At 39.4% G+C, this 144,179-nt stretch overlaps 5 protein-coding genes and 1 pseudogene across 8 annotated transcripts; 4 read left to right on the top strand and 2 right to left on the bottom strand.

The window, feature by feature from the left end:
- Positions 1-8,249: 8,249 nt before the first annotated feature.
- Positions 8,250-59,233, bottom strand: LOC121296929 (rasGAP-activating-like protein 1). 2 transcript variants are annotated; one of them, XM_041222864.1, is made up of 21 exons: positions 58,677-59,233; positions 57,265-57,321; positions 51,563-51,676; positions 49,123-49,184; positions 45,265-45,394; positions 42,278-42,359; positions 39,220-39,366; positions 38,462-38,553; positions 37,785-37,902; positions 36,755-36,908; positions 32,343-32,407; positions 31,930-32,042; positions 29,334-29,526; positions 27,835-27,972; positions 25,595-25,739; positions 16,908-17,080; positions 15,731-15,868; positions 14,274-14,409; positions 13,035-13,155; positions 12,471-12,550; positions 8,250-11,199 (listed from the first exon to the last, which is right to left on the bottom strand). In XM_041222864.1, exons 1-21 carry the CDS (start codon positions 58,739-58,741, stop codon positions 11,051-11,053), a joined length of 2,472 nt encoding a protein of 823 aa, XP_041078798.1. In that variant the 5' UTR covers positions 58,742-59,233; the 3' UTR covers positions 8,250-11,050. The 2 variants fall into 2 exon arrangements, with proteins under 2 accessions (XP_041078798.1, XP_041078797.1); XM_041222863.1 differs by having other exon boundaries at positions 14,274-14,412.
- A 2,168-nt stretch (positions 59,234-61,401) lies between these two features.
- LOC121297035 lies at positions 61,402-64,189 on the top strand (annotated as a pseudogene).
- A 6,622-nt stretch (positions 64,190-70,811) lies between these two features.
- Positions 70,812-77,706, top strand: LOC121297409 (cationic amino acid transporter 4-like). Its single transcript, XM_041223727.1, has 4 exons — positions 70,812-71,867; positions 72,899-73,572; positions 75,638-75,746; positions 76,942-77,706. The coding sequence occupies exons 1-4, from the start codon at positions 70,895-70,897 to the stop codon at positions 77,124-77,126; spliced, it is 1,941 nt and encodes a 646-aa protein (XP_041079661.1). The 5' UTR covers positions 70,812-70,894; the 3' UTR covers positions 77,127-77,706.
- An 8,659-nt stretch (positions 77,707-86,365) lies between these two features.
- ccdc157 (coiled-coil domain containing 157) lies at positions 86,366-95,590 on the bottom strand. Of its 3 annotated transcripts, none has more exons than XM_041222941.1 (11): positions 95,506-95,590; positions 94,234-94,523; positions 93,728-93,869; positions 92,724-93,351; positions 92,453-92,530; positions 92,092-92,282; positions 91,012-91,167; positions 90,425-90,593; positions 89,787-89,926; positions 87,244-87,326; positions 86,366-86,755 (listed from the first exon to the last, which is right to left on the bottom strand). In XM_041222941.1, the coding sequence occupies exons 2-11, from the start codon at positions 94,479-94,481 to the stop codon at positions 86,563-86,565; spliced, it is 2,028 nt and encodes a 675-aa protein (XP_041078875.1). In that variant the 5' UTR covers positions 94,482-94,523; positions 95,506-95,590; the 3' UTR covers positions 86,366-86,562. The 3 variants fall into 3 exon arrangements, with proteins under 3 accessions (XP_041078875.1, XP_041078874.1, XP_041078876.1); XM_041222940.1 differs by having other exon boundaries at positions 93,695-93,869; XM_041222942.1 differs by lacking the exons at positions 86,366-86,755; positions 87,244-87,326; positions 89,787-89,926; ... (4 more) ...; positions 92,724-93,351; positions 93,728-93,869 and having other exon boundaries at positions 94,230-94,523.
- Positions 95,591-95,651: 61 nt separating this feature from the next.
- Positions 95,652-107,381, top strand: sf3a1 (splicing factor 3a, subunit 1). Its single transcript, XM_041223414.1, has 15 exons — positions 95,652-96,132; positions 97,002-97,111; positions 97,334-97,547; positions 98,210-98,467; positions 101,066-101,140; positions 101,448-101,598; positions 101,760-101,956; positions 102,324-102,441; positions 102,907-103,214; positions 103,701-103,940; positions 104,499-104,694; positions 105,125-105,288; positions 105,545-105,646; positions 105,905-105,976; positions 106,602-107,381. Exons 1-15 carry the CDS (start codon positions 96,085-96,087, stop codon positions 106,701-106,703), a joined length of 2,355 nt encoding a protein of 784 aa, XP_041079348.1. The 5' UTR covers positions 95,652-96,084; the 3' UTR covers positions 106,704-107,381.
- Positions 107,382-109,447: 2,066 nt separating this feature from the next.
- LOC121297139 (TBC1 domain family member 10A-like) lies at positions 109,448-141,794 on the top strand. The gene is made up of 9 exons (XM_041223215.1): positions 109,448-110,760; positions 124,995-125,094; positions 131,199-131,306; positions 133,053-133,159; positions 133,600-133,714; positions 134,018-134,083; positions 135,461-135,650; positions 136,113-136,267; positions 138,213-141,794. The coding sequence occupies exons 1-9, from the start codon at positions 110,576-110,578 to the stop codon at positions 138,591-138,593; spliced, it is 1,407 nt and encodes a 468-aa protein (XP_041079149.1). The 5' UTR covers positions 109,448-110,575; the 3' UTR covers positions 138,594-141,794.
- The last annotated feature ends 2,385 nt before the right edge of the window (positions 141,795-144,179 follow it).

A 144,179-nucleotide genomic window follows, 5' to 3' on the forward strand; every position in this document is an offset into this window, starting at 1 on the left:
TACAATAAATTGTCACAAGATTCTTCATCGGTACAAGGTAACAGTAATTATTAATACTATACAAGCCATAGCAAACATTTAAACATTTAATACAAAACGAATTCAAATGCAATACAGGGTAAAAACATTACTTAATATTAAGATGTGAACGACAGATTATAAAAGTGTGTCTTCACTCGTGTTTTAGGCAGGGGGCCTAAAGACAAATGCTGTACCACCTGTGTACTTTCTTGAAATTTTAGGAACAGCAAGCAATCCTGTGTCCTGGGATCGCAGTGGTCATCTAGGTATATATGGGATTGAAATAACATTTAAATATGAAATATTTGTAAGTAGTAAACATGACCTTAGAATCAACCCTAAACCTTCCAGGAAGCAAGTGCAGGGCTGACAATACCGGCGTAATGTGATCATGTCTTCTACTTTTTGTTAAAACCCTGGCAGCAGAGTTTTGCACAAGCTGCAGATGGGATAATACAGATCTGGGAATACCAGATAACAGAGCATTGCAATAATCCAGTCTGGATGTTATGAAAGCATGCATCAGTCTCTCTGCATGGAAAGAAAAGGTCTTAGTTTAGTGATATTTCTAAAATGAAAAAAAGACACCAGTTATTTTTCTAATATGAGGTTTGAATGAGAGATCTGGGTCAAAAATGACACCCAGATTTCTCATTTCAGACCTCAACTTAAATGAGAAGTTGTCAACTTCAAGAACATCTGAATTTGTGTTGTTTAATTGATTTTTTGATCCCAATAGAATTACCTCTATTTTATCAGAGTTTAACAATAAATAATCTTTTGACATCCATTGCTTGATGTCAGCCAGACAGAATGCAAGGATATTTGCGATTGAGGTGTCACCTGGTTTAAGGGATAAATATAAATGGGTATCATCTGCTTAGCAATGTAGAGGGACAACTCTAAAAGACATGAGGTTCAAACACTGCACGTTTTACTAGATAAACATTCCTTTGGCTTTTGCATTGTTGTTTTTTTTTTGTTCCTTTTGTTCGGGTGGAAGATGTAGACCCTTTATTAGCACAGCATGCATTAAATCAATAAGAACAGACATTTGCAAACATTTCCTACTTCACAAGTTTGTTAAGGAGGGACTAGTGTGCCTGTAACTTGCCCATACTGAAAAGTACAGACCATTGTGTTATTTAACATAGGTATACCTATACGTAATTGGGAAGCAGTTACTTGAATTTACTATGGTATACCCTGGTGAACTATTATAAGGTAAGTTTGCTTTCTGGTCAACGTAAAAGCATCAATTTGAAGTCAGTGAGGGAGTACGGAAAAGTTATTTGAGCCATCAGCATGCCTCAGTCTTACAGTCATTTTCAGCCAGGTTTTATTCATGCTTAACTTGCTGCACTCTGAAAAATTGATTTGTGGTGTCATCATTGTACGGTATACCCATTCTTAAATATCCAATGCTTTCCCGCAATGAGCTGTTTACGTCAGTAGAAGGTTGAGCAACACTGTGCATACTTCTTTTGGCTGTCTTTCTTTCTCCTTGTTCTGCAAATGCTCTCTGCCCGCCTCTCTCCCAGCGACTGGTAATTAGTTTGTTAATTAGGGAGTCTCATCTGCTCTTAGGCAGGTGGTTCTCATTAATAATTTAATTCGTTCTCACTGTGATCCAGCTGAGCCAGCTTTATTTACTTGTTTGCTTACACTTGAGTCTCTGGTTTTTTATATATGTATATCATATGCCATTTAAATACTATGCATTACTGCAAAGAAAACCAGGCAGGACCACAATACTGCACAGAAACAGTGTTCGTGATATAGTAACTACTGGTATGGAACTGCAATGGATTAGTTTGTTTTTTATTGCAATATAGGAGTTAACATGTCTGTCCTGTGACTTTACACCATAAATACCGCTCGGGGGGGAGTTAATTCTTTGACAGTGAAACTTCAGTTCTACGAGGCACTGCACCTTTCATTTGAATCCAAAAGCATTAGCACTCAAAATGAGCTCTAAATCTTTGCTGTGTTTGAACGGTTATGTCTTCTGAAATATTTAGAATATCTTTGTATATCTTTGAATGGTTTTGCATACATTAAAATGTTCTAAGAATACCAGAGCAAGGGACAATTAAACTATCAAAACATAGTGGCGCATGTATGATTTGTTTTACGTTTTGAGTTTTAAGTCATTTCATCTCAGCCGTGTCTTCAGGGTGAAAGCTTGTTACTGGCTGAAAGCATGTCAGTCAATAGGGGAAGCAGCTGATTGTTAAATGACAGTAAACAAGGCATAGGAGGGGTGGGGACAATGTCACTGTCCATTTGAAATGACCTAGGAAGTGCAAAACCTTCTGAAAGCATGCCTTGCAGACAGAGAGAACTTGAGCAAGTATTGTAACACATCTTTTTTTTTTTATGAAAATACATGTTTCTATTATGTGTTTCTTTCAAAGCTGCATATTTGAGACCAATATAATAAATGGAAATGAATTTGTTTGCTACAAACATTATAACATTGAGGTTTCACAGAAAAAAAGGGCTGGTATACATATTCTGAATTATAGTTTTGGGGAATACTAAAGTATTTTGAATGCAGTGGATGGTAATACAAGTTTTTTTCAGTTTTTTTATTTTTTTTATTTTTTTGGGCTTCCCAAAATCTGAAGTCTAAGATTGCTCTGCAACAGGGTTAGGGTAAATTCCTGTATTTCAATTCCAGTTCGTTTTTAAAATCAATACCTAATTCCCATTCCCTTTTAATCAATTTCAACACTTCATTGATCTAAATTGCAATTAGCAGTATTCTGATAAAAAGAGCTGCTCACAGTGGCAACATATTGCTTAAATTGAAGTCACTAAAAGCAATTTGAAACGGAATTAGGATTGATTTTAAAAAGGAATTTAAAATGGAATTGGAACTGATTTTAACAAGGAATTTGAAATGGAATTGGGATTGATTTTTAAAAGGAATTTGAAATGGAATTGGGATTGATTTTAAAAAGGACTTTAAAATGGAATTGGAATTGATTTTAAAAAGGAATTTGAAATGGAATTGGGATTGATTTTTAAAAGGAATTTGAAACGGAATTGGAATTGGAATTGACCCCAGCCCTGCTCTGCAGTACTTTCTAGGACTTTCAGCAGTGTCGGAATGCAGCTATTAACAGGACGGACATCTTTTTAAACTCTCTGGATCCATGAATCAAGACTGCTGTAAGCAAAACTGCTGAGCCAGGTCCTTTCAAAAGAAAATAGCACTTGCAGATGGATTCCCTATTCTCTCAGCTTTCAGTACAGCTGGAGACATTCTGTTTGATAAACATAAAATCCTCAGTAATGTAATTAAAAATGAACCTTCACCCCCAGGCCCGATGACAAAACCCATACTGTGAAACTCTTGCAGGAATATTAACTCCTTCACCATGTCGACTGTGCAACACTCACAGTGCTGTTTAAAAAACAGCATGGTATGCAAAGTTATCATAAAACACAAGCAGCTTTAAATGAGATTTTTAGAGTTGTTCTGATTGTGCCCTTCCCTGCAATCATTCAGCGTGGTTCTTAGTGCAATTATTCAAATACTGTGTTCAGTGTTTAAGTCCATGCTTTCACTTGAGTCCAGGAGCTGCTCCAAGATACCAGAAAAAAAGAACATTCAGCTCAGCAAAGCAACCAGTTCCTAGTAGCTGATTGATCTCAAAACTGTCACCCTGACAACTTTCTGTGCGAAGAAGTGTCTCAATCTTTGTTCTAAGTAATATCTCTGTAATATATTTATTAAAACATGTACCATAGTTCACTGTATAGTTCCTAAACTTTACAGGCACTGTTCATAAAATGGCAACCTTGACATTTGTAAGCTTAGTGATTACAAGCTCCTGAACTTTCACTGATTGAATCATACACTGGAGGCTCATTGGGTTAGGGATGGCAGTTCTGTTGGTGTGTTTTTCCTGGTGAAAGTGCACAGGTTTATTGATTCCTGTATCTCAGTCATCCCAGGATCCATCTGGACTCAGGAAGGATGCAACAGCCTTTGGCTTACAGGAATAGTGAGCTGAGTTCATCCGGAACTGTTTCCTTGTACTTGCATGCAACAGGAACCAGGAGAGAGACAGGAACTAACTTCAGGTGGTCTGGCCACCTAGGGGGCACAATATTAGTGCCAGATGGATATGTATGTCATTGAAAAGTGAACAGCAGTTTTGAGCTGGTTAAAGAAGTGCAAGGTTTTATTCCATTTTCTGAGCTCTTGTTAGCATTAGCAACATTTTCACTGCTGTTGCTTTCATTGTGTTGAATGTCTTTTTTTTTTCAAATGCTGTAGATTAAAAGTTGAACTTCCTGCTTACTATTTCCTAGTGACCATTTGAGTAGATTGACCCACAGCAGAGGAAGTGATACGTAACCAGGGCGCCACGGTCATTTTTAAGGTCTTATTCAAAGAACCAAACAATGTTGCTAATAAGAGGTGGATTTGAGCTGGTATGGGTCTCAAATGCCAGTTATCTTATCTAATGTATTGCTGTTGTTGTTTAGTTTCACTATTTGCGTATCATTTTGTGTTTTAGTCATCACACCCTGGTGACTTTTCATGAAAGTGTAAAGAACCCCTGTGGTCCTTGTAGATCTCTCAATGTCTTTTCTCTGTGTAAAGCTAGTACACCAGAGTGTTACCATGCTGTCGCCCTGCAACACTTTGGCCCCATAGATGTTAGAAATACCATGTTGTTAACGGTTACACTCTACCAGTTGTAGATGGTGAAGATGTCTTTGGGAGCTATAATGAGGCCACAAGGCTGCTTTAAACTTTTTAAAACGCCACCAGGATGTGATGACTGGAACAGAAAATGATATACAAAGTGAATCTAAACAAGTAGAAGAATACCACATTGAGTTGCTCCTTAAAGCTGGTGCAAGTCGTTGAAGAATGACAAGAAAGTAGGAAGAGGGACGTGGGAGAGTAATGGTGGGAGAGGCAGCTGTTGGCTCCGAGATGAGAGGGTGTGTGTGCTGGTGTGTTTAATGTCTTCCTGTAGAACGTTTGTTTTCTTGAGCCAAGATCTGGAGGCCTCAGATCCACTGACCTCCACTGCAGGCGGAAGAGTTATTACTGTTAATTTGTCCCAGTAGAGATCATAACAAGAGATAAACACAGGGCCAGTGTAGGGTTCGATCTTTCTCTTAAAGAAGTAATAACCACTCAGTGGTATTACAATTATTCTTAGTACTTTGTTAAAGCTTCCATGACTTTCTCTTCAATTCAGGTGAAGGCAACCACAACAATGGTTTCCTCTCCCCAGTCATTTCCTTTGGACCCCGTCTGACCACATTTTTGGGGGGTTATCATTACCCCCTTTGTGAAGAGGATATAGTGTAGGCGGTCGTGTGTACTTCCTTATGTCACACTTCTCAAATTTATCCATATATCTGGAGAACCATGTATCCAATTCTCATGAAATTTGGAATCAACATTAATTAGCATACATTATTGAAACTCTGATTCTGTAAATTTAAAACTGTTTTTACCTGTAGAATTGTAACATCACTTACACATGATTACATGAAGCAAGGGATGCAGAACTTCATTCTTCCCTATGGTGCAGGTGACATCTGACAGAATACAGCTGAAAGAAAGGTGCAGAGACCTGGGGGAACGATAACATGAGATAGAGGGTGCAGAAAGTACTGCCGCTCTTTTTAAAAAACATGTCCAAATCGTAAGCCAATTTACCTCAGTTCGAGACCTCGGGGAAAGTCAATCAAATTTCTGCAACATGACAAAGTGATGTGTGCTGCCAATAGTGATGTGAACAAATGAAATGGATTCTGCAGCTCAATATATTTTAAAAGACCGCAAGAGCAGTGAAAGGGTAATCAGCCTGGCTCCTTCGGGAATAGGGGTGGGGCTTGGGGGTAGTGTCTTGACAGAGGTAATAGTTTGATAGCTCGTGGATAAAATCACCAGATGTATGACTGAGCCTTGTGTAGTTACCTTTACACTCTCAGCAATGACAAACTAAGGAGATTGATTGTGGGTACGAATACTGGATTCATTTTATTTGTGACTTACAACAAAATAAATAGTATGTCAATATGTGTTGCGCCCTTACTGTATCAATGCACATCTATGCAGAGGTTTCTCATATATACTGGCAGGCTTATGTTATAGAGGGCAGGGTACTGGTGGGGTATTCCTCTGTATATCAACATCAGGAAGTTCTATCTACTTAATAGGGGGTGTAACAATATAGTAACGTCACAATATGATATGTATCGTGATACAATATGTATCACGATGCAGGTGTTGGCCCTGACTTGTATGCTGCCTAATAAGCGCAAATGGTCATTTGACAATGGACTATTGTTAAATAACAAAAATGCAATGAGATAGGGAGAGTATGTATTCATACCAACGATGAAACACACTTATTCTTCATTCAAGAACCACTTAGTGATTTATAGTGAGCTCTGTGATGAATCATTGCACCCCTACTACTAAACTACATTTTCAAATAATTAATACAAACTGTATGGCCTCTGGTTTTCAGTTATTTATTTACTTTATTTGATTTATTTATTACATTTAGTGTGTCCAATTACTGGTATTATTTTCTCCCAATTTGAAATGCCCAATCTCTTTTTCCCCTCACCGCATCAATTTCCCACCTGGCTCAGGAGACTCAAAGGGTCAGTGGGCATTCTCATATCCCACGACCAACCCTGCTTCCTTTTACACCCAGGTACTTGAGAGCGGATGTCAGCAAGCTACCGGTCTCTGGAGGACAAAGGCTAGCCCTGCAGGTGTCCGCTCTGAGCTCACTGGGCCAGGAAGCAGGGTTCGCTGTAGCGCGATGAGAAACAGTCCCTGACAGTTTTGCCACCTAAACCCACAGAAGTGCCAGAGTCAATGCAACACTCCTTTCAGAATCCCCAGCGAAGATCGGCAACTCCACACAGACAGGACGTGAATCTGTGTTGTACATCTCACCTTGCAAACAACGCAGCTGTGCTTTTATCAGAGGAGCCACTTGGGACCCCTAAAACTCAAAGTTTAATGCACCCCTGTGACCTCAATATAGGTTCTTCTTTTTAAACAGAAAATGATACACAAAGTGATTCTAAATAACGATAATGGATTGGTTAAGCTAAGTGTGCTATTTCAGAACTGTTGCTTGATTAAAATAACGTTAACATCCTTGACAGATGTCGTTATCATTAGATAATTGAGCTTGTCATTTGTTACGTGTACCTCCCTTGACTTGGGACACCTGACTGTAGTCAATTATCTAATAGGTAATGACTGCTGGGTCAGAATGCTTTAATAAATGAATAAATAATTAATTAAATCTTGTAATACTTGGAGGACATTTTTGTACTGACTGAAGTATTGCAGTGTAATACTACAATCTGTGTGCCTATGTCATTGCCACCCATTCTGCTCACGTAGACGATGCAGTCTGTCTCTGCTCAGTGAGATGAAGAAGGACACTGCGGCTGGACCCAAAATGTCTCTTTTTCTTTAAAATCCCCCCCGAGGCTGACCCTTTTGTCCACCAATCAATCAGATAGTGGTGGGACTCTGTAAGAAAATCAGGTGTAGAAAATCCCATCAAACAACCTCTTAAAAGATTAGGAACCCATGAACTTTTAACCATTTAGTAGCATAAGGGAGTAAATTATTTTTCTATTATTCATCCAGGTTGGGATCAAACAGCCTTCCTCATTCAGTTACAATCATCTGACCTCTCAACTGTATCAGCCCCGCCTACTCTCTGTCTGTAAATATGTAGAGTAGGTGGGGCTTGAAGAGGAAAGATCACATTGCCACATGACTTGAATGGAATGAGGAAGGCTGTACTGTCTGGCACTTGGGATTCTCCACACAAGCTGAAAGAAGAATACTAATCCAACCATCTGACAACGTAACCTTTGAACCCTACCAGATCCGCTTATTCTCTGTGTATACATGCATGTATAATAGGTAGGGTTTGCAGTTGAGTGCTCTCAATTCCACATGCTTTCAATGGAATGTGCAGGGCTGCTTAGGGTTGGCACATAAGCGTCTCAATGCAAGCTCAAAGCCTTGGTAAGGTAGAGTATGATGATGATAACTTAATATTGAAGCAACAGAAACCAAAAAGAACCGAGAACCACTGAGAATGACTTGTAAACGTCATCAAACTGAAATTGTAAAACAAAGCATTCAAAACTAATAAAAAATAAGAATGGTTAACTTGGTTGTGAGGGGCAGGTATGTGGCTACAACGCCACCGGCATTGTTTCAGTCCACCAAAGCCATACATTTAATTACATCAAGGCGTATGCAAATCTTTGTGTTAGAAATATATTTTGGCAGTTATAATTTGGCCATCAATAATGTTTCAGAAATACATATTGGCACATACGGCAACAACTATAAAACATTGGTATCTTCCAATATTTATATATACAGTGTGTGTGTGTGTGTGTATATATATATATTTACAAATGGCTGCCAGTAACATACAGTAGTTTAGCATAATGAAATATATAATCCCACATGAAAGCACAAGACAAACGAGCGAGAGGAGGCTATTTGGCCCATCAATGCTTGTCCGGCTCCTAGTGCCTGATCCCAGTCATTTCAGCATCAACAACATGACTAAGTAACTTATTTCTTACCCTTCCTAGTAGCATAATTGTGACTGACTTGCATGTACAATGTGATATGCGGCTACCAGATATTGGTTTAATGTAAGTCTCTTTATATCATCTGTTTTCAACTTAAAGCTAGACACCTTAATGAAGGATGAAGGAGAAACAGCACAGGGCACTGCACTGTTTAAATTGCCAGTGAAATGAGATGAAATTGAATGGCACTGGGATAACAGCATCTGTGTATTCAGCTTACAGCAAAGTTGAGTGTTGTAATTTGTTTCTCAACAACAAAATGTGGGAAAAAATGAATGAATATGAATATATACTGTATATTTAACTAAATTTACTGGCCACTGACTTAAAATACCATTCTAATTTTACTTTGAACCATTTCTAAACAATGTTCTGAACTCAATCCATTGCTGGTAATGGTCATTTCCTCTTTTGATCTTTTAAGATGCTTGATCTATCAGGTTTGTTGGCTCCCCATGTTCCATACTAAACAGTATGTTAGAAATAAATATTGCAGCAACATTCATAAAAAAATATCATAAAATGATGAGTAACAACCCATTGACAGGCAAAGCTATTGTAAATACGATACTTTTCTGGGCAACCATTAATTGTCTGTATACAAACACGACTGAATGCAATGAGCAATCACCATGCATAGAAACCAGCACAAACTTTCCTTTCACATGCTGTATGGGTGTACTTACACACTGCCAGTATTGATGGGTGAAAACTACATTGCCCAGTTGGCAGTGCATTGTGGGTGTGTAATATTAGTTATCTTGACTAATGTCCTTTTCTTGTTTGGATTTACTTTGTATAATTTTCTGTTTCCGTCATAACACCCTGGTGACCAGTAGAGCTCTTATACTGTACATCTGGTAGACCACAATCAATAGTGCTCTCAGTAGAGCTCTTAGACTCTACATCTGGTAGACCACAACTGAACCATTAACCTCTGCAACACTAGTGGATGTAAGAAATGCATCCGTAAAAAATATTGGCAAGAAAGAAAACAAGCAGAAGACATGAGTTAATATAACTTTAGGGGCGCATTGGTCATTTCACTGACAGTTACTGTACAAACAATACTGTACATTGTGGACTCAGTAACATACAATAAATATGATCAAGCACAGGCAACTATTGAGCAAAGACAAACTGGGGCTCATGCTTTCAACTACAGCAGCAGCAGCAAAAATTATTCAATATCCAAATGTTCATGTATTAAAACAAGCAAAGACCCCTCTCAAGCGTTTCCTTCTGCATTGTTGCTAAAGGACCTCTTACTGCAGTATACTTCTTCTTGGCCATTGCTAATACTGACACATCTGAAACGTACAAATATCTAGATTGATTGATTCAAACTGACACAGCACTTGGGATGAAATATTGTACTGAGAAACGCCTTGGTATAAAACCCTTTCCTCTGCTCGTGAGCCTGGGCCCATAAGAAGAGGAGCACTGATATATCATTATAATCTCAGTGTATTATCCAGGAGAAACCCAGACTAAACCATTAGCAGAACACTGCATTAGACACAATGCCAACAGGTTTGGAACAGTGGTACTGATATGGCACTGCAATGGATTACCAGTGTGTATTAATTCATACCATTGCGAAATCATTATAAAAATGTGAACACGGTGGTACTATTCCACCAATAGCTGCAATGTGCTACCAGCAACTTTTTAGTACAGAACCACTGAAGTTGATGTGGCTCCAGCTGGATAATGAAGTTTGTTTTTTCCAATCTAAAACTGGTCTTCCATAGCATTGAACTTTTGTTCTTGTTGCATCATCCAGTGGCTATTGCAGATCTCAGTATGCCCAGATAAGTATCTAAGTATCTACTGTCTATATCTGGGCCAACACTCACTGAATGAGGAATACCTACTTTTTAGTATTTACAGTAAAAAAGCTTATACATGCAAAGTGTGGAAAACCTGCTTGTAACAAACGTCCACGTGAATTCAGTGCAACGGATCCAAAGATATGGTCTTCAATAGCTCAAACAATCAAGCATGGGTATTGTAAGAAAACAGGTTATAGATTATTTAAGAAGGACATAAGGAATGTCCATAGTTTGCTCCTAGCTGAAATTGTGACAAGCTCTATTATTGTAAATGTCTGAATACCTTAGATATTTTATGTTACTGAGTCCATAGCTGACAGGCCTTTTTATCTGATGCTTGTAGAAATACATTTATTTAAAAGCTTTCTTCCTTGTAACTTCCTGCAAAGTAACGTATGAACCTGTATGGCTTTCTGACCAATCCCCCTTACCCATCCAATAAAACACAAACAGCGTTAGCGACAAGTTTGACAGACATCCACCAAAACAAAATACAATGGGAATGGGAGCTGTTAATTTGCATTCTATCTCTTGCCCCACCCCCTGAGGGGCAAGGCTTAAGGAGGCAGGATCTCATTGGCCGTCTCCTCTTTCTCCCGTCGTTCGAAGGCCTGGTGAGCACGCTCCAGATCCTGAACCACGTCGAGAAGATGCGCTGCTGCTGCCATCCTGTGCTCGTGGAAGTTTCTGCTCCGCTCCACCCTGCCTGCCATAGAGAAAAGGAAGAGACATTGTCATGGTTTTGTATTTATTTATTTTCTGCAAAATTATTGTATCCCTGATTTTCTCCTCAACTTAGAATGTCCAATTACACTCCCTCACCGCTGAAATTCCCCACAACAGCTCAGAAGCACTGAAGGTCTGGTCCCACGCCCAAGCCAACTGCCTCTTTACACCCAGGAACTCGAGAGTGGATGCCGGAGAACTACTGACCTCTGGAGGACAAGGACCAGCCCTGCAGGTGCCCGCTTCAGCAACCAGGCACCTGGCCAGTAGAGTCGACTGAACAACATTTTTTGCCTCCCTAACCTGCAGAAGCACCAGAGCCAATGTGATGCTCCCTCTGGAATCCTTAGCAAAGACTTTACACAGCCAGGATGCAAACCTACGATCCCCTGACTGTGACACACCCTACATGCCATGCGACCCACTTTTACTTGGGGACCAGGCTGATCTCAAATTTAGGATGGTTGCTGTTGATTGAATGACTCAAGCTTTGGTCTCATCCCTCAGTCAACCAGCCTCAATATGCTGACACATGCCTGCATACATTATTACTTAAAAGGTTACACTTGCCTCTCTGTCTCTAGAGCAGGATCAATGTGTACCTGCAGGTAATCCCTCCCCTTGGATTGTTAATGGCTGTCCTCATTACGTTAGAGATCAGAGCCAAGGCTGGGAATCAAAGAGGCAGGGGGTTGGGAGTTGAGAGTAACATGCGGTAATGACGATAGCAACTTTTCACCTCTGGCATTCTTAAAGCTGCAATCCTGTTCTGTTTTATACTTAACAGCTTTACAAGCACCTTCCATAACACAGTCAACAGGGTGTGGGGTATTGAGGGCAGCACTGTTTAGACCACTGGTTCTCAAACGTTCACTGGTGTCGGGCCCGACGTCTGGTTGGGTTCTTTCACTGGTGAGATCCAGGCCTTTTTTCTTTCACTTTATTGTATTGTCTTTGACAGTTGTGATGAGAGAAATGTCTAAATAGTGCCAGTAAAACTTTTAATCTAAAGGTTTTTTTTTTTTGTTTTTTTTTTCTGCAGTGTCCCTGAAAACTAACCTTAAATAAAGTGTTAATGCAACTTTTGCAAAGGTGTTCATTTTGTGACCAGCCCCCTATTATGATAATTCTATTGCAGTGTAATTTGGGGACAAACCTGCTGATGTCTTTCTATTGAGAACTTTGACCATCTCAGAGGGACCAAGCTGGGCTGCAGGCAGGCTGTTAGGGCCTGTTTATTAACCCTCTTACCTGGTCGAATTCTGGGGCTGTGTTTCCTCTCCTCCTGGTCCATGGCAGTTTCTGCATCAGCAGACTCCAGGTACTTCTTCCTACAGACACAATATCCACAAATACAAAACATGGGTCATATTCTTTCTAGACCATCAAATTGTGTGCTGGGTGCCACACAGGTTTAAACTGCACAGCAATTCAACTGTTTTAATTAAACGGCAACTTTTATCATATAAATCTGAGACGAATTGAGTTTAAATGAGGGCAGACCCTAGTGACATCATTGGATGAAATGGCAAGATTAATTCCATTGGCGCTTGGGTAGCTTCTCCTTGGTAACATGTCCTGTACGCAGTAATCAAACCAACTGCAGCATTGATAAATTAAACTGTGGTGAGACACCGACCTCTAGTGGTGTCCAGTAGAATTACATCTTCACCAGTTTCTTAGCGTGGATCAACAGATTACATTTAAACTTAGTCTTGCCATGCATTCTCTGTGTAAATTATCAGCAGAATAAACACCAGCCTCATACAAACCAATAAGAGAGAGAGATTTGACAAGATCCTTGCAGACACTGACCTGAGCTTGTCCCGACCCTGCAGCAGCTGTCTGTAGATGGTCTGGATCTCTGCATCAGGGTCTAGCGGGTCACTCCAGTCTCCGAGCGTGACAGCAGAGTGTGTGCGGCTGCAACCATGGACTGTGGGGAGGGGGACAGGAAAGAGAACCATTTACCTGGGTCACTATACATTGTCTACAGCTAAATACAGTATATCATTTGAATATTTTGCATCCTTTTTCAAGTAAGGAAACTCAGTACAGATGGTTTTTATATAGTTTGGATTATGCAGTCACAATATCCAGGTACTTTGCTAACCATCTAATACAGATTCGATGTATAAAATAAACAAAGCAGAGAGCAAACGTTTAACAAACTCTGGAGAATATGCTGGGGAGGGGGGCTTGTTTAGTTGTCTTTATCCCGGTGAATAACTTAATTTTGAAATCAGTTGAGCCCTTAATTTAAAAAAATACATCAGGGTATAATCCCAAAATCAAAGTTAAGGTTGAGAAGTTCTTGCAACAAATTCACAATGTTGATCCGTGAGAAGGCATTAGCTGAAATGTTTATAAACTGTAATGGGTCAGCAAAGATAAGAGTCTTGAAAAATATTCAAAATCTCTATCAAGGTATAAGCATGATTTCTTATAGGTGTTACCTTGTATTGTTGTATTGAGATACCTCCCTGGTAATGTATCAGTGATTCAATGTATACAGTAAAATCGTTACACACCTACAACAAATCTGGCTTCAATCCAGGGCAATTCCCCAGTGCTATTAAATGCTCCAAAGCTATGTTATTGTTTGTGCCAAAAAATGAATTAGCGCACAGTAAATAAAAGACCACAGTCAAATGCAAATGATGTCATGCTTTTGTAGTGCTTAAGGTAAGAAAGTGAATAAGTGCATGTACAGATTTCAACTATTCTAGCTGCAACCAAAATGTCTACATGAGACTAGGAGTGTATGAAGTTTGGTGAAGACAGTGCAAAATCGGTGTTCACCCAGGATAGTGTGACAGACAGACGGACACAATTAGCATAGAAGGGTCCCCATTTTTTGAAAGAGGACCCTAGAAAAAAATAAAATACAAATGAAAAACAAATGAAACATTACAGTCTTGATTTGTTGAGCAAAACAGAATTTACTTAAATAAACGGTTCACACATCAAATGAATACCATTGCATTTAAATCTTTGTTTAAATGTTTAGTTAAAGGTTATGTTTTTGAACTTGACACTCTTAATAAGACTGACCAGTCCTGTCCGACTGCAGACAGCAGCTCCACTTTCCACTCCTGTGAGCCCCTGGGTGGAAGGAGGGCAGCATCCTCTCATTGTAGATACTGGCCTTCCTGATCGAGGACAGCCACTGGTTCAGCTCATTCACATTCTGCTAGGAAACGAACACACTTGTACACAGTGGCAGATTACAGGGTTTCTCTACTGCTGCTCAAATAGTTTGAAACTCAGTCCCCCTTTGCGTTAATTCAGGGTATGCAAATATCTCAGATGCAACATTTTAGATAAACTGCTGCATCCTGTTTGTGCTGTAGTTTGCAGACTTCTGCTTGACTTTGGTTTGAACTACAATACTCTTTTACATTCATAATAAAAAAATTAAAAAAACGTAAGCTACAACATCTAAATAGACACAAGGCACTTGCTAAAACTGTTTAACTGCCTTAAAAGATTTCCCTTCAACTACATATGAAGTGATTAGGTACTAGGAAGCGTGTGTCATATGTCTGCATATTCCATATTGAAATCTAAAATCTAGGCCAATAACTGATAGACTCGCAATAGAAAAAAGGGGCAGGAGTAATAATATTTGCTAGCTCAAACGTTGGTTAGCACTCCTTTAAAATCAATACTTACTACTGTGCAGTCTAGACAATACCAGAAAGAGTAAGTCATTGAATTGTCTTCCTTTTGTTTTACTGTCCTTTCACCTTGCTGTGGTGTTTGCTTATTGCATTTACTCACATACTAGGTGCAGGTGCTTGCACCAGAGTTCAGGAGCCAGTTCTAGCTACCTGTCACAGCTGCATGCTACAAAGGTTTGAGCAGCTAAAGTGTCTATAGAGATATGAGTAATCTATTTGCTTTGCTGGCTATGCACTGCAGCACACTTGGTGGTGAAGGTGCTTGTTAATGTAAAGCCTACATTACAGCACATGTATACTGAGCATCAAAAGAAACTTATCACTTATAAATTTCAGCATCAAAAGAAACGTATCACTTATATATGGATAAAATTCACTAGATGTGAACGAAAAATGACAAACTGTTTTAGAGCAAATGCATTGACTTTTTATTGTGCTGATTAACAATTGACATCATGAAGATGCTGCAAAATGATCTGTCGATCTTGGGCAGGTGGTGTGACTCTTGGTCTCCCAGTTCATGGCCTGTCATTGACAGAGTGTGTCTGGTTATACTGTCCCTCGCCAGGTTTGAAATTTCTGGCTGTGTGTATGAAAATAAATGTGTTCTAATAGTGATAAGTTTATTTTGATGCTCTGTATATAAAAATGATTCTGAGCATTACAATAAGAACCAGTAAGAAAAGCAAACAGTGTAAAATAAAATAATGGAACAGTAAAAAGAAGATTTGAACCTACTTGCTGTACTCTATAACCATTTCTTACTACAGACCATTATTCTTGCAAAGGAATCTGTCAAGAATCAGTGAGGCTTGGCTGGACAGGTACCTTGCACAGGATGTACATGGTGTGAAGCTGCCCGTCATTGTCCTGAGTGACCACCTGCATCATGTTCTGCTGCTGGAAGGCGTTTTCATCCACCCTCTCCACGGCACAGATCCGCTGGACAGGGATCGATGATCGCACCTTGGGCACACAGACACTTACATGTAACACCACCAATGTCGTCTTGGCATTTCATGGGAGGTCACATTTTCTTGGTGATTACTGAACCTGGTCCTTAACAAACAAATGCTACATTGGGAAATAGACACCGGGATTAAAACAGTGCCATATGTATAACATACTTTTGCATATATGGGGGAAACTTTGACAATGCATTCCATCTGATTGATCTGCTGCGTTGGCCATCTGGGCAGCGATGTATTCTGTATTACATAAAAGATGCGTCTCCCTGATTCAAGTCAAATTCAGTTCCAATGGGCAAGACAGCAGACTGGACCATTGGCAAATTGGCAGGTCCATATCATAGACTGCACAAATGTTTTATGAGGAATAGTCACGTATCCCTCAAGCAATTTAAATAGCTGGCAATCCACGCTGTCCTGACTGACAGTTCTGTGGCTGTTGTTTTTTGTTTTGCAATGAAGAAGTCCCTGTAGCAATGTGTATGAAACAGAGCCACTTTCACACAGCACAGTGTGAGAAAAAGGGGGCTTTTAATGTGCAAATAAGCACATCTTATACACACGGAGGATCTTAGCACATAGACTTGTGGTTTTAATTTAAAATTATATTAATATCTTTTGGCTTGTAAAACACATTAATTAATTTCTAATACAGTCTAAAGAACATGCATGCTGAAAGAACTTTCCTTTGTATGGAGTGTCTCTTCCCCAGGACGGGTTCCTTTACAAATGAGGCTTCTTGTTGTTCAAAGGGCTGCCCTTCCTCTAATGAACATCTCATTTAAAATACAAAGAAACCTATTAGTGTAAGGAACCTAGTGTGAAGCCTAAAACGTATTGCCAGAATTGCACTATACAATATTATAGGGCTACAGGACAACGAACACCTGTGTATAAGGGAATATCAGCCTTATTTTCCAAGCTGTGAGTGAGACAGATCTGTAGTTTTCGTGTTTTTTTTTTTTTTTTTTTTCTTTTCAAATAGTTCTTTAAAAACTCAACTGAATTGAACTGGATTCCCTTTGAACGGGACTCACCTGCCAGTCTGGTGACTTGGCGTAGGACAGCGTCTCGCTGCTCAGCCAGAAGTAACGCTTCTTGAAGGCAAAGCGTGTCAGGAGCTGTGGGCTCTCGGCCTTGCGCTTGTGCAGGTAGCCTTCCTTCACCGTGACCGAGGGCAAGAACACAGCACGCTGGTGTACCTCCGACACTGCGGGAGAGAAGAGGGGGTTCAATTCAGAATGCAACTGGGAATACATACTGGTTATTGAATAGATTTCTTTTTTAAAGCCAGTGGGCCTCCTGGCAAACTCATTGAATTATTTATGTTAATTTATCACGCAATTCAGAAACAGTTGTTGAAATGTTTGTCTGCTAGCTTTATGGCTAGTTAATATCACAGTCATCTTAAAAGTGTTTTAGATTCACTTTGTACAAAATTTTCTCTTTCTTTCCTCACACCCTTAATAGAATTCTCAAGCATGTCTTCGCTCCAAGAACATCAACATGTAACCATTAATTTGTCCCCTTTCAACACTGGGCCCCTCACGATGTGACAGCTGAAACACAAAATAATAAACAAAGTGATTCTAAACAAGACGAGAATACACCCTGTCAGATAACTGTGGTATTTTAGACCCACACCAGTCGCTCTGTAAGTTTCTTACATTAAAAAAAGCGAAAGGAGAAACATCCATTTTAATGGTAAAATATTAGCTGGGGTGTACTGTACACAGTGTTGCACTGAACAGAATCCTCCACAAGATAGAGATGTATTGCAATTTAACAACAAGCTGTGTTTCTGTGCTTTTCTCCTCCTAAATCAATATTGATTGTCAATCTGTATGTGTATTTGCATGGTTGGTGTGCATTTGTGGTAGATGGCAGAATTAGGTATGCCACTCCTTAAAGTCTGTACAATATAATATATAAGAATATCATCTTATAAGAAACACCTGTGTATAGTTAAATATCCTAGAGTGTAGATGTAACATTTTTACATTAAGGTGCATTGCAATCTTTGTTTTAATAATACGTAGAGGATACTCCATGAACATTAATAGAGCTTCTTTTAAGATTTGAAAGATTTGAATTTGTGATGAGCAACAGACATGCTACAGTGACCGAAGTCCATTTCAACCCACAGTGCACACGAGCCTACCCAATTTTAAGGCCATTCTATAACACTTTTGCAAGTTAATTGTATCACAGACAGTCACAGATGACCTGTTGCAGAAAGCCAATCAAGCACGTCTTTCTCTGAATGTGTTAACATGCTGTGACAAGTTGTCCTTCTACTTAAACAATATTCAAATGTCACATGTGCGTGCTGCACCAATACAGACTCCCAACGCCCATGCTGTTATGCTACACTGCAATCTTTTAATTTGCTTGCTTTTGTTCCTTTCTTTCTTTCCTGTACTTGTCAGTAAGCACGAGCCTGGAGGTTGTATTTATTTATTGTGTTTAAGAGTCTCCAAATCAACTGTAAATGAGTCTTTTGTGCTACCAAATCAAAGTTCTTCACTATCGAATTTAAGACTAAGTTGCTTCAAATAATTCTCTTGTTTTGTTTTGTGTTTTTGCTCCATTTTACTTTTTTATAATGTTTGCAATCATTTTGAGTGGTTCTTATTACATTTACTCAAATATGTTTGAAGTGCATGAGGGGCAGCCCTTCTGTTCTAGTATGTATGTATGTATGTATGTATATACCAATATATGTATTTGCTCATACAGTCAACATCACAACGTTTCGGTATGTTTCCCTTTGTGAAGGGAAAGTGTGCTTGAAAACAAACATTGGAGGTACAGTGCCTATAGTAAATATTCACCCCCCTTGGACGTTTTCACACTTTATTGTGTTACAACCTGAAATCTTGATGCATTTAAATAGGATTTATTCCCTTTGATTTACACAACCTACTCAACACTTTGAAGAGGCAAGATAATTTTTATTGTGAAACAGTTAATGGAAAAAAAAAAAAAAAACTGAAATATCATGGTTAGATAAGTATCCACCCCACTGAGTCAATACTTGGTAGAACCACCTTTGGAGCAATTACAGCTGTGAGTTGTTTGGGGTAAGTCTCTACCAGGTTTGCACATCCGGATCGTGAAATATTCACCCATTCTTGGCAAAACTGTTCAAGCTGTCAAGCTGGATGGGGATCGTTGGTGGACAGCAATCTTCAAGTCTTGCCACAGATTGTCAATCAGTTTCAAGTCTAGGCTTTGACTGGGCCACTCTAGGACATTCACTTTCTTGTTTTTAAGCCACTCCAGTGTCGCTTTGGCTGTGTGCTTGGGGTCATTGTCCTGCTGAAAGGTGAATCTCCGTACCAGTCTTAGGTCTTTTGCAGACTGAAGCAGGTTTTCCTCAAGGATTTGCCTGTATTTAGCTCCATCCGTTTTGTCCTCTACCCTGACAAGCTTCCCAGTCCATGCCGATGAAAAGCATCTCCATAGCATGATGCTGCCAACACCATGCTTCATAGTAGGAATGGTGTTACCTGGGTGATGTGCTGTGTTGGGTTTGCGCCAGACATAACACTTTGCATTTAAGCCAAATAGTTCAATTTTTGTTTCATTGGACCACATAATCTTTTGCCACATCCTTTCAGAGTCTCCCACATGCCTTTTTGCAAATTCCAAGCGGGATTTTACATGGGATTTTTTCAGAAATGGCTTCTGTTCTTTCCACTCTTCCATACAGGCCAGATTTGTGGAGTACCTCAGCTATTGTTGACACATGGAGAGTTTCTCCAATCTCAGCCATGGAACGCTGTAGGTCTTTTAGAGTTGCCATCGGCCTGTTGGTGGCTTCTCTGACCAATGCCCTTCTTACCCGGCTGCTCAGTTTAGGAGGACGGCCTGCTCTAAGCAGATTCTGGGGCGTATACCTTCCACTTCTTATTGATCAGCTTGACTGTGCTCCAAGAGATATTCAATGCCTTTGAAATCCTTTTATACTGCTCCCCTGATGTGTGCCTTTCCACAACTTTATCCCGGAGTTGTTTTGAAACCTCCTCGGTCTTCATGGTAGTGTCTTTGCTTTGAATGCACTACCCAACTGTGGGACCTTACAGAGAAAAAAAGATTTCAAGTTGTAACACAAACTGAAAACACCTAAGGGGGGGTGAATACTTATTTGTAGGCTTTTGATGCCATGGTAACCACATATTTATTTCTCTTTAAATCTAATGTCTTTGTGATGTCATTCACTATATAGCTAATGATAATAATCTTTATTTTTATATAGCATCTTTCATAGTGGACCACCATCACAAAGCACTTTACAAGATACAAGACTAGGGTGTGTGAACTATGCATCAGCTGCAGAGTCACTTACAACAACATCTCACCCGAAAGACGGAGCACACAGAGGTTAAGTGACTTGCTCAGGATCACACAATGAATCAGTGGCCGTGCTGGGATTTAAACCGGGGACCTCCTGGTTATAAGCCTGTGGTTACAAGTAGTCAGGTGCATCAGTGTATATGTGCAACATTGGGTTGACTGGATGGAAAAATGCAAACTATGATATTTGTGCAGCCTTCCAGAGCAATCAGGAAAACGTGTCCCACACCAGGGTATATCAGGAGAACATTTTCCACACTAGGTAATACCGGAAGAACATTCCCCACACCAGGGTATACCAGGAGAACATGCCCCACGCCAGTGAGATGACAAAGCCAGTCGTATAGAAAAGGTCCTAATAAAATAAAGTCACCAGACAGCGTATACTGAGGCTTCATTTGTGCTTTAAAAAGTCACCAGGATGAGACAATAAACAAGAAATGATACAAAGCGCAAACAGGAAGAGTACATAACTTAAGATATTTTCTGCCCATTTTCTGCATTTCTTTTCAAACTAAAGTTCCCTATAACAACAAGAGCCAATTGTTAAATACATCTATTCCCCTGCTTTATAGTAATAATGAGCTTTACAGATGGCTTAGTATGAAATATTTAATAAAGACTAATTTCAACCTTTTGAACACATTCCTTCTCGAACACCAAGTGGACACTCGATACAAGCCAGGGAAGAATAGACTCTTATCTATGTTGTAAGCCTCCTGTTGAATAGTCCTGTACAACGCAAAAGTTGCAGCAGCTCCCTGAAATAAAGGTAGCAGCTACTTGATTGTCATAAATATTTTACAGGCAGCCTTTGTTGGGCTCTGAATATTAACTTGGCTCTTGTCCCGTCACCAGAGTCCAAAGAAAGTGCTCATGCCAGACAGTCAGTTAACAAGCAATCCGATCCCAGTATCAATATGATTTGAAGATATGCGACTCCAAACAAAATGGTTCAATGATTCTCACCAAACCGTCTCAGATTACTAGGAGTTTTGAAGCTGGAGTAACAGGAGTACAATCCCAAGCAGCAACACTCATGATCAGAAATAAAGAACCTGGAAATGAGTTTCTCTACCTCTATATCAAGACCAGCGAAGTGAACAAAAAAAAGTGTACTTTATAATGCATAGCATTACTGTATCTACTATAATAGCTTATTGTGGCAGGCTGGCGAGTGGATAGAGGCCCAGAGACAGACTGCAGTTCAAAAAAATTACTATTTTATTATAAATAAACACAAAAATGAAAGGGCACAAGGGCCAAAACAAAGCGATTTAAACACAAAAAGAAAGACAGAAAAACAAAACTTACAAAAATAACAATTTCCAGGCTGGGCAATGCCTTCACTGGATTTAGAAAAATTTAGACAAACCAACCCCAACCCCAACCTGCTTCCTCAGCTCCCTCCTCCCAAATGAGAAGCAGAGGCCTCCTTTTATGTCAGATGGCTTGGCGCTGATTGATCATTAATTAACCTAATCAACTGATCAACCCCAGCCACCTGAACATAATAAACCCAGGCAGGTAGGGGAAATTAACCCCATCCTTGCCAATTTAAAAAACACAAGTCTATGTTTGAACAGATGCCCCTTGAGAGTTAAATCTTTACACTTTCTCTTATTACTGATGTGTGAACTGTCTTAATGTACTGTTCGTAAAGCAACTTGTGTCTAAGTCTTACACTGATGTACTGCACCTGCTATTCTGGAACTACAGCAAGAGTGTGCATGCATTTCAAGATCAAGCTTCTGTCTTTTATAGTATGTCTATTGTAAATGTCTACATGTTTGCTGGTCCACTGCAAAAAGCAAATAACTAAAATATTCACAGACCAATAAAAAGGGTCTCAATAATAATGGTTTACAGAACCAAGAGGAAAGAAAAATAATTTGAAAGCATTTTTCTTTCCCAGCATTAGCAGCTTTTAGGATATGCAAATATCGTACAAAGTTACAGCTACTGCAGTTTTCAGGTACCGAGCCATATCCTGTTCTGTAGGTCAATTTCACTCCAATGTTTTCCACGGTATTTTTCAACATTTGATTGGGTGTCGTACTCATCCTGCAAGCATTGTTGGGTTTCAGAACTTCCCTTGTTTTAGTATATTATTGAATGATTGTTTTAGTATATGTAACAGGGCGAGGAGCCCTATACATTTACTTGTTTATTTATTTTTAGGATGGGTCTCCCCCTCCACCCCAGTGCAATTTATTGTTTTGTATTTGTTTGTATTATGATTTATTTTGTCTATTTAGTGTATTTATATATGACGATGAAAGCCCTGGTTATTGTTTTTGTATTGTGATTTCTTGGTTATATTTATGATGGCATAGCCGTGTTTGTTATTGTTTTGCTTTTATTTCAAATGTGTTCTGGTTGGTAGCTCGTCCTCTGCCAGCAGCAATTAATAAAAAAAAACCTGTGCAGAAGGTGGCCATCTCCTGAACTAATTAAGTGATTAATTTGTTGCTAATCTGGAGATGGTCACCTGTATAAAACCCTGCCATTTTCCCTGCTTGAGGTGGGAGTTCGGAGGAGTGAACGAGAGGGAGAGAGGAGAAAAGAAAAGAAAACTAAAAACTTAAAGGATCTGTGAAGGCTACTGCCCAGCCGGACCTTAAGGGTTGTTTTGTGTTCGAGATCTGTTTTATTTAAAACCTTTATTTTCGCTCGTTGAGCAGTGTTTTCTGTTTTGAACTATTTATTTTATTGTTGTATTATTTAAATAAAAGGCGTGGCGTCTTTGGAACTGCAGCACTGTCTCTGTGTGTGTGGTTCCTGCATTCTGGCCTGACGTCACCACATGCCAGCCTGTCACAGCATATTAGCGGAATGATGGTGAGAAGATACATGCAGTCACAAGCAATGTATTTAACACCAAGCTCCTGACCATTTAAATAACATACTTAATTGAGGGTAGATCTGAAACCCTGGGGGTAGAGCTAGTGCCAGTATGAAGCCATGATAATTTAGCCTAATCTCTGTAAAAATAATAAATGCTGCTTTACTTAAACTGCAAAATAAATAAATAATAAATAAATAAACAAGGATGGAACATTAAGTTCAGGTTATTTATTTAAAAAAGAGGTAATGTTCTGCAGCAGTGAGCGCACTCAGCCTTCGTGAAAACGCGCTTACGAAGCATGTGCTCTTTTTTTCTAGTGTTTTATTCTACCCGAGTAGCGTTTGCAGTGCCAGGTGCTTCACTAGAGACTAGCCTGTTTACTTTGTTACTTTTCACCTGGCGGGGGAGGAGCTGTGAAATCACTATTTGTTTAACTCTGGATCTGCAATTTGATAAGCGCCTGGGGTACTGATTGCAACTCTTTATCAATGTCACTTACTGTTATCAGCAGTCAAAGCTGATAACAGTAAGTGACAGGTTATAAAACAAAGAGAGCATGGAAATAAACAGCTGTCCTACGGAAACATGTTAAAAACAGAAAAGAGAGTAACTGAAATTTAAGTGACGAGGCAGGTTAATATACAGCTATGGCCAAAAGTTTAGCATATCTAATAGAATTAACATTAAGTCTATTGAAACCTGTTGAGTAATGTTATGTTAACATACTGAATTACATACCGCTTTGTAGATTTCCATATACTTAACGAAAAACTGACAACAATTAAAAAATGTGACATATCAAAATCTAACATGAATTGCTGTACTACTATTATGGCTTCCGGCAGACTTTTGTGATATCATTTTGTAGTTTTTTTGAATACATGACATTAAACAAAAAGTAAAATTTGGCCAAGTAGATGCAGTAGTTTGGCCTATCGATATGATCAAGGTCAATATGCAGGACTGCTAACATCATTAACGGTTACAATTCACTGAACTGTGATGTAAGGTTTTATTTGGGGTTTCTGATTTAATGTTTTAGTTGATAAATACAGATTTTAAAAGTCTGAGATTACAAAAATGAAACATCAGAACACCTTATTTTGTGTTTATTCTCACAGTATATTGTTTTTGGTGTCAGCTTCCCCCCCGGTTCACGGTGCATGTTACTATATTTTGTTGGTATAGAGGTACAGCATACATGTGATTCCCATCTGTGCTGTTATTTGATTTGAGCTCTTCTGTGTTTCACCAACCTCTAACACTGCCTTTTTATCTGCAGTTGGATATTTAAAACTCATCTCTCACGTCTTTGCAATAGATGCTCATAAGTTAACTTGCACCATCAGTGCGAGTTGAGACAGTTCTGCCAGCCCGCAGTCCTACCTGGGGCTCACTGACAGAGTCCCAATTAAAATGAACCTGAAATCCATTTAAAACCCACCTCCTGTGCCCTTCGCTGGGTCGCTCATTGGGTAACTTCCCATCAGTGTGGGGAGATCAGGTTCTGCCAGCCCACAATCCTAAGTGGGGCAGTATGGGTCCCAAAAAAATCATTTAGAAATTGTTCCGCTGCTGATAGAAATTATTTCAAATCCCTTTCAAGTTGATCCCAGTAGCTACTGCAGTGTGTTTGACTATGATTTGCCCTTCGCTGGGTCGCTCATTGGGTAACTTCCCATCAGTGTGGGGAGATCAGGTTCTGCCAGCCCACAATCCTAAGTGGGGCAGTATGGGTCCCAAAAAAATCATTTAGAAATTGTTCCGCTGCTGATAGAAATTATTTCAAATCCCTTTCAAGTTGATCCCAGTAGCTACTGCAGTGTGTTTGACTATGATTTGGGATGGGTCAGACAGAAGCAGCAGTGTGATGTGAGATGAAGCTGGCTAAGGTGTGTTTGACTATGATTTGGAACGGGTCAGACAGAACCAGCAGTGTGATAGGAGATGAAGCTGGCTGCAGTGTGATAGGAGATGAAGCTGGCTGCAGTGTGTCTGAGATGAAGCTGGCTGCGGTGTGTCTGAGATGAAGCTGGCTGCGGTGTGTCTGAGATGAAGCTGGCTGCGGTGTGTCTGAGATGAAGCTGGCTGCGGTGTGTCTGAGATGAAGCTGGCTGCGGTGTGTCTGAGATGAAGCTGGCTGCGGTGTGTCTGAGATGAAGCTGGCTGCGGTGTGTGTGAGATGAAGCTGGCTGCGGTGTGTGTGAGATGAAGCTGGCTGAGGTGTGTGTGAGATGAAGCTGGCTGCGGTGTGTGTGAGATGAAGCTGGCTGCGGTGTGTGTGAGATGAAGCTGGCTGCGGTGTGTCTGAGATGAAGCTGGCTGCGGTGTGTGTGAGATGAAGCTGGCTGCGGTGTGTGTGAGATGAAGCTGGCTGCGGTGTGTGTGAGATGAAGCTGGCTGCGGTGTGTGTGAGATGAAGCTGGCTGCGGTGTGTGTGAGATGAAGCTGGCTGCGATGTGTGAGATGAAGCTGGCTGCAGTGTGTGTGAGATGAAGCTGGCTGCAGTGTGCTCACCGTTCTCATTGTCGATGTCTATAAGCTTGTCCAGGAAGTCCTTCACACAGCAGACGCTCTGAAGGATGAAGGGGTGCAGGGGAGCCATCCACTGCTCCTTCCCATGGCCCAGCTGCAGGCCCAGGTTCCCAATGCTCTGCACAGCCTGGAGGGAAGGAGACACACACGTATTACTGCAGGCAGAAGTGCCACTTTTTACATATTTAGAGTAATTGTAGTCAATGAATTCTGTGTGCACTTCAGTTACTTAGGTCTCAAATGTGCAGTTTTGAACACCTGTTACAGGAGAAATGTATAAAACAAGATACCTGGCACTACATTAGAGTAAAGAAAGTTCTCAGTTTATAAACCTTGTTCTCAGGATGTCTGTGACACCTGGGTCATTTTACCTCAACAGTGTCTTTTGGGTCAAAGCATTTGATTGGCATGTCAGTCAATAGGGAAAGCAGCTGGTTTGTTAAAGAAGCCATGAAAGAGGTGGGACAACTTCAAAATCCAGGTGGAATGACCAAGCAATTCCAACGTTAACTGAGCATGGCTTGCAAACAGATCTCTACCATAAATCCATACTTTATAACATGTGCTTATTTCACAATTTGGCATATAACAAATGCAGTTATTTTGTTAGCTGCAATCAGTTTGGAAGGTTTTAACCTCACAAGCCCATGCTGAAAATGTACTTTATAGGTGTTTATTTTCATATATATTGTCCCACCAAAACCACGAAAACATAATCCTTTTGTTGTAAGATTTTTGATCCTTGAATTTCAATAGGTATCAAGATAGCTATAAGATTATGGATATTAAAGCTTGGCTCCTATCAACCTGATTCACAGTATGTTGTAAATTAATGCTGTCTATACCGGAGGGTTTGAGGGGACAATGTTTTAAAAATTTTAAAAAATCTATTCTAACCATAAATACCATAGTTATACTTTTAACATGTGCTTATATATTGGCATATATATTCATATAATATAGGGGATATCCTTTATAAATGATATATAGTATTTGATCCTTGAATTTCAATATATATATATATTCACAGTATGTTGATATTAATGCTGTCTATACCGGAGGGTCACGAGGATATTATATAAAAATAAAAATATAAATATATATATATATATATATATATATATATATATATATATATATATATGTGTGTGTGTATGTATTTCTATCTCCCTCCCCTCTCTATCCCTGCTGTATATCAAAGCAGAGCCCTTGATACATGTCATTCTCCAGACCCCTGACAAAGGGACACAAGCCTATTGTCCTCCCCACACCTGGGCAGCCACTGGCAGAGAGCATCAGAGCCCATTTCCATTTTACATTCACCAGCCCTGCTTTGAAATACCAGACTGGGGGAGTGGGGGACGGACAGCAACAGGAAAGCAACACAGTAAAAATGTAACTAGCGTTACATGTAATATTAATTGTTTTTCTTTGTTCTTACTAATTTGTGTTTTAAATCATTTTGGGTTCTATTAACCAAGAGTTACATTTTTTCTCTAAATCTGTCTTTACATGGCTTTTAGCTTGCTGTGCGCTTGCCTGGAGAATCCTACTTGCCGGAACTGAACAGCCTCATTCCGCTCAAATCATGTGACCTTCAACTCTTCTATTTCCCCATCTCTGTCTTTAGATGTCTGTGTCTATATAAGTATAGTAGATGGGGCTAGTAGAATTGAAAGGTCATAGTGTCAAATGAATAGAATGAGGACGTCTGTTCAATCCTTGCACTTGGGATTATTCAGACAAGCTCAGTGACAGGTAAAGGCACTCAGAATTATTGCAAACACCGTCTGAAGCTACTTGCTCATCCACAGTTTCGTTTTTAGGACTGACGAAAATAAACTGATATTTCTAGAGGGGCAAAAACAACAACTGCAATTTAACAGGAAAACCATTAAAAAATAACAGAAAGAAAAAGAAAAGAAAATGCAGGATTCAAACTACAGAGGAGTTGGGGGCTACAGGTCCCTATAAGAAACAAGAGCGCCCTCATTAATGACGAAATATCCTAAAACTATATACAGGCATATTTGTTGCAGCAACTGTGTTTTAAAGCTTTTTCGCCAGATTATTGATGCGCTCCTGATAGTCGACTCTGCTTGATCATTTCCCAGTCCCTTTGAAGTGAAAGGGTGGGGCTGTATAACCAACGCTCGGCTGGTCCCTGCTAAAAGTTTCTGTGACACTGAGAGTAATGGGCTTCCAAGCCCTTGTTCACTCACCTTGGCCAGCAGCAGCAGCGTGCGGCTTGTGCGCGTGTCTGCGTGGTGGTCTCTCAGGTTGAACAGCTTCGGAGTCAGGATCGCAGGGGCAAAGAATCGCAGGAAGAAGAATCCACTGATGGCCAGGTACTTCACATCCTGCGAAGTGGGAGAGGAGGGAAGGCGGGTCAGGGGGTTCCCAATAGAAAACTTCACTGCAACTTTGAAAGTTGACAATCTGGTTCTAGCACTGTAGGAAGTTGATGTCTAATTGAATAGATTTTTTTTTTTTTTTTTTGAAAATCATTTGGAAAACGCATTTGAGGAAACTCCTATCGTCAAAACAGGTAAGGTCCAAAATTATGTTCGAATACAAACTTTGGTTTGAATATGAAATGCAATATAGATATATATATATATATATATATATATATATATATATATATATATATTATATATATATATATATATATATATATATATATATATATATATATTTTTCTTCCTCGAGCACTTTTTTAAAATTCTTAAAAACAATGTGATACTATAATATTATATGATTTATACAATGGTCACACTATGATTGCGATTATGGGAAAAATTAGGTGCTTTATTTTATTATTATTTTACAATAAAAATAATTATTATTTAAACTATTTTAAATTTGATATGACACATATTGCTCTACTGGTCATACGAAAAAAATGAACACGCACGCACAATTATTAACCATTCTTACAACCCCTGAATATTATTTTTGGCCTCTCATTTTCCACCTCTGTCAGATCTGAAACAGGCAGCAAGCTTATCTCAAAACCAACACAGTGTGGAGACCAGTGAAACAACCCCTGTGATCTGGGAGCGTGTGCCTGCAGTGAAATCCATTCACAGGGCTGCTCTGGAGGGCTACAGGGTTAATGGAAACACACCTCATTCCTATTCCTCTGTGAATGAGAATCTATGGTAGAGCGTTGCTTCCTCAAAGGGTCTAAGGAGATAATGGGATCTTTTCATATGCTATTTAGGTGTCCTGGCGGCATTGAGTGCCACTGCCCATTGCCTTCCACGCTGGGTAATGAGCACAATGCCGGGAACTAATTATAGAGGCAGCGTCCCTCTTCACAAAGCAGGCACTATTGCTTTACATGGTGCAGGAGAGAACTGCATAAAAAAATCATACGTAATATTTAACCATTTTCATCATATAAACCTATTTTAGGATTGGGGCTTGACATTTTCTGTGCTTATTTTTGGTTGCAGCTGGTCGGAAATAAGAATACATGGAAAGCTACCACATTAATCAGCAAAGCCTCTGCAACCTGTTGCACAGTTAGCAGGTTGAAAGACACATTACTCTAAAGGTGAGTGACTGATTACAGTATTTCAGGCAGTACACAAAACTAAACACAGAAACGTTCAAGCCTTAATCAACATGACCTATTGCATATGGACATGCGGTACTATGGCATGCCCTGTAAGTTTATATATATCCTGTGTCTGTGTTCACCCCCTTCCCGCACCTCATTTTCTGCCTCAGGGAACTGCTCCTCCACTCTCTTGTGAAGCTGCTTGAAGGCCACTCTCATGACAGGGGGACACCTGGCCACGGAGCCCATGATGGAGTCCATGATGCTGGACAGGTAGGCCCGCAGGAGCTCCAGGCTGCTCTCCCGCACCTCGGCCTCTGACACCGAGCCCTTGAACGGGATGCGCCTGGGGAGGAACACCACCAGGATTAGCACCCTGGTGTATTACCCTTATAGAAACCCAACAGGAACCGTTAGCACACCACAGCCTGCACACAAGTAACTAGCAACTGAACGCACACATGGGCTTCTATTCACAAATCTATTATGTTTTAAATGGATGAATTACGTTTGGTATGCATGTAGCTTTCTTTGTTTTAAAAAAAGCAACTGCATAGAAGATTAAAAAGATCAAAATGTATTTAATGCATCAAACTTTAAAAAAACAGTGGTATTCATTGTAGAGAGCATTCCTGCTTGATAATTCACAACCAAAGGCAAGGACAGCTATTCAGCAGGAATGTGAAGAACCAACAATGTTTTTTTTAAGTGGATCATTATTAGCTGTTTCAATCCAAGCCTAGAGTTAATGTTACATTAATCTTTCCTAATAGCAGCAGTTTAAAAGGTTCCAACAAAACAAACAACAAGTGTGATGACAACAGGTGATATTGTGGGGCATCTTATGCAGTGTTAGCATTACAGAACTGCATAGTTATCAGAGCTGCTGTTGTTTGATCATTTATAGCAGCTCCACAATTCAAATGGAATTGTAGGCTAAGATGCTGTGAGAGTTTCAAGCGCAGGTAGGCATGGATACCCACTTTAAATTTGTTTTAAAATGCTTTCATGATTAAAGCTATGAAAACAGTAGCACTGCTAGACCTACCCTACGAATGTATGTTAATTATGGTAATCCTTATGAACCCCAACAACTCTGATTACAGTGTGAAGTGATTTATTGCTAACACTGCTTGAAACATCAGCACACAATTTCAGAGTTGTTGTTGGTTTTGTATTTGGTACTTTCTAAAAGATGCAAAACAGAAAAGTGGCACCGTAATCAAAATGTATTGTTATTTTTAGTTTCATAATTTTGTAGTTAGTCCAATAAAAGGTATCACCTCTCATTCTCTTTGTCTATTTTTAGGTTGAAACAGCCAAAAGAAATGTAGATATATACCAACTCTTATAAATGTTTACCATAGTAGATGCATATTAAAGTGTCATAGAGCATAGCAATGTGTAATAAAGCACAGTGAATGCATGGTATAGCATAAGATAAGAGGTATAAAACATATTAAAAACATGGCAAATCATGGTAAACTATGGTAAATGCATAGTATAACCATGGGAAAAGCATAGGGGCAGAGCTGCCAAATTATTAACTGGACGAAAGGCAAACAGGTGTGAGCTTAAAAAGTGTCCTGTTTTTTTAAGCTGGGAAACGGTTTTCTACTCTTAGTGTCAAGATTCTAACATTCAGCGACTACTACTACTGTTAATTTAAAACTAAATATAATGGGCCTGGCTAAATATAAATAATGATAGGTCACTGAAGTGATTCGGCATCAAAGCGCTTGAGTACAATTACAGGAGGTGTGGGTGAACCATTGTGTCCAATGGATTCTCACTCTCTCACTGGTGGGAATCTGTTGCCTAGCAACCAGGAAGAGCATTCTCCCTCCGGGGAATACCAGTGTTTGATCCGAGCTATTCATCACTACCCCTATTCTCGGTCCCCTGCCAACCCCTTACCTGCTTTGAATTATGTATTTACATGATAGTGGCATGGACATGTATCATATGTGCATTGTCTGCCATTCAAAAATATTTGTTTCCCTAAAATATCTACATTTTATTATAATATATAGTATAAATTGAACCTAAAATACACAGACATTTTCACCAGTCTGTTCATGCACACTGAAAGGGGTGGGGGTCTTAAATTAAAGTTAATAATTAAAGAGTGGGTTCAAATGTAATGTTCTGTGTTATGATGCTTTGTTTAGGAGTTCAGTAGCTGTTCTTTAGTTCTAATTGCCTGTCATAGGCATGTGTTAGATCAGTGTCTATGTGAAGTGATCAGCAGCCACAACTATTGCAAAGGGGAAAGAATCTTGATCCAAAGCGGAAGATCACAATACTTCTGTAAAGATGTTTGGCTGATCTAGCATGTTGCATACACCTGTGGCAGGCAACCAGAACTACAGAACAGCTCCTGAACTCAAGAGAAATCACCTTCAAGCATAAAAAGGCACAATGTATGAGGAACTGCAATAGGAGGCACTCAGTTTGATTGCAAACACACTGACCTGGGAACAGAAAAAAAACCACCAGAAAAATTCTGTAACGGCATATAAAACTTGATTTTAAGTTGCAAAAACTGTTTTTAATTTACTGGAAAGTTGTTGCTTCATTTCAGACTTACTGCAAATCTTCATAGGCATCTCAAATAATATTAAACTCGCAGTTTTAGCATAGCTTAACATGGTTGCAGCAATCTTTAGCATTGTATTTGTTATTTAGTATTTCTTTATAGAAACTGTAAGGATGATAACATTGACACTAAGGAAAACGCCAGGGTTACCTGCTTCGATTCAGCTCAATCTTACACGGGTCCAGCTCGATGTATTTCTTCTCGTCGAAGATCCTGTTCACAATGGGCTTTAAGACTTCATGGAGGTACAGCATTCCCACGGCCTGCGCCCAAACAGCAAGAGTTCAGAACAGGAGTTCAGAGCTGAGGTTTTATATTTAGTAAGACAGAGGGTGGCAGTGCAGGAGAGCTGAGAATGGAGTGTTTTAATGCCCATTATTCTGGGGGTAAGGTTGGAGTGCTGAGAACGGAGGGTTAAGACTAGTGCAGGGTAATAGTTCTGGTGAAATATGAGTTATCCTAAGTAATGTATTGTTCTTCTTTTTTAGAATACATTTCAGTCACCACATCCTGTTGACAGTGAAGTGTTTTCAGATGTGCCCTGCTTGTAAACATGAACATACCTTCATAAACTGCTCCATGGCCTTTGACGCAAGGGAGTTGGATCTGAACAGAGTGTTGGGATCGGCTGGGAATAAGAGAAAAAATAATCTACACTTCAACAATATTAAACAATATTTATAAATATTGTTTACAATGTATAACAAGCATCCATAATGTTCAACTGAACTTAAATTGAATTTGTTTGAATATCATTTGTGACACATTTTCCTGGACTGATATTTAAAAAAATATTCTAGGGGGAAATAAGTTACAGGTATAAATATTGCTGAAAGACTGGACTCTTTATTTAGTGTACTTTTGTATTAATAAAGAGTCTTGGGCACTCTCAAATGTCCTTGCTGAGTGGAGGTAGGTATTTTGACCTCATCCTAGAAATCAATGTGGTATACAGTGATTGGCTTCTATGTTGCCACGGTAACTCCAGTTGAACCCATCCACACTATGTTTGCCTTCCCTGAGATGCACATACCATCACCTTGGAAACAGAGTATGGGAAGAAAACATTCACACAACCCCCCCCCCCCCCCCAAATTCAGCCACTTATAACAAGGCCTAAAGCCACCATGTCCGCATTTACCTGAAAACTTTTGCCGTCAGACCTTTGTCAGGTTGCTATGGCCACAACTACTTATCCTATTTCCATAGCGACAGTGGCAAACCACTCATAATTAAAGAGAACTCTCAATTAAGGATGATTATATTCCAAGGCAAGGAATATGTATCGTGTTTAGTCTACTGCAAATGTTTGGTTTTGTGCAGCTTATTAAAAAAACTGAGATTGCAGACACTAATGTTTTGGTTTTTTTTGTTCGTGGTGTTTTTTTGTTTTGGTTTTTAAATCAAGTGGTCTTGAAATACATTCCCCCCCCCCCCCCCCCCCACCCAAAGAATATAGTTGCTGTTTTTTCTTTTTTGGTATTTCCCTTCACAGAATGGCAAGCAAACAGCAGGGTGCTTTTAAGGTTCTTTTAAAAATACAACAAGGGAATCTGTAGCCTTTGTAAAAGAAGGACATTCAAAATGCAGCAAAACTGATGTTGTGTTTAAAAATACTGAAGCACAGTCTGGTTAAACCTTATATTATTACTTTTTATTTTTTCATTTTTTTGTTTTCAGTCAGCTATTTAAGCTTATTTTACATTACAGTCTTTTATTTCCGTTGGTAATATATATTTTTAGATGACTCTTTTAACCAAAAAAGGTTGGACTGTCGCGGTGTACTGAAATCATTTTTCTTAGCCCATACTACATGCTAACAGCAGTATGGAGAGGCTTTGGTTATTCTGGAGTTAAATAGCTGACATTTAACAACTTATAACAAGTCTACAGCAACACGCAGGTTTTTTCTCAAGCAGAATGCTATTTAATCAGAGCCCCATAGTGTTGCTATGGAAACAGAAATACTCATTTACGCACTAAATTTTCCATCTGCAAGATAGATGGGAAGAAAATACATATTTAATCTAATTGTGTTTAAATTGTATGAATTCCTGCTTGGGTATTGGTAAATATATTATTAAGAGCAGTACTGTATCCACTTTCAAACCAGACTGTGTTACTGGTAGAGTTGGCAGAATCAAAATGATTCTGAACCAAACCACCAAATACATATTATGCTAGGGGTTAGATGGGAACAGTCAATTTTATAAGTTATAAAAGCTATCCTTAACTAAATTACTGTATCAATAACCAAACCATATATATATAGGTTTTTCTTGACTATATATATAGTCAAGAAACATACAATTATTTTTAATAATTAAAAACAAACAGAAAAACAATTTGCAGCCATTTAAAGTGTAGGTTCCCTTATGCAAGTTTACCATAGTGTAATAAAGCATAGTAACAGTATGGTAAAGCACAGGCAGGCATTGTAAAAAAAATAGTGAGGTATGGGAAAGCCTATCAATAAACATGGCAAACCAGGGTAAACTATGGTAAATGCACAGGATCACCATGGGAAACGCATGGGAAAAAGTCTAGAAGGGTTGGTACAGGTATGAGGTATTACAGTTATCTTAACTAGTGTGTTCTTCTTTCAGAATCACTTTGTATATAATCTCATAGATCTCTTAGAAACATGTCTTATCCTAGTACATCTGGTATAGCTGGAGCTGTATGTTACATGTCAGAAATGCCACACTGGTCGAAGACTGTACTAGTGAGGGAGACAGGCTGCTGAGTTACACACACCCAGCACTAAAGTTACAGCAATTACTAGACAAGTGTTTTAAAAGTACCAGTATCTTTTAAAAAGTCAATTTGTGCCTTGAAATATTTAAAAGAAAGACAATGTTATGTTCGAACAAGTGAAGATGAGTGTCAGATCTAAGTAGCGGTACTTGCATTAGTTTCACTGAAATGATCCTTTGAAAGTACAGGCTGCGACAGTTTCATTGAAATGATAGACAGGTCCTTTGAATGTACGGGCCATGTCAGTTTCATTCAGCGGCTGCAGGCTGAACTGTGCTGATGTGTAAAAAGTAAAGACTTAAAAAAAAACATTTCACATGCACAGGAACAGCCAAATCAGAATAACAGGACCAGCCTTATAAAGATGGGAGATCTACAAAAGGGTCCGCCCTGGAAAGAAGTAATGTAAATGACACAATTTGGGCAAACTTGGACCCCCCCTTTTTAAGTACAAATTAGTAGCTAACAAGTGGCATCCCTGAGTTTTGCCTCTTCAGCAAGGAAAACAGGTAATATGATATTGTTTTGGTTTTGATTTTCCCGTTTTTAGAGCTGTCCAGAAACATCATTTGAATAGCGCTGAAACAACTGAGATAGCTGTGGCAATGCCCTGGATTTCAAGTGTATTCCTGCATAGGTAGTTTTCCTCCATTTTTTATTCTAACTAAGCGTGACAGTCAATTCCACTGTCGTATAACATGCACTTTTGTGAGCCACTTGCACCTCGCTCACTGCAGCCAGAGCTGGTTTTAATGAACAACATCAATCTCTTTTCACCTCTACAAATGTGTGCTGCCAATTCCCCCAGGCTCATTCTCAAGATATGCTAATACAATCAGCTGGACCTCATCTCCTCAATGGTTTGGAAAGAGGGCTCTCAGATTTATGAAAGCTCATTAGCCTTGCTGGAAACTAATCAGGAGATATGGCTTCTTATTATCTTATCCACTTGATGTGAACAGTGGTTGTCACATTTTTTCCCTCTTGGTAACGCACTGAAGAATTGTGTCATTGTATTAAATGTACTGAGTTCTGTATGAATGAATATGTTAGTTCTCACACACTAAGACCTGAATTGACTATAATGCAACAAGCACAGTGTTCTGTGTTAGTATTCTAACATTCCTTCAAGTTTTATAAATAGAGTTAAATGTGGTTGTAGAATAAGTAAATGAAAGAGAAAGGTACAGTAGTTACTGAACATTGAACCAAAAAAGGTCAAAAAAGGCTATAGTACATGAATTAAACAAAATGTTTTGCCAATGGAAAGAGACTCTTTAAAAGTCATTCAAAGGGATTTGCAGTTTAGTACAGCCCTGTCTGCTTCATCATTCAAATTGACTTCAACAGCCTGAGATTTAAGAGGCCATCACCTTCTCCAATGAGAGCCAGAATGTTAATTATAGGAAAAGCTTTTAGTGTGATGCTGCTTCCCAGTCTCAGAGCTCAAACCACTTCCTAGGCTTGATTTACTCTTGCCTGAGGACTTGGCACGGCCCTCAGACTGATATCACTGCTCCTGCGGCAGCCCAGCTCTTCTCCACAGCACCCTGAAATACCCAGGACTGGGATTAGGAAAGTGGGGGCACTGAAGCTAAGGGGATAGTCTGCAGGTTTACCATTGATGACTTGTAGACATTGTTACCATGCACCCTAATATTATCATTATCTGACATACACATAAAAAAAAACAAAAAAAACTTTGAAATACACAAACATCCATGAGGTGACAGTGGCTGTATTGTTGATGGAGTATTCTATTTACATTACAAGTACAATATATGGAAAATAAAGTATATTTAACCCTAAATTAAAACAGCTACATCTGGAGCATTAAGTTTCTTAGATCAAGCTCTACATCTGGTGTAATTTGGAATGAATGCAACACCTTTATACGCTTAAAAGTAAAATGCGTCCAAAATAATGCAGTAGATTAGTTTTTTTAATAGAGTAAACTTGTTTATTTTAGAACATTAGTGGCCTGCAACCCTTTAGCACAAGGAAACAGCAAAAAGGCAACCCTGCAACTATTTAATCACTTTTTTTTGGCTGATATGGAGAATTGCTGTGTTGAGTGGAGTTATTTCTCTTAAATCTCTTTGGAAGCCTGCAGTGTTGAAAGCGTACTTATTAGAATTCACAATATTTAATCAGCCACTTAAAATGAAACACTCCAGACTAACAGCTTTCTTCCTGGCAATCCAATGATGTCACTTACAGGTCTGGTTGACCTCTCTCATGTTGAGGTAGTCCAGGAAGGGCACCACCAGCCCCTGGCCCAAGTAAATCTTGACCAGCGTCATAGCAACATCCTGGCGACTCTCCACTGTTGTCACTTCCTCTAGCATGGTCAGTGGGGTGGTGTCCTCCACCTGGAGGAGAGAGGGATACTGCTGAGTGACACAGAGGACAGATCAGTATCTCCTTTGTTTTCTTTTGGTTTGCAGTTTTGTGTTGCTGCTTTGAATATTACTTGTTACAACTACTTGAATAACTTTCTTCTTCAATACGGAATTCTTAAAAATTACTAATGTATGATGTTTGTAATAATTTAGAGTGGTTCTAGGCTTTGATGCTCCAATACTGAGATTACCATTTTTCTCTAAATTTGCCACATAGTGTAGTGAAAAATTTGTTTTCAAAAATACATTCTGAATCATGTTTTGTCACATGACTGGTAGAATGTTCATTCCAAAAGGTTTCATATAAGTACTGTAATAAGAGTAGGTGGGCACTTGATTTGGATGGAATGAATCTTCAGTCTCAACTGGCTGGAACAGTGAGCCTCTACTGTAGCAGTGTAGGTAAACAGCACAATATTGCCTCTTTTGCAAGCTGTGAAAAAGTGAGTGCTCCAGTTTTCAGTTAACTTATGAAGGTGTTTACATTACCTGAAATACAGTGATGCTCTCTTATCCATAGACATAACAGTGAGTTGCTTACAATACCCAGTGTTTTATAATATTATACCAACAACCACCTGCATTGAGGTGAGCTGCAATCCTCTCTAAGACCTTGCTTTCTTTGCACTGCAATCATGCCGTTTGTTTGTGGAATGCTGGGCAAAAATACACCTTCCGTGCATGGGTGCATTATCATCTTGAAAGTAGCCATCACCATCAGGGAAGCATTGCTGGGTGGACTTGATCTGCAATGATGCTTAAGTAAACTCAGCCACTTGTTAGGCATTCAAGAGTAGTCAAGGGACAAAGACATGAAGATCCTGCTGATGGTCAGAAGGAACTCACCTCAGCAGGACAGATCACAGACTCCACCAGCAGGTCAATCAGGGGCTGATAGTACATTGAAGGCAGGATGCGGTCCTCTGCCAGGCGGATTGTCAATCTCAGGGCTCCCAGCTTACCCCTTGAAGAAAGAGCTTGGCTAACTGCAATATACAGAACTCGGCATCTAAACTGTGTTAAAGAGGGAGTTTTCATAGTCAACGTTTATGAGGTTAACAATTCTTCTCAGTGGTTCTTACTTCAGTTACTCAAATACTGGGTCTGTGTTTGTTTGTGTAAAGTTGCTTTGACCTGAGTTCAGAGGTCGCGCTTTAATTCTAGTGTCCAGACCTTGAGAACCCCTGCTCTGTTTTGCCAGCAATACAAAAGGACACTTGATCCTGAGTTGGTGTTCACAAGATGGTGCTGGAGATTACAGACATAGAGACACTCTGGCTGATCCCGCCTACTTTACTGACTGACAACTAGAACTGAATAACAGCTTCTGAAATGAGGCCAAAGCACCTTAAAACTGTGGAATAAACTACATTTCAAATCCCAGAAATTAGTCTGTAACTATGCTGTTTTCATCTGAATCTACCACCTCATTTTAGGTTTTATACCAAAACCTACAACAGTTTTATTATAAAATAATTTTAAGTTAACAAGTCACGAGCAGTGCAGGCCTGGCAGTTTCTCACCCTGCATCATCCTCCATGTTTCCTAGGGGCAGCAGCCGAAACCAGCCCCGGACCTGGGGGGACCTCTGCAAGCATTCCAGGGGGATCTCCACCTACACACAGGGCCAAAGCACACAGATAGGCTGTCAGCTCCACACACAGGAGATCCGCTGAATTATAAAAGACAGGGTGGCCTTCACTTACCCTTCTTCAATGGCAATGTAATGGTTCAGTACTAAAGGTCCATTGGTAACACTAGAGCAGCTACACTAGTGTGAGTCATTGATAGACTAGTGATAGATAGACTATAGTGGAAATGTTTTTATATTCTGAAATAGCAAAGATGTCTCTAGTACATGGTGGTTTTCAATTGCATTACCGTATTAGTGCCAGTGTCCCTTTATGAGATTTGGCAAAATTCATTCAGCTGTTTTGGAGCAGTATCAAAACCACCATATTGGATAGGCATTCAAAGTCCAGGTGGCTCAACACATTCCCCATTGGTGGTTGTTAAACCATCCAAGTTTCTAGTCAATACATCAACAGTTCCTGATACAGTGATAACGTATACATCAAGCATCAATCAGATTTATCTTTGGACTGCTCCCCTGAAAAGCTCACCTACCGGTACATTGGTTGTCACAGTCCTATGTCTGCCTCTGTGCTCCGCAGAACTGACTACCTGTACTGCTGCAGGAGGGTTCATGATGTTGTACTGCATGTGACCCTCACTGGGGTTCTTGTTACTAGGTTACGCAGAGTATGGTAAGATGGCTCACCTTTCCCAGGAAGTCGTTCTTTCCCACCAAGTCCCAGTCCCACACCTCCAGAGTGAGGCTGCGCCCCTCCGCCCCTTCGGAGCCCTCCAGCTCCAGCTCCAGCTCCAGCACCTCGTCCCAGTGAGGGAAGCGTGTCTTCTTGATGATCTGAGTCACAGACACACAGATTAACCAGATCCATACACTCTAAACGTGTGCAAAACAAAACCAGTTCACATGAGGCATGCTTGCAGATACTGAGATCTACTAGGGAATGCAATTTGGATGCTGTAGTGCCTTTATTGGTGTTATATGAACAAAATATTTAAAATATTTTAGGTGAGAAATTCAATATTAAATATGGCCATCCCCATGAGTGAAATGACCACAGCAATCCATGAACAATCAAGGAGCATTCTGTTTATATAACAGTATACAGGGTATACAATATACATGTATGGAAAAGAAAGTGTGTTTAAAGATTAATTAAGCAAATGTATTACTTTTTTGAGACCAAGCTCTAGAACTTGCTGTATAATAAATTCATTGATATTAACTTATTTAAAAAAGATTGTATCCTTTCAGTTTTCAGTTGTCTCAAACTAATCCCTATAACTACTGAAATGCATTCCTGTCTTGGATAACAGAAGTTCAAATGTTAAAAGTACTATTTAGCCTGGTGGTGTGTGCAGTAGGTTTGTGGCACTTTTCCAAAAGTGTTGAGAGGTCCAACAGAGTCATCTTCATGTTTGTTTTATAAAAAAAAACTAATGAATTGAGGTTAGTTTTTTTTTTCAGTAATCGCCTCTAGTTGTTATCTCTTTGATAACCCAGACATCTTGATTCAATTAATCATCACTGCTAAAATATTTAAAGAACTGGGCTGTGTCTGAGTGTTGAAAGAGTTTATGATTAAAGAGAAAGTAACGAGGTTCCGAAAAGGCACCCATATGTCCCAGAGTGTTCCTACAACTGTTTAAATAACGTGTCATTTTTATTTTCATTGTTAACATCCTGACAACTTTTTACACTTATAACTTTAAAGTCTGTTTCAAAATGGCCGCTCTAGTGCACTGGGGTTTCAGATCTGTCCTCTAAAAAACACTGCAGAAAGACAAAAAACACACACATCATGGATCGTTATTGCTGTGTTACCTGTTTAACAATGCGGACAATAACCCTTACACTAGCAGTGCAGTACAGCGGACATTTTGAAAATAGCTTTAAAACAGACTTGTGTAAAAAGTTGTCAGGAATGAAAACAATAGGTACGTCATTAAACAGTTGTAACAACACACAGGGGAACGTGTCACTATATTTTTCAGAACCCCACTACTTACTCTTTAAGAGTAAAAGGAAAATATGAAACGTGTAAGCACAGAAAGATATGCGAGCACAATCTTCTGCTACAGATGCACAAAGAATGCAAAGCAGTCAACTGCTTTATAAGTGCTTTCTGGAGTGGATGTTTCATTAACTTCATTAATTTGTCATTGTAATGTTTGCTACAAGTTTCCTTCATTTTTATTCAATACCTATGGACTTAAAACATGTTAAAGGGAATAATCTGGATAATCAGAGCATCGGCACCACCCTATTTGATTCAATAACAAGTTCTCTAGAAGCTTTGATAAATCCAAAGATTACAAAATTTCAGACAGCAAATGGGTATCAGTATGAAAATCAATTTTTTTCTTAACCTCTTTCTTAATTTTTATTCAAATTTATTTTGAAGTAATAGTAAAATGACACAGTTGTGTATTTTTATGTCGATCCAAGTCTGTACAGCTATACAATAGAAGCACACTATTTTAATAACAACTAATTCTACATTAAGTGCTGGTAAATGTAGAAATCAACTCTGTAATATCTTTTAAAAAATCTGAATTATCAAGTGGGGGATCAGAAACGTGTGTTTCTGTATGTATATCATCGTACCCATAATTATAAATCACATACTATAAGAAATCACTATTTGCCAATATTTTGGTACATCCTATGTAAATATGTCACCCTTAGCTAGGAAACACTCAATAGTACTGGATTTAGAAATAATAAAAGAAACTAAATTCAATGACAAACGTTTTCACTACAAGACTTCAAATTAACACATTTGAAAAAGACTTCTGTACAAAACATTTGTCCTTCAGTTTTAGTTTCTTTCAGCATTTCTACAGACATCGTTCTGTGCTGCATAGTATTTATTGTGCAATTCAGAAAACAACAATACTTTTACACTGTAGCAGTTTGAGTCAAATCTTATTTCTATGATTTGTAATAAGTGAATATGACCTGTTGCTTGTAGTTGCCTCATCCAAATTGCATGCAATTACATATTTTATACAATAAGAGACACCCTACACACTGCATATTAACTTATAGTACTGACGCTGTGCTTTCATATTAATCAGTCAGTTGTTTATCTGTCTGAATGTACTATTACTAGGTAAATACTTCACTCACTTTCAATCAAATGATATCTTTTTTCTCTCTTAACTGCTTAATACTGTAAGACTTCTTTCCACTAACTCTGTTCAACAGCAACGCTCGATTGGATTCAACCGAAGGCTATGAACCTGAAACCTGAGTGATGAAACATTTCATCTAAATCAGCATGTATTTGCATGCTACTCAGGGGACTAGCATTGCAAAAGTACAAGGTGTCATATACAGCAGTGTGTGTGTGTGTGTGTGTGTGAGATATACTTAAAAAGCTGTTAGCTGGATATCTGTCAAAAGATAATACCAACACTTGTTCACAGTAGAGTGGCTCAGAAGCACTACCTGGGGAACAGGCAGTTTATGTGTTTGTCATCAAGAAAGTGACAGAAAAGCACTGGGCTGCAGTGTGGAAGGTACACTAGTGGGTTTGAGTACCTCAGTGGTTAGAGAAAGAAATAAAGTACCGGGCTGCAGTGTGGAAGGCAATGGGTTTGAATAGCTCAGTGGTTTGAGAAAGTGCTGGGCTGCAGAGTATAATGTTGTGGGTTTGCCCAGCTCAGTGCTTATAATAAGCTCTGGGCTGCAGTGTGGGAGGCAGGGCGGGTCTGTCTGTCTGTCAGTTTGTCTGTGCACTCACAGAGGTCTCGGCCGTCCTGTTGTTCAACAGTATCCTGGCGAAGGGGTCGGAGGTCCCAGAGATGTCTCGAGGGGCCAGGTCTCTATGGAGACAATCACAATGGCACAGTCAGGGTGAATGAAGGAACATCAATAGCATATTGTAATAGGGTTTAACTGCATTAAAGTACGTGACGTGTGCATAGGGAAATGTAAAGTTTAAATACTATATCAAATATTTATAATAAACAATTTTTTTAATTTGTAAACTTTCATCCATCAATCAGGACACTGTTAAAACATTTACATTTAAAATGTTTTTTTTTTTTTAAAGGGGTAAAATTCAGCCTACATAGTAAATAAAATGCCTAAATAAGAACCCCTATTCAAAAATCCTTTTCTTACCTCCTACCGCAGTTCCCTGTGCTTAATATATTCAAGTGGTTATGAGTAAGCCATTACTTGAAGCCTTGCCAGCTTGACTTGAATTTGTACTGTAACTTCAGACTCTTTGATTATATTTAGTTAGCAAATACTTTAATGGTTATCCAATATATAAAAAACAAAAACACAATATCTTTCCTGGCCTTTTGAATTGACCCATCCCACAGAGATCTTTAGTCTCCATGGTTACAGAGAAGTAATAACCTCACCACCAGATACAACATCAGGGTGTTTAATCTTAATGTAGATATCAAAAGGAGAGGACTTCTGCTTGGTATGAATACGGAACAGATTCCTTAAAGAAAACAAATACAAATACTGTTCGAGCATTATTTTTACATTTTACAAAATTGATTTTATTTTGTATTAATTTAGTAGATAGTTTTTTCCAACAGCATAATAATCTTTGTATAGAGCACCACTATCACAAAGCACTTTACGAGATACAAGACTAGGGAGGGTGAACTATGCAACAGTTCACTCACAGCAACGTTAGACAGAGCATGAGGAAGTTAAGTAACTTGCTCAGGGTCACACAATGCATCAGAGGCTGAGCTGGGATTTGAACTTGGGACCTTCTCATTATAACCCTTTTTCTTTAACCACTGGACAACACAGCCAACTTGTTAATGTTAACCACTGAAACACTAGCTAAATTACAAAATAATAATGATCACAACCTATTTTACTTGAAAATCACATTCAAACAGCAAATTTTAAATCCTTTTTCTTAACATTGTAAACCCAGGACACACACACAACCACCAGGCACATAGCCACTCTCACATTAACAGCTGACACAGAAAACTGACTTAAAATTGTCGTGTCAACTTTAGCTTTACCTCCATATTTTGGCATTCTGTACAGACATTATTTAAAGTCAGAGTTAGAAACTCGCACTAGTCCTGAACCCAGAATTGCATTTCATAACCCCCCCCCTGTTTAGGTATTTAGGTATTTAATTACCAGGACCGTGCTGTGCTCTGAACTGATCACACTGATACTGTGAGCCTCACCTAAGTTTGTAGGTTTGCTTTTAGATGTTGTTCATGCAGCTATAGGTGAAGTTTTTTAAACAGTGGCCTGATTTCAGTTAGAAAACAGCTGCTGCTGTTAGTTTAATGCAGTCCTATCAGAACCTTACAAGAAGTAAAAATACAAATTGAAACATTTCAGAGCGAGCACCAGAAACTCTGAACTAAACAGGCTGCTGTGCCTGACTATCTGTGGCTTGCAACTAAATGTGAGGACCAGGTAACAGAATCTGTGACATAAATTAACAGAGGCCTCTTACTCAGTGAAATGTTACTCTACTCCGTGTTAATCTGGCAATGAACCGCACAGTGCTTTGAGAGCTCAAAAGTGGCTCTTCAGTTCTAGGTTACAGCTACAGACATATGTACCACATGCTAGGTCAGCCAAAGTGTCTTTACATTTATATGCACCAGTGCACCACCTAGTGTACAGCTACTGTGCACTGCCAGCAATGCTAAAGTACATTTGATCCACAGTAGTTGTTCACTAAATGGTGCTCTAATTAATATAAAGGCATTTTGGCCAGTTCGTGTTAAATATCTCTGTGGTTGGCAACTAGAATAGAATAGCAGTTTTTGAACTCAGCTTCTTAAAGGGGAAGTTACATTTGGGGATGTGTAATATTAATTATAAATATGTGACATGCTTGCTTGCCTTTGCTCGGTATGGCTAATGCACATGCTGTTACTGCTGTGCTGCAGGTACCCGGCATGTTCTTCATTGAGCTCTTACATTGCAATGCAGTGCTATAGAAACACACAAGGCTCCATGGAAAAGTCACAAACAAGACTGTTCATTCCTAAAACCTGTGTGGACACTTAAACTGTGACCAAACCAACCCTTTCATATAATTTAGTTTGCTTCATGAATTCGGTCAGGGTCAAGCCAGTGGGGATCTAAAGGTGTCTCAATGGACCATTGTACTTTATGGGGTGAGCAGCATTTTTCACAGTCAGACCGACTGTTTTGACTAGTTTAATACTCCTCTCTCGAAGTCGGTGGTTGACTGCCGTTGTATTGTGGACATATTTAAAGGTGGAACTCTATCTAGGCCACGTTGCAATGTATCAGGATAGAAAAAGGTGCACAGTTATTCAGGGTGTTCAATTCAGGCAAGATAAATAGCATTAGATTTTTTTAAAAAGGTCTGCACTATATGATTTGAAGGGTCTGTTGACTGTAAAGGGACAAAAACAGGATACAGATACACCTGTTTCTTAAAACACAACAATACCATTTGACCATAAGCCTACATCTCTTCTTTTAAAAACCACATGATATTGAACTACTGTAGCAAATATCCACACACAAAAAAAAAAAAAAAAAACATTTGCTAAACAAACATAGCCTCCCTTCTCTGTGGGACTTTACATACAACAAAGCCAGGCCTGTATCTATTTACATCCTGGGCTTTACTTTGCCAATTTCCAATCAAGAAACCAGGGCACACTACTTTGTTGCATCGGGAAATAAGACTTTTATTATTTGTCACCTCCCACCCCTGCCCCGGCCCAGCCTCTGCCCCTCTACCTGGCCTCGATGACGTGGCAGCGCAGTCCTGTCCAGAGTGGGTCTCTGAGCAGCTCCAGCCCCAAGTGAATCTCACCCTGGACCTCCTCGTCTGGGTCCACTCTCGTCAGGTTCATCCAATTATCCAGCCCTGTCAAGAAGCACGGCTCTTATTTACCCCTGAACACTTCTACCGCAGACAGACTTTAAACCAAGCGTTTTTACACCTGTCGTTTATTTATTGTTTTTATTTTTTATTTAGGACCACGACTTAAATTCAAAATTAGTGCTAGTAGTATGACAACCATAATGTCAAATAAGCTTCCCATAGTAAAAGCATAGCAAAGTGTAATAAAGCATATTAAAAAGCACGGCAAACTATGGTAAATGCACAGTATAACAATGGGAAATGCATGCTAAAACTGCAAGAATACAGTACAGTGCAAAAATACTATGGTAAACTTTTATAGGGGTATATCAACAGTATGTACAGAATAGTACAGATAAGACATGTGAATGAATACAAAATGAAACGAAACATCGATTTGGGTTTGGTAGCTTTATTGGGCGTTTTCTTCCCTTCTAAAAAAAAAAAAAAAAAGTGCTAATGACTACTTTCTCTTTCATAAAATATAGATGATATAAAGTATCCCTGTAATATATAATATTACACCTTTAAAAGTACTGTTTACCAGAAACCAGACATTGTTGGCTTACCACTTTCTAAGCACAGTTATGCAAAGCAGTTTTACTACCATGAATTTAAATCTGGAAGGCAAGGTTGGTTCTGTCTTTATATAAAAAATACCATTGGGTATTCCTACAAGAACATCAAGGGCAGTAGAATGCATTGGGAAGAACAGTGCATATGGCCCTGATATGGTAGCACTATGTTACTGAAATAGATTCCTAACAAGGGTGTTCTGTTTCAGAGCTGTGCTCCTGTCCCTCACCTGTATGTGAGCATAAATTCACAAGCACCAAACACAACATGTGTACAGTATGTATCTAATATATAATCCCTAACCTCAGAACCTGCTGTCCTCACTGGCTCCTCATGAAGAGCTTCTCTCAAGAGCCTTTTCCTGCTTAAATAATATGAAATAAATTACCCTACCAAACACCACAACCAACTGCCTGACAGTCTGAAGAGCTCTCGCTCAACGATTTCAGATACAGAAATGTTTTTGAAGGAGGCTGCAAATGCATCCTTTTTATTTCTCATGCAGTTTCCTGATTTGCCTGTTGGCTTTTTTTTTTTTTTTTATCAGTACGTGTTGATCACTTTACACTTTATTGGGAAATGAATCTGATTAGTTGGCAAAAGAGGTGCAATCATCAACTAATTTCCTAATCGTGTACCAGACTGATGACAATCGACAATAACCAATGCATCGAGAAAGCTTCAAAAGCAAGAACACATGTAGATTCTTCACAAAAGCCAGTAAATACAACTGAAGTGACCGTGCGACTCCTCCGGATGCACCTTCTATATTTCTAGTAGCAGGCAGTAGGATGGGATGGCAGTTACATTTCTACACTTATGTCCCATTCTTTATCCCCATTAGTGTGACCAAGCCCATCCATACATCTGAAATAAAGAGTTGCATCATTGATGAAAGCAGATTTGTTGGAGTTTAGTTATTTCACACACCTGCTGACTCTACGGCATTGGACTATTTCACCCCCTTTACAGCACTACAGATTTCACAGCTGCATCTGCAGCATTTCCAGTATGGGGGTCTGTGTCAGTATTATTGAGTACCTTGCTCAGTGGGCTACCTATGTATCTTTTTAGTTAAGGAACTGTAGGCATCCAATTATCTCTTAATACACCATGCTTATTGTAATTTTAGTTCTATCCATTTCATTTTATAATAGCAGCTATATTCCAGACTACAGTACAGAACATTCCATTTAATTTATAACTTATTAATGCAACGGCATTATTACTTACAGTAAATGCTTTGAGTTTTATATCAAATCAGGTATTTATTATACAACTATATAATAAATAACAATAACAATTCATTTGAAGCAAGGCTGGAGTGAGTTAAGGTCATCATGAAATGAATCTACTTTGCTTTATAAAATAACTTGCCTCGTGTTTAAAATGCAATTTCTTTTCTTTAGAACAATATCAAACCTCAGTTTACACCCAGGATTTCCATTGCTTTTACCAAAAGATTTCTCAATTTTTTTTTTTTTTTTGGGGGGGTGTAAGTCATAAAAGTCTTGTTTTCAAAACGACTGAAATTCAGTGCGATATAAACCAGACCTTAGCAATCCGGTGGTACTTTGACAGACTGGCTCATGAAAACTAAAAACAGACTCATTGGTGATGTGAAATATTGACTACTGTGGGAAACTACCAAACTACTAGTATAGAAAGTGGAATTACTCTTTCAAATTTTGCAACATTTATTGTTACTACTTCCTTGCACATACATGGTAGTTTACAGACCTACACAAACAAATAGGTGCAGCTGCACCATCACTCAAGCAAACAGTGCTTCCTTTCCAACCCTCACTTTGGAATTGGGTGAATTTGGAAACTAGCTGTATGCGTGTCAATAGTACGTTTCTAAAGGATCTGTATGGTTCTTCCCCTGGTCTTCAAACAAATGTGAACCCGCTACTCTGTCTAAATATGCAGCATATATAAATATAGATTTAAATGAAGTAGGTCTATCCTATACAGTTCGAACAGATTAAAAAATAATTCTCAAATCTAAAAATCCATTCAAAGGCCTGGTTTAGTTTATTCTGCAGTCACATGATTTGCTTGAGGGACATATTCCTGAGGCTTGCTTCTTAATATCTAGCCCAGCTTAACATTAAAGGAGTCCATCTTAAAGCATGTGAAAGCAATGGTTGGCACTCCTGTAAAGGGGAACAGTGATAATGTTACCAGTGCTAATAAGAGGCTAAAAAATTGATCTTAAAGCCTTGGCTAGCATTACTTTAAAGGAGCAGATTCTGAATTCACTCAAAGCATCTTAATACAGCTTTATGGAATGTCATTTGAATCTAATTTGGGAAATTGCTCTCAGTATTTTGCTCACTGTACCAACTCTACAGTTTGGGCTCTGGGGTCATTGGAATTGTGCTCTGCTTTCATCAGACCAGGCTATATAAATAATTCTTTCTAGAAGGGAGAGACTGCTCTTTATCAACATCTCTGGAGAAGCCTGTCGATAATACCTGACAGGAAACAGGTTTTCTTCATAACCCATCAGAGCTCTCAGACCTGGATGTCACCCCCCCCCCCCCCCCCCCCCCCACCCCCTCCCAAAGTTTCTCCTCTCTGTCCCCATCCTATGATCTCCCGAACAAAAGGCAAACATGACTATGTAACCACAGCAGTATACATCTGCAGGATGTGGTCTTTTTTTCACGAATACAGTTTCACACTGAATTTATTATTAACATATGATTAGGTGATGATAAGAAAGCTCATCAGGTGTCTGACAATACCAGCTGTGCTGCTTCCGTCTGACAGAATTATTCATTTTGTTGCAGGTTGTGTGTTTCTAAGAATGAGACTCTTTGTGACATTTGTTCATCCGAACTGTATTTGGAGTCTCATAGAAAGTGAATTGAAAAGATATTCCACCTGTCATTTAATTCTACATGAAGGTTACAGGTCTACATTTGAATGCTGAAGTACTGTATTTGAGGGACAATGGAAATGGCTACAGCAAACGCCATGAGAGCGAGCAAATTGTTTTTGTGATATGGACTAATGTAGACTGGGGGTTAATTTGGACTGTCAAACTCGTTTCACTTGTGACCCCAGACAAAACCCATGCGTCAGACCATTTGAAATCTACATAAAATATTTTTCAGTACATTAAATGGTTTTTAAACTCATCTTACCTTTGGCTTGGGAACCAATCGCTTCTTTGTTTAAAGAGATTTTTCCAATGACATCGTCATGGCTGGAAATCAGGAAGAAAGGAAAATAAGAACAAGAAATACCAAAAACAGAGCTTTCTGTGAAACAGAGGTGCACAGACTCCATCATATACCCCCAGATCTTACTATAGTGCACATGTAAAAATAATTAAAACATGAGAAATCTGTAAACACTGTACAGTACAGCAATGTAATTCCATGTAAACCTTCTCATATTATCTTTTTATTATTTTGGGGTGTGAATCAGTTTACTGATAAATGTAACTGATATTAAACAGAGAGTGATAATAAAATGATACTATCAGAGGCCTCCCTCCATTGACTCCCATTATATTCTGGCAAGGACAATTCTGTTGGCTTGTCTGTGTGAGGGCCTCCACTATATCCCTGTTTGTCTGGTGGTTTATGGTGTCTATGAAACAGCTCTTTAATTGTTCTCTTAAAAAGGACTGTAAACCATTGATTATCCATTATATTACACCCGCGAGGGACCACTACCAGTGAGTTAGTGCTTTGTCCATTGGATCTGAAATTGAATATCATGTTCTGCACAATCATCTGCCAGAGGTCAGAAAGCAATCGCCTAAGGTCTAGTACCACCTGTTTTTTGGAATTTCAGCACTGGCCAGAACTGTCTTCAAGCTATCCTGCTCTAGCTGTACACCCTCAGCTAGATTTGCTCATTAAAGAGAATTAATTTACCAGAATTATCCCTGGCCACCATCTTGTGAATGTTTTTGATTTTGACATTTAAAACACTGTGGACTCAAAGACTTAAGAGCAAGTTGGTGCAACTTTGTTATCTTCATAAATCACTAGCTTCACAAAGCTCTTTTGAGGCTACAGGGGTGCTTTTTAGTAACAGAAAATGATACAAACTAAGCAAAAAGTAGAATATATTAGTAAAAGTAAGTGATATTTTACACCAATACCAGGTTCCTTCTGCTTCCTGGTAACTGATCACTTCCTGTGCAGCCGCATGGTCGGTTGCAGTGATTGGAGCGGCTGATCGGTGCTACAGGAAGTGACTAGGTACAAGGAAGCAACAACAACTTTGAATCTATGGTGTCATATTTAGAACCACAAGATGCTCAGCACAGTAAAAAGTGGAGCTTGATAAGGTTGCTGCCAGTGTGGTTAAAAGGTATTGAAATGGGGTTCACGCTTTTGTTAAAGTGTTCTAGACAACAACATATTTTCATAAAGCTGTCATGCTATTCTTCTGACCATACAGACCTCACATGTACGGTCCTACACTGGGTAAAAAAAGTTATCAGTTTGCTCAGCTATCCTTCCAGAAAATTTGCACAGCATGGGCTATTTCATCTCAGCAGTGTCTTTACTGGCTGCAAAGTATATCAGTCATTTAGTGGAAGCAGCTAGCCATGAAAGAAAGCCCTAAAGAGATGGGATAGTTTCACTCTCCAGGTGAAACAACCAAGAAAGTGCAACACCACCTGAAAGCAAGACCTGCAAAGAGAGATTACTCTGACATAATGTAGATCCAGGTGTCATGTTTTAGAAGAGGCATTTGAGACTCGTGTAGTGTGCATGGCATGGGAAATCTAGGGATTATTCTGTGAGCTGCAGGCAATTTAAATACCAGAAACTAAAAGTCACTTTCTTACATTGTACAATCCTGGCACATCTTCTCAGAGGAATAAAACAGTTTAAAGGGTCAAATACTGATAAGAGACAACCTGAGTAGTTCTGAATAGTTCGTTTATTGTGCTTGCTAGTTTTATAACATTTATTACTCCCCGCATTTCACCATGAAAATGTGTTTTGGCACTTGTTTGGGCTACAGTATCAATATATACATAAGAACAATTTTATTATTATGGGTTAGCATCCATTATTCTACAGTCTTATCAAGAACTGCATAGAAAACAAACTGTATCTGTTTCTTAATAAGAAATACTGCTGGATCTCAATAAGCACTGGGCTATAATATTACCATGTATAACCACCTGGCTATTACGCATGAATTCATTTCTATCCAGTGAAATTCAAAGGCCTCCCACTGATATATGCCAAGTCATCTTAGGCTGATGGTAAGTGCAATGAGCTGGGGAGTATAAGTCTCAATCCGTTCACAGTCAACAGTGATTTCCAGTCATATAGACAGGCAATCCGCAAGGATCATTACCTTAAAGATCACAGATGGGACCTGCAAACACTGCAACACAAAGCAGCCCTCCCTGCCGAGAGGGACGGAGGGGGGTTATGAAGGTTGATTTTCACCAAGGTGTCTACAACATATCTTTTGCTGTGTTTCACAGCTTGCTACCTACACACTGTGGCTAATCAAACATGTATTAAAACCTGGAATGGGTGAAGCTGCTGTGCAATCAGAGTCTTATTTCCATCCCTGCATTGAAGATCATTTGGGGTCCCTTACCCAATTGTATCCTCATCCATGACATAGAAAGACAGGGTGTGGAACCCCATAGGCAGGTGGAGGGTGTACTCCTCTCCCCAAAACGGGTTCAGATTCTTCCACACGGTCGCTGTCCTGGGATAGGGAAAGAAGCAATAACATTATTACATGTATATACACTGGCAAAGTGCAAGCTGGATGAACTTGTTTTGGCACATTACATTTCTAGAACAGTTTTTTATAATGCATTATGACCTTCATTATTTTATGCCATGAGTAGAACAGAATAGTCATCTAGTTGGACAAAAAAGTGACAGCCGACCTCAAAAACAGGTCGAGGACTAATCGCACGTCACATGATTGTGAAGTCATTGTGGGGAGTGCAGTTTTAGATAGACAAAAGTGAGGTTGCGGCTGCAATTCATTACCATGTCAGTGACATTATAAAACATTAATAGACGTTTTTTTTTTAAAAATTCCAAGCAGTTTAGATGATCAAATACAGGATTCATTACAAGCAGCAACCTACAGTATTCGACAAAATGTTCGTACATCAAACTTTATTCATCATTCATCATAAACCTTCAACAGTTCTGCAGTCAAAATCAATTCCCTGAAGTGAAATGACCTCAAGCCAATTGGGCACAAGAGATTCTCCCTCGTCGAGTAAGCGTATTACTGCCACTACACAGTAAATACCCTGATGGCAGGTAAATGGTTATTGATGAGACAGTAATTAAGCATGGCAAGTTGTTTCTTACATGTCCGATATTATTTGATGGTATTTGCAGTCATTTAGGGGGATTTATTCCGATGTTGATTGAAAAATCCGTAGAACAGTATTAAACATGTTTAAAAAATAAAGAAATGGCATTTGAAGGTGTTTGCTCTTTGTTGCACACTAGATATTTTAGAATGAATGTTGTACTAAGAAATAACTTATTTGTTAATGTATTGTGTATATCCTTAAACAGTTAATTATTCAATAAACTATACTTGGAAATGATTTTTTTCCCTATGAAATCCAAAACGTTTAACTATAAATGTTGCAAAGAAGTCTAATGGGAACATGTGAAGTGTGCCTCCACTATATCCTCTTCCCAGGTGATTTCATCCCCAGCATGGGATAATGATATTCTCTGCAGAACAGATGCTATTCAAAGTGTGCATGGTCCCGTCCATGTAATAGGAATCAACAACAAGATATAATTGCCCAGATTATAATCGTCAGGTTATTATAAATCGCAGGACCTTTTCTAAAGGCATGGAAGAGAAACGTGAAAATCTATTAGAAGCCCCACAACAATGATTTACTATGGTTAATGTTACTACCAAAACCTGCCATGCTGGTTCAAGTAACACAGATTTACAAACATCTTAATCATGCCACGCATTTGCACTTAAATTCAACCATTGGACCTTATTCTCAAGTGGATGGGCTAATACATAAAAAAGCAAAGTGCATTTTCACAGAATACAGACTATCCCCAAACCCTATGTGTTTATCTGAGGGGCTCGTATGACACCAACAATATTTGTCTGTAGGAAACCAACAGCGTTTTCACATTGGTTTAAAAATACTAGGCTGCTGAAATGTGTAAAAACAACATTGACCACAAAAGACAAAGTTATACGTACTCTGTAGTTCACATACCTACAGTATATCTATCCAATGCTACACAGCTAGGGAATTTGATCAACTGATGCCCTGCTGGGATAAGACACAATTGGATTCCTAGTTTCTATCCCTGGTTATCCTGGGATTATACCTACATGCAATCCAAGGTGATTCCCATGTAAAATGCTGAATAAAATCCAATGTAGTTTGCCCAGCCAGAAACGGGTTGATCAAATTGATTTATACACAGTGTAATAGAACTCTCATGAACATGCCAATAGAACTACCACCTAATCAACTGAATTGCATTGCATTTTCTGCACTTTTGCATATTTTTGATACTGAATATTAGATAAAAGGGACCCTGAGTGAACAAATAACACAAAGTTTTGATACTTATTTCATTTACTTATTGAAGAAAATTATGGGCACAACAGAATCTGCTGTCCCTTTGGGTGACGCATGTTCCGGGTGTGGAGAATCGGGCAGCGGACCGCCTCTCGAGGGAGGGCCTGCATCCGTCGGAGTGGCGGCTCCACCCTCAGGTGGTGGAGCGCATTTGGGAATGGTTCAACTCAGTGACATTTGTGGGTTTTTGAGCATAAACTGCTCGTTTCAGGTCCTGCCACAACATCTCAATGGGGATTAGGTCTGCACTTTGACTAGGCCATTCCAAAATTTTAAATTTCTTGTTCTTCAACCATTCTGATGTAGACTTGCTTGTTTCAGATCATTGTCTTGCTGCAAGACCCAGCTGCGCTTCAGCTTCAGCTCATGAACAGATGGCCTGACATTCTCCTGTAGAATTCTCTGATACAGAGCAGAATTCATGGTTCAAGTCGTCCAGATCCTGATGCAGCAAAGCATCCCCAAATCATGACACTACCACCGCCATGCTTGACCATTGGTATTAGGTTCTTAATGTGAAATTCAGTGTTTGGTTATCGCAAGACATAACAGGGCCCATGTTGGCCAAAAAGTTCCACTTTTGACTCATCTGTCAATAGAATACTTTTACAGAACTCTTGAGCATCATCCAGGTGCTTTTTGGCAAACTTGTGACGAGCATTCATGTTCTTCTTAGTGAGCAGTGGTTTCCACCTTGCTACTCTGCCATGAATCCCGTTTTTGCCCAGTGTCTTTCTGACGGTAGTGGTCTATCATTTTCACACACGAGTGCCTCTTGTTTCTATATCACTGATTACTGAGCGGAAATTGAAATTCTCACACCCAGAGGTTTTCATGCAGGCAGGTATATAAAGGATATAAATAACCACTCTTGAGGTGTTCTAGTAAATGTGCACACTGCTGTATACCTGTAGGTATTATTGGCTGGGATTTACTTTTGTTCTCCTCAGTTCTGACTATTTCAGCATTGTAAGTGTCTAAAATGCTACGATTTCAGGTGCATTAACTAATCCCCCATTATTTTTAGCTGGGGCGCTGCACGTGCATTAATTGCCTGGACTATTAAATTGTGATGTTTGGTTCAATCTCATGGCACTGTGGATTGTCAAGGATGTTATTGAAATGCCTGCACTTACTTGCACTTTGCACTTACTTGCACTTTGCACTTACTTGCACTTTGCACTGTACTTGCACTTTGTCCCGAACATTTGGTTTTTTTATGTTTTTGCATGAATGGCTTTTGGAGGTTTTTTCCTCCAGGATTATAGAGCGAGAGTTTATTTCTACCTGCTTTCTATCTATTTTGTCAGACTTATGCATCTGTTTGTTGGATGCAAACTTTTGAATGTTACTTATTCAATATTGGAGCCCCAGGACCCAGAACCACTCAGAATGCTTGCAAACACCATACAATAATAAATGTAAAAAAAAATAATTAAAGACACATTCTGAACCTAGTTACTCATTAACTTTTGGGGAAATTGTAGCTTCTTGTGAACTATTACCCCTAGGCACATGACCATTGATTATTAATGAAGGCTTCAGTTAGTCCCTTAGTTTGACTATTAGAGAGAGAGAGAGAGAGAGAGAGAGAGAGAGAGAGAGAGAGAGAGAGAGAGAGAGAGAGAGAGAGCAGCACACGTCATAGATGGAAGTGTGCAGATTCACTCAGCTTTCTCCTGCTGTATTAATTTATGCACTTTGCTATGGTTACTTGCTCAGGCCTGAAAGGGCAGCACTGGATCGGGTTCTCAAAGCAAGCCCACTCTGCTGTTCCTGTGATGGAGGCAGGCTTAGCACAGACATTCAGATCACAGGGGCCACAGGAAACAGGTGCAGCAAAGCCAGCAAGCCACTCGGCAGCAGCATTCTACCAGGCAATTCGCACAACTCCTCCAGGGCTGCCAAGGGCACTGCTTCTGAAATTGGGGGCAACACCTCTATAGCTTTCTAAAGAAAACATTTTCAATTACGAAGCAAAATTCTCAATAGAAAAAAACAAAAACAAAACTTTAGACACATACAAGCCTTTCGGATATAATACTGTTGAATTTTAATATTTAAGGTTATGAATCCATCCATTCCGCTAAATCCTTTTAGAGGGTCACAGTGAGCTGGAGCCTAACCTAGCAAGACTGCACATCAATTTAGATGCAGACCAGGCGAGAAAATGCAAACTCCACACAGACACACCCCTAGGCTGGACTCAAACCCATGACCCTGGCGCTGTGAGGCAGCAGCACTACTAACCACCACACCAGCATGCCACCACCTTAGTCCATGCACCTGGGTCAGGCTAAAGTTTATTTGAATCTGCTTAACATGCTATACATGGTAAATTGTGATTTAGATTTTCTTTTTTCTTTCTCTTCTACTGTTTTTTTGTAATAGTCCCACATAAAAGCACATGTGCTAGTCTTGCGGGATTACGCTTCAATTATCTTCTCCCGCCAATCAGTACCAGAGTACAGAGCGACTGGGACAACCCAAAATAAAACTAGATTGGGAAGCAATGCAGAGCTGAATGGAATGAAATGAACTGACCTGTTGGCACAGTGGATCTAAAATTCAGATCTAAACTACAGGTCACTCCTTAACCCCATATTGATCCACTTTAAATTCAGCTTACTCTATCTCAAGTGGGGATCACAATCACAACCCCAAAATGATCAGGTCAACACTGCTTTCCAACAATTTATTAGAACCTGCTATCATCGGTTTGGGCCACTGCTTGCCCTGATCACAGCCTTGACACAATGTGGCGCAGACTCCACAACCTGCTGGATACGTGCCAATCCATTGTTAATATTTCATGTAATTACTGCAGAGAGGTAGGAAGAGGAGTGTGATTATGACTCCATCATTCAAATTCAGTGCATTGAGTTCTCAAACCATTCATACACAGTTCTGGTCTGGTGAATGGGTGCATTATCGTCTTAAAAGGGGCCATTGCTCAGCCTTCTGGAGAATTGAAGGAACCCAAGGTATACCAGGAGAACATGCTCCACACCAGAGCACTGCTAAATCATGTAGACAGCGCCTAATGAAATGGCCAGACTACTGGATACTGTTTTTCCACATCTATCTAAAGTGATGTGCGTAACATGTACAACATTATACCCCTGTAACAGTGGATTTCCATCCCTTCAAGGGACAATTACAAGTGGTAGATAAGGTAGTTTTTTAATGGGCTGGAAACCATGTCGACTCTATTAATTTCTTTAGGAAAAAAAACACTAACAATAAGCTCTAGGTGTTAGACTAATGTGCTTTGAAGACTCCCACTTTGTGAAAAATGGAAATGTGATTTTTCTGTAAACAGGTTCAAATAGCTGCCAGATTGCAGCTGTAACGACTTCTGCGAAGCCTATACAACTTCCACGCACAGCTCACCAGGATTCGATTCCCTGTAAACAAACAGAGTTAACAGTACAGAAAGCAACGTTGTTTCATTGTGTTTATTTGTGCAGTGTAATAGGGCGGAGGCTGGAGGCAAACCGGCGACCGCGAACACAGCACGTGGCTTCCATAAAATTGCATTAAAGAGAAAGTAGCTTTGTTTGTCATTTTAAACCCATTCAAATGCCTGTGTAAATACACACAGGAATACAGTGTCCAGGGCATTGCAACCTAAAACTTTCACAAACACAAAGACATGCAATAACAGTTCAAATGAAAGAAGAAAATAAAGACTTACCTGGCCACAACTTCATTATCCACTTTCACTATGCAGTAAGGATCACTAGTACCAGAGCTGCCACCATGAAAAAGACACAAACACAAGCCATTGTTAATGTGAGTTGCACATATCTCATAATGCAGCCTCACTGTGTGCACATACCTATTGCACTGCAGGGGATTGAGACAGCTTAGACCCTCTGAAGACGTAGAGTCATCCTATGCTTTTGCATGCATTCATTGTACAGCTACAGTCTCCATGCTTAAGACTATTCACAAGTTATTTGAATAAGTCTTTATGCATTTGCAAAAGTTCTGTGAAAACCCCATGCCCTGAAAATAATGCAGATAGGAATCTGTGATTTTGGGGATTCAAGTATATTGAACTAAGGGACAAGCCTTGATAATACGACAAAGGGATATTTGAGGACTAGAAGTCTGCAATAGGCATGCAGTTTGTGTGCACACAGATGTACCTGCAGAGAATGTAAACAAATTGGAGTCTGTTGTGTTAGCCAGTTATCAGAATTCCTATTTTAGAATAAACACATTGAGGTCAGCTTTACCTATTGCATCCCCATCGTTTAGAAGATAGACAATGGTGTTTACAGAAAACACACTCATTGCTTTGGGTTTTGTAAAGGCAACTCGAAACTTCACATCGCTTGGGGTTTTTACATGTACCTGCTCTGATTCCCCACTTGTGAAGAACTGATAAATAAGGCTTTGTGATCGACTGCTATTCACGACATAATGATTGCCACTAACTAAAGCCACATGAACAAGGTATATGTTCCTCAATGCTGCAAACACTCTTACCACGGTGCATTTGCAAAGGGTAACTGCGCTTCAACAGTATGCACTTACTGTGCTCCTGTGAATAAACGTATTTTTCAATCCACGACCCCTAGCTTTCTGTAATGTACTGTGAGTTCAAATTACATACTATGGTTCACTGCGCTTCATTGTATGATTTTACATTACCACAGACGAGACAACAAAAACAATTTAAAATCATAATACATAATATTTCAACATCTTCGTTTTGCAAACATGGCAGCATTTAAGCGCTACAGTTTTTGTTTTTTTTTTGTTTTATCGTTATATTTAGCTAACTGGAAACCTGTTGCTAACTGTTGAATAGTCTGTAAAATTCATGCATACTAGATAGGCACAAAGTATGCAATACACTGTACGCATTGACGGCAATCAGTTTCTTAAAAGTATAAATTAATCTGTTGTGAACTTAACCTAAACCTTACTTCACATATTCAAAATAAAATCAACATATTTTCAAAGTTCTAATATCTGACTTTTTAAATATTGCATTTTGAAATAACGGGGAAATCGTTTCAATAGATTTATATAAAAGGCGGCTGGATGTAGACTATAACTACGTTTCTAAAAAAAAGATTTTAAAACAAAACTTACACGTCTTTAGCAGGTAGATTTCTTCCTTCTACAATTCGAAAATACAAAGAAGTGTTTTTGGACATTATGATTTTTTTCAACTTCTTTTTGTTCGATGAATGCACTTTCTTTTAATGTAATGAAGTCGTACTGACATCGAAATTTCTCAGCGTTAATCCAGCTGATGCTGCACTGCTAGTTGGCCATTATGATGGTGAGCTGCACACGGAGACATACTGCTCTTTTGACGTCTTGGCTCAGTTAAAAAAAAAAAAAAAAAATCGGATTTTTCCCTTCTTTCAAAATCAATTAAAAAAAAAAAAAAAAGTGTTATAATGTAGTGAGAAAAGGCGCAAGAGCTCTCAATCCTCAATCCAAACCTGACACCAGTTACCAACGCAAGACAGCCATGGACTTGTTGAAAGAGCCACGGGTTTCTTGAAAATTGCACTTTTGTGCACGTGGTGAAGATTTAGCAGACTGGGCTATCGACATTATGCAGGGTGATTTGGTGCAAGTCCCTGTCAAGAGATGTAAACGGCCTCTGCTGGAGAGAATCTGATGAAATGACAGGTAACAATGAGTGTAGCTTCACATAACCGAGACTGCAAGAAATGTGAAGGAGCTTCAATTCATTGTTGGGGTTTTTCTGCCCCCTTCAGAGCAGAGCGTGGAAAGCTGTTTCAGGGTGTATTAGCTAGTATGAATACAGTTCATTACTCGTCCGCTGTGCAGTTATGATTAAATCAAGGGGTCCGCCACAGAAAAGTGTGTTGTTTCATATGTCACACGTTGAAATAACGTTCTCCTATAGGAACTTGCTGTTTAAAAAGCGAGTGTGGTTACATTAGGTTCAGTGTTTTTGACTAATACTTTCTCAGTTCTGTAGTAGCCTGTTGTGTCCCAGTAAATAGTAACGGTATGGGCCGTCACTCTAAGTGAAAATACGTGGCACACTAACCATATTTTTTATTAAGACAAAATATTATTAATAACTAAAAAATTTTAACTGTAAATTGACTTTATTTTCTACAACTACAATGTCAGAAGGTTATCAAATTATACATTCAGGGACAGCTAACATTTACAGTAAACATATATAGGTCTGGTTTTGGTAGTTGATTGTATCAAATACTGTATGTCAGCAAGGGAGAAAAGTGATTTATCACATTTACAATGACACCCGGCAAGAGGCTCCCACTTATCTGCACACCATATTCCACACTGTTAAGGAGAAAAAAGTTTTTGTTGAGAAAAAAAATGATGTATTAAAAATACAAAACCGAAAGATCATAATTGAATAAGTCACCACCCCCTGAGTTAATACTTGGTGGAAGCACCTTTGGCAGCAATTACAGCACACCTAGATTTGACAATATTTGACCATTCTTCTTTACAAAACTGTTGAAGCTCTGTCAAGTTCCTTGGGGAGCGTTGACGGACAGCAACCTTCAAGTCATGCCACAAATTTTCAGTTGGATTTAGGTCGGGGCTCTGACTGGGCCACTCAAGGACATTTACCTTTTTGTTCCTTAGCCACTGCAGTGTAGCTTTAGTTGTGTGCTTTGGGTCATTGTCATGCTGAAAGGTGAACTTCCATCCCAGTTTCAGCTTTCTTGCAGAGGGCAGCAAGTTTTCCTCAAGGACTTCTCTGTACTTTGCTCCATTAATTATCCCTTCTATCCTGACAAGTGCCCCAGTCCCTGCTGATGAGAAACATCCCCATAACATGATGCTGCCACCCCCATGCTTCACAGTAGGGATGGTGTTCTTTGGATGATGCGCTGTGTTGGGTTTGCGCCAAACATAATGCCTTGCATTTAGGCCAAAAAGTTCCATTTTAGTTTTGTCAGACCACAAAACTTTTTGCTACATGGCTACAGAATCTCCTGAGTGTTTTTTTTTTTTTTTGTATACTTCAAACAGGAGTCAAGGTGGGCTTTCTTGAGTAATGGCTTCCTTCTTGCCACCCTACCATACAGGCCAGATTTGTGGAGTGCTTGGGATATTGTTGTCACATACACACTTTGACCAGTCTTGGCCAGAAAAGCCTGTAGCTCTTTTTTTTTTTTTTTTTTTTTTTTACTTGTTTTCAGCTCTTAAACAGTTGCATTTTTCAAGTTAGTTGTAACATTTGATAAGTAACTTGAACTGCAACTGTTTAAGAGCTGAAAACAAGTAAACAAAAAAAAAAAGGTCTAATTAAGCAAATTATCAGTCCAATTAAGGGTCTAGTTAAGTAATTGAGATCTTGGTTGGAATGAAAACCTGCAGCCACAGGGGGTCCCCAGGACCAAGTTTGAAAAGCCTTGTTCTACAGGCGCATTTAATCTCTTGTGCTCATAAAACAGACCATGGTGATGGTCAAAGATTGTTTATACTGAACAAGGTCATTTCAGCTTTAAAGGTATTGTTGTGCTGACAAAGCTTTACAGGAATTAAGATAATAACATTACTAAACACTCTATTTAAAAGCATTTAAAATGCTAAGGGCCAATGTTGTGACTTGTTAATACTCAACAATATAAAGCAACACTTTGACTGGTTGAAATTACCCATTTAGCATTTCAGTTGATTTTCCACTTGTCAAGAATTGATAAATAAAGACTTGGTGATCGACTGCTTGTTGTAACACATAATGATTGTCACTAACTAAACCCACGTGAACAAGGCATATGTTCAGTGCTGCAAACTCTCTTACCACAGTGTATTTGCAAAGGGTAACTGTGCTTCAATAGTATTAACCATGGAGATCCCAGGTAAACTTACATTCGCTAGGCATGGTGTTTGACCAAGAAGTCAGTACCACTAAGATGTGCTAACTTTGCACTGTGGTGGCCACTGCATCTGTCAACATCATATAGGGAATTTTTTGATAGTTAGATGTTTATTGTGGAACATAAATTAGATAAAAAGTAAATTGATCTATTATGCATGTTAATTGGTAAATGTCCCAAATATTGCAGAATCACTGCCCTTGTAGGTAACACAACTGTTTCTAATGACCATTAATTTATGTACTGTGCTTAGAATTGAAAGCTATCCCAAGGATTGTTAGAAGTTCAGAACTACAGTTTTGGTAGGAGGAGTAGACCATGTTTACAAATGGCATGAATTAAAAATAATACAAGTAAAATTGCTATGGTCATGTATTAAAAAAAAAAAAAACTTAAAAAAACACAAAAAATGATCTCAGTAAGTGTTTTTAAATTGCTGTTTTTTTTTTTTTTTTTTTCTCCCTTCAGTTCAATCCATCAATGTCTGTCGTACACCATGCTAAGTGATCTGGCATTGGCACTGATTGATGGGACAGTGTTTGAGATTGCCCATGGTCTGCTGGATATCCAACAGATGACAGAGAAAAACCTGTACAACCAGAGACAAAAACTGCATGGCGAGCACAGAGGTAGGACCAGCAAAGACGAGAAGGGCTTAGTCAGTCTAGGAGCTAATAATAATAATAATAATAATAATAATAATACGGATGGTCTTATGTCAGAATGAAGTCAAAAGTTGTTGGTTTTAAGCCATGTACAACACATTGATGAACAGAAAAAACAGTAATCACATTTTCTCCAAATCCTTTTTTAACCTTAGTTTACTGTGGTGTAAGACCACGTTGATCAAATAGCCATCCCATCACTGTCTAGCTCTGTGATCTGCCTAGTGTACAATATAAGTCAAGGTCCATTTTCACAGACAGACTATTGTTCTGCCTTTAGATCCCCCTAGACAGAGAAGTCATAGAGGAATCTGAAGCGTCCAATGTTTTCAAATGCTTCCAAAAAACTGTTGTTCTTTCTTACTTTGTATAAATTTGTAATGATGATTGTTATTATGTATTTCTTAGTTCTGTTGCTCCAATTTAAAACAATAACTATATCTCAATTCCTCTGATAGTTATAGAGATTAAACTATTGGACATTCGCATCATAAGAGGAAGATATTTGGTCTTGAGTGGGGGGAAGGACTGGCGTATACACAAAATGTAAAATCTTTCTTTCTTGAAGGACTCAAGCAAGAACTGGTTCGGAAACACAAGGAAGCCCTGCAGTCGTGAAAAACACACAACCTGCCTGTTCTCAGAGCAGCCCAGCAGAGGGAGCTAGAGGTAAAGCTTTCTTTGAGTGGCTGCAATTTCAGTTGCCTGCTTTCTACAGTCAAAAACCACCTTTGTCCAGTTTCTACAGTTCGTACATAAAGAATGAAGAGTAGCGACAACATGTAATAGGTAATATGAACGTTGTCAACTCTGCTATCGTACTGTGTTCCATGATGTATAATGCTCATTATCAAAATTAGATGAATCTTTGCTTCCACTAATTTTAACAGTAACTACTCTATGCTTCATATAATGCACAGCAGTTGCCTGTTCATTAACATGCAATGTGGACAACTGTGTTGCAGTCCTTGTATTTTACCTTGCTTCCTAGTGCTTTAGAATACAGCCCAGGTTTAGACTGCTGACTTTATTTGTTTTCTCTGTAATAGGCTCTGGAACTGCATGTTAACGATGAACAAAGGATGATGGATGAAAAGATTGTTATATAGCTATATTGATTTATTTATTTACACCTGTACACACTCAGAGTAGCTCAGTCTTTCTAGCTGAGGAGTGCAGGGGGACAGTTACAAACTTGCGAGCTGATTTCAGAGGATCAAAATAGCGTAACTATATTACACGGTATTGTGACTCAATCTGTATATTTTGTGACAACTGCTAATAAAATCAATAATAATAATAATAATATATGATGTGTAGAATGAATTTCATTAGTGTTTCAGTACTCGACAGGTGTATAGAATACGTTCTTTCACAATTACTTTGATTTTATTACAAAGTCCAGACTAAATTGTCGGCTACATTGTATTGATTTCAATATACCGCATAAACTGCGGGTCTGGTGGTTGAAGAAGGAAGTGCTTATAACTTATTCATTTTTACGATTCTGCAGCTGAAACACCGTATGGGTATTTAATTCAAATATTTAGTAACACTTAAGAACAGACATACGCGGGGATATTTAACTTTGAATTGCACAAGCCGTTCAAAAAGTGGCTACAATTGTAATGTCAGGAAGAAGATACAGTATTGTACGGAGAAGATTCTTGCAACTTTCAGACAGCTGTAAAATTATTTTCACTCACTTTTCAGTAATTGCATGATCCCTGGCTATATTCTGTTAACTCCCACAATATGAAGGTACTTGGGAACCAGTTCTCCTGAGTGTAATAATATATAGACTTGGTGACCTATTGGCTTACCGTTCCTTTTTATGATATTGATACCTGTAAGGTGTTGCTTGTGTTCCTGATATGCACAGCGCACAAAGCTCAATAGCACATTAGCTACTTGTGCTAAAGTTGCGTGGCTAATTTCTATATTTTTACATCTCCTTTTTATTTTAATATTTGTTTCAGGAGCTGACGTTACAGATGAACTTGTTTGAACTGATTCTAAAACTGCAACAGAAGGAATCTCAATCCGGATGTCTTTTGAAGCACTGAACCTCCTGACTCTCCGGATCTTTGAAATCCCACACAGTTATTGAATAAAAAAAAAGTTTTCTGGATCTGAAAGTGACTCCTCAGGCTTGTAATGTTTGAAAGAGGCAGACCAATCGAGATGGGTCTAGTCCATGGATCGAAGGATTTCACTGGACTCTAGTTTCACATGTTCTCGGAAGTTGTTGTTGTATATAACTATATACAATTAAATACTTGACCATTTAGTCATCTGCCTAAGAGACTTTCAACGGATGAGATTAATGGTACTATTTCATTTGCACTATGAAATGGGGAAGTAAAACTAGATCTTGTCTTGTTTAAAATCAGATTGAGGCTGCCACTGGGTCAATTTATTATACGGGTTGATCTTAAACAAAGGTCTTACTGACAGTCCTCAAATCATTTTCAAATCCATTCCAGAGCCAAAAAACTATTACTTTGAAAGAACTGGCCAGGTTTAGTACGTACTCAGACTTTTGTTCTGAAAAAAAAAATGTAGTTGTATTTAATTTTGTCTTTTACCCTGTGGACTGACTCTTCCTTTCATACTTGTTAGATCTGTGCCTACAGTGTCAGTGGGTACAAATCAAGGCCACGAGAAAGCCAAAACCTTACCAAGGAAGGACACTGCCTCTTGTATATTAATACTTTGAATGCATTTCTGTGACTTTTACCCATTAATCCATTAATATGTGATATATATATATATATATATATATATATATATATATATATATATATATATATATATAGAGCGTTCTATTATTTTTAATTCAGCCAGATTTTATTTGTAATGTAATATGCAGTGTCTGATCACACAAGTTTGCAAACAAATCTACTCAATTTTTATAAATAAAATGGTTTGATTTAGTTGGATAGCTGTTGTTAATCTGAGGTCTCCCCTCAAATCACATGGTGTACAGCAGATCACATATTTAATATAGGGCTATGAAGGTTTCTCACATGGTGTACAGCAGATCACATATTTAATATAGGGCTATGAAGGTTTCTGCAATGTTTGTGTTGCTTACTTTAAATTGTCGTGTTTTTTGTTAATTTCTTCATTGTAATGCTCAACAGTAAATGTGGCCTAGTAATCTGTGTTGGCTATTATGTTTAAACACCATATGGAATAAATATTTTCATTGTTGATTTTCAGACACACCTTTTGGTTGTATTCCCTAAAAAGCTAATTGAGGAAATACAGGACATTGAAGAGTAATTATATAGTACATACATACACAGGCTGAGATGAATACAGCATTTCTAGCATCTGGCACTTTAAGATATCACTAGTGTCGATAAATGGACATGGAAAATCACTGGTATCAAAAGAAAATGATCTGCTACAGGCAGGGGAGTTTCTGATGAGCTGACAGTCAGGTCAGCTGGATAATGAGTTCTGAGCTATGGCAAGATTTAATTTGGTTGTGAAAGCTGTTTACATTCTGTTCAGTGATGTAGAGAATTACTGCTCCAGTCTTGGGGCGGGGGCTTTTATTTCTTACATTTATTTGCATTTGGTTTCATTATCTATGACACCCCTGTTTTAAAAAAGTCAGTTTCTTCAAGAAGCATAATAAATGCATATAAATAAACAGGGGTTAATGCATTAGTTATTGCCAAATTGCCAGTTATTTTTTTATTTTTTTTATTTATGCATCAGCCACATCACAGTTAGATTAGCTGGGAAAGTAAAGCAGCATCACATGACAAGCTTATAGCTCAGGCTGCCTGTTTTAATTCCTAGGGATTGATGGCTGCCAAGAGATTTCTACATCCTATCTTCCTATTTACTATACCTTTTGTCTTGCAATAATAGCACTGTGTGCTAGGTTATTGTGACCTCAAGGCAAGCAGCCTTACGTTGGCAGACAATAGATTACTTCTTTGACATATACTGTAGTATTGTGTTACAATTAGCTGCTCACAGTGGCAACACATTATTTAAATTAAAGGCACTGTTTGTCAATTAAATTGTCTTCAAATGAAAGAAGCTGAACAATCACAACATTTGTGTCTTTAAAATATCAGTAGATATTGGGAAATGATTTTAAAAAGGAATTGGAAATAGAGTTGACAATCCTAGCTGCATCACATCAAAACTCCAGAGGACTTCTGGGCAATATTAGGACTGACAGTTTGGTTTGCTTTTTGGAATACAGATTTGTGGTCATCACAAACAATGGAAAAGTAATCATAAAACAACAATTATACAAAAATGACAGCAGATTGAAATGCAGTGGGACACTGTGCCCATTCGTTTCACAATATGCTGTTTAATCTGGTCCTGTGAATGAGAGCAAAGCAGGGTAAAGGGAATGGGTTATTAGATTTACAGTCATTGGGGAATTAGACCTTGGCTATTTTAAGCTTTTACTGCAGTCTTTAATAATTCAAATGTAGGTTCAAAAAAATACTATCTTTAGAAATGACTTGGGGTTGGTTTTAAGAAGTGGCCACACAGTGGTCAAAATAGATTTTAATACCTTGCTAAAAGTGCACATACTTTTTTCAATCATGAAACTTCACCTTGCATTGAAAACTCGAAGCTTGTGCAATGCTGTGCTTTGTTTCAAGGCAGGATGCAAGCTCGGACCTTGTACTTGGCCTTCCACAATCAGATAATGAAGTGGCATATTGAGAGAGGGGAGTCCCATGGCAATGCAGACACTGTCACCTCCCTCCTCTCACAATGGCATATGTAATACATTCCTATCCTATAAACAACAATAAGAGACAACAATGTGCTGAACAAGGAAGCAATAACCAATAATATGGGGGAATACATTCTGTCCGACTACCTTTTTGTACAGTATGTTACATCTATATCTCAGGAGAATGGGTTATCCAATTATGATACAACTTGAAGAAGGCATTCAAATCGTGTTCAAGTCTGGGATTTTAATTCCACTGCACGTTTAAGAAACCCAGTGGGACATGTAGAGATCTCTTAGAATAAGTTAACACTTGGTTTGTCACCAAACCAGTAGGAGTATTAATCATCATAATATATCCTCTGTACAGTCACACACATATGGATGTGTACTTTTTTATGTATGAAAAATACTTCCGGATAGCTCTAATTTATTATTATTATTATTATTATTATTATTATTATTATTATTATTATTATTATTATTATTATTATTATTATTACTATTTAGCGCATTTTTAGTATTCACCGTCTTGTGGATTGCTATCATTCTGTTTATATTCCGCCACAAAAGCTTTAACTGATAAGGGGTCAGTCCCTTATAAAAGTTTACCACGGTATACCATGCTTTCCCCTTTGTTACACCATGCATTTACCATAGTTTACTCTGGTTTGCCATGTTTTTGTAATATTCTTTATCATACCCCACTGGGCTTTACAAAGCTTACCTGTGTTTTACCATGTTTTCACTGTGGTTTACTACACTTTTACTATGGGAAGCTTTCATAAGGGGTCTGATAAATCAACATGAGGTACGGTCATTGAGCCGCTCAAAACTGAGTTCAACAAGCAGTTTTAAGTCTTGAATAATTTAAAACCACTAACTGAATAAATATCGCAAAGACTTTAAGGTGTGTACGAAAGCGCCCTAGTGCCATGCGATAAAATAAATAAATAAATAAATAAATAAATACGAGAAATGTCGTCTTTAAAACTCGAAATTTCGCCTTTGAAAGTCGAGGGTGTGTAAATCTACCTGTCGCAACCGTACTATCCATATAGTAAGTATTTCATCACCTCCTAACTGAATAGTGCGCATGTCACTTTAGACCTTGTCTCACTCCAACTTCTTCTGTTCAGCCGAAAAGAAGCGCCAGGATTGTATTTTGCAGCCGTGGCAATCAAATACAGGGAACGCTGAACTTCAGAGAAAAATAAGGCAGCAGCTAAGCAAGGGTGTTTATTTTCCATTCCATTTTGTTGTGCAGGATGTTTGTGCGCTTGTTCTTCAAGGTGAAGTAATGTCTCTCACGGAGGAACAAATGTTGTTTTCTTATATACAATGCAATATGCAATGCAATTAAAGAAGCGAAGCTTTTTATTTGTATAGATGACATGATACTTGGTACCAAAGCTCATGTATTATTTTTTTCTAGTTCCTGTGATAATTATTCTGACGTATTTATGGATTTTTTTTGGTTTGTTTATTGGTTTGTTTTTGTGTGTTTGAGTTTTTTTGGTGTGTTTTTAATAATTAATGATGCTATTGTTTTTTTCTTTTTTTTTTTTCTTTTAGTATTTTCTTTATTAAACGAAAAAAATAAAATGGTGATTATTTGCGTTAAAGTTCAGTCTACGGCTGTGCGAATACTGTAGTATTAGGGCTATTTTTTAAGTTTCTGATATACACTCGCCTTCTGAGTTCTGTTCAGATTGTCACAGAAGCCGGCATGCCGGCTGTATAGACTGTGAAGGTTTAAATCCTTAGGATCAAAATGATTGTAAAGAAAATAGTTTATCATAATTAGATTTTACACTGGTAACGGATTTGCCTCATACATATGCGGCCACTATAATGTCGAGGCTAATTACAGCTATATACAACATGTAAATGCTTGTAATTCTACTGTATCGAAACCAGCAGAGTTAAGCAGACATTTAATCCTTCATTCATAGACAGGAATACGGGAAATAAAATACGTTTCTTGATAAGGGATTTGCTACATCAAAGTAGGAATACGTTTTGAGACAAACGGTGTTATTATTATGTATAAAGGCAGCTAAATCAGTTATTTGGTAGAAGGCATGCCCACCTGACAAGTTGTCCGGGTTTGTCTACCCAATAGGCAGTACAATAAATAAACCCGACGCCAATTGTATAAATACCTGCAATAAATAGCACATACTGCTGTACAGGTGCTTTGCACCAGACGCACAGATTACATTGTTGTGCAAAATTAAGTCCCAAGTTGCATCTCACTGGGGCAGGTCAGTTTCAATCTTGAGCAAAACTATAATTAAATATTGCATTGAAAAGAGTAAAGCAGTGGTTTATTTTAAAGAGCAATTTTTTTTCCACACTTGTTAATTGTTGGAAGTGTGATTAGGGTGCAAGTTTGCTGTGTGAAACCAGACGTTTATCTTTTAAAAGATCATTTTTTGCACAAGAGCAAAAACAGCTTTAAAAAAAAAAAAAAAAAGTCATGCTGTCTTGAAAAAGACTGTACCTGCAAATAACAACTGCTTCAGAACCAGTTCTATACTGAATAATGAACATTTACTTTAACATGGACCTGGTAAAGTTTAAGCTGTTTGTATACTCTTTAAACCCTCAATGGCTGAGGATGTTGACAAAAGATCAAAAGAATCTGTTTAGGGTGTTTCAGGTTGAGCTGAAAGTGTGCACTGTATGTACCAGTTACTACTGAAAGGCATTGCTGTAGCCTTTGTCTGGGGGCTGGGCCAGTCCTTTTCATGTGCACAGCAAACCTGAAACAGCCTAGAGACTATCTGTCCCCAAAGCAGGTGTTTTATAATGAAGGCAAAGGCTTTCTCCCTGGGCTCTCACTGAACAGCAGAATATTCAGGCTGCAGTGTCTCGCAGTCTACTTTTTTGTTAGTCATCCTGGATGACTCAGATATTACATCTGTTCCACTTCCCATGCACTGCTCTTCAACCAGACTTTGTTGGCTATCCAGTTTGTTTAAGGAATTCTCTGACAAAACATATCAGGGACTTGGCGTCAGCATCAAGCTTGTAGACCTATTTGTTTGACAAGGCATTTTATTTATTTATTTTGTGCTTATTATATGTACAGCGCTTTGAGGTGTTTCCCCAGTTTTGTTGTCCCCAATTTATTCTGTCTGGGAAATGTCAATGTGGTAATAATCAGTGGAGTGATTATAAGCGGGTTTGACTGTGAATGGATATCATTCATGCGACCGCTGGGGACAGGGTGATCATTAAAATCTTTTGCATGTATTTAAGTGTTTTGTATTAAGTCACAACGTTTTAGTGCAAGAATGAGTCAACTATCGCAAGAACATTTTTGTTGAATGAATGTGCTATTGTCTGTATTTTCCTTTCCTGATATCTGGTGTCACATTGAGAGTTATATGTACAGTAAAACTGAATGAGCTGGTACTTTATAAAACATGCTGCGCTCAGGTATCCTGTCATGGTATCAGCAATGACATCAGCACATGCATAGAGCTGGGGATATACCACGAAACAGAACTAGAGTTAATTTGTATTGTTTTATAGTCCACGTATCTTTTATTATGTTTGTAATAATTCTAGGTGTTTTTTAGTGGAATTATTACTTTTTTTTTTAATTAATAAATCTGTGTTAAGGGTGTTTGACCTGAATTCTGTATTTCCTTCCATAGACATACAGTATGTAACACAGAAAGAGCCATCTTGTGAACAGCTATTTTTGTCTTGCTGAATGTACACAGCTGTGTACTGAATGGAGTTGGCACTAATATAAAGACTCAAAACATGAATGATGAAACCATTCAATTACATTAGAAAAAGATAAACAACTAGTTTGTAAAAATAGAACAATTACAAACATTACTAAAATTGCAAACAAAAGGTGTCTCTATTTTATTTTTAAAGACGTAAGAAAATGCCATTTGATGCTTTGTTACTCATTAAAGTCCAAACAGACTCTCATGCCTCAGTGTCTTCTTTCTACAGCTGTGTTCAGTTGACCTGAGCATGGAGTGGCTCGAGTGATCTGAGCGCGGTGTGGTTTCCCACGGCGATCTGACCTCATCTGAAACCAGAACCATGGTGAGCCGACTCAGGAGCTGCGCCCGCTTCTGCAAGAAGCTGAACCGAGTCAAGACCTTAGAGGATGACATGATGGAGACCTCGCTGAAGAGGTGCCTCACCACGGTGGACCTGACCCTGCTAGGCATCGGGGGCATGGTGGGCTCCGGCTTGTATGTACTGACGGGAACAGTGGCCAAAGAAACAGCAGGCCCGGCTGTGGTCATATCCTTCCTGCTTGCCGGGGTGGCCTCCCTGCTTGCAGCATTCTGCTACGCTGAGTTCGGAGCCCGGGTGCCAAAGACCGGCTCGGCCTATATGTTCACCTACATCTCCGTTGGGGAAATTTGGGCCTTCTTGATTGGCTGGGATGTTATTCTGGAGTATATGATTGGAGGAGCGGCAGTGGCTCGGGCCTGGAGCGGTTACCTAGACTCCATTTTTAATCACACTATTAAAAATTTCACAGAGACCCACATTGTGAACTGGCACGTGCCCTTCTTAGCTCATTACCCTGATTTCCTGGCAGCAGTGATTATCTTAATAGCCACGGTCTTTGTCTCCTTTGGAGCCCAGGTCTCTTCCTGGGTCAACCACGTGTTCGCAGTAGTCAGCATGCTTGTCATCCTCTTCATCCTCATTTTTGGGTTCATTTTGGCCAAACCAGTCAACTGGAGCATGCAGGAAGGGGGCTTTGCTCCCTATGGCATGTCTGGAATCCTGGCTGGCAGTGCCACCTGTTTCTATGCCTTCGTTGGCTTTGACGTGATCGCGGCTTCCAGCGAGGAGACCAAGAACCCTCAGAAAGCCGTCCCCATAGCAACTGCTGTCTCCCTCAGCATGGCAACCGGGGCCTACATCCTGGTCTCTACGGTGCTCACTCTAATGGTGCCCTGGCACACCCTGGATGCTGAGTCTGCTCTGTCTGATAGTTTCTACCATCAGGGTTACAGCTGGGCAGGCTTCATAGTGGCCATCGGCTCCATCTGTGGTAGGTATTACACTGCAAGCCTTCTCCAGCTATCATGTTTACCCTGGGATATAGTGGAGGCATATAGTTCTACATATGCAATTGGGTTAACATTCATTACAATTACCAGAAGTTATTGAGATGGTCAGAATCTGGGGATATCACACACAGTGGACGTAGATCAGTGACACTGATAGCTCTTATTCTTTATTTCCAGTCATGGTGGAGTATATTGCAGCTTTTCTATGTATACGGTACTAAATTCTCCAACGGGACTCTAAAGCCACTGTTTGATCTGACAGAGGTGTTAGTATCAGTATTTGAGGTTGGAGTTCAAGGTTTTGATTGGAAGAAGCACATATAGGTTACTGAAGTGCTGGTGCTTTATTCACTAGTATTTGGTGATGGTGGGGGGATGTAGGCCGTGGCACGCAAAGTCTTCACTGGAGCTGAAGCTTCACACGCCAAAGTATGAAACTCCACCAAGGTATAGAAGCACAGACAAAGGACACTAAGCCTAAATAATGCCAAAATTGTCTGGCTCACAGTCAAAACTGAATTTAATTATACGTCAGGATCATAACACAATACGAGGCTATTAAGGGATCAAGGTGGTAGTGCAGTCAAGGATTCATTTTAATGTCTAATGTGGGGGGGGGGGGGGGCACCTGAATTACAGGGCTTGTTTGTTAAAGTTTACTGGACTTTCCAGTTGGAAGGTGAGATTTGTGTACTAGCTGTTAGGGGTGTGTCGAATCTCATATTTTCCAAGTAATTACCTTTAAGATATTTGAAGTTAGGTATTAATTAAATGGAATAAAACCTGTTGATTACTCAACAGAAAACAATACAACTCCTTGGTTTCCCTTGTTTGCATAATTATTTAGTATCAATAACAATCTGTCTATTATATAACCTGTTGTGATCAATTGTTATTATTAGGTGGCATAACTCAGGGTCTCTTTACGACATTTTTAACAAAATTAACACTTCAGTCAAGTCAATTTGGTAATGTTTCTGTTTTTTAATTGTCTTCTTCCTCCCTTTTAAAGCAATGAACACAGTTCTCCTGAGTAACCTCTTCTCACTGCCCCGCATTGTCTACGCCATGGCTGAAGACGGCTTGTTCTTCCAGGTCTTTGCCCGGGTCCACCCAGTAACCAAGGTGCCGGTAATCGCCATCGTGGTGTTCGGGATCCTCATGGCCATCCTGGCTCTGATCTTTGACCTGGAGGCTTTGGTCCAGTTCCTCTCCATCGGCACCCTGCTCGCCTACACTTTCGTAGCTGCTAGTGTCATCGTCCTGAGGTTCCAGCCCAACAAACCCAGCTCTCCCCCCTCCGCCACCCAGTCCCCTGCAACCAAACCCAGCTCCCCAGCCCAGGACAGCAGGGAACTGAAGGAGTACGAGTCCTTATCCGAAAAACTCCAGCTGGTGGAGATGCAGAAGAAAACCAATGCGTGGAGAGAGCCTGGCCAGCTCAGGCCTGTCTTTGACCCCTACCTGAAGTTCCTCAATGCCTTTGAGCCTGGGGAGGTAGTGACCATCTCTGTGGTGTCCATGGTGGTCTGTGCTATTTGCATGTGTATCATCCTGGTGTTTGGGACAAACCAGCTGCCCCTTTGGAGTTTTTGTCTGCTGGTTCTCCTGTGTGGAACCGGGTATCTCCTCAGTCTCTTCTTCATTTGGGTCCACGAGCAGCAGCATGTCAACAAGACCTTTCAGGTAGGAGACTCGCTTGCTACAGTGATGGCCACAGTTTTGCATCACCTAGAATTTGTGCTGGTGGGCAGTACCAAAATGAACGATTCCCTTTTCAGATGGTGAAGGCCCAACAAACACAGACTTTTGACCATCTACAAAAACTATGAACATTTGGAAAAATAAGTGTGTAGGTGGATTGAAATGAACACTGAATGATACAGAAGCCCTAATTCTATTGAATCACTCTAGTTAACAAGGACCCAAGGTTCAGACAGCCCCCCCAACACACCTACTGAGAAAGCACTACCTGTCTCATTGCCTTGGTCAGGAGTGAATGACAGCTCCTCAGTTTGGCAAGTTTGAGGCATGCACAATCAATACAATAGTCATTTCTCACTCGCTCACATTGAGGGGGCTTGTCGAAGGCAGTTGACTGCCAAGCAAAATCATAAATTACAATGCAAGCAACGTACAGTGCTGCCCAAAATAATTGGCACCTTCTGTGAATGTCCATGTTACTCCTCTCAATAGAAGGCAATAAATGTTGATTTTGATGAAGTGGTTTTACACTGGGGTGGAAACATCAAGGTACTTGGTACAGGGCCCATCTCCAAATCTGAATTTAATAGAGCATTAGAGGGTGATGACAAGAAGGCTGTTCAAGTATTGGGCAGTTGAAACGTATCTATTGAGGAGAGGGACCGCGTGTACACCTCAGACGAGCAAAACGCTTATACATTTTTACAAGTCATGCAGGAGCTGTGATAAATACCACATTAAAAAAAAAGATGGGTCTCAGTACTTGGTCTGATAATGAAAAATATGTATTATCGGGGTTCCCCGAAGAGCTCACCTGGTAAAGGCATGACTGCGTGGCATTCCAGATGAGTTATACAGTCAGGAGAGTGCAGGTTCACATCCTAGCTGTGTGAAGTTGCCCTTCTTTATCAGGGATCTCACAGCGCACGCTGCATTGGCTCTGGTACAGCTGTAGGTTAGGGAAGATTTGTCAGTCACCCCACCGTGTTACAGTGGCCCCTACTGGCCAATTGCCCAGCTGGCCTTTGTCCTAGTAGGTGTGGTAGCTGATGGGCATCTCTTGAGCTCCTAGGTGTAAATGTATTCTCATTGAAAATATGTAAACTAGAAATCACACATTCATGCCACTAAATGACTGATTATCAGAAAACAAAGGGTTGTCAATAGTTGTGTGCTCTGCTGAGTACTAAAAATAATTATTAGGTAAAAGTTTGTGAGCTAAATCTAATCTGGATTTAGATAGTTTTCTTTTTTGGTTCTGATGAAAAATGTTTCCCCATGACTCATGTAGAGGCATCAGTATGTAGATATTTTGCTTCTAGGTCGTTTGCTAGAATGTGACGACCATTCCTCCAGTTCTGATGGAAAGTTCCTCAATTCTTGAGGGTGTTCTACTCTCGGTCTTACCCCGCTCACACTCTTCAATGAGTGGCAATGGATCGCTCAATCAGGCTTGGCTACTGCTATAAACTAATTTACCTAAGCCTGCCATGTGAGCTCACAAGCTTATGCAAGTGCATTCACATCAGTCTTCAAACTCCCCAAGGTCCATTTAGGTGGCTGAAAGTACTCATGGGTGTTAATGGGTCATTTATTAAGTATTTAACTATTTATAACTGTCTCCTTTAAGGTGAATTGAATATACACTAACTGTTTACTTGCACTGTAGATTTAAAAAAAAAACAGCTTCTTTATCTTGTTTTAGCTTCTTTTATTGAATCAAAATGGTAAATGCATTGAGTCATGATGAAACTACATTTTCAGAGTTTAGTAATAAATAAGTTTGGTAGTTTACAGCATGCAGGTCTTATTAGAGAAGTAGTTTAACAGAGGCTTGACAAGGTTTGAACTGCAGACCCTGGCCTTGATACTGAATAGAGGGGTGGTCTTAATATGTCACTTTGTTGCCTTAATTACAAGATGGTCTTTTTACTGAAGTAGCCTTAAACGAGATTGTTCTGCATTTATTAAAAACATGAATCTTTGAGACTCCCCCATACCCCTAATAGTTGTTCCCTAACTGTTTACCTGCTCCACCCTCTCTTAGGTGCCGCTGGTGCCTTTAATTCCAGGGCTGAGCATCTTGATGAATATATTCCTCATGCTGAAGCTGAGCGCAATGACTTGGGTCCGCTTCTCAGTCTGGCTTCTACTAGGTAAGAGAATATGGTTAGAATCAAAAGGGTGTTAAATGGATGACTGTCAGTCTAGGTATCGCAGTGAATCCTGTGCTGGCCAGCACCATTGCAGAAACCATACATCACCCACTAGTAATTGGCTATTAGGTGGTACCAGGATATTTCTGTACAGTCAAGGGGAGTGTGTGGGGTTAATGTCCTGTTTCCCACCAACTGTCCCTTCCTAGAAAATTGAGAAAATTATTTGATTGGATACAATTATATATTCAGGGATACCATGGTTTTGATAATTCATTTGTGTGTTTGTCCTTTAGGTTAAATATTGATAAGGGGGACTGATGTTTAGTGTATATGCACATGGCAGCTCGGCAAATAGGCACTCTGTGTTAAAACATATTGGGTCGCTTTTAATACTGAAAAAAACAATGTTGTCCTCTGGCTTGACTCATTGCAGATAGTGAATCACTACTTACTGTAAGTTTTACTACAGAATAAAAGCATCCTGCTAACATTACTGGCTGCAAGCAAAGAAGTAGAAAGTGACAATCAAAATAGCAGGAGAACAGTATCGTATCATCATTGAGAAACTAATAACATTGACCCTCACATTTTCTTTCCTATTTGCAATGACACTTTTTGAAAAGATTAATGTGAATATTGTGGTGCTTCTAAATACATTTCGAATAGTGAATTAGATAATTAATTAGCAGGATCCACTGCGGGCAGAGTGTTGCAGGCGGACAGGTTATTGGTTACAGCTAAAGTTAGAGAGTATATATTTGCGAGCTTTACAAAGTTTTTCAACAAGGATACATTAGTTAAGACAACAACTGTGCTATTTTAGATCCCTACTATGTGGTTCAGTGGTTAAAGAAACAGGCTTGTAACTAGGATGTATCTGGTTCAAATCCCAGCTCACCTACTGACTCATTGTGTGACCCTGACCAAGTCACTTAACCCCCTTGTGCTCTGTCTTTTACGTGAGATGTTCTTGTAAGTGACTCTGCAGCTGATGCATAGTTCACATACCCTAGTCTTGTACCTTGTAAAGAGCTTTGTGATGGTGGTCCACTATGAAAGGCGCTATATAAAGATTGTTGTTGTTATTATTACTATGTTGATTCTTAAGGGAGGGGTAAATGTAGTTGAAAGCTTAGTTGCCACACCTTGTAGGAATGTTCTTTAACTCTTAAAATGTCTTTCGTGTTTGCAGGTCTCACAGTGTATTTTGGCTACGGTATCTGGCACAGCAAGGAGAACCTGTGTGAGCACAAGCCCCAAAATGTCGCTGCACACTACGTGGTCCTGCCCAGAGGCAACCTGGTACAGACTGTCCAGGCCATGCAGCCAGACCCCCTGGAGGGCACAGGGCAGGAGGAGTCCACGTTCTGGGTTTGATTATTTCTTTCCTATAAGGGTCACAACACTGAAACCAAGGTTAGCTGAAAGCACCAAAGGAAAGGACATATTGTAATCATGTTTGAGTAGTGACATTGGTCTCCATGCAGTGCAGTTCAGAAAACACTAGCTCTGTCTTTTGTGTTTAGCATTCAGCCAATATATACAGCTATACAACCCTAGACACATATCAACTGTATGTGGTAGTTTTTTTGTCATGTTTTATATGTAAGTGACTTGTTTATTTCCTTCCCTTTTTTCTGAGGTTTGCAGTAATAGTGATGGTCTGTTGCTCCACTTTTCTTCTTTTTACCCTTTCACTGAGCACATCCACCTGCCTGCTAATTGTGGTTGACTTCTTCATTAGTACAGTGTGTATTCATTCAGCTTGGAAAAGGTGGAGAGTGGACACACAACAGGTCACGGAATCAATAGAGGTTTTGGGGAATGAGAAGGACTGGATTAGCACTAGTCTTGGACTACCTTACCCAAGGTAACATTAGTGCTAATTGGAGTCTGAAACCTGCTGTAACTGGTCTGCACCCTGGGCTTCTCTATAAAGCTCCTTGCCTAAATTTGATTGGGGGGGGGGGCGGGACAGCTATTTCACATATTGGCCTATTATTAGCACAGCACCTTTACTTCTAATTAGCTGAGCTTTTGAACTCGATGTTACAACTGACACCTGTAATGTGTTTATCACATTTATCATTAATGTCTCTTTTTTATCTATTAAAGATGTTATACATACAAACATGACAATGCTTTGTTTTTGAGTGTTTAGTGATAAGACAATGTATACAGTAAATGAACACAGAGAATATTTCTTTTCATATGTTTTTAAATTGTTTAGATACTTTTTTTAATAGGAATATGTAGACCTGTATGGTTTAGCATCACAACGATCAGCATCAGAATGATACCGTCTTCCACTGTATGTGTACAATGTAATATTTATGACAAATGTGATCTGAAGTTGCATCAGAATCCATCTCCAAACAAGTCTCACCTTTTCATAAGAGCATTTTGAGTGAGCAGGCTGGACTGTATTCTAGAATAACCCCATTTCTTGCTGTGAGAATGCCTTCGTCACATTGCCTTTTTGGAAAGTGGGAGCGCAAGCTGTCTGTATGGACCGTCGGTGAAAGGGATGCTTTTGCTGTCAGATCAATGTGTACGGCAGGCTTCTCTAATCCTAAAATATATTATGTGACCTTTCTTTGGAGTGTCAGTTTAATCCACCTTTATCAGACCAGATGCCTCTAGAGAAGTACTTTAAGTAACGTACATCATTATTATTTTCTTTTGCCATTTAAGCATATATAAAATGGATTGGAAATGCCCTACACCCAGATCCACGTGGCGAGAGGTGTACAACCTTTGGATCTCAGGGAAAAAAAAAAAAACAGTTTCAGGTCTGTAATGAGCCATCTCACAAGCACAATAACACACTACCCACTTCTCTGGCATTGTAAATATGCAATTTCTTTTCCAGTGTTGCAATTGTTAGGAAATTGTCATCAATAAAAAGGTAGGTATTCCCTGCTCTGTTCCAATAGTAGAATAGCATTCCCTCAAGTTTTTAAAAGCAGGATATTTTCTTGTAAAGGTGTTAGGAAAGGGCTTTTTTTAATATTTCCCAAACATTTGTTGAACTTTTTCTAGCATGAACCTTTTGCTATTGAATTTACTGCGTAGTTTGTCTTAAGGCAGTGCTGTATCTGGAGATTCAGGGTCTAGTGCCCTCTGAAAAAATGGAATCAGTAGGAAACCACAAAATAACAGTGCACTTGATAGGGTAGAAGTGCTGGCAGCAGCTGGGGTATATTTTAGTAACCCTTTCTTGCTTTCTGTTCTCCTGTCTCTGGACACAGTTCAACTTTTGCTTTGATGTGTATTTGCAAAAGACCGAAAATAATTTAAAAAAGCCAGTTGTTTTAATTATGTTGGGTTTTTTTCCATTGAGTTTGCTTGCTTTCTTAGTTTGTGTGGCCTTACTGATTAAAACGTCAAGATTTATAAAGCCTTAAGTACTGGGGATGTGCAAAAAATATCAAATGTCTACCACAACACTGTTGATTAGGCTTAAGGCCACCATGCAGCTTTTATACATTCCAGCAAACAGGACAGGTATTTTCAGAACAAAGAAATTGGTCACATGAGCTTCCTATTACTGGTGTTCTTGTTTTTTGTCCCTAAATACAATCCCAATTATCAATAAGGCTTGAGAGCCTCCCAAGTAATAACAGCAGATTGATAACCAAACTCTCCGTCCAAGACACCAAATCAAATGAGACCCTTTTGGAATTAAGCTGCGATGTTTTACTGCAAAGGTCCCAAGCTTATATCTTCATTGTAACAGAGCACAACCTTATGGAACACAATATACAAGCCAGGGACTTTGTTATTACTGTTTCCTTCTCTCTTAATTACGGCAATGCTGTCTTTCTAGCATACAGCTATCATAGTTTTTGTTATTTGCTCGTTTTTTAAAAGCTGCTTTATTGACAGTGGTGCCATATGTAAACTTTCCAGGCAGATATATAATATAGCAGACCCTGATATTGATGTGATACAGCCAAGCATCTTTGTATCAGAACTCAAGGATATCCGCTTGTGTTGTACAGCACCGTGTATGATATTTACACTAACTTAATTTAATATATCTTTCTGGCACCTGTATTCAAGTGTTAAATCATGCATATATTTTTTGCAATTTGCATTCAGTATTTTTAAGCTCTGAAAAGCTATTGTAAAGTCACTGAGTGCTTGCTTGTAATCTGATAGGTAAGCTGTGGACTAAGGTTTCATATGAATGTAAGTACTGGGCTATGCAGGCTGAAAGTGTTTTATGACAAGAAAGGTTGGCAAGAATTCAAATAATATAATTGACTCGCTAAGCGGTTGGGCATTACGAGAACTAGTTTGAGTATCAGCTGAGGTATTTTTAGTGCTTAGCAGGACCTCATTGTAATTAGTTCGATCAAAGGATTGGGAGTGGAGTCGACGGTCCTAATCAGAACGAAAGAGAAATTTGCAGGCTCTCTTTCCATTTGTGCAGAACGCATTTGAACTGGTTTATCATTTTTATAGACTGCTCATCATAATATGATTCATGTGATACCTGTGTTTTGATGCTGAATTTAAAGCTTAAACAGTACACATTCTAATTCCATTTTTTAAATGGTCCCCTTACCTCTTATGCTGTTTGCAAGCATTCTAATTAGTTCTCATTTCAATTTCCTTTTGCTTTTCTGTCAGTACACTGCTGTGCACAGGATAGTTCTTGTGCTTGCTTGCTAATATACAGACACTTAACTGATCCAGCCTACATTACATATCTCTATGGCAGACAACTAGAACTGAAGAGCAGCTCCTGATCTCAAATACAAAGTGCCTTAACACAGACTCTCTATTGTTCTGGTTACACTATTAACAGTAGAAACACATTTAAAAGCATCTACTGTTTTCTGAATATCTTGGTCAGTGCCCCCTGGAACTTTTTCCCTCCTAGCAGCTTGGCTATTTTAATATTGGGTTGCTAGTTTCGCATTTCTCCAAATTACTAAGACAACAAACAGAAGGTTTAGTTAAGGTGTATTTTTTTTCAAAGCAGATGGATCTTATTAGGAACTGGAAAGAAGAATCAATAATAATAATAATAATAATACAGAATGTAATACAGTTCATTGTGGAAAGTTTCAGATTAATTGATTAATTTTATTATTTTTGTTCTGATCAAACTGGGAGGTGCTCTGTTACCTAACAGGGTCTAACTTGATACCATCAAAATCAATGGACCTGAGCCGGATTGAACCCAGACCTCCAGATGTGAAGAGTATGGAGAGGTTGTGAGTTGGCTATGATCACTCCTCCCAACCCTGGAGCTCCACAGAGGCCAGCAGGTGTCACTGAGCAGGCATCCCTGCTCCCCTGACTCACAGTCCTGTATTCCTGGAGCCCTCAGCTGAGAGGTAAGTCTTCCATGGGTTGGACAGGGGCCTGAGATCCTTGTATAATATCCATCACAGCATGGCTGTAGATATGAATGAGCCTGGGTTTCATTTTAATGTGCACCATGGTAATAGAAGAGCATAATCAAGGGAAGTCATTTTGCAGAATCAAGCTCAATTAAGGCTTGAGTGCTTTTAATTGTATAGTTCACCCTGCCTTATTTAAATACTGCCACAGAAGCACACGTCTTTATAACTCTAGAATATTGAATACACTTTCAACAAATATTGTGACGCAGCGTGCTTGGTAGTGTGTATAGTGCTGCTCATAAGTACACAAATTACAAGGTACAGTAGCTTAAGGCTGAGTATACTTCTTACTAAAAACTGAACAATGTTATAGCTTTTATTGTTTGGTTTAATCTATACCTCTGCTATATAGTACTGTGCTACAGGGCTTAGCTGTAATTGATGTTTTCACAAAGCTAGTAATATTTTATGGTCTTGACATATAACTTGTGTATTCCATGTTTAAATACATTTAAAAAAAATAGTGTTTCATTACTAAGGTGGAAGCGTTAAGGTTCTTGGTCCAGAGCCCAGTTCTGAATCCAATCGAGCATTGTTGGATTGAGGTGAAGAGGTTGGCGAAATTAAGTCATCAAGTACTGTATTGAGTGGTTGAAAGTATTTATGCTTGCAGCAGTAGGAGGTTATAAATGACACCTTAAAACGCTATAGATATAGGAGATGCATAGCAGCAAGATGGGTCGCATTTATTTCCAAATAGTGTTTTCTAATATTTTTTTATAACTTGATTTAACATTTTATAGAAACTGCCAATGTGTCTGCTATGCTCAACATATATGTCAAAGCTATGTTTTAAACTAACCATATGAGATACTGAATATGTATGTATACTGAGCTTTAAAAGAAACTTATATTTGGCCATCAAAAGAAACGCATCACTTTTTTGGATAAAATTCACTAGATGTGATCAAAAAATGACAAACTCTGTTTTAAAGCAGGTGCAGTGACTTCTTATTTTGCTGATTAACAATTGACATCACAAAGATGCTGCAAAATTATCTGTCGATGGCCTGTCATTGACAGAGTGTGTCTAGTTATACTGTCTCAGCAGGTTTGAAATTGCTGGCTGTGAGCGCCCAAGACGACGAGCTACAGTACGCTGCCCTGGTCCAGCCTCCAACATTCTGATTGCACGAAGGCTCTGCTCTCTTGACAGACGTGGCATATTGTTTTTCTGTGATTTTCTTTATTGCTTTTATTCAGGCTTGCAATTCAACAGCTGAAATCACGCCATATCCAGTTTCCAATCAACTGTCTTATTAATTAGGTGATTTCGTGCATATGCTTCAGTCAGTCACTCAAGCGTGTTATGGTCAAGGATGAATGATCGACTGATTAAAAAGAAACCAAATACATTTTATCAATGTCCATCATTTACATACATTTTTTTAAAAATAAATGTGTTATTATACTGACAAGTTTCTTTTGATGTTCGGTATATATAGGTACTTAAAGCCAGATGGGTTGCCTATAGTGCAGGCTGATTCTAATATAAATGTCAGGAAGGCGACTCAAAATAACGTACAAATTACATAGGAGTACTGCAGTCACAAAAAAAAAAAAAAAAAAAATCAATAGAAAATCCACAAAATATAATACACATTCAGTATTATGTAAAAACAGGTAATATCAATTTATTTTCATAAATGTTGCACAATCCTATATTAAAATATAATTTGTATGCATATATTAGCAACATTCTTCTATAGGTTAGCCTTCTGTGCATTATGTTTGATCAAAACCATACCTTATTTACAGTCTAATTCGTTTATATTTTAGATTATTAAAATGAGGCATTGTTAATTGTCCCCGCGAATGCATTGATGAACACAAGTGCAATCTATAAACTGGAGGTGCGGTCAGTTTTGTGTCGACCTCATGTTGATTCCAGAGGAGTTTTAATTGCCATCAGGCTCAGTACTAGCTTTGTAACAATGTTAAATGTTTATGAGGGGAAAGTGACACTGCTGAGACGCACATTGCCATAATCAAATAAAGACAAGATTAGTGTTTAGTGCTGCAATTAAAGCTTGTGAAAAGCAGCTCTAGGGACACAGAAAGCCTCTGTTTCAGTAAATAGAATGCAGTATTCTCAAGTGATAATTGGGCAGAATTGGATCTCAAAGGTAGGTGTTTGATATTTAAAATACATTTTTTATTTGTTTTAATTTAAAATAACATTTATTAATTTTCATTAACTGCCAGTTGAGGAAGAGAAAATTTACCATTTTCCTTGTTACCCTATAACTTGTAATCCCTGTTGAAACTTTATATATAAAGTGTTCATTTAAATGGATTGTAAGAAAAACAATACTGTGGTATAAACTATTTTGTTCTCTCATATGTTTTAATGATCTTTTGACAAAAAAAAAACAACTTAATCTAGAAGTGCTTGAGTCAAGGAGAAAACTGTTTTATTCAGTCTAAACAATCTGTGGTATTAAGAAAAGGGCTTTTGTGTGATTAAATAACATGGCAACAATTATTTGTAAATGGAAAATCTCAATGCAAAATCACAGTAACATCGGAGACAAAAATTACAGTTGCATGCCCTTAGTGGTCATTTTTCAAACCAACTCACTTCAGCAATTCAGCTTTCTGGAATCTTTTCAGAGGCAGACTCAGAAATTGAAAATCCCCCCTTTTTTTTTAACAAGCATAGTAATACTCAGTAAGCATGGTAAATCATTATCAAAGCAGAAACACGAAAACACACACATTCGTACAAGCTAGAAGATAAATGCTGTGGAAATGCAAAAGGTGTAAGGTCTCCCTTTAACCAGTGGCATTTCCACAGCAAGCTGTAAACATTTATGCAGCACTTTGCAAATAAAGGACGGTAAGCGGCTGGCGAATGTAAACAAGAAGGATTGAAAATAATTTCCTCCTCATTGTGAAACTTGTTCTGCTCATTCTGCCTGTTGCCATGGAAACTCCAAGGCCCTTTGAAAGAACTGCCTGTGTTAGTGATGTCAGTGAAATTCAATCAGTTACTATATACGGCAGAGTGCAGTATAAAATACAGGATGCTTTCAGTCTGCAAAGTCACTGCAGCTGCGAGCAACAAGTTGCTCCTGAACCATCAATAATGTAAAAAAACAGAATGATGAGTAATGTTGTAGCACACATTTATATTTCTAGTTATACTGACAATGCAAAGCTAAACCCCCATGCCTGCTCTGGAGTCTTATTGACAGGTGAAACCCTGCCGTCAGTCTTGGAATATCGATCTCTCTAGTAGTAATGGAGATGATCTCACTATTAGCCTGAAACAAACCCTCCTTGTCAAGGCATCTCTCTTCTATTTATAGTCCTCTAGAAGGGTTTTTACAGGTTGGTTTGAGCATAAAGAATACATTCTATCAATACATAACTATCAGAAAGAAAATGTCACTGGGACACCAAGGTCTGTGTATTAAGCTATAGACACAGAACTTGTTTTATATCCCAATCCATGCTGAGCAGCACTTCTGGTATTGGAGGTGTAACTTGTTAGTTCTAGTACAATCACAGTCTGTCCAATGCTCGAAATACGCTTCTGTCTTTCCAAATAAGTGGGACTTATCAAGTACTTACACTTGCAGCTTCAATTCACAGCAGCTCTGAAAACGGAACACAATAGCCATCACACAATCAGCCTGGGTCTTTACACTACATGTGTGAGTGCTCCAAAGCACATTTATTGTTCATATTTCAATGGCTAGCTTGTAACATTGACGTCACAATCAGAGCTCCCAGCAGCAATGTTTAATCCATAAAACTAAAATAATTGCTAAATCAAATTTATCATTATAAGTAAATGATTAATGGTATAAACAGAAAAGTGTTGTTTTTTTCTTGTGGGTAACTCAAATAATCAATTTGTTAGTAAAGACATAAATAACTTGGGACTGTGGTCCCTCTGTGTTCATAGATTGTTTTTGCAATAGCCACTTACAGTAGAACCACGCTTTCTGCTTCTTGGAAATGTTGTATGCTAATTGTAGATATTTTCAGTATACAGCATTAAGAGTCAGTTATATCAAGTAATTATTAAACTATCAAGAGACAGTCATTTTTTCAATAACAGACTTTGTAAGCAATTACACACCACATGAGAAACCATTTACTAATAAAAACTGGACAAGGCCAAGCGAGTTTTCAGTGGGTTAGTTGTGATCTAGATTTAGTTGCACATACAGAATTTATTATGCTAGAACTAGGTTTCTAAAATAAAAAATATGAAGGCATGGAAAAGTAACACAACCCCGGACTGTGGCAGGTTGCAGGTACTCAGTGATTTTAATGAGGGAGGTTCACTGTCTCTTTGTGACAAACCATTCCCTTTTAACTCAAGACCATTGAAGATCTCCCTCAGTCAGGACCTCTGGTCCATTAAGGACATTTTATCAGGGAATTCACTATAATTACTACTCGATTGAACCTGACAAAAATCTCATCTTCTGCACTCTATACGTTCAATTTGATTGAGGATATTTTCCTCAATTGAGTATTATTGGATTCAACTGATACCCTATTCCTACCACCTAAATGAAGAGCGATCATGTGGAAGCCATGTTATTACTATTTACTTTATCCACAATATCCAAACAGTGATGACCATGCATTACACAGGGAGTCTGAATAGGGTATGAGTGTACCCACACAAGACAAGCCACCCAACAGCAACAGATAAGACATCCACAGTTCAAAAAGACAACACAATGGCCACACTAAAAAGGGCATCTAAATTAAAAACCTTAGTTACAAACTAACTAGACTCAAATTGTAATAATGTACTTTAGAAAACCCTAATATGTTGTTTCTCAATATAACCAACATGCCTTGACCACGTGATTTCCATTGACCATTTTAAAATCCAGTCCAAATAGTTGATGAGACACCACAGGTGTTTTAGAATTATTGGAACAGGTGCTACATAATGCTACTGTACCATCAGGTTTTCCAATGTTATCCTTAGTGTGACACCTAGTGAAAATACTTGGAACTGCAAACCACTGAAAATACCCAAAGACCTTGAAAAAAGCCAGGGGTCTGAACCTCCAGTCCTTGAGGGCTGCAGGGTTCACGTAATTGATTTAATTATTTGTTCAATTGGACCTATTTAATATTTTTTCAAGGTCTTTTACAGTTTATTATTTAAAAAATGCACCTGATTCAAGGTACACTACCTATACAACATTTTGAGGCCTGGAAAGAAGTGTTCAATTTATCCAATTAATCAAATAATTAGAACAAATAAGTAACTGAGAGCTCCAGGAAATGAGTTTGCCAGCCCTGCTATAAGCTGTGGTTCGCTTTCATTATGTACATACATGCCTTGATTTAGTTGCATTTATAAGTTGTGCCACTGTGTAAATCCATCTGTTACTTTTGTTTCAGGTGGTGTTCTGTTATTTCCTCCTGCCCCGACGTGCAGCTCCCTTGAGTAGTGAATATGCAGGGGAAGACACTGTAGGGGCCAGTCTGTACCCCCCTGCTGCTGCAGGAGTCCTATTCTCCCAGCGTTCAGCTGGGGGTCCTGCAGAGGCGCTCATCTTTCCAGTGCCTTCATTTTCCCAACTGATGATGGATGAACTGGAGCCTCTACAGACACAAAATCAATAACTAAATTAGAAGATTCAATGGCAGTTTCAGCTCCAATGGGCTTTAGTGAAAATAAAACTGCCACAAAACAATTGAAAAGCAACTAAGAACGGTTAATTAAAGGGCACTAAATTCCACTTCTTTGTAAAAGTGTGCATGAGTGACAACTGATATATTGGGGCAAATCGGAAAACTTGTACTAGTTAGGCAAATTATTAGTCTTTACATTAGCCTTCAGAATTCATTGTTACTAGTTCACAAAAAAGGCTATAATTGAATGAGTTAAAATCTAAACCCATTTGCTGAATATTATCTATATAATTGACAAGTGGGTATTGGAAAGGTACCTTCCCTACTACAAACAATACATTAATTTTACATATTTTAAAAAGAACTAGAAACGCCAATTGAGGAAAAGCAACTTATACGGTTACATTATGAGAATATTGCACAGAAACAATGGTCACAAAAATAAAACCTAGCCTTACTTTGCATTGCGCTCTGTATTATCCAGACTGTCTTGCTTCTGGCTGGGACTTGAATGTGACCAGAGTTGTTTCTGGGGAATTAGCTGCAAGATTACAAAAAGCAAGTAACATCCGCTACAGTATGTTAAAATGTAACACCCTGAATTCCCAAAGCTCCAGCCATACAGAAAACTATTAAAGACAGGCTATATAAATTCCAGCCAGTTCATTCCAGCTAACTATTACATGGTTAGGAGGTACTAAATTGTTTTTAATCAATCTCTAATGATAAGTTTGATTAATTTAATGAATTGCATTCTATTTTAGTTCACAGTAATTATAATCCAATTCCCCTCAGACTGCTATTAAATAAACCAGCCCCTAACTGAGGCTTGCACATTCACATGTGTGCCAGACTACAGTATATTGTTACCAAGTGGATGTCAGAAAGGAACGAAATCTGCACAACAGGAATTATTACACCTTTTGAATGAAGGCAGTTTCAACAGAATCTAGGAATGTTGTTATGTTTTTTTTTTTTTTTAAGAAAATCTAATTTTCTTTTTTTTTTTTTTTTACTATGTTTCCAATCATTTTGAGTTGCTCTTTTCTCTGTCACTATGTTTTAAGGTACTTTCATCTGACTTCAGAAGTTGCTATTTGGTTCTAGCTGGCTGCTGTAGATATATGTAACATAGCTAGATCAGCCAAAAAGTCTTTGTGAATCAGGATCAGGTTTCCTTTTGTTTTTTTGGCAATACACTGCTGTGTACAGCATGGTGCAGACACATACCAATATAAAGACAGTTTGTTTGATCTAGCCTACATTACACATGAAGAGCAGTGTGTCAACTCACAGACCTTAGCATAGAAAAATCAGTATTTGAGTAATTGCAGAATGGTAAGGGGACAATATAAAACTACACTGAGCAAAAATATAAATGCAACATGCAACAATGTAAAAGATTTTACTGAATTACAGTTCATATAAGGAAATCAGTCAATTGAAATAAATTCATTAGGCCCTAATCTAAGGATTTCACATGACTGGGAATACAGCTATGCATCTGCTGGTCAAAGAAACCTTAAAAAAAAAAAAGGTAGGGGTGTGGATCAGAAAACCAGTCAGTATCTGGTGTGAAGACCATTTGCCTCATGCAGTGCGACACATCTCCTTCGCACAGAGTAGATCAGGCTGTTGATTGTGGCCTGTGGAATGTTGTCCCACTCCTCTTCAATGGCTGTGCAAAGTAGCTGAATATTGGCGGGAACTGGAACACACTGTCGTACACGTCGATCCAGAGCATCCCAAACATGCTCAATGGGTGACATGTCTGGTGAGTATGCAGGCCATGGAAGAACTGGGACATTTTCAGCTTCCAGGAATTGCGTACAGATCCTTGCGACATGGGGCCGTGCATTATCATGCTGAAACATGAGGTGATGGCGGCGGATGAATGGCACGACAATGGGCCTCAGGATCTCGTCACAGTATCTCTATGCATTCAAATTGCCATTGATACAATGCAATTGTGTTCATTGTCCGTAGCTTATGCCTGCCCATACCATAACCCCACCGCCACCACTCGCCCACATGACGCCATACACGCTGTCTGCCATCTGCCCGGTACAGTTGAAACCGGGATTCATCCTTGAAGAGCACACTTCTCCTGCGTGTCAGTAGCCATCGAAGGTGAGCATTTGCCCACTGAAGTCAGGTCAAGACCCTGGTGAGGACGACGAGCACGCAGATGAGCTTCCCCGAGACGGTTTCTGACAGTTTGTGCAGAAACTCTTTGGTTGTGCAAACCCATAGTTTCATCAGCTGTCAGAGTGGCTGGTCTCAGACGATCCCGCAGGTGAAGAAGCCAGATGTGGATGTCCTGGGCTGGCATGGTTACACGTGGTCTGCGGTTGTGAGGCCGGTTGGACGTACTGCCAAATTCTCTACAACGACGTTGGAGGCGGCTTATGGTAGAGAAATGAACATTCAATTCTCTGGCAACAGCTCTGCCTGTCAGCATTCCAATTGCACTCTCCCTCAAAACTTGAGACATCTTTGGCATTGTATTGTGTGACAAAACTGCACGTTTTAGAGTGGCCTTTTATTGTCCCCAGCACAGGGTGCACCTGTGTAATGATCATGCTGTTTAATCAGCTTCTTGATATGCCACACCTGTCAGGTGGATGGATTATCTTGGCAAAGGAGAAATGCTCACTAACAGGGACATAAACTAATTTGTGCACAAAATTTGAGAGAAATAAGCTTTTTGTGTGTATGGAAAATTTCTAGGATCTTTTATTTCAGCTCAAGAAACATGGGACCAACACTTTACATGTTTCATTTATATTTTTGTTCAGTGTAAGAAACTGTAATCAGAAGATACTTCCTCTTTAATATTTCATTTTTAATAAGCAGTCTTAATTTTGTCTCATTCACCAGCCCCTGGAAAGCAGGCTGGCACATCATTTGCTCATAGAACGGGACTCTCTGTCCAGCACAGAAAGCATGAGGGCCAACATGTTCAACTGCTCACATGAAGCTACCATAACTGCTAACTAACCTGGTACTCCCTGTGCGGTGTACTCGCTCTCAGCTTGCTCAGGCTGTTTCGAAGCCTGGAGTTATCCTCCTCCAGAACACTGATGCGGAGAGAGTTAGCCTGCAGCTGCTTCTGCATGTCTGTGACGACATCGCCTGTACCTGCCAATGCAATACGAAAATGAAGCAATAGTTGCAGTTAGTTACTGCTAATACCCTATTTAAAGATATACTGGGCACATTGGAGCACATAACTACGGATTTGTTTTCCCTTTATGACATGAAATCGATGGATTTTTTTTTTTAAATGTGTGCCTAAAAAAAGCAAAGTAAGCTAAAAGTTCAATCGCTCCTACTTACAAACCAAGCTGTTTCTTCCTAGTTTTATAACACTGATGTTGTTTTTACAAACTGTGCACTTGTGTTGAAAGTTTCACAGTTTAGCTATGCTTACTAAAACTGAGAAATCTATAGCAATCCTTTGGGTGAACAGACTGTACTGCAGACAGTGATCCCTGAGCAATAGTCACTTTTCCCTCCCATTCAAACACCTTGCAGACTTGTCACTTCAAATGAGTGTTGACTGTCCCTAGTGATCCTGCCCCTCGCTGCCTGTGTCTAGCTCTGTCAGGCAGTAGTGTTTAAGGATGTTTGTCTTACTCTCGAGTGGACACTGGGATGTATCGCAGAGGTCTGGGAAGGACACCAGCAGCTTCTCCCTTTCCTTCTGCTCCTGGACCTGTCCCTCCAGCTGGGAGATGGTCCTCTGCAGCTCGCTCACAGACTGCTCCAGCCTCTGCTTCTCCTGCTGCAGCTCTTCGGTCAAGACCTGGGACAGAGCAAAATAGCTTAACTCAGCTTTTAACTCAGTCACATCATGGCAGTCACATCATGACTCTCATTAGCATAACAACATTCTTGCAAACCCTTTATCACTATTCTGTACAATGTGTCAGGATTTTCACTTTAACTCACTAACACCTGCAGTTCATTTAACCTGTCACTACTACACTGTAAATTGACTCCCTGTGTAACAAGTATTAGGATCCCACCTGAAACATTAAACTCCTGCTGCACATGGATTACAAAATGTTGTGCACAGGGAGCGTCCAGCTGTTGATACTTTGCTATCAGTCTATAGGTTGCTGTTTTTGTCATGTGTGAGGTGTACTGTTACTTGACATAAACTGTGGACCAGAGTGAATGACCACGTATCCGTGAATGTGCTGGGTGCCCCCTGTACTGACCTGCTGCTGAGAGAGCTGGCTCTGCAGCCCCGCCCTCTCTTCACTAAGCTGGCTGAGCTGCTCCTCCTGGTCCCCCAGGCTGCTCTTGAGCTCCTCACACTCCTGATCCAGAGCATCCACTCGCTGCAGCAGGGCCCTCTGCTTGAGCTGCAGGGACTGAGCAAGAGGGGAGAGACAGGACTGCAATCACTAAACACTGGAGCAGTGCGGCACTGGAAACTAAAAAACACCTACATTACATACAGCAATAAAGCTGCAGCATAATGACGTAACTGATGAAGTTAAATGAAGCAATACTGCAAAATGGATTCTGTATTACTGTGAAGTTACTGGGTTTCATTGTGTCAGTCTTGTACCTTAACTCACCTAACACAGTTAAATAATAAATATTGTTATATTACTTTGAGTAACTAGTATTGATCATTTTCTTTCTTTTTATAGTTTTATCACATTTCTCATTTGTATTTTTTATAAATTTAGTTGAAAATGTGTTCCTGCCAATTCGGATCCACAGCAAAGCCACCAGACCTATAGTGCTGGAGGACAACACAGATCTGAATGGCTTCACTGCAGACCCGCAGGAGCCCTGTCAGCCACAGGGGCCGCTGGTGTGTGGTGAACCATGGATTGCCCTGCCAACCTAAGCCCTCCCCCTAGGAACCCCTGGTCACGGTCAGCAATAACTTAGCCTGGATTTGAGCCTGCAATCCCCAGGCATCCTGCACTCCACGTGGAGGGCCTTTACTTGATGCGCCACTCGGGAGTCCCCCATTTGTATTAATTTTAATAAAATACAATGATTAAACTAGTCAAGTAGACTTAGAATTCAGACAGCATTTTGAAGTTATGGATAAAAAAATACAATGCCATGCATTATAAATGTGATTTTCAGTTCACAACAAAAACTCATTCAAAACTTAGTTCAGGAATGGCATTTGCTTTAAATAAGTTGAGTAGCAAAGTTATACATCCGTGCATGTAACATGGGGTACACGTATTTTAAAATATGTATCCCTAAAATTATCAGTGTGATACTGGCAAAGGCTGCTTTGTCTGAGATCATTTGATAAGCAAGGTTACCTCCTGCTGCCTGCACATGCTGTGGAACTTGGCCTTCTCTTTGTCCAGCTCTGTGATGGTGTTGGAGAGCTGTGTGGAGCTGCTGTCCAGCTGAGTGCGGAGCCCTCGGACTCTCTCTTCCAGGGCCAGCACCACACCCTTATCCACCAGCTGAGTCCTCATCTCCTCCAGCAGCGCCTCTCGCTTCCGCTCTGAGCAAAACACAGAAAGGTTTGGTGCATGTGACGTCACAGATACAAGTAAGAACACATGGTTCGAACATCTGAACTGGCTGCTCCAGTTTTTACTGGTCAATAAACAAAATATTTTATAAATCCACACAATCTAAGTATGTGTTTTTTACATCACATATGTCTCTTACCAAGATCATCGATGCTGGCCTGCTGTGACTTTAGCTCTTCCTTCAGTCTGGAGTTTCTCTCCTCCAGAGACAAGGTACCTCAAACCAAAAGCCAAGTTAATAATGCAAAGTGAGACGTTTGACCTGATAATAAGATAATTTTTTTTTTTTTTAATACAGGAAGTGTGAATTGGTTGACCCATGGAAAAAAAAAAGATTGCCATGCTTAAATTAAATTGTTTCAATTGAAGGAAAGACAAAAGATCCTTAATCTGTCCCCCTGGTCTCTTACCTTTCCTCAGCTCCTCTCGTTCCCCCTCCAGTTTTTTCACAGCCCACTCATTCTTCATGCTCATCTCCTCCATCCTGCTCTGAAACTCCTGAATCCTTATCTGGTGCTCCCCCTTTTCCTTGTGCAGGATCCCCTTGAAGCTCTCCATGCTCTGCTTCAGCTCAACCTGTTTCTTCTCCGAGGCTGCCAGGCTCTCCTTCAAAGGACTAACCAGGTTAAGGAGGTCGCCGAAGTGTTTATTGATGCGTGCCAAGTCCTTGCTCTGCTCGGATGCCCAGTACGCCATATCTGTAGAGGAGAGCAGCTTCTCTCCCAGTGTCCCCTGCACTGCCTCCCTGAAGTGACACAGGGAGGAGGGTAGATTCTGGCTCTGGCAGATGTTGATGATGGTATTGCTGACCTCCTTCAGGCTGGCCTGTGAGCGGGCACAGGCATCGCAGGGCACCAGTGATGACTCCAGAGTCTGGCAGCTGACAGTGCAAGTGTCTCTAGCGCAGGAATCTGGTAACGGGGTGCTGGTCTTAGTTCTGATTAAAGAGGCCGTAGAGCTATTTGCCTTGTCCCTCAAAGTCTCCTGCTCGACAGCCTTCATGTGAAGTTTAGATGCCTCTTTATCTGCAGAATTTCTCTGGAGATAAAAGATTCAATAAACCTGTGTTACTTTATTATATGCCACTGAGTTTTTGTTTAGCTTTAAGGTGTAATAACCATGGCTATAACCCACCTTTTTATCTCTTATTACATTACAACATTGTGACATTGACACATTTTGCTCAAGCCTCACACTAGTATGGGTGGGTTCCTAATACCTGTTATACAGGAAGTGAACTTACAGTGTGGGTGCAGGGTAAACTGGCTAAAGTTAAAGTAAAAATAAAATCTGGAAAACTAAACAGCAAGGATTATGTGAAAAGGTTAGGACCTCAGTGAAAAATGCAGACCATATTGACAAGTCTTGTATTTACCCCCACCTCTCTTAGTGTGTGCTGATACAAGTTTCCTACTTTGAGAAGGCTGTTCCAGTACCGCTTCACTACCAGTCCTATGGACATGGAGGGCCCAATAACCCTGGACTGGGAGGCTCCTTTCGGTTCTGCTAGCAGGATGTCAGTGTAGCGTGTAAAAGACTGCAGCAGCAACAGGAGCCTGCAAGGAACCAAAACAACCCCAATCCATTCAGGACATGGGAACAATACTACAAGCAATGTCACAATAATAACACAGGGACAGGAGGTAAGTAAGAAAGTAGATTCAGTAAATCTGTCACTTGATAACAGAATAATGTTGTGCCATCAAAGATAGCTGACATTTTCTGGTAAGTTATTTTGTTAATGCTTCTTAATAGGTAGTCTATCAGGAGAGTTTAATGGGATCCAGCAGTCAAAGTGGGTGGTCTCTAAAGGAAAGGCTTTGGGCACATTAGTGTGGTGATACCTGCACTGTGGAGAATACTTTGATTCCTGGTAGCACCTTCAATCGAGCAACACCAAATCACATCTGACTATTTTACCTGTCCACGACCAGCTCTAACAACACAATATGGGAATGCTGGCTGAACTCCTCATCACCATCCACAAAGTCATAGTGCTCCAGCAGCGTCACCAGGTCCAGATCACAGGACACCTTGTCAGGAAACTTCCAGGAGGGGAACCGAGCTGGGCCTGCTCTGGACATCACGTCCAGGATGGTGCCCTGGAGGTCAGTCACATCCTTCCGCAGGCTGTCCACACAGTCCTGTCTGCCCAGCAGGTGGGTCATCTCTCAAAATCCAGCTTCCCGTTGCTTCTCTGTAGACCAATGCTGATTCATATAACAGAGATGAACATTAACCAGGCATCATTCAGACCTAGCCTTTTTTTTTTTTTTTTTTTAATTATTTCATTTATTATGTCATGTACTGGCTAAATAAATTGTCTCTCTGTGACAGCTGTGTTGCAGCTGTGTTGGAAACTCCCAACAGGCAATCTATAGAGAGGCGAGAGATTTCTGTATTAACACTCCTGAAGCAATTTCAGTACAAATCCAATCTATCAGGAATTTGACTGCTCAAATTCATGTACTAATGCTAATACACACATTTGATCTTGAATTGAAATTTATTCTAAAAGACTAGGTCAAAATATTGGCTATGAAACCACACTAATATGTATTTTTCTTTAGAAAATCAGCTGATTAATTTGAAGAGCGATGTTCAGGTTTGCAACCCACGCTCTGCCTCTGGTTTCTTTGTTGTTGTTATCTAAGATGAGTGACATATAATCATGTGACCCACAGGAGACACAGTTATTGAAAGAGAGTTCCAAAGGCTGCTGGGTGATGTACAGTTCTTCTTGGGAATGTAGGCAAATAATCACTGTGGCGTATTCAGTGATCTGTACTTTTTGCATTAGTATAGTATATATATATATATATATATATATATATATATATATATATATATATATATATATATATATATATATATATATATATATATATCTTAGATAAACAGCAGCCTTGTCAATAATTCTGGGTGGTGTATCGGTACAATATCCTTTTGCAGCCGCGTCGCCATTAGTAAAGTAAAATAATCAGTAATTGATGAATACACAGAGAAATAAATCAAAGACAGTTGGAATTTACTACACCGAGGGAAAGTTGAAAGTGAATTTCGTAATGCTGGGATTACAGAATCCCTATTGTTGCACTCGCTGACACCCGTGTCCTCTCGTAAAGCTAACTCAATACTGTTACAATTCCTAATCGTTGTTTTAACTTGGTATCGGTGTCTGCAATTCCTTACCCCTCAACTCTTCGCTGATGACTTTCTTTCCTCGTTTACACATTGGTTTCCATGGGTACCACGTACCGAAGTCGTCGCCACGCACAAACCGAAGTGTCCCTTTTAGGTGACGTCACCTACGCGCCTCTGTAGGCAGTACCACCTTATGGAACCGGGGGATACAATGGCTCAGAAATCATTTTAAATACAATACTTAAAGACATACGATTTCTCATTAATCTTCATTTTATATATTAAGTAGTATTTGTGTACAGGAATAGAAATAATAACGCTTTACTTTGTGCAGGGTGTTTTGAACAGAGCTGATGTTATCCGTATCTCCTACGTTGCTAATGATCAGTGCTGTTCGCCATTTTGATTGAATGGAAGCGTAGCTGAAGCGCGGTGGCTTCTATAGCAAGTATTAGTAAGCAGGGGCTATTTCTATATTTTGTGTTTTCTGTTATTACTGAGCGCCGTAAAAAGTGTGGAACGGAGGGAATTGAACAGAATCTGAAGGAAAAAAGCAAGGGCTTCAGCTGGAGCGAGGGAAAGCAGCTCAGTGTCTGTGTCTGATTTGCTCCGTATCCAGCCAGCAGGATGCCGCCAGGGCCTGTACAGATCGTCCTGCCAGACAGCAACAACAAGGTACGGGGAGTGGTGGTAAAATCGAGCGTGGACCGTCTCTGGTTCAGGGTGGGCCATAGGTTATTGGGTGTCTGTGAGCAAGAACGGCCTTTATGGATGAACGAGTACCCGCTGGAGTAGTTTGTAAGGTTGGTACCAATAGTCGTGGTGCTCGACTGTATGGGAATCCTTTACTCAGTCATTGATAGCGATTGTGGCTTTAGTTGTTCAGTTTATTCTGCCTTTTGTGAGTTAATAGCTATCGTGTAAAGTACAGTTAAATATAAATGATGAAAACTATGCTTGCACCAAGATCGCCCAGAGTTAAATAACAGAACCTCATTCTATCCACACTGGTTGACCCCAGTGCTACAGGCATGCTTTTCCAGTTTTTAAAATTTGGAAATTGAACTTTCTAGACATTTCCATTAGACCAGGGATTTTACCTTCACTTCGAGGTAACCCAGGTATGTGTTGTTCTGAGCTCAGTGATGTAGTGCGTGCTGCTTGTAACGTAAAGTACAACGTGTGTGTTTTTAGTGCAAAGCTTTAGTTTACAGGTTGTGATTGGGAAAAAAGGGACACTTGGTTCGGATGTGTGAATAGTCAGGTTTCACAGACCCCGATTCCTGCTAATCTTGGACCACTTTATAAATGCATATTGTGTGTAAACTATTAACATTACATGACTACTCAGTAGTTATTCTACTCATAAGGTCCTATTGCTTTTCATGAGTTGTATAAAGTTTAAAAAAATTAATGACAGTTGGATATTCAATAAATAAGTCCTTGTTTTTTTAGCATTCAAATGATTTAACTTTGTCTCAACATTCATTGTGATTGTGAGTGAAAACTGCATGAATGAATTTGTGATTTCATTGTTATCCCAGGTTGAAGAAACAAAGGATGAGCCCCCAGTGTCGAAACCCATTGTTGGGATCATTTATCCCCCGCCAGAGGTCCGGAATATTGTGGATAAGACTGCCAGCTTCGTGGCCAGGTAAGTTTGACTCCTTTAATACATCACCAGAAGTATTCCTTGGGGTTAACAGGTGCATAGGCACCCTAGTAGGGAGCAGTAGCACAGGTTAATAAGCTGAAACACCTTTTTATAGTGACTTATTGAACTTTGAATGAATGTAGATTGTATGTGCCCTAAAATTAATTTACACTAGTGCTGTCATTTCCCTTAACTAAAATTGTTTTATTTTTTGTTTTTCAGGAACGGACCAGAATTCGAAGCCAGGATCCGTCAGAATGAAATTAACAATCCCAAATTCAACTTCCTGAACCCCAATGACCCGTACCATGCCTACTACCGGCACAAGGTGAATGAGTTCAAGGAGGGGAAGGCGCTGGAGCCCTCGGCGGCCGTGCCCAAGGTCATGCAACAACAGGCACTGCAGAACGCTTCTCAACAGCAGCTGCCACAGAAGGTGAGTTTAGTTTGGTGCCCTCCCTTATCCTGTAAACAAGTTGGGTCAGGTCTAATGCTTTTGCTGAGCTATTAAACAGTCTCACATTTGGGCTAGAACCTAATTAAGTTTCTCTTACAGTTTTAGGGCTGGAACTAATAGTTCCTTCGTAGTTGCTTAACATTGTCTGTTTCTGTTTTAAAGCTTGTTGCATCTTCCTAGATACATGAAATAAGGGTGTGTTTAGTTTTCATATGACAAATTTGAATCCATAAATCTTAAGTCAATCTAGGATGATTTGGTAACTAAGATATGGAGGATTACATTGATCCACAGTAATTTAACCTAAGACCTTTTTATGAAATATTCCCAGCATGGGTTTTGCACGCAGTCCTGCAGTTGGTCAGTCTGTGGTGTTTCTCCGTCTACAACATTACTGCCAAGTATTTAAATAAGTATAGCGATCATTTTAATATGTTCTTAAATTTTTACAGTGTGCAGCAGTGAGGACTGAACCAGGTACAAAGCCATGTGCAGGATTAGTTGCATAGGTCATGATAGAAAATGGCTTTTTTTTTTTTTTTAATAAACTGGGCCATTTCTTAGTTTCCTTAGCTTGTGATTTTGGTAGATTCAGTTTTTGTGCCTGTTCTCTGCCTGGCTGACACTATGCTTCTCTCCAGGTTCAAGCCCAGGTGATCCACGAGACTGTGGTGCCCAAGGAGCCTCCCCCTGAGTTTGAGTTCATCGCAGACCCCCCCTCTATCTCCGCTTTCGACCTGGATGTGGTGAAGCTCACTGCCCAGTTTGTGGCTCGTAACGGCAGACAGTTCCTCACCCAGCTAATGCAGAAAGAGCAGCGCAATTACCAGTTTGACTTCCTGCGGCCCCAGCACAGCCTTTTTAACTACTTCACCAAGCTCGTGGAGCAGTACACCAAGGTAGGAAATGACCAGATAAATAGTTATTTAACTAATATACTGCCAGCTGCAAAAAGTCACTTCACTTCTTATATCACAATGCACTTTTCATAACTTTAGCACCTGCTGTTACACTTCTGAAAGGAAAGCGAATATATATGCGCGCGCACACACACACTGCTGTGCAAAAGTCTTAGACATGTTACATTTTTCTACTCTGATGCATTATGAGCATCAACAATTTTTACTCAAAGCCTCCACTAGTGTTTTCTATTATTATAACAACCATAACTTGGATAAAGAAGGAAAAACGTTGCGTGAATTAGCTTGCATCACTTGATTTTCAAGGTGTGGTATCCGAAGCATAATCAACAAGTACATAATTTATACTTGACAAACCCAGGACTGGAAGATCCAAAAAGCTGTCTAACAAGGATGAGCAAAACTTGAAGATAATATCTTTAAGGAATAGAAAGAAGACAAGCGTTGAATTGACAACAGAACTGGCACAAGGCACAGGTGTAGTTGTCCATCAAATTAGCAGTATGAAGGTCACTCTTGAAACCAGGACTTAAAGGATGTGTTGCAGTAAGAATATCTCTTAAGAAAGGGGAAAAAGGCTAGAAGCCTGAAATATGCAAGAACACAGGAATTGGACTGTGCAACAATGGTCAAAGGTGCTTTGGACTGTTGATGGATGGACGACACCTGTGCCTTCTGCCAGTTCTGTTGTCAATTCAACACTTGTCGTCTTTCTATACCTTAGGATATTATCTTCAGATATTGCTCTCCCTTGAGCAGCAGGTTGTTTGAACCGAGGTGGCTGTGCTGGATCATACCTGTAGTGATTTAACTTGGCTACAACAGACAGGAATACTTTTTATCTGTGCTGACTTTTTGTTTTAGCAGCCTCTGTAGCCTTTTGTTTTAAGGTGTGATTCTGAAGGCAAATACCAAAAGATTGTATTTTTCCGGAAAAAATCCAAAGGGACATTACAAGGTGTGCAAAACTGTTGACCTCAATCTGCATGTAAAGTATCTTTGGGGAATTGCTTGACACTGTCCTCAGCTCAAATATACTTTTTTTTTGGTATTTTACCTCCGATGCTGAAACTAGATTTTAGAAAACTAATCCAAAATAACAGTGCAATACTGACTTTGTCCCACCTCCAACTGTACAGGTCAGGTCACAGTAAAGCCAGTGTAGATGCACCGATAGGCTGATTAAAACATTGTTCTCATGCAAGCAAGTATTTTTTTTAATTTGTCCAAATTTGTTTTGCAGTCAGGGGTGGACAAATCACTACTATGTGTAGTAGACTGATGGGCTATCAAAAGGTAAACTCTGGTAGCCCACCACAGATTTTGGTAGCCCACATTTATCAGTAGAAAAACATTACTTTATTACGCTCACACCATTAAAAAAAAATGTAGATGGATACCAAACAGTAACAAGCTAATAATAGTTTTCTTATATAAAATGTAGGGAATTATGTTTGACCGCATCATTTGCATTGTTTTCCCAGACTTTAGCAGTCCTGGGGACTCACAGTCTAGGTTTTTGATCCAACCAATATCTCATCATTTAGTTTTAAAATGTTTTAATTTGCTATGCAGTGAACAATCATGTTCTGGGTCCTAAGTGGACTGGGAATTATTATGCACTTGTAGTAGTAGTGTTTTTATTTTTCGTCACCTGTGCCATTTATAGAACTTAGCCCCACCTTTTACCAGTCTTCATTAGCTAAACAATTTCACACCATCTACTTTCACATTTTTAAATATTCATAAAAATATCTATAAAACACAAATATAAAAAAGTATTATTTCTTAACCCTGTGCACTCACACTATCCACTGTGCATTGTCAGTAACTAAACTCTAAATGTTACGTCTTGAAAACAAATGCATTATTATACAATACAGTAGTTCTGTACAAGTAAACTTGGTGGCATAAACAGACACAGAATATAAATCCGTGCATGGCTTTCTGCTGTCAATAAAAACAACCATAACGTCAGGGTATGCGTTTAAAATAGTACAAATGCATTGCACACTTTATAAAGACGTTACCATGTGAGGGGGCTTCCTCACAATACCGTTAGCTAATTGTTCAGTTGGAAATAAAAAATAAAAAAAATAACGCACCTTTATTAACTTTCTACTGTGCTGGCGCTGCAGTGTCCCTGCACCTTGGTAACACTGTGATAGGCACTGAGGGTACAGTGTTCTCTCCTGTTTATCAGTTTGTTTTATATATATCTCTCAGCCTTAACTCTGGTAAAATATAGTAGCCTATTGTATACTTGCATTCACGATACACCACTAGTGCCATTCTAGTAAACTATAAAGCAGATTCCCTGCTCTGATTGGTTTATCCGTCATGTCACTGATCTTGCAAGCAACTAATGCGCGATTTAAAAAAAAAAAAAAAAGTAACGTCATGAATCTTAAGGCGTGAATCAATCACGATTGGATTCGCTGATTACTATAGCTACCGCTTCAACTGAGTAGGCGTATACTAAGCTGTAAATAAACTGAGCTAGTTTATTAGTCTGTCTGTACAAAGTAACCAAAGATCTTCTATATATGCTTAGTTACACTTCCCTCCTTGTTTCAGGTCCTTATCCCACCCAAAGGATTGCTGCAGAAAATGAAGAGGGAGGCAGAGAATCCACGAGAGGTGCTTGATCAGGTGAGGCAGCAGATTATTATTTATTTTTTGGATTGTATTCTCTTGAAAGGGGTACTGCACACCCCTGTCTGCCATTTAATCTTGGGCCTCTCATGCAGAGCCTGCTAGTTGTGCCAAATTGTTTGATAGTTTTGTGATGTGGACTACATTTGTGATCCCAGTCCAGGTGTGAGACAAGGGAATGAGCTATTGAATCTGCCTTCTGTGCCACCTAACTCCCATCCTTATTTTGTTTCCAAATCATGAGGCATGGGAGTAGTGGTGTGCTGCATGCATTCTGAAACCTCATTCTAATTCCCTCTTGCAGGTGAGGTATCGAGTGGAGTGGGCAAAGTTTCAGGAGCGCGAGAGAAAGAAAGAGGAGGAGGAGAGGGAGAAGGAGCGGGTGTCCTACGCCCAGATTGACTGGCATGACTTTGTTGTTGTGGAAACTGTGGACTTCCAGCCCAATGAGCAAGGTAAGGGGCCTGGAGAGAAGTTTTATACTGAACTTGATTAATGTACAAAAAATGTCTTCCTGCCAACAAACTCCACACGGCATCTCGGATTTAGTTAAAATGGGGAGCCAAGTTGGTCTCAACAACCTTGTTTTAAAACTGTTGTTTTGTTTTTGCTGCAGGTCACTTCCCTCCTCCCACCACCCCAGAGGAGCTGGGCGCCCGCATCCTGATCCAGGAGCGCTATGAGAAGTTCGGGGAGAGTGAGGAGGTGGAGATGGAGGTGGAGTCTGACGATGAGGACGATGAGCCTGAGGAGAGGCGTGAGCCTCCACCGACACACCTGGACCAGGACACTCGGCTTCAAGACATGGACGAGGTACAGTGGGGTGGAGTAGCGTGCTGGCTTGGGAAACCTTGCTGCTGCAGCACAACTGTTCTGGCCTGGGCTTGTGTGCTCCGAAGAGCCGCTAGTTAACAGAACTGACCAGGATTTTAGTTTCCTCCACTTTCTTGGCAGAGTTTCTGGGGTAGGTTCTTAGCAGGTGAACAATGGCTTGCAGAAAATGTGCAAATCTGAAGTCACTGACCGCATCAATTCATTTTTATATATTTCTGTCAGGTTCAGATTTGAAACCAGCCCTTCAGATTAAATATATGACTTTCTCAGTGTGCCTTCCAATAAATCCTAGCAAGCCTCACCTGTTTTGTAATGCCCGAACCCTGTGTTTCCTGTTCCCCTGCAGGGTTCTGATGATGAAGAGGACAGTATGAAGGCCCCGCCGCCCCCGGATAACCCCATGCCCCCACCACTGCCCCCCACCCCAGACCAGGTCATCATCCGCAAGGACTACGACCCCAAAGGTAATTGACCCTGGAAACAGGATGGGATTATATATTTCTGGTGGCGTTCTCCCTGATGATTTTTTTTTGCAATTTTAGCAGTTATAACATGGCAGATTTGTAATGGTTTTAATCACAGTATTTATCTGTTCCTACTTTAAGTCTGCTATTAGGATTACAATTTAATCCCGTCCCTAGTAGGGAAAGCTAAGCTCTATTTGTCAAACCTTAGCCATAACTATTGGATTGTTTTGCCTCTACCTGAGGATCTGGAACACAAGTTGTTTCACAGACCCATTTATAGCCCATGTACCAATGACTATACACCAACATTAACACACAACACGTAACATACAACACAGAAATACACAGGGGTGGGGCAACATTGTACACACAGACCTAGACTTTAACTTCACATACGGTTATAAAAGGTTAAGTTTGAGAGATGGTGAGGACCCCTCTAAAAGCAGCTGTTCTGTGTTGCAGCCTCCAAGCCCCAGCCCCCAGCGCCGGTCTCGGACGAGTACCTCATCTCCCCCATCACTGGAGAGAAGATCCCAGCCAGCAAGATGCAGGAGCACATGCGCATCGGGCTGCTGGACCCGCGCTGGCTGGAGCAACGAGACCGCAGCATCCGGGAGAGGCAAATCGAGGACGAGGTGTACGCCCCTGGCCTGGACATCGAGAGCAGCCTGAAGCAGCTTGCCGAGCGCCGTACCGATATCTTCGGTGTGGAGGAGACGGCTATCGGCAAGAAGATCGGGGAAGAGGAGATCCAGAAACCGGAGGAGAAGGTGAGGGCTATTCTCCTTGAGTCAGCAATGAGAGCATTACATTTTATTTGATAATTTTACCAATGAGTATCTGTAAAGTCATGACTGTACCATGTCAAACTTGGTAGATAGATTCAAGGGTATTATCAAGTCAGATCTATTATCTGATATGTTGGTGCCAGCTAGCTTATACTTTTTTCTTACATCATTATCAAAATAAGTTATTAGGATCCAACCATTTTAAAACCTTGATTTGTTATCCCTCAATAATGGTGAATACTGAAAATATCTCTCCTCTGCATTGTCTTTGAGTCCTTGTGTTACTATAGGTTTCACCAGTAGAGCAGTGGCCTACTTTAATTCAAACCTGCCTTTATTTGCCAGGCTGTTTGAGATTAGTGTGACAGCACTGCGGTGAAGGGTCTTGGGAGGCTGTGGTGTGATTTGACTGTGCTGGGTAGACTGTATTCTTGGTGTGTTGCTGATTGCTTCTCTTTCCCTTGGCAGGTCACATGGGACGGTCACTCTGGCAGCATGGCGCGCACCCAGCAGGCGGCACAGGCCAACATCACACTGCAGGAGCAGATCGAGGCCATCCACAAGGCCAAGGGGCTGGTCCCTGAGGACGACAGCAAGGAGAAGATTGGACCCAGCAAACCCACCGACAAGCCTCAGCCACCCATGTCCTCCTCTTCACCCAGCTTGCCCAGCTCTGCACCACCCACCTCAGTGCCACGCCCTCCACTGGTAAGTAACACTAACTTCCACCCAAGCATTGAACACAAGGATGGACACGTGCATTTGCCCTGCACCCAGTTGTGTGTCCTTAATACCACTTGGAAATGTGTTCTGACCTGATGAATTGTTTGTTTATTTGAGTTTCCTTTCCTGGTTAAAAAAAATCCTGTGACATTATTTTAATCTAAATCATAGCTGTGACTATGATTTAGATTAAAATAACTTTACAGTCTGCTCTGCTCTCAATTGCTACTTTGGTGCAATTTGTTACATTTGTATTTTAATGGAATTTGGTTTTACATTTTTGAATGCTTAATTGTAAAGTAGTTTTAGTGTAATCTTTAAAAGTATGTGAAATGCCAGAAAAGTCCCTGCTTTGATGGTCATCAGTGTTTAGATTTGTCATCATTTATGTAAAAAGAGACCTCATTTTTACAGCAGCATATACTGTCTTAAAACTCTGCCTTGACCAGCCACAGTCTGTTGTATCTAGCCAAAATGACCTCCCTCTACTTGCCACTTGTTTCCCTCTGAAATTAAGACTTATTCTTTTTCACTCTGTTTTAGATTCCTCCCCCAGTTCGAACCACGCTGGTCTCAACTTTGCCAGTGATGCAACGTCCCTCGATGGTGCGTTTGGGCCCAGGTCAGGTGCTGGCTTCCATGCCACCTATGATCCATGCGCCTCGCATCAACGTGGTGCCCATGTCTCCCTCGGGACACCTCATGGCACCTCGGCCACCCCCTATGGTGGTTCCAGCAGGTAAGGGCTTATTTCTAGTGGGTACAATACACAGATCTCTTGTGACATGTAAAGACCTGCACAAGACTAGTTTCTTTCACTTTAGTTACAGAGATTACACACCAAGGTTGGCAAAACTTGAACTTACCAACATATGTATTCTCTGATCATTATGAATATGTGTGTGTGTTTTCATAGTAGCTGCATTGTTTTCACTGTTATAAATACATTTATAACAAACATTTTATAGTATAAATGAAAGAATAACTTAAATCTGTATATCAGATGAGTTTGAGGCGCTAATACAAGTTCTTTGATAACGATGTTAGTGTTGACCTGTACTTGACAACACTTGTATTTTGTTTGAATGTGCATTGTTCTGAAGTGTATGTTAGACAAGACTAGGTTTCTGTATGTCGCTCTGCCTGACCTCTCTCATACTGCTCCCCAGCATTCGTGCCAGCGCCTCCTGTGCCTCAGCCCCCCAGCTCGGCCCCAGCACCCATGCCCCCCGCACGCCCCCCTCCTCCTCCACACGAGGACGAGCCTGCCAGCAAGAAGATGAAGTCAGAGGACAACCTCATCCCAGAGGAGGAGTTCCTGCGCAGAAACAAGGTGCCCACTTACACACTAATCCACTAGGAACAAAAAGATTCCATTAGGCATTTAATTAGGAGTGTCAAGTTTAATCATAAACCTGACACTCTTGTTTATTAAGTTTAATACTTAATGTTTAGCCATCTACTAAAAGTATCTTTGAAGTTGTCAGCATAATGTATACTGTACATTCTAGTTGAACTTTTCATTTTTAAGGTTTTTTTTTTTTTTTTTTTTTTAAATCTGGTTCTATATGACTTTGTATCTCTTTCAGGCACCAGTAACAGTGAAGGTGCAGGTTCCCAACATGCAGGACAAAACAGAATGGAAGCTAAATGGGCAGCTCCTCACTTTCACACTCCCGCTCACAGACCAGGTAAAGCACAAACACCACCGCTCTTCCAAAGAGATTATCAGTTATTAAAAGATGGCCTTTAAACTTAATGCAGCAAGGATTAGCTCTGCTAATGAGGTAGAGGTGGATAATTCTTAACTCCCTGGAACTCTCAAGACCAGATTGTTTTTGAGTTAAGGCTCAACATTAAATATGGACTTGTGGTTCTGATAGGTCAAATCGGGGCTGAATACACAAACGTGCAGACAAACGCTAAATGTATCATCTTTATGTTCCCAGGTATCCGTGATAAAGGTTAAAATCCATGAAGCCACCGGCATGCCAGCTGGTAAACAGAAGTTGCAGTATGAGGTAAGCATTAGATTAGGGATACTTGATACATCATCAATGACTTGAACCGTACAAGTAAAACTGAAGAAATCTTTTGGATATTGCTTTTTAGCAGCAACACGTTTATTACCCCACTGCTGGTGAAATAGTGAGAGGCTTGTGTGTACTGGTATATCACACTTTACAGTTTTGCACAAATTGAAATTGTTGAAATGAAAAACCATTATATGCAATTTAGAAGAGGTAAGTCATGGTACTGGTTCATAAATGCTTACTTGTGCAGTATTTTTATATCGTAGCATATGTGGGACACCTGTTCTAAAAATATTGCATATTAAGCCAGATGGTTCAGTAGTGACTTTCTGCCACTAGGTGTCTTCAGTGCCACTATATAGAGTTCAGCCTGTCGACGGATGTTAATATAAATACATTAACAAATAAAATGGTTTCAGGAAACAAATGTTAACTTGAAAATCTGGCATTTGGTAGAGTTTATTCTGGTATATTTTTGACAGCTGATAGAATTTGAGTGTAAACAAAGCAATTGAACCACCAGGGGTGCATCTCTAGTCAATGTCAATGGTCCCATGCAGTTATGTAATGAAGAGGAGAGCTGATGGCACCTTTTTTTTTCTTCCTTTTTCAGGGTATCTTCATCAAAGACTCCAACTCGCTGGCTTACTACAACATGGTCAACAGCTCAATGATCCACCTGGCCCTGAAGGAGAGAGGTGGTAGGAAAAAGTGAGCCCTGCCTCAGGGGCAACTGCTTTGGAGGTCCATTCACACAGAACTGCAGTATGAAGCTAGGCTGAGCAACGCAATACAACAACTTGGACTGAAAGCAACATCAAAGCTGTCCCTTTCAGTTGCCATGGAAGAAAGTCAATGGACCTTATGCCTCTTTTTATATAGTATGGATCATTTTATTATCTGTTTGTAATGAAGAAAATGCAAAACATGCATAATAGCTTATTTGAGTTGCGTGGTTGCTGTATTTAATTCGGTTTACAGCCAAAATCTGTAAACAGCCAGTGGTTTGTTGCTCCAAAAGATGCACTGTTTTATGTGCTTTACATTTACATAGTGCGGCAACACCCTTCCTCTGTTGTGAATAGACTCTATTGAAATATTGATTTGTAATAGCTGCATAGAGTTTAGGGCCGGACAAGTTTTAACCAATCATTACCAGTCCTGACAAGACAGATAAGATAACTTTTTTGCTGGGGTGGTGATGGAACACATGGAAAGCACTGATCAGGACTGAATACTTGCATTCTTATTATTCTGACTGGTACCTGTGTAAGCCTTTTGGTGGCTTTGAACATTTTAGTTAAGATTAGGAGATTTAGTTTCTTTCAAAAATGTATCCCATTTACACTGTCCCTGAAATAAATTTCTTTTGCAGTCTCTTTTTTTTTTTTTTTTTTTTTTGTCCAGAAACATTTAAATAAAAGTTGTATTTCCTTCAGCCTCTTGCAGTAACTCTGATTTGGTGTTCCACGATACAACTTGAAACAACAGAACAGCTGCTGATTCTTCTTAAGAAGGAGCACAGTTTACCTTTCATAATACAAAATGCTAAATAATTGAATTAATTCATTTATGTAAACTTCTGAATTCTAGGGAGATGACAGGTGTTCTGGTTGTCAGGCAACAGCATACAGATGAAACAGAAAAACACTCCACTTTCAAACAGCTGCATGCATTTTTTTTTTAATTGCCAATTATTTTGCAGTAGCAAGCTGCTGAATAAGAGAACAAGGCTATTTTATAATGAATTAATCCAGGCCCCTCTTAGCTCTGGTCTTTATACCACATCCTACAGCCTTTGTGGTTTCTGGTACATAATTCGGTGAAGCTTATTGGTCCTAATAATTCAGCCCCTGTAGCTTTAAGGCCTGCTGCTTTTATGTCATGAATTCCTGCCCCAATACCCAATGTGATTCCAGGCCACAAAATTCTACAAAACTGGTAACTAAACAAATCCTGTTTTGAAGAAAACAAAACTGTACTTAAAATAATATGCATTATTCACATTTCATTTTGTTTTTCCCTTCTAACTTGTAAGGGTTTTTTTTGTGTGTAGTAGAGTTTAAACTGTGAAGCAGTTTGGTAAAATGAACAAATGGCCCATGCACAAACATCAAGCATGAAATCTAATACAGCCTTTTCATTATTATTCACATTGACATAATTATAATATTTCCAAAACGGCATTGAACTAATCTGTTGCTCTAATTTTTACTACTTTTCCCACAGTTTATGTTATTGTGTTTGGTTTCGTTGCCATGCTAATGCATATGATTGAAAAAAAAAAAAAGAAAAGCTCCTCCCCAATTCTCCAGTTGTAAACATCTTTAATGTAATTGTTCCAACTTGCAGTTGTGTTTTGCAAGTTTTGGCTTGATGATGCATCAATCAGATTATTGTTTATAATCGTGGACTACCTAATGTTACCTTAGGTAATGTAGACCAAATTTAGTGCTAACCAGTGTCTGTGAAACCATCTGTAACTGTAAATTGAACTGAATTTACATTAAGATAGCTAAATCTTTTTTATTGTTATTGCATGCACTACACATCTGCTGGGATGCAGTTTCTTAAGAAATATGAGGGACTGCCCATTCACACAAAAGTATGTGCAAAAAGGTTTTAACATTGGTTATGTGTGGGAATAAAACAAAGTACATATATTTCAGCCAAGGTTTGAAGAGAGAACCCACTATATATTTTGTTTGTCAGCATATGAGCCCAGTACATTCTGTGGTGGAAATTCCAGCAACGACAACAATCACTTGTGGTTTGCCGGTTTCAGCTGATCGTGCTGGTTGAGGAACTGGATAAAGTGGTCCAATAAAGAAAAATCGGTTCCTTTTCGATAGATTTCTTAAGTAAGCTGTTTCTTTCAACGGCCCGAAATTTAATATACCAGTAAGTCAGTGATCAGCAGACGTGTGGTTTTCAAGAACTACTGTGCAGAATAAATTATTTTTTCCTATGTGTAAATATCGGGACGCTGGACTGCTGACATGTGTGGATTTTATAAGCAGCTGGGAGACCAATAAGCAATTGCTCGTTTCAATTCCCAAAGCGAAGCTGGTCATCAGAGGTTGATGGAATTTGTAGCCGGTAATGTTCTAATCAACAGTATAATAACGACTTTTTTTTGGCACAACAGAGAATTCACAAAACAACACATACTATTGATTTGATTTTAAAAGTTATTTGTGTTGTATTTCAGCAAAGCGGTCGGCGCTATACCCATTGCGAAAAAGTCTTATTTGCCAGGCATTATTGCATCAACGTTTAACAATTCCGAGTTCAATAATAAGGTCTGGTGGTGTTCTTCTATCTATTTTTAAAGCAGCGACGCGTTAAAATACGGCAAACTGTTTTAGAGCAGTTTTCGCTTTGGTACAAAATAGAGCCACTCGCTGTGTCTCCTCTTTTTTTAAAACTCATTTTGATTGCAATTCAACTCTACTTGGGGCGGATCTCTCATGGGTCCGGACAGGGATGGCCTCAATGCGCATGTGCACAGTCAGCAATTTGCTAACGCAAGAAACACAGTCTGTAGCCAGCATTGTGGAAAAGCGTCGAAAGAAAATACATTTGAAATACGGGAAACATTAATACGTTTTGAAAATAAATAAAGCAATATGGCTGTTCGGGTGGAAAATGGACGATAGTGAAAATGCCATGGATACCACAGTCGTGTTCCGGAATTTAAACTGGCGATAAAGAATCTGGAGAAGCTACACGACCTGTCTGCAGAAACAGGAAAAACTACATATCGTAAATACACAGAGCTGCTACGGGTAGTTTGATACCGGACTAGTTATATTTATAACCAATGTGGACGTCGTACGCGAATTGATTGTGTGAAGCTGAGTTACTGCAGAATTTCCATCCGAGAAACAGCAAGCGGCCTGGAAACGCAATTGATAACCAAGCTTCTGGTGGATATACACAAACTTCCAAGTACAGTGCTGAGGCATACAATAATGAGACATTTCAGAGCAGCTGTGTACTGTTGTTATTGCCAACACTAAATGCATACTTTCATTGGAATTGGCGACACTTGAAACAGCTGAGAGAACTTTAACTTGACATTAATTAGTTAATTAATTCATCCAGCCACCTACTGGAGCTGGAGTAGCGCGAGGTGTTCGCACACAGAACAACATAAGTCGCGGTATTATGGTATTTATTGTCAATTAAGTATCTATTAGACATGACATCAGTTCAGTTAGTCATATTTAATTTATAGGCTTGGTTGTTTAGTGTTTGGGATTCCAGAAAGTAAGCCAATGGAACAAGGTCTGAAGTGAGACAATTAAGGCGTTATAAAAATATTGACGTTGTATTTTCTACCAAACCGTACTCTCTGCTTTACATAAGCGAAACACAACAAAGTGATTGAAGGTAAAAAACCGAAATGAAAATGTGTAAACTGTGCTGGGGAGATTTGAAAACTTAAACAGCTGAAGTGTTTTTTTTTTTTTTTTTTTTTTTTTTTTTTTAATCTTTCTGTACATACAGACTATATAAACACTGTCAGTTTTCTTTTATAATACATTGCGTGGGGGTGAGTGAACTGGTTGATTTGGTAATATAATGGCCCGAAATCAGGAGAACGGACTGCAGGCCGACTCACAGAATTTGAGAGGGACCAGTGAAAACCTTTCGGAAAGAGATAACAGCTCCATCGGATCCGATTCGGAGATCAACGGTTTCACCACAGAGAAACATACTGATAAATACGGGTTCATCGGAGGGGCGCAGCAGCACACGGAGGAATCGTGAGTGTCTAAACCCTTTTTTAAAAGAGGAATTGACTTGATTTTGTATTAAAATATATATATATATCAACTGGTTTAAAAGCAGTATACTCCTTAGTGATAGGAAAAAGTAAAGTTTTTCTGGAATTCTGTAGTGACGAGCAGGTTACAGCTATGTTAGGAATGTTAAGTATTACCAAAGTCTATGGCATAATGTGTTTCTGGCACAAAGTGCATGTGGTGTACAATAACGAACATTTATTTTGCAACACACAGCCTTAAGCAGTGTTTAGTTTTCTTTTAGGAGTGCTACTCAAGTCATGTGTCTGTGTACGAAAATAAACAGAGACCAAAATTAATATGCACTTACAACTTCACACCTTTCTCAAGTTGTTCAGCTGTGATGTGGTCAAAGTAACAGTAAGCAGACAATTAGGATTGACCACCATGGAAACTGAAGGATACATTGTACTACTTGTCCACATTCAACCTGAACAAGAACATACTGCAAACATGTTATATGCTTCAGCAGAATTAAGAACAAACACAAATGACAGCAAAATTTAATTACTTCTGCCATGGGCTTTCCAGATCCTGCAATAACAGTACACAGCTGGTTTCAATAAAGAAACCTCACAAAGGCTTCCCTCCACAGCACTGCACAGTCTGATGCTGGATTCTCTTGAAATCGAACTTTTTAAATTAAAGAAAGTCCAAATTGCTAATTGCAATACTGCAGGTGAAGCAAGTGTTCTTTGAGAACAGTTGTCTTGCTAGCAGATGCAAAAACCTGAATTCTTTTTCGGATTGTATCTCCTCATACACTTTGTGCATTACAAAGGGATGCATGTTACATCCGATTTGAAAGAAACCCAAAGACAACATTGCACCAACATGGAGAGTGTTTAATAGTGCTGTACCTTCAGGATTGTTTCAAAGTTAAGAAAACTTATTGGCATGAACAGTCAACATTAAAAGAGAATCCTGATGCTAATTATGCAGTATGGAAATGGGTTATAATGAGGGCTAATTCAGTAACTTATCGGACATCAAAGTTATGACCACATCATGTGTTCATAAGTTTGCTTGCCTTGCCTTCCAGGAAGTCTTTTACTCCTTTAACTCCTTGGTCATTTCACCCAAGCAATGCCTTCTGAGTCCTACTGTGCACTCTGTCTGTGCTGGTCAGTATTTCAGAATGTGAACGCTGTAAAAATGAGGTTATGACACAATGCTGTTGGAATGTGATATAGGCTGTATGTTTATATTTTTTATTATGTGCTTGGGCACTGTTCCAGCTCCAGATTGTAAAAGTTTGTTGCCAAGCAATTTTTATTGCCTTTGGCAAGGAAAACCCTTTTTAACCAAGGCATTGGGGTCTATTCAATAGATCTAAAGAGTTATTAAATATTACCAGAAATATCACCAAGTCAAGAAGGGAAAACCCAGATCTCAAACCATGTGAGTGAGTCTTCAGTGGAATTTAAATTTTAAAGTAAAATAAAATTTGGCCCTGATGTAATATTTAAACTGCGTTGGTTTTGTAGATCCCTCACTGTTTAGATCAGTTGAAAAGACAGCCTTGTCTCTTTGTGCTTGTGTTGTATTCCTGTTTTTAAACATTTTCTTCTGCTTCCGTTTGTATCACAGTTATTTTTAGACATGCCTAAAAATATTCAACGCACATACAGTTCTAGCCATCAGATATTCACTTTAGTCTAGTTAGAGGTTAGTGCTAATTAAATGATTGTGTACCTCTTGTGCAGTTTAATTCAATGATGTGAAAGAAAGTCAATGTTATAGCAAACATGCCTTTGGGGGGAAAAAAAAAACTGGTACCAGACATGAAAAGCCCACGTTTAAACTTAGAACCTGAACGTGAGGTTCAGTACATAGCAAATCTTAAGGTAACAAATACATTTCGAAAATGCAGATGGAACAAAACCACAAACCCACAATTTTCCTCATCATTCCACTCCAAACTTTCATCAGCTGTAACCCTTTTAAAGGGTTGGAAAACACAATGTCATTTGACATGAATCCGAGGGCTATATCGAGGTAACAGAGGTGCGTTAAGCTTCTTAAAGGTTCCAGGATGTGATGACTGAAACCAGAAAATGATAGAGAACATAAACAACAATATTACAGAAGATGGCGTTCTCATTTCATAACCAAGTTGCTCTGTAGTGAAAACTGATTTGGAAAATGTTCCCCCAGAAAAAAAAATAATGAGAGAATCTCTGATTCAAGGAAAAGCTGCAAAGGTACAAATGCAATGAACTAAAGAGAATTTACTTTATGACTTGGGGCTCAGATATGTGCTGTACAAGAGCATAGAACTGTGAAGAACATCCTGATGAGTTGCATTTGTTAGATTCACAGCATCTGTTTTGCCTCGTTAAACATTTGCGTTTGACAAGCATTGGAAAAGAGATGAAAATCTTTAGGTGCTGTTTCAGTTACATTTAAAAAGACAAGATGCCTTTAAAAAAAAAATATATATAATATATAAATTTGTGCATAATAAAAACAAGCACATTTTCTTTCACTTTTTTTGTATTCTTGGCTTTGCAGTGTTTGTTCCACATGAATGAATCTCCTGCAACAAGCTTGTTTCCCCTTTGTGGTTCATGAAAGCTATGTTTGTTTTTTAAACACGGTGTCCCACAATCACACTTGATTTCACACTTCCTTTAGCCTTCAGTGCAGCATTGTTTAACATGAAGCATTGTTGTCCAGTTTGTTTTATATTCCCTCATTGCAGTTTTAGCTCTACAAGCTTTCTGTCACCGTTAAACTGTTTGCCACCATGAGACAGAATTCTGCTGCTACTACTACTACTTGCAGCAATAGGAGGTTATACACTGCATTAGATCTACTGTAGCTCACAAAGCAAGGAATGGGGACCTTTCCAAATGTTTCTGGTTTGTAATACAGTACTAATATTTTCACCACAAAATAAAACTAAACATCTATTGAGTGAAGTTAAAAAACTGTGCATGCACACAGAGTCCTCATAATTGCACAGTACCAGAAAGGTTAAGATATGTACAAATTCAACAGTGTAACAAACTGTAACCAATTGCAATCTGAAACCGTTGTAGGAGTGTATGTTTGAAGATTGGTGTAAAATCAAGGCAGTTATTGTATTCACCATCTAGTGTGACTGGCAGAGTGATGGACAGACAGAATCGGTGCATAAGGGAACTGATTTTTATTTATTCATTATTATTTATGAGGACCCAAAAAACGCAACTGCATAGTTTCAAACATTAAAGGTTTGTTATCCTGTATTGTCCTATCCATCCTCTGTTACAATATAAAGTACAGAATGTAGATTGTACTGCCAAACATTGGGAAGTTCCTGTTTTCTAGAGTCCCTTGGCAGGCTTTGTTTCCATAACTAATTTAATCCTGAGGGAGTGAAAAGGCTGCTCTTATACCTCGGATATGCACTGCAGGGCTGGGGAGAAAGCAGGCAGAGAGCCTGGAGCTGTTTACACATACATTGAGTTTCTCTTTACCTATAGCTTACCTATCAGGTGTGTAAACAGTTCAGCATTCTTAATCCTTGTTAGTGTAAAGAGGTTGTTCTGCACTGTTCAGTTAATCATAACCAGTGATCCTAGGAATCGGTTTGCTTCGATAAAACAGGGATTTTCAGTGCTGTCAGAGAATTTTTGGTTTTATGCTTGGGGTGGTGCAAAACTTAGGAAAGAAAACAGAGATGGAAATAGAGAGAAAGTAATTGGTGTTAGATCTCGAGGTGAAGTTAGTTGAATCAAATGTGGTGAAAATTGATTTTCCAGTCTCCATTTCATTTGGAACAGCAGATGATACACATACTGTAGTTTGGCAGTCAAATACTGTTTTATAAATGAGATAATCTGCATCTGCCATAGAAACTACACCCAACTGTTTTCAGTCATTATTGAAAGTGAACATAGTGACTGAAACCACTCGTTGTACTGCAGTCCTTCTGAATGGCAATGGATGAATAATTGAGCACAAAATCACAGTTGATTTCCCTTATTTTTTATGATTTCCCTTTTAGTACTGGTATTACATCCCCCCCTGTCTTACACATATTAGGAGATTATAAATGGTGTATAGTCCTCAGTTTTTTCCATATTATTTTTAGATTTAAGCACCAGTGTGCTGCAAGCTTACAGGGCTTACAATACAAGCCACAAAGAGGAGGCTGAATGGTTTTGTTTGTGCTGCAGTACAGAGTTCATTATTTACTGTAATGTTTGCAGCTATTTGAATCCCCTGAGAGAGACTCTGTTACAGAGCCTTGCTGAGTTTGCAGCGCTGCCTCTGCAAACCCAGTTCTGTTCTAATAGCACATTGTAGACAGGCAACTGACGACAATTGCACTGGGGAAAACCACTCCCTTTTTAAAGAAGATGTTTCTGTAATTATCAACAGGTATTACTTCTCAGATTATACATTTAATAGGTTTAATGTTTGATCTTTTAGGGATAGTGCACATTTGCATCATAAGAACATAGTTTACAAATGAGAGGAGACCATTCAGCCCATCTACAGTATACTTGTGTTGGTAGCAGCTGATTTGATATTAAAACTTAAGTTGGGTCTTAAAGGGTCCCAGTGATGCAGCATCAGTGAGCTAGTATTCCCATTCTATCCCCTCACCGCTCTGTAACAAAGTTATTTCTACCATCTGTCCTAAGTCTGTCTCCATTTAATTAATTTTCAACTGTGTTTTATGGGTTTTAGGGTTAACTTTGTCCAGGAGTTTGCAGCACACACACTTTGACATAAACATCAGTTTCTAGTATGAAGCGGGATGTTTGTTTCTAATACTGAAAACATCTCTGATCTTTATTTTCACATCTTTGAAACAGGGATTCCATCATAACCACAAAAAAATAAAATAAAAGAAAAAATAAACCTGATTCTCACAGAATTTAAAGTTATTACTGCTGGATTTCATTTACTTACTGCAGATCAATACAGAGTACATGGAAAGAGAACTTCGCTCAAAACAGCAGACCAGTGCATGGGAATGATTGCTTTGATTCAGCTACAGAAAGGCATTTATTGTACACCGCGGAAGGGAGGGAATGGTGACCTGCTTTTTAATGACTCCTGCAAAGCGATGTCTCTGCCTTTGATGGGGTTTTCTGGCATTTCTAGTTCTGTTTTTAATTTCTTGCGCATTCCACTTTTCTGTAACTTTGCTTCTCTTTCGAAGCTTTGCACCTTCTTTACAAATAGAGATGTGATGCACAGAGGCTAGGGATTTGGACCTTTCCACTGTGTACGTCACACTGACAGTTATGACTGCATGACCAGTTCTTTTTATATTCCCCTAAGATTCGTATCCTAATAATTTTTAGCGCGCTAGCCCTGCAACTAGTGCCAGGAGTTTGAACAATCGGGTCCCTGGCAAATCTATTCTGAACTGATCACATTTGAGTCTGCAGGTATACCAATAGTTGTTCATGTAGGGGTGCAGGGCTAGTGTGAGTTTAAAGCTCTGCATTTTTAACCATGTTAAACTGGATCACAGGTTGCCTGTGTGTTGCTGTGGCATCACAGGGAATACTCGGATTGATAGCAGGTTGTAAGAGGAAGTGGAATTCTAATCCTGTGCTGTGTTCCTGTTTTAATAAGAATGTATTTGACTACAGTGGTTGTACAGTTCCCTGACCTACAGCTAAGAACATCAGGGACAAACTACAGCACTGAAGAAAGCACATTTACAGGAAAAAAGGGTTCATTTCAGTTTATTCTATGATGAATTCACAGTATCCCCAGTAATAACCCTAACACATTCATAGGACTGTCTGTACTAACCTGTCGCTTCAACTGCTTTGCAATGGGAGTTTTAGGGCCTCTTCACACTAGGCAGTAATTGTTAGCAATAGTTGAATAAGCAGGTGTAAAATACCAAGGAAGATTCTCTGGTCAGCCATATTGCCAGCAATATTTCCAGCTATAATGTAATTTATCATCATCCCAATGTTTTTTTTTGTTATTTTTGTCTTTTGGACTGCACACATACAAAACAAATAAACATGAAGGATATTTTATATTCACACAACAGTTAGTGAAGAGTAGTATATTTTATATATATTTTTGGTGTAAATGTGATAGTTTTTTCTATTTCACCTTCACAGCATGTGAAACTTGCTAAAACAGCTTCAGTCTTGGTCAGCATCGTGTTTAAGTTATATATGAAATTGCTAGAGCCATTGCCAGCAATGTTGCTGTTACTTTGCCTTTTTGTTATTGTCTTTCTATTATCCCTGTGTTTTGCTTGCAAAGTGAAATCGTGGCGGCAAGCAGGTTTCAAGGGTGAGGAAGATTGTGAGTGCACAGAAGGCTAAACTATGGAAATATGTAGTAAACAGACACCAAGGAATTGGAGTTCAGTATTGCATAGAAATAAACTGCAGATTATGCCAGAAGTCTCCTTTTTTTTTTTTAAAGTTTTGATGGGGGAGGGGAGTGAGCCTTGAATAGTGCATGAGAATTAGCCAGGATAATTAGCCTGACTGTCTTGAGGCCTGTTTTGGATTGTGTGAGACATGTAGGTTAGCCAGTGAGCAGTAAGGAGATTGTATTGAGGGTAGACAGAAAAGCTATAAATACTGAGAGGGACTAATGCTATTACAGCATGCGTGAGACAGAGACAGGGACAGGCAGATTTTAGCTATTGGATTTCACTTGTCTGGTCAAGCTGTGGTATAACTTCAGAGGGGTTTAATTCCATCTCATTGTAACCAGAGACTTTAACATAGTCGTGTTGTAATAAGGAGCCTAATTAACATGGAATGGAATCCCTGATAATTGTGTGATATATAAAAAAAGCTGCATCTCCCTCTTGCAGGTCAGTTTGTCATGATGGGTAAGGTCTTTAATAGAGGGCTGTAGGTTCTTGGTTGGTATGTGCTGGGTATCCAGTATATATTTAACTGTGTTAGAAGTGTCAGAATATATTAACCTATAACTTTGCATTCTGGAATTTTCCTAAACAAAGTGGCAAATAAATCCCTACCTGAACGAGAGGATCAAGCACTGAGGGTTTTTTTTTTTTTTTTTTTTTTTCTCCTATGTGATCAGGATTTGAAAGCTTCTAAGCACTTGCATTTGTCACCCGTCTCAGATTTCTTTCTGGTGTATTGGACTCAGTAAAGGGATGCAGTCATTTTTCTAGAGCATCAGTGTTTTTGCGAGAGGGAGTATGATTTGGATACCCTGTGATGCTTGTAAGACAAATCCTCTTTCATGTCGCATGCTCCTGGTTAAAAGTTGAAGTATGTGAATAAAAATATCAAAACAAGCTGTTAATTGTGTTAAATATATTGACTCTACTAGCAATAGTCTCTTGTAACCCTGTAATACACATCTAAACAGAGTTGGATCTACTGTAAATACTACCAAACCTTATGTTGTTTTTAACTTGGGGTGATTTACTATGAAATAAATCGCTTCACATGCATTTTATATTTGTTTTTTTTAGATTTTCTTTACTATCCTGTTGGGATGAAGCCAGTCTGTGTAATCAGAAGTGCTGAAACCAACAGCCTTCCTCATTCCATTGAATTAATGTGACAATGTAACCCTTCAACTCCCCACATTCATGTAGAGTAGATGGAGATAGCAGAGTTGAACATTGTCACATGATCAGAAAGGAATAAGGAAAGAGAAAGGTGGTTAGACAACTCCAGACAGACTCCAAAGAAAAATCAATGGCAGAAATGAAAGTGAAACTTGGTATAGGAGCAAAAGAGTCCAGAATGACTTGAAAGGATTATAAATATCATTACATACATACTGGAGCTACTTATTTTAACATCTTAGACAATATAATTACAATATAATGAGGTCATCTAAATATCGGGTTTATTCATTTTCAGATGAGGGTACTTTTATGGGCCCCTTGTTTAGATAAAACTGACAGCCACGATGGTCTGATTCTATATCTGAGTTAGTTTAGGAAGCTTGGGGGCTTGATCATTCTCTACAGTAAGTATGCGTTTTTCTGGTTTTGTAATATTGCTTTAATTCCTTTCAAAGGAACACGATTCTGACCAGTTTCTCGGATCCAGCTATCAGGGTGACTGCAGTTCAGCTGACCCACATGGACAACCAGCAAAACCTTTCAAATGTGTTAAACTCTGACCACCATGTGTTTTTCATTCATGTCAGTGCTGTTGGTATGGATTTGCATACTAATTCTCAACTACTTTCTAATGGCCAGTCCTAATGTCTGTTACACTCACATTGGGTAGCTGCATTCAGGAATCTGATCGTAGTGGACATCCTGTCAGGATATAAAAGGACAGCCACCACCATTCTAATCCTTATGAAAATCCTCATGTTAATTCGTAAACAAGCAAGTATGTGACTTGTGGAAAACAGTCCAGCAATCAGACTTGTGAGGATACAAATCTTTGACTTTTCAGTGAAGCTGAAGTTTGTTCACAATGTTTGTTAATTTAAGGTACAAGAGATATGTGTCCTGTAAGAGTGATGCTAACTTTCTTATTTTTGCAATGAGGTGCACGAAACGGTTTAAAATGTACTGACAGGCTGGATCTGCTACTTCCAAGTTGTGATGCTTGAGTTGCTCAGTAATGTATTTTAAGAAGAAACAGTTTGAACAACCGTTCAATTCTTTATGTACCTTAAGGGATTAATCCACTGTCATTCGCTGCTGATTCTTTGAATTAATCATCTAGGATTCTAATATAAACATTGAAACTTTCTAATGCTTCTATTTCATTTTTATAGGAAAATGACACAAGTTCATTTGTCGTAGGTGTCTCCTTAGAAGAAATGTAATCTATTGCAGATTAGGTGTAGCTGAGCTGTGTGAAATGACACCTCTTACAGTATATTAATAGACACCCTACACACAACGTAGTATCTTATTATACATAACTGGATGATTAACACGGTAATATCTGTACACAGGGTAAAAGGTACTGGAACCTCAAAAATCCGTACCGTAACAGTGATTGGTTGATTTCTCATACAGAATGTGATTTATAATACTTTTTTTTTAGTGGTTTAATTAAAGAGAATTCACAAGTTGCTGTCATGTTTAAGCAGTCATTAAAATGGTTAATTGACCCACTGAAAATCACATGCTCGACAAATAGCAAGTGACACAATAAGCCCCCTTTGGTCAGGCTGAAATCCTGCTAAAGGGATTTTTGTTAATTACTGTAGAAGGTGGTTCTTAAACATGTCCTAACGTATCTTTTTATTGTTAAATATTAAACCGCAGCATAAGGGAGACCTTCAATATGGAATATACAGCCTGATCCGTCCTGGTCTGGTCTCTGAGCTGAATAGGGAAGTGTTCCGCTTTTGAGACTCTGGCAACAACCACAATCTTGCTTTGTATCCAGTGCCTTTTCACAAGAGGCTGGGGAAGTTTAAATGAAAGCCAGAAAGCATACTGTACAATAGTTCAGCCACATATTAACAATGCTGTTTTAATTCCACATCCTGGTTCAGTCCTACACTCAAATATAATTCAGGTTTACTAAAACTCATTCATATTTTAGAAATTATTATTTGTCTTTATTCTTCACTTTCCTTAGAAGTGTGTCATCTCTGCAGTGAATTGCAGTGGGGTTGTTATCTCTGATTAAAATCAACAAATACATAAACCAGTTTCCACAGCGGCTGCTCACGTTAGAATTAAGGATAGGTCACGTTTACAAGACGAGGTGTATTTACTAGTTTTGCAATATAGTTTTATTGTCAGTAAGGCCGGAGTTTAAGGCCCTGGTTTATTGGCGTAAAAAAATGTCATCCACTCTTATTTCAAGTGAAGGGTCACTTTCAAAAATTTTGAAGAATTTCCATTAATTTGGAGTATAATCGATATATATATATATAATATATATATATATATATATATATATATATAATATATATAGTTCATTCAAGCGCTAAATAGCACATGAAGCAGCATTATAATCGCCTTTTGTTTTGATGCATTTTGTAGTGTACTGGAAACACACAGATTTGAGATTAAAACTTGACCTTCTTGTATACCAGAGGCTCTCTTGGGCAGTTCGAGGGAGGCTCGCGGTGAAACGCTGGGTGACGCACATTTTATAGCTCGAATGAACTGAAGAAAAAGTAAGCACAAAGAGAGAGTACAAATAAACAACATGTTTATTATTTTTGTTCTCTGTATTCATTTGTGTTAATTATTCTTTCTTCTCTCTCTCTCTCTCCTATTGTTTTTGCGCCTGCATGTTCGCTGCAAGGGTATTTCGTCACTTGTTGACTTTGTACACCGCTCGCTGGCACATGCGTATTTCGATCAGTGAGTCGGATGTGCAGTTGAAAGTAAATTTCATAGTTTTTTTTGATGAAATAAGTGCACATTCGTTTCGTGGACACAGTTGCATTGAGCAAACCTTCCACAAGTAATAAATTAACGTATGAGGCTTTAAAACAGACTGGGAGAAAGTTTGCTTTCACAGTAAACTATGTAAACCTGTGTTTCCTCTGCAACAAACCGCTTACACACTGTACTGTAGTCTGTACAAGGCGAGCAACCTCAAACATCATTAGGAAACAAATCGCAAACAAATGTTCGTCTGAATTTTATCGTCCTGGACCATATTTCCGTAGAAACATGCTGGTCTCTTTAAAAGCACACCTCAGCAGTCAGCAGGTGCTCCTTTCGGCGTTCAATAAAGAAGCTGGCGTAATGACTCAAGCGAGTTTTGTATGGCATGGAATATTGCTTGTGCCAAACGTCTTTGTTCAGATGAATGAATGTTTTTATAAAATTGGAGTGTTGGCGCTAGACTAGAGAATGCGTGTTTAAATGTTATATTGCAGGTCTGAAATTAATACATTTCTTACGTCTCTTACTGTAATCGCTTTCAAAATAAATAGTGCATTTGTCACCCCCCAAAGCTGTCAGAAGTATTTAATACAGCGGCAGTCATACAAAACAAATTGTGTGTGTGTTTTTTTAAAACCCAGCATTCAGATCTTTGAGGGAAGAGCTTGTCAAAGTATCTTTCCAATAATGTATGTGGTGTTTTGTTTGAAATCAGGTCAGTTATTGTATTTTGCTTCATAACTGAATATATTTTAAGTGTGTAACACATGCAGTATAAACAGAAATGATGAAAAAACACCAGTGTATTATACACTGTAGATCTACAGTACAGTACCAGTTACACAGTAACTGTAAGGCTCTGAAATGTTCTATCCCTAGTTCTTGTGTATTTTGCTGTTGAGATAGTCGAACAGCTACTCTACTGCACAGCATATTTAAAATGTCTTGCTCGCAAGCATGTCATGTTTTACGGTATGTGTCTTGCGGCTGTTGACCTTATGGAAATTGTGGTATGCGTCTCGTAGGACCAGGAAGCTTGGCCCCTGTTTTATACAGTAGTAAGCAGAATTTTTTTTTTTTTATCCATACAGTGTTGATGTTTGGTTTCTATTTTTTCCCCAAAGCGTCACAGGCCTGAAGTCAATTGGTTTCTGAGGTTGATTTGTAAAAGTCTCAAACTCCGATTGATGCGAGTTCTCATGCAGTAGGTATGGGAACATGTCAACTGAAGGCTGCCCTGTTACCATGGATACTGGACTGCTTCTGGCTAGGAGTGTAAACAAAGTAGGGCATGGAGAAGGAACCAAAGCTAAATGCAACCCATATACACTAACTCGCCAGAGGTGTGTTGTGGCAGAGCACAGCTCTGCCCTTTAGAAATTGGCAGGGATGGGGTTAAATTCCCCTACCTGCCTGGGTTCATTGTGTTCAGGTGGCTAGGGTTGATTAGATGATTAGCTTAATTAATGATCAATCAGCGCTTGGCCACCTGACATAAAAGGAGGCCTCTGCTTCCCATTAGGAGGAGGGAGCTGAGGAAGCAGATTGGTGGTTTTTTTTGTTTTGTGATTTTTGAAACCAGTGAAGGCATCGCCCAGCCTGGAAACCTTAATTTTGTAAGTTTTGCTTTTTATCTTTCTTTCCTTGTGTTTAAATCCCTTTGTTTTGGACCTTGTGCCCTTTTATTTTTGTGTTTATTTATAATAAAAGTATATTTTTTTGAACTGCAGTCGGGCTCTGGGCCTCTATCCACTCGCCAGCCTGTCACATGTGTCTTGTCTAGAGTTGAAGGTTTCTGTGATTTTTGGACTCCTGTAGCACATCTGTTGCTTGAATGGCATCCACGATCATGCCCCTTGAAAGTCGTTGACATTCTTCTGCTTTTCCGAAGTGCAAAGTTGTTGCTAAATACACCAATATAGTTTTAATGGATTACATGCAATCTAGGGGATTTTTTTTATATTCTCAGATATTTTTGGGCCGGTGTCAACTAAACAAGCATAGATTATACACTAGACAAGTCAAGTAGCGTTAGTAGAATAACTGTTCTCTGTCCTGTGTTAAAGCCAGCATTTCCCCTATGAGCCACTGAGAAAAGAGACTTCTGTCCGACCGTTCGTGTGCTAGCCAGCATTTGCACAGAGAATTCAGCTTTAGAACAGTGCTTCTGGTTTTATTAAATCCTCTTTGTTCATGGTTTTTAATTGATTTTTTTTTTTGTTTTGTTTTGTTTAACGGTTGTGGGAACTCTATGGGATTTAAGAAGTTGCCCTGCCAAAACTTTGAAAAACATCTGTGCATTATAAAATAGATCCACAAATGGGAAACTTGGCATGGTACAATTATGCTCTCAGTGACCAAAGGGGATATCCAGTAAAAATGAGCCAGTCAGAGTGTCGGGCCCTATCTGCAAGTTCCTCATTTTGATAAAAAAAAAAAAAAAAAATTTAAACTGTCATTTCTGATTTTTAAAAAAAAAAAAAAAAAAAAAAAAACTGTCATTAATGTTCTGGTAACAGTAGTATATAGCAGGTGGCGGATGAGATAATGAAGGATGTCAGATTGCATTGCAGATAGGCCTGGTTCACACAAAGCTAGAGTTAATGAGAAAGTTCCTTTTTGAACTTCCGTTTTTCAAATTCTTATTAGGACTCTACACTTGGGAATCATTTCTTAAAAATAAACCAACGTCCGTTGGGTTTCTGCACACTTAATTCTGCTGTAATGTCAATCAGCAATGGTTTATATACTGTAGTATTGCAAACGGCGCTGAAGGTTTTACTGGAGATCTCTAGTACTGTAAAGCCGTTCTAGAAGCCGAGTTTTCTTTTCCGAGTTCTTTCTCACTAAGCAGAGCTGCTTTTGTAACGCGCCTGTGAATGCTGGAAAGGCTTTTAGGCCTACTCAAATCTGTAGGCCCAGAATCCTTCTTGCAACATTAACATAAATATTGTGCTTTTTAAAAAGCATTTCCCTTCGTTACACATTCTCTTTCGCACAATACCTACTGAGGTTACAGCATATCGTATATCGGTAATAATGAGAACCATTACCGTTAAACGATAAGAAAATGTTTTGTGTAAATGCTTGCCTTGTTGATTACAGCGGTCTATTAATAGGCTGAGACAGAATCATCCCGCCTGCCAGCTTAAAATAAGATTAGTGACCCATCCCCCAGATAAAAAAAGAACCTGGTGCATCCTTCAGTTGAGGTTTCTGTGTGTTACAATTATAGTTTAGGAAGCCCAGCCTCGCCTCAGCTGTTAAACAATGCCTCCAGTCATGTGATCCAGGATGCCTTCTGTTGTGATGTAATTAGGGGAATGACAAAGCTATAGGTCTGCCAGCTGTGTTTATACAGCAGTGATATTAAAGTACAGTACATTATATTAATTCCTTGTAGAAAACATGTTGCGACTACAGGTGTTAGTTTTGTGGTTTTGCTGGTGGAAGGACAACGTAATTCCTAGTATGTTTTGAAGGTTAATTCTGCAAAATCATGAAGCAGCTTTGCACCGGTACAAAATGAAATGTAATTCTTGGCAGTCTCCATTGTAGAAGCATGTGGGGGGGAGGGGAGGGAGAGTGTTGAATGATTGCCCCACACAGTCTGTCGCACAGGATCTGATTTAGTTCTGTTTCTGTTATGATACCATAATCTTAACTGCCACTGTTTTGCTAGAGAACTTGGTAAGGACAGTCTTTAATGTTATTATCTTAATACATGGTTAATATGTACAGTATGAAGGCTTCTCTGTAATGCACATGTTTATTGCATACAGTGGATGTAGGCCATGGTGGTCTTCTCTTTCATGAAACTTCTAACATCTAGGTTTTTTTTAGCAGTGTAGTGTGTGTGCATGTGTATATTGTGTTCCTGACATATTTGTGGTCTTTGCAGAGCTCAGGATGTCCCCCCAGAGGTGGTGAGACAGAGGGAAGTCAAATGGCTGGACATGCTCAACAGCTGGGACAAGTGGATGGCAAAGAGACACAAGAAGGTCAGTATTCGGCCTGCAGCTTCTCAATATATTTGTTTAATGTTTGTCTAGGATGGCCCCAATAGATACCGAAAGTTGTTTCAACACACATACATGTTCATATTGTTGGATTACTGCAGCTGGGCATTCATAAATCTGGACGACACTTTATTCTGTTTTTATCTTACTCTGTGACAAATGAAATAGAAGTTTCATACTTTATTTACACTACCATTTTTTGCCATTTTAATGCGCTTCACAAAAATGAAAAAGGATCACAATCATTGTCCGAACACACATCCTTCATAAGATTTACTTTAAGGGACTTGAACATTTTGTTCACTTCATTTTTGCATAAAATTCGTTTAATTGATATTAAAGCTAATGAATAAAATCTATCGTCCGTCGTGCACTTTCATTCACTATGCTGGTCCCATGTGCAGTTTTGAATGAAACTAACATATAATAATAATAATAATAATAATAAAAAAAAAAATTATATATAAAAAATCTGATATAGTAGCTTTAAAAAAAACCTGTTTGCATCTTTAACATCTTCTTTCTTTCCGTTAACCGTCTTATGGCTGTCTAGCTTTGACACAGAGTCGGAGGGAGTGCAACAGTACCAGACTACCTGAAAGTAAGGCACACCAAGAGTTTTCGGTAGCCCAGCATGGTACCAGATGTCATTCTTTTTAAATAAAAATATATTCGTTATAACAAGTGTTTCTTCTAAAATCACACTGTATATGGTTAATTCACATGGTGTGATTTATGAAATGAATCAATAGCTGTAATCCCTTTTTTAATAATTTTTTTTAACAAATTGTAGCTCGTGATTGAATAATGCAGCCCAATTACAAGAGAGATGCACGTGTAAAGCTATGAAATCAGTAGATGGGTTTCTTCCTGTCTCATCAACAATGCTAGCCAGAAAAAGTTGCCTGAAGGCAGCAAGATTGTAGTGTTTTGCTCCTGTGTGCATGTGGCTGCTTGATGACAATTGCTGTTTGGTTCCAGACACTTTGTTTAAAGGAGGGCGGTGCTTTCCTGGTTTGAGTGAAGCATACAGCTCTGTATGGAAACTGTCTGGCCTCGGTTTGGCTTTTCACACAGCAGGACAGTGATCGAGGTCAGATTAGTTAATTGTGCAGGAATCCTCTTTAATTGGGCTTCCTTCCGGAGCACGTTGTCCAGCTGGAGACTCATTGTGGATATCATGGGGGCTTGGGGACCAATTCCACTGTACAAACAAAAGGGAAATCTCCAGAAGAGCTACGATCCAGCTTTGTACACTCTGCAGATCTGGTCATTCACAGAGTGATTTTTGTCTCACTGTTTCTGAAGTTTCTAAATAAGATTTGGAGTTGCTTCAATATATTGATTGTCTTGCAAGTCTCAATTAATCATTGCTTGACTTCTTAAACAGTCCTTTGATAGTCCTGGTGCCCTGTTTGGAGTCTCGCCAATATATTATATCACTGTTATGTTTTCAGTTATATATTTGAAGGCTTTCAGTTTGTTTTCTTCTTGCACAACAGTCTGCAGTAGAAGGTTATGAACATCTACAAGCTGTACTGTAGCTCCGGAAAGCAAACCACAATATGCATATTGTTTCTCCCCACGTATGTCATATTATTCACTGATAATGCTTTACAGGACCTGCCTACAAAGCTTTCATTTATTTGTGTGTGTTTGTATGTGTATATGTATGTATGTATGTATGTGTGTGTGTATATATATATATTTGTGACATGTCCTGATTACCGCTGTTTAGCCGGTTGAATACCACAGTCTTTTAGTAACAAGAATAATACTTGGACGATAGAGTGGAATTCAAAACAAGGCATTAACTGTATCCTTATTTGTATACTGCACTCCTTGTTCAGAGTTAAACTCTTTAAATAAAAAGAATACTGTATACTGCACTCCTTGTTCAAAGTTGAATTCTTTAAATAAAAACAAAATCCTCACTCCCTCACAGAGTAATAAGAAACGGCAGATTAGTAACTAATAACGAGGCTCTTAAGCTGCTTGCCGGTTGAACAAATTTTAATATTCAATGCAAACATTTAATGCCCCTTTAGTCTGACCTTAACTCGTTCATTCTCTCCACCACACTCCACAGCCTTAAGACAGCTAGCAAGCGGATTCAGGGTCTAAATATACCTGCCAACCAACCACAGATGCCCAGGATTCCCTGAAACTCACAAAGACTGCTGGGGAAGTGTATAGTGTGTGTATATGATTGCAGGGGAAATCACTAATGCAGTTTGAAACTTGACCTTACTTTGAAGAATAATTGATCAAAGTCCATTTTGTTGTAAAACTTTTGTTGGTGGATCGCCAAACCCCTTGAAATCCACCAAAATGGGATTACTTGACATATTGATCACTAATGAGTACTGAAAAATGAATAGTAGAGCCACAAGATCAGTTGCAAGCATCAAACAGATATAAGAACAGGTACAAAAAACAAACAAAAAACAAAAACAAACTATTATTTACTAACTAAATAAAAATGTCATTCAGTTAAGTGAACATGCCTTGCCTATAGTGTATCATGCAGCTCTATCAACGACCTTCAGAGCAGTGCCAGTACACCCTTATCTACGGGTATCAGGCTAGTGTTCTGCTTCAGAGCAATCAGACATGTTTCCTGTTGAGATATCCAAGGTTACAGCCGGTACCAAACGCTGCAGACCACAGGGATGGAAGTAAGACTCTCATTCCGTAGCAGTTTGATCCATTCCTTGTTTTACTATTAGTATAAGAAGACGCACCTGAGCTTGTTACCTATACACTAGGTCTAATCAGCCTTGTATTAAAATCTGGAATGGGTAAAACTGCTATGCAATAGGAGTTTTATTTCCATCCCTGAGACCAAAGCTCAGCTGAGAAGATATTGTGCTGGGCTGCTTTTGTAGTGTAGTTACCGTTTACATTTTTAAGTAAATAACGTCACAGGACATTTTTTTAAATTTTATTTATGCCCCCCACCCCCCCCCCCCCCCCCCCCCCCCCCCCCCCCCCCCCCCTTTATAATGTTGATTTGAAATCATTCTGAAGTTTTCCTATTTCATTTGTATCATCATAGACCCACAGTGACCATGTTTTTATTAGTCACAACCTAAAGCAAAGCAAATGCAACCAAAGAGCTGTGCACGCTTTGTGTTGTATACTTTACTGTTTTGAGAGAGTGATACATAAACTGTGCTAATAACAAATTGTGAACTATGGTCACATGTTTTCACAATTTTTTAGAAATGTAAATTACCAAGTCTTGAGTTTTAACTAGCCCAGTAAATGTCTTCACTTGGGAGTTTAAAGTATGTTTTTGTTACAGGCCTATCTAACTATTTATGTTTTTATGTTTTTAAAAAAAAAAAAAATTCTAAATTGTGTCATCTCAATTTGATATTGTGAATGTATGTTTAGTCTTGTGACGCGTGTATCTTGGTGTCGTAAGATGTGCCTAGTTGTAAATAAAACTGGGTAGCAATTTAGACAAAAATATAAGACTGCAAACTAAAATATCCAAACATTTGTCTAAATTGCTACCCATCCCTGCAGGTTTGAGAGCAAGCTTCTCTCATTCATATGACGACAGTACCTGTAACATTGCTGTCAATCAGTCGGTTTGATATACGAGTGGTTAAAGACTGCGACAGGCTGGGACTTGTGCAGAAATCACTAACAAAACATCAGTGTTATTTTATTTGTTAGTTTTTACAACGGAGTCACAGTCTTTAACCCTCTCTATGGGGACAGATTCCTTCTAGTCTTATGGGGACATATGGAACGTGCAAATGCGTGATAGACTCGTATGAGGCTAGGAGATAGTGTGTTGCTCGATGACCTCGTAAGTGATGCCATTTTTTCTTCATAAAAAGCAGTGGAACTAAATGGTCAGTAAAAAAATATTCATAATGTGTTGACACATGATTTAAACCAAAGCGCTGTTAGGCTGAGGCACATCATATAATGATGGAGGGAAATAACCTTTAGGCAGAAGCCAAGCTTATGTTCCAGACTCTTATCATATATTTATAATCCTTTATCAGGGCAGTGTAAACAATCAAAGACAAGTGTACTAGTCCCAGGATGAGTGTAACGTGGAATTTTCTAGTTTCACTGCTGAGTGCATGAATGAAGATGAATCCATAGAGGCATGGCAGTCTCACACAGGCAGAGCTACACAGCTCTGCGTCGTGCTGTCAGCCCACCTCATTCCTATGACGGTGGGCAGCCAGTGGGTTTGAGAGCTAGCCCTCACGAACCACATGGCATTCTGCATTGTGTCTTGTTTTGTGTTCAAATACCTTGGTGCTAATGCTGTTAATCTGAGTTTTATAGCTTTATCCGTTTTAAACCTATTCTGTAAACGCTATTTTAACCCTTCATACATGTTTTCAATGAAAATGCTGACTTGATTTGGAATAAGTGTTCTTTTATATTTGGGAGTTTTTTCTCCCACAGTGTTGGAATACAGTAAAGTTTATTAAAACACAATGCTGTTCCAGGTTTGTATTTTTGTTTACTATTTAAACCTTTAAACTTGATTTTTGTTTTCTGTTACATGTCAAAATGTAGTTGTGTTCACTACATACATAAAACACTGAATGCTAATTAAAATCACCAGGTGCAGTAAATAAGATTTAAAAAAAAAAAAAAGCACAGCACATACTACTCAATTCAAAACTTTAGTCACATTCCATTTTCAGCAAATCAAAGGCTTGTGTGCATTCTTCCTCATTATCAGAATATTGACCATCCTGTTTGTTTACTTGTCTCAAGTTTAGTTGTAGGATCACTCCTCTCTCTTTGAAACCTGCGTATTGTATTACTATGTAACTAAGCCAACTGTAACAGTGGGAAGTTTAAATTATATCTTAAAGCTTCATTATAAGGAAGTCAGAAATTAAAAAGGGGAACTACCTACCTTTTTAAAAGGACAAAACGCCATCAATAAGGTGTAGGGCCATGGCGCTCAGACAGCTCTTGCTTGATGAAATGAGTCTGCAGGGTTCTGAAGGGATCCGAAACCATAACTTCTTCAGCATAGTCTGTTGTGCAAGAAAACGGTGGTAAGAATTTATTTTAAAAAGCCAAGAGAAAAGCATGCAGAACAAAGACCATGTGTAAGAGAGAACTATTAACTAGGGGAATTAATGGGTGTTAAAACAAGATCTAACGATAACTGACAATTTCATTGTCCTCCAGCCCTATGTATTGCAGATGTGTACTGTTTCTACCCAAACCAGAAACTGCCATCCACTAGCATTCTATAAACCGCTGTTTTTTTTTTTGTTTGTTTTTTGTTTTTTTGCTCTTATAACATTGACTTCTTTCCCAGGATAATGACTGGCTGGAATAAAGACTGCTGTGCCATCAAAAGTCAAGCGCTTTGCTGTCTTTGGTGCCCCTCTGGTTTTTGGGGTGTGTTGCTGGGGTGGCCCTTGTCTCTTGAGGGGTGTGATTTCAGGGCTTCATGAAGCACTGCGCTTACTGTTTTTGCAGCACTGAGCACCTCAGCAGTTTCCTTATGTCTGTTTATTTAGAGTGTTTCCGTAGCGACAACCTCCTCCACCCATTCACAGAGAACAGAAGCTTATGAATACATGTATTTTCTTTTGTTCATGTTTTGTGTTGAATAGAGGTTATTTCTGAAAGGCAGCCTAAACACAGTTGAGCATGAACTCAACAGTACACCTGTCTGCGTGCATGCAGTAATTATAATTCAAGTTTCTGGTTTTAGGTGGTAACCAATAAATGCTGATCTACAGGAACACCCCCCCCCCCCCCCCCCCCCCCCCCCCCCCAAACAAAAAAATGAAACGGTTTATATCCCATAAACAATGAAAGAACACCAGCTACTTATGTTGTGTTCACGGTGTGGTTTTACAGTTTGACAGGCGGTACTAGAATAGAAACTGCATTTGAATAATTAACATTCAATTTAGTTCCTTTTAATGAAATGAAACAATGAATGGTCTAAAAAGTAAACAAAACGATGAATGGTCTAAAAACAGCCCAGCTTTTTCAAGTTCCAGTGAGACAGTCCTGTCAGGAGCAGTTCTGTGTAACCCTGTTGTCTTCCCCCTCTCTTCCTGCATGCACTGCAGATCAAGCTGCGGTGTCAAAAGGGGATCCCACCCTCCCTGCGTGGCCGGGCCTGGCTCTACCTGTCTGGGGGGAAGGTCAAATTGGAGCAGAACCACGGCAAGTTTCAGGTCAGACCTTCCTGCATGTTTGTGTGTGTGATGGTCAGTTTTTCCTGAAGTTGTGGTTGTTAGAAGTTATGGATTATAGCGTGCCAGCCATATTGTCTTTGTCATTGTAATTGCTTTCTATGTACTGTATGTCTCTAAGATTGTAGTGCATTAGCAGTTATGTGGTACCCACATTGCTGTCTAGCACTCTCTCAATTGCTGCTATGGTAAAGATTAACTCATACATACAGATGTATGTGTATATGCACTCAAATTCTATTACACTGTAACTTGGTTTGCTTTCTTTAATGATCCGCAGCCCCTTTAAATAATAAAAAAGAGGTCTCCAGTTTCCTTGCCTTACTTCCTAGGTCAGTTCACCTACGTGTATTTTGGGTCAATCAGGTCACTGGCTGCAGAGCATGCCAGTCATTTAAGGGAAGCAGCAGGTTGGTTAATGACGGGAAATAAGAGCTGGGGACAAGTTCTCCCTCCAGGTAAAATAGGAAAGTGTGAGACTACCTGAAAGTAAGGTTTTCAAACAGCTTTAACCTCGTGTAGGATACCTACAGCGCATGGAAGTGCAAGACAAGCCGTGTTTCTGGCGTTATTTTGTTAGCTACAGTTAGTTTAAGTACTGCTTTAGCTCTGCTTCCTTATGTGGATCTTGACAGATCCCCACTAATCAGTCTCTCTGAGCCTGCAATTACACTGTCAACCCAGATCCAGCACTCTTGTGGCTTGTCTCATTTCCTCAACCCAAAAATACTGTTCTCTTACTCCTTAGTTCAGGATGTGTCTTGTCTGCCTCTAGCCCTCATGCAGTGTAAACTGCTGACGCTGGCACGAAAACAGTGTTCCTCTCCGGGCTGTAGGAAGCAAATCCAATTCAGAGTTTTGGGCCAACCAGATCCTGTATTTGGTAGTAAACAGGATTATGACTGCAGGAGAGGAAATGGCTGAATATGTATGCCTTGTGTGGTTTGAGAGCCACTCCAAACTTGGTCCAGTCAATCCTTCATGCAGTTTCTTACAGATATTAGAATTGAGGCCATGGTGACACTTGCTTGAGCTCTGAATTCCTCCCCCTCCTAAGTCTGTGGCAACTACATTATACTGTATATTATTAAACCATATAGGATGGTGGACACTGCCTCTGCCAATCAATGTGCATCATTTCAGGTCATTATCTCAGTAAAGATCTGCTTGTTTAAACAAAAAAAAATCACTGATTAAATTCTTAGACCAACATTAGCCTATGTATTTGAAAGACAAAGCAAGGATGCTGGATTGCAAAGTTGAGACATGAGAGCATTTTATTCATGAAATTAGCTGAAAACATTTCTATACTGTGCGACGTACCCAATCACCCTGCATGCCATTACTGCCAGTCTGTCATTAGTGCTATATCTCTTAAGCCTCTTTAACCTTTAGCAGAACACCTTGTGGAAGTTAATAAACAACTCCTTTAAGTTTAGGCTTTCTGAATAGGATCCTACCTATATGTCACTTACATAATTGAGCAACTGATAATAAAAATCTTTTGCGTTCAATTTCACGTCCCCCCTCCTCTCCCAACCTGATGGCCAGGCAATTATAAATCCACCAAGCGAGTTCAAGCTGAAATTCAAGCGAGTAAATACCCATTGATTTTAATGTGTGGGGTGTTGTTCTGTTCTGAGCACAGGTGTGAATGTGTTTTTAAAGGTTAGAGCCTCAGTGTTTGAAGGTGCACAGCCTTGGTAACACTGTGTGCTTGTTTCCCAGGAGCTGGACAGTAAGGTGGGGGACCCCAAGTGGCTTGATGTCATCGAGAGGGACCTTCACAGGCAGTTCCCATTCCACGAGATGTTTGTGTCACGAGGGGGCCATGGGTGAGTTTAAATTAAAAAAGCATAACGTTGTTTGGATTCTTTTAACACTCCAAATGCAAGTTGGATGATGTTCTGGGTCTCTCTGAATTTTGATTATCATTTTCTGAAGGTAGTTAAAGGGATACATTTTCAAAATAATTCCTTACCGGTTTAATATCCTGTTGTGTGTGTTGTATACTTTTATATTCTTATTTCTGCTTAGATACTTTTTTGACAGGCTTACTAACTAATATAGTTTATTCAACTATGGGGTATGCCTCTGAAAAGACTCCTTAAAGATAAAATGACACTAATTTCCAGCAGCCCACCATTTTTCTTAATGGAGTTGGAAAACCACATCAAAATCTGCAGGTTTTAAAGTGCCATGCCAGCTTGCCTCCTAGTCCCTAAGCTGTGACAGTGGTGCTTGACTCATGCCTCTATTTTTTGTCCCACTCCAGACAGCAAGACCTCTACCGAGTGCTGAAGGCCTACACACTGTACCGTCCAGACGAGGGCTATTGCCAGGCCCAGGCTCCCATTGCAGCTGTCCTGCTCATGCACATGCCTGCCGAGGTGAGGAGAGGGGGAGAGACCGCTTTCAGGGAGGCAGCATCAAGACCCAAGTGGAGAAAGTCTTCAGCAACGCTTATCCTTATTTAGCTCAACTTTTTATTTTGAGAATAATGGTTAGACTATGAAAGTGTGTTTGTGGGAGAGAAAAAAAGTACTGGGCTACAGTGTGGAAAGTGTTTGAGTAGCTCAGTGGTTAAAGAAATAAAGCAGTGGGTTTGTGTCGTTGATTGTTCTAGATTTGTCTGTAATTTTATTGAGCTTTCCAGTAATGTTCTTTCCAGTAATTTTTCTTTCATTGCACAGGAAGCATTCTGGTGCCTGGTTCAGATCTGTGAGAAGTACCTCCCTGGATACTATAGTGCTGGATTGGTAAGGCATTCCCTTCATCAATCAGATGGGTGGTGGGGATTGAAACTGCTGCAGCAGTGAACCTGAATATCAATAAGCTTTTACTATCGGTAATCCTTCAGTGAAAAGTGTGAGGGCACCAAGGGTTAAAGCCAGCCAGCTGCTTTATAGCTTGTTGAAAGCATTTGCCTTCCATCTGTCTGTCAAGTCTTATCCACACGACCTCAGGTCTATAGGACTGTCCAGTCACAATTATCTCAGTTGACTCGTTGTTGAGTTGCTGCTTTTATTAGATGAGATGAGTCTCTCTCTCTCTCTCTCTCTCCTCTTTCTCTCGCCGTAACAGCTCTTGGTCTCTGGAGTAGTTAATTTCCTCTGGCACTTGGACAGACACTCTCTCTTACTGCCTTTCAGAGCAGGGGAAGCTTGAATGGACAGGGAAGCCATTATTCAAACCTACTCATGGAAATTAGCCGTAGGAGCGCTTTGTTAGGAAGGCCAGTTTTACGGGCAGTGCCTTTTACAAATGTTTGTTTATTGGAAGAGCCGTGGGATCTGCAAGCTTCTTGTTCCTGGACGGTTATGTTCAACAGCCTCTTTCTGCATGAAAGAACTCTAGCAGCTCGTGCTGATCTTTGTGTGCTCAAGGACTTGAAAACTAAACTCCCAGGGGAATTGGTGTTTCTCCCAGACGTCTTTTGCGTTGTCCATATCGCAGCAATTCTTGTGTTCAGAATATTTATTTTTTTATTACGACATTGTAGCTAAATCAACTAGAGAATTACGTGTGTGTGTGTGTGTGTGTGTGTGTGTGTGTATATATATGTATATATATATATATATATATATATATATATATATATATATATATATATATATATATATATATACATACATACTTCTGCTTATGTGTAAACATTGTGTATCCTTTTCATGCTCCGTCCTGCAACAATGCTGGTGCTCTGATTGAAATGAGTGGTGTATTGTGGGAACAGGAAACCAGCAGTGTTGCAGGAGGGAATGTGATCTGGATACACTGCAATGTTAAGAACAGTTTTTATTTATTTGTTAGTTTTTTTTTTTTTTTCAACTGGCAAAAACCAAAATGTTGAAATATATTGCGTAGTTGCTTACATTGTTTCTTTTAAATTTGAATAATACTTTAAACCCCTGCAAATGATATAGTTGGCCCAGCTGTGGGTACATTGCGAGAGAAGCACTCTGATGAAACTAGCTAATTCAGCAGCTTATTGACAGTATCAGATGATCAGTATATGGGTGTATAAGAAGTGTTCTATATATCTAGCAAGCCCTTTGTCCAATTCGGATGCAACTATCCAAGGATATTCTTTAGCAGGATTTCTGGATTTCATTCATTGTTTCCGTGTTCCTCTGCAGGAGGCGATTCAGCTGGATGGGGAGGTATTGTTTGCCCTCCTCCGCAGGGTCTCCACAGTGGCCTACAAGCACCTGAAGAAGCACAAGATCGACCCCGTCCTCTACATGACGGAGTGGTTCATGTGTGCTTTCTCCCGCACCCTGCCCTGGGCCTCCGTGCTGCGCGTCTGGGACATGTTCTTCTGTGAAGGTAAGCCATTCCCTCGTCCACTTCAGTAGCCTCATTTGTGGTTTTGTTATCGCTAGGGTTGCATATCCCTGCATGTCACTCTTCAAAGTTTTACACATATATGGAGAACTGTGTATCCTAATTGTGATGGAACAGGACATTCTTTAGCATAAGGCATTTGAGAATCAATTTGGGGATGGTAGGAGGTACCTGTCTGTTAATCTGTCAGTATTTTGTTTACTTTTTTCTAGAGAACTTCTCCAATTGTGACAAAACCTGTTATTGAGAGAATCCTTTGTATTTGGAGAAACCAATGGCCAATTCAACATTTTGTTTAGTGGATGCATGTCATGCTGATGTTCCTTTTCATGCTCTAAATGTGTATTGCCAGGTGGGGATGTCAGTTGCTAATACACCGCCTAAGTAAAGCGTATGCACAGAGATGTGTTGTGTAACTCCTGTCGCTCTCTCTGCTCCGCACAGGAGTGAAGATCATATTCAGAGTGGGGCTCGTCCTGCTGAAGAACATGCTGGGCTCCTCTGACAAGCTGAAGGTGTGCCAGGGCCTGTACGAGTCCATGGAGCGGCTGAGAACCGTGGAGCCCAGATACATGCAGGAGGGCTTCCTGATGAGAGAGGTACCAGAGGGGGCTGAGGGTGTGGATAAGAGGCCTGGGGTATACTGTCCAAACACCATGAGTATTAGCAGCCTTGTATTACATTGAAGGTGCTTGTATTTATTTTAATTTAAAAGGGTGCACATTGTTGCATTTAAAAACATTTGTTGTGTATCTACCATTTTCCTGGATTTCTTGATGCAGCCCAATATTGCTTTAGTCCAAATTTCATGTGGAAATCGCTTTTTATAAAATGGTCTGCTTAACCCAGATACATTTAAACTGTTGAACCAGAGGCATATTAGCAGCTGACTGCTGTATTATGTCAAAATCTGTTGAGTCTGTGTGTGAGGGAGGTGGTCTGAGTGATCCAGTGTAAGAACATGGTGGAAAAGCCACACACACACACACACACACACACACACACACACACACACACACACACACATATATATATAAATAAATAATGTTTACTGCCACCTACTGGCTGGTTTACAAACTGAAAGCTTATGTTTTAAAATACAAACAGTGATGTAACCCATTTGACACAAGGTTGATGGTCTTCTGTCAATTAAAAATCCCTTTTTTTGTTTGTATGTTCAGTGCAGCAAATCTATAGAGATTGAAATGAAAAAAAAAACATGTAAAGTTTCTATAATTTAAGTCCCATTTTATTGTTGAGTTCTTCAGTTATGAATGAGTAAACCAATAGTTACTAATGCAATTTAGAAATACTAAAAGTAACCTCAATTACAGTCGTTTACCTCCCATGGTCTTGACGTTTCTAAGTGAGTTATTTTTGAAATGCTATAAGAATTAAACTAAATCCATACAATAATGATGTCATTTGGCAAGTCTGTCTTTAAAAAGCTTAGAATCTAAACCAAAATATATTTTGGTTATGAAAGTTGGGTTCTCATGAAGTATTTTGAAAATCATATTGATTCTACCACAAATGCAACTAAAGCAATGGTGTCACTGGAAATGACGCCAATCCTGATTTTCTCTGCTCTGTAGGTTACTCTTTGACTTAACTATGTCTGCCCTGACTGGACATGCAAAGCGTCCGATTCATTTACTGGTGATATTCCAAGAGGGCCTGCAGTCACTCCTTTTTGCTGACTCCTCAGAAAAAACACATCTCGTGTGCATTAAGTATCAGCCCCTGGGCTTTTATTGGTGTGCTAATGCGTTCAGAAGATGTCTCTCTCCTTTTAAAATTAATTTACTGGATCATGGAGCTGACCAGTTAATTCCAATGAACCTTAACTAATATGTATTGCCATCACATTGTAGGTCTCAAAAGATGGCAAATGTGTATTCGCTTTAATGAACCAAATTGATCTGCTCCTCAGTGCTGCCCTTCAGCTGTGTCCTTGCATTCAGAGGTCACATGCAGGAGCACAGATACTTTGTCATGGGAAAAGCAGTGATTTGGTTGTAGTTCTGGGAGGCAAATGTTAGGCCTCTGTCTTTTTTTTTTTTTTAAATTTTTTAAAGCTTCTCAGGACCCTCACTTTCTTTTGCCAATGATGTGTTTTCAATGTCTCTGCTTTCTAGGATATATTTTGTTAGTACTTGAAGATGCTTTTTAAATAGGATCTGGAGTCTGGAGAGACTCTTTCCCTCGTGTGTCTTGTTTGCTCTAGAGGCTAAGCAGGGCTGGGCCTGATTATCAGAGTACTCCCCTTTATATCTTCATGGTGCCCATTTGCCCCATAATGCCGTTCCACTAGCACTTTCATACTTGTTATAAGGTGGAACACAAATAGCAAGGTCTCGTAACTATGGCTTCTCTCTACAGCGTTATAAAGGCGGAGCACTGTAATAGGATGGAGAAATAGCTATGGTGGTGTTGGTTGGCCAGTAGGGGGCACTCTTTCTAAATGAGAGCAGTTTTGAGTAAAACTAGGAACTAAGTAATGGTCTGCCGGCCTAAAACTATGTGTGTGCTGTTTGTCCTCAGATAATCGAGCTGCAGGTGTCGGAGCGTGACATTGAGAAGGAGCACCTGGTGCAGCTGAAGCGCTGGAAGGAGACGCACGGAGAGCTCCACTGCAAGTCCCCTCCCAGAATGCACGGTGCCCGGGCCATTATGATCGCCGATCCCCCCACCCGCAAGGACCTGCGGCAGACTCCCACTATCATCATGGAGCCCCCCCTGGAAGACTCCAGATCTAAACAGAAGAAGAAAGGGAAGAACAAACGAGAGCCCCCCAGCAATCCCCCCCCAGAAACCCTGAGCCCAGTCCACCCTCCAAGCCCCACCCTCCAGAAAGACACTCCCTTGCAGCAGTCCAACCAGAGCCTGAGCTCAGGCAGCACTGAGCAGGACACATACCTGTAGCCCATCTATTGTGAGCCTGTGTTACAACATCCTGTTCCCATTCAAAGGTTTCATCAAAAGGGGCAGGATCGCCTCCACCTGACACCGCTGTTATGGACTCCCTCAGGACTCTCTGTATTCTTCCACTTTTATATTATACTGCCTGTTCCATCAGGGTATCCCTACTAATTAACAGTCCATTAATGAGAAACTCCTACTTCTTGTTTCCTACCAGCCTTGGGGCATATTTCTGCCTGTGTGGCTGTGTCACCTAGTGCTGCAAGAGATTTAGTTCATTTAGATTGTATTTTACAACTCTGAAGTCTGTTCATCTGTACACTGGGGATCTTTCCACTGGTTATGAATAAGAATGCCACTGCCTGCTCATATGTGGAATAGCTTCTGTCAAGGTGCCAATGAACCCACGCTATGGTGAAATTTAAAAGTATACAGGTGTTTTAAGCAATAGCTGATTTTGAATATAACAGAGGTTCTGGGCATCTCGTGCAGCACTAGCTTGTCTGCAGTTTGCGAACCCAAAGCATGGCAGAAGCACCTCCAATAAGCAGCCACAAATGCCCCATTTTGGTGTTTACCCAGATCTGTATCTTGGGAACTTTTTCTCCATGGTGGTTGGTTGTAATTGGTATTTTTTAAGTGTAGGGATGTCCACCCACCCACCCACACACACACACACACAAACTCTCTGAACAAATACAGGCTTTTGAGTGTTTAGAGAATATACTTACTATATTATCTCAATATATCTCTAACATAGCAAAGAAAACTATTGTTTTTTGTGTGTGTGGGCATAGGGGTGTGAATTGGATCAAGGCTCAAATACCTAATCTATGTTATAGCTTTCTGAACTATATAGGTTTTTGTTTTTTTGTTTCTTCAAATACATGATATAGAATTAAAACATAAGCTCATGCACTTTGATACTGGATGTATGACTGATTCATGGCACAAGCAACAAAAGAAAACCTTGATGAGAGTTCTTTGAAAATGGTATGTATATTTAATGTGTTAGGTGCACGAAAGAGTGATTGACACAATCTGGAAGTGGTTTGTTTTCCAGTCCAGATTCATCCTTTCACTACACGCAAACTTCATCTCTGTAATTATTTCCAATGGAATCTGAACTGGTCACTTCAAACAAAGTGTCAAGCAGCTGAAAGGAATGTTTTATGCTGGTTCCCCCTTGTGGTTGAAGTGGAGTATGACTACTTTTCTAAAGTGAGACTTTCTCCTTTTCAGCATTTATTTTCCAGGGGTTCACAAAATCATGTTCTTTATTGAAACATAATACGCAGTATGACCAGTAATGACATTGTCTGATCCAATGTGGCCAGGCGGAAATTTCCAAGTTAAGTCCCAGCAAATAAAACAGGTGTCCGTCATACCAGACTCTTGTTAACTTTATTATGGTATTTTGTGAGCCTCCGAAAAACAAAAAAATAAAATACACAAACAAAATAGGATAGAACTGTAAACACCTATCTTAAGAGGGGTTGTCTCTTCAATTGAATTACAATGGCCAGGAAAATAATGTCCATAGCCTTGGCACAGTGTTCTATTCTTGTGATCTCAACCACCACCATATACACATTTGTATAGAACCCATTTGTTGCTACAAAAGTTGAATCACCAACTGCAGGTGTATCCAGGAATAAAAAGCTTAAGCCTTGGTGCATTTACTCAACACTGTTCAATGCATGATGAACTAAACAGTGGGCTCCTCTTACCTGCAGTCACTCGGGGCTGGGAACAACTGCAGCTTTTCAAAACGTTCATTTAAACACGCAAACATGTGATGTGGTCATTTACCTGTCGCACTGTACCTGTATGTTACCACCCATACTGAACTCCAGTCTTTTTCTTAACTTTTGTTTACTGAGCATTCTTATGGTGCTGAGAATCTTGTGGTTGGTTTTTTTTAAAGTTAGTTAGAATTTGCTGTAAGTCACCCAGTCTGTTTGCAGCTTAGACCACTGGAGGAATCTTGAACTACAGCAGCAGCTAGTTGTTATCTATAGTGTTGTCTAGTGAGAATATTACAATTCATTTTAAAACCTTTAGTACAGTACCATTTGTATTACTGGTTTTGTAACAGAAGAGCTAGATAACATGGCTCAATGTGCAAGTGGAAGATCTGAACCAAAAATATAGATGCTTTATTAAAGAAGCTGCATGACCGAAATTCTCTAACAAGCACAGGGTGTGTGTTAATCTCTGGTGGACGGACCAATCGATGTTGAATTATTCCAAGCTGAATTATTCAGATGTTCACATTCCAACCTCCATCACTTAAAGCATTTTCTTTTTTGAAGGAGAAAGCATTTAGTATCTTTTAAAATGACCAGCTAAGTGGCGTCTACTTGTAATTGTTCAGATATGTTTGATGCGAGGGCTAGTCCCTTTACAGCAAGGGTTACATTTTAAACCAACAAGTAGATTCATGTTCTCGGTAGCCATTCCTTCAATACAGACAGACCGACGGAGTTATAATTCAGTAAAGTAACTTTAAAATAAATGTTCTTTATTTTCTTTACTGTCCACTTCCTTTTTCTTCACTGGTTCAGCTCGGAATGATTGCAAATATCATACAAGGAAAATGTATTTGTGGGTATATATATTTATGGGTTGGTGACACAGTAATTATCTTCTATCAGGTTACAGATGTTTGCAAATGTGCACCAAACTGTACAGTCTTAAATTTTATTGGTTGTGACAAAACTGTAAAAAGTTCTTAAGACCACATCTCGCAATAGCAAATGAAAACGAAGGGGGATTTTTAGAGAGTTTGCTTCCATTCCCATTTTGTCTGCATTTCACGTTTGATTACAAAAACGCACGATGCGATCATTCCTCCTTCCATCAAGTGCTTTGGAAGACACTTTGACCTCCCAAATTTCAGACTGCTGGCTTATTCGAAAGACTCGGCTTGTATTACAGATGTATGGGCAATACCTAAAATGAAAAAAAAGGGAACTTAAAAAGTTAAGTTGTAATGCTTGGAAGTGAATGCCATGACACTAATGGATATATGAATTTTCTAGCACTTTTGTATGGATTGTATAAGCTTTTTTTAAATGGAGACTCCAGGTATTGTGTTTTGTTTTTTTTGTACAGCAGCTTTACCAAACAGGGAACTGACATGACTATAAACCATATGTTGCAACTGTACTGTAGACATTCTTAAATAAATGATAACCAAGCTCTGTCATCCATTGTGTTCAATAGCTTCATTATCACTGGTCCTTATTGCTGTGCTGAATGAGGTATTGGATTATACAAACTATATACTATAGATTTAAAAAGTCTAAACCACTGCTTCCTGGTATCATCACATCTTGTGTTGGGTCTTGTCTGCATCGAAAGCTGCTTCTTGCAGTGCCAATGAAAACTCGACAGCCACTAACAACTGAGTCATGAGGACCAGAGGAGCTGGACAGTGTTCTAGACTTTCACACAGGAAGTGAGGGGGGATATCCAGAGTTAACAAAAAAGATCACTTGCACAATAATAAAATAACCAGTGATGGAGAGGAAAGTTTTAGATTGAGTTGAACAAAATAAATGTTATATTGGGTATGCAGTAAATTATGGGACCATCTAGGCCAGTGGTACTTGATTTATTCCAGTCCTCATCCTAAATGAGTTAGTTGCCCCTTAGCAGCTTCAATTAACTACATTAGAACCTGCTTGGAGTTAAACCTGGACTGGATTAGATCTTGAGGGCCAGAGTTGAGTACAACTGATCTAGGCACAGAACAGTACAGATTGTTGCACGAACGCCATTCAAAACCAAGAGCCTCGTAAACCAGACTTCGGGGTTGGTTCCAGCTGCTTGGCCCCAGTGAGTTTGCCTTTGTCTCTAAGAGACAGCGGTGCATACCTGAGTTTCCCTGTCGATGAAATGCCACAGAGCCTCTGAAACGCCCAGCAGCTGCTGATAAAGGGTAATAGGAGGGGGTGATTTTATATAGTGTATTCCAAAATCAATACTGTTTCTGTACAAACTCCATTTACCTGAAATAAATTTGATAATATGCTCAACTTTGATTTCTTTTTTATTTTGTATTGCTTATTCTTATTAATATAAACAGGAAAAATGTGTGTATGTATATATAAAAAATCTATTTCCGCTACAGATTTGCTTCTTTATAAGACGATTTACATTTCATTGCTGTTAAGATGTAAAAGCTTACATGTACGTATGTATAAATATTACTATGCTGTAACAGCTGACACTGACCTTCCTGACCTTGAGTTGGTGAAATTCTAATTGTACGTGTTTGTATCACATCATTATCAGGGTCCACTATACAAATATATTTTTCTCCCTAATTTTGAATGTGAATTGTGGTCCCTCACAGCAGTTCAGGAGAGCTGAAAATCAGTGGGCATCCTCTGATTCCCAAGCGAATTCTTTCTTTACACATACGATCTCAAGAGCAGAGGTGGGTGAGCAACCAGCCCCTGGAGGACAAAGGCCAGCCCTGCAGGTTCTGCTTTAGCTCATAGGGTATCTGGCCTGTAGGGGCCGCTGTGACAGACCCTGCCAATTTTGCCTCTCCAACCCATAGGACTGCCAGAGTAAACTGCTAAGGCAAGCAGACAAACATTTTGACTTTTTCAGGTCTTGGTTGATTGCATAGTATATTTCCATATGTGAATGTTTACTCCAGTGCTATTATTTGAAAGGAGAAAATGACAGGTTCATCTTGCATAACTGAGGAAGAGAAACAGCTGGCCAGTGCTTGGGAGACCTTGAATTACACTATTCAGTAATTCAAAAAACAAGATTGTGGTGGTTGGCTAAGATTAGAACCTTGTTGCCCATCATTTGGGTCTTCCACCTGGCAAGTTCCATTGCTTGTAGTGAATGTTTTCTTTTCCACAAGTGGCACAGTAACTGTATAATTAAGCAGGTGCTAAATTTGCTCTATTGTCATAAGTTTCCGCTGGTTTTAGTACAATAGTTCTCTTCTTTCTGGACTTAACAATTAGAAATCATTAGCCTCATTCCTGGAACTCCTGCGCGTTTCAGATTTATTCAGCGAAGACACAAGGCGCCGTTTGTGATCCATCATTCATTATCCTGAGGCAGTAGCCAAAACAAAGCCTAATGGAGTGAGACTCCATTAAATGCAGACCTCTTTTGACCATTAATGTATCTACTCGGCAAACTACAAACACAGCAATTATGATGTTCTGTTATTAGAGTACAGTGATATTAAAAAAAAAAAAAAAAGAGTGGATACAGTTACTGGCTGTGGTTTAGAGTGCATTCATTTTTCATTAGCCAGTCCTGAAATAAGAGTTAATATCTGTCTGTGTTCTGTCTATTAGAGCATATATAACTGTATTGTCAGCCAGTAATTGTTCTACAAACAAATAATGAATGTTACACGTAGGCCAAAAATTACTGTGCTAAAACGAAGTTATACATTAAAATCAAGGATGTTATAGAACTGAACATACATTTGTGGCTGATTTTGGTGTTTATTTGAACTGTTTGAGATTATACATTCAACAGACGAGAATAATAGCTGCAGACCAACATGTAGAGCCCTGGCAAAATCCTGCAAATTCTACTGAA

Source organism: Polyodon spathula, chromosome 22 (assembly GCF_017654505.1).
Source record: "Polyodon spathula isolate WHYD16114869_AA chromosome 22, ASM1765450v1, whole genome shotgun sequence".
Classification (NCBI taxonomy): Eukaryota; Metazoa; Chordata; class Actinopteri; order Acipenseriformes; family Polyodontidae; genus Polyodon; species Polyodon spathula.

Excerpts from the sequence above, each read along its gene's own strand:
- ccdc157 (XM_041222940.1), bottom strand. The coding sequence starts at position 94,481 with ATGACCCACCTGCTGGGCAGACAGGACTGTGTGGACAGCCTGCGGAAG. Across the intron at positions 92,283-92,452 it reads GGCCAGCATCGATGATCTTG|AGCGGAAGCGAGAGGCGCTG; the intron begins GTAAGAGACATA and ends TGTTTTGCTCAG. Across the intron at positions 90,594-91,011 it reads GCCAGCTCTCTCAGCAGCAG|GTCTTGACCGAAGAGCTGCA; the intron begins GTCAGTACAGGG and ends GCTCTGTCCCAG.
- LOC121296929 (XM_041222863.1), bottom strand. The coding sequence starts at position 58,741 with ATGTCCAAAAACACTTCTTTGTATTTTCGAATTGTAGAAGGAAGAAAT. Across the intron at positions 15,869-16,907 it reads CCAAGTCACCAGACTGGCAG|GTGCGATCATCGATCCCTGT; the intron begins GTGAGTCCCGTT and ends TGTGTGCCCAAG. Across the intron at positions 14,413-15,730 it reads CCATGTACATCCTGTGCAAG|CAGAATGTGAATGAGCTGAA; the intron begins GTACCTGTCCAG and ends TTCGTTTCCTAG.
- sf3a1 (XM_041223414.1), top strand. The coding sequence starts at position 96,085 with ATGCCGCCAGGGCCTGTACAGATCGTCCTGCCAGACAGCAACAACAAG. Across the intron at positions 97,112-97,333 it reads ACTGCCAGCTTCGTGGCCAG|GAACGGACCAGAATTCGAAG; the intron begins GTAAGTTTGACT and ends TTTGTTTTTCAG. Across the intron at positions 105,289-105,544 it reads AGTTCCTGCGCAGAAACAAG|GCACCAGTAACAGTGAAGGT; the intron begins GTGCCCACTTAC and ends TATCTCTTTCAG.
- LOC121297139 (XM_041223215.1), top strand. The coding sequence starts at position 110,576 with ATGGCCCGAAATCAGGAGAACGGACTGCAGGCCGACTCACAGAATTTG. Across the intron at positions 134,084-135,460 it reads GATACTATAGTGCTGGATTG|GAGGCGATTCAGCTGGATGG; the intron begins GTAAGGCATTCC and ends GTTCCTCTGCAG. Across the intron at positions 135,651-136,112 it reads GGACATGTTCTTCTGTGAAG|GAGTGAAGATCATATTCAGA; the intron begins GTAAGCCATTCC and ends TGCTCCGCACAG.
- LOC121297409 (XM_041223727.1), top strand. The coding sequence starts at position 70,895 with ATGGTGAGCCGACTCAGGAGCTGCGCCCGCTTCTGCAAGAAGCTGAAC. Across the intron at positions 73,573-75,637 it reads ATGTCAACAAGACCTTTCAG|GTGCCGCTGGTGCCTTTAAT; the intron begins GTAGGAGACTCG and ends ACCCTCTCTTAG. Across the intron at positions 75,747-76,941 it reads CTCAGTCTGGCTTCTACTAG|GTCTCACAGTGTATTTTGGC; the intron begins GTAAGAGAATAT and ends TCGTGTTTGCAG.